This window comes from Chionomys nivalis, chromosome 19, assembly GCF_950005125.1.
Source record: "Chionomys nivalis chromosome 19, mChiNiv1.1, whole genome shotgun sequence".
Classification (NCBI taxonomy): Eukaryota; Metazoa; Chordata; class Mammalia; order Rodentia; family Cricetidae; genus Chionomys; species Chionomys nivalis.
In genome coordinates this window covers 34300430-34444608 of record NC_080104.1, presented here as the reverse complement: position 1 = coordinate 34444608, position 144179 = coordinate 34300430, and the positions used below count along the sequence as shown (strand labels likewise).

The 144179-nt window shown below is 46.5% G+C and overlaps 2 protein-coding genes across 2 annotated transcripts; both read left to right on the top strand.

The window, feature by feature from the left end:
• Window positions 1–40691: 40691 nt before the first annotated feature.
• Window positions 40692–94310, top strand: Rfx8 (regulatory factor X8). Its single transcript, XM_057751840.1, has 15 exons — window positions 40692–40806; window positions 43323–43446; window positions 47959–48020; window positions 49484–49570; window positions 62982–63045; window positions 68559–68669; window positions 70115–70192; window positions 73949–74062; window positions 75854–76004; window positions 77209–77267; window positions 79110–79266; window positions 81152–81246; window positions 86910–87024; window positions 89341–89657; window positions 94113–94310. The coding sequence occupies exons 1-15, from the start codon at window positions 40742–40744 to the stop codon at window positions 94305–94307; spliced, it is 1794 nt and encodes a 597-aa protein (XP_057607823.1). The 5' UTR covers window positions 40692–40741; the 3' UTR covers window positions 94308–94310.
• Window positions 94311–100910: 6600 nt separating this feature from the next.
• Creg2 (cellular repressor of E1A stimulated genes 2) lies at window positions 100911–141584 on the top strand. Its single transcript, XM_057751877.1, has 4 exons — window positions 100911–102152; window positions 104832–105001; window positions 133581–133694; window positions 135021–141584. The coding sequence occupies exons 1-4, from the start codon at window positions 101718–101720 to the stop codon at window positions 135166–135168; spliced, it is 867 nt and encodes a 288-aa protein (XP_057607860.1). The 5' UTR covers window positions 100911–101717; the 3' UTR covers window positions 135169–141584.
• The last annotated feature ends 2595 nt before the right edge of the window (window positions 141585–144179 follow it).

The following is a 144179-nucleotide window of genomic DNA, read 5'->3' as shown; positions in this document are numbered from 1 at the left end:
CTCAAAGGGCCCAAAAGGAGAGATCTGAAGGTGTTGATGTCAAGTTCCCCAACATATGACCCAGGCAGATCATCTTCCCAAGAGGCTAGGCTGATGGCCACCATGGCCCAGAAATCCTTATCTCTGCTCAACTCGGTTCTGAGATTTACACGTGGGTCCTAGAGTTTAAACTCAGACCTTCAGCCTGAAGCAGCTAGTGCTGCCACTCCCTGGGCCATCTATCTCTCCAGCCCTAGCTAGGCGAGCCTTGGATCTCTATGTAGCCCAGGCAGGCCTTGAAATTGCAATCCTCCTGCTGAAGCCTCTGGAATAGCTGGGATTTTATGTGTCATCACGTGTCCTTTTACAAGTTACTATGGTAGTTTGTCACAGCGTCAATGCTAACCCAGCTCTGTGACACTGGGTTTTCTTAGTCTTTCTCAGGTTTCATCGACCTGTTCTCAGCTTCCTTTGCTGTACCAGCCTCTTCTACTCTGCCTAAGGGCTGTGCGCTCAGGCCTAGGCTTCCTGCTTTTTATCTACCCCACCTCCTGTCCTTGGCTGCTCTTACTCCCTTGACTCTTAGCGTGGTCTCTGCCTCGCAACTCTCTCCACATCATTATCATTTTAGGAGGCTGTAGGGCTACCACCTTCCCTTGAGAGCACGCAAACCTAAACTCACCATTTCCTCTCCAATGTTGTTCTTCCTAAGCCTTCCTGATCAATAGCCAACATCTGTAGCCCACAAATTGAACTATCTTCCTCTATTTCCACGTCCAAGCCTTTGCTAAATCCTGTTACGTCTAGTTTCCAAATAGCTCACAAGCTCGCCTCTCCCCCGTCCCCATCATCCCTTGCTTCCCAACCGTTTAACCTCTGCTTTAGACCCTCTGATGATTTTCCATTTTCTAGGATAGTATAAAATCCTTAGTTTGGCCTAGAAAGTGTGAACAATCCAGTCCCTCCAGCGTCCACACTGGCCATCCCAGCACTTGGATGATCCTTCATTCCCTGCCCCTGGACCTTTGTGCCCATCTCCCCTCACCCCCACCCTTCCATCTCTCCCTCTTCTCCTCCGTACTCGGGTAACCTCCCATTACCCTTCAGACCTCCTACGGATTGTACTTCTTCTGATTTCTCACTCACACAAGGCATTCTTATTTGGCTGGGCACCCTTGACGCCAAATTTATTCTCACCTTTGTAACGCCTGCCGCGGTAGCCTTCAGTGGGTCGGTACTGATGGACACCTGTCTTGCCTAAGGAGGTTTCTTCAATACCTGCTTCTGTCACTTAAATGTGGTTTCAGTGTGTCCCTGAAGGTTTAACATGCTGGAAGTTTTCTTCCCCAGTATAGCAATACTAACAGGTAGAGACACAATGAAGAGGAGGAGCCTAGAGAAACGGGACAGATCACACAGGTGCTGTCCTAGGAAGGGATAAAGGTGGCTTTCAAAGGACTCCTGTCAGTTCCTGTGAGGGCCAGCTGGCACAGAGCGAGCCTCACAGTCTCAAATCTCACTGGTTTTGCAGGTGACTGTTCTTGTTTTCTTTCCCCCACTGCAATGCTGCCCCATGTTGTGATGTGGCCAGAAGGGACTCAACAGAGATCAACCTGATGGGACCCTGTGATGGACAGAACTGAGCTGACGAGACCTTTCCTTCTGTGTTCCTTCACCAGTCTCAGTCATTTTTATACCAGTAGTAAAATTGATCAATGCACTTCCACAGGGTTCAGAACATAATATGTGATTGATAAATACTTCCGGTGTACGTGTCTGTGTGCATGCATGCATGTGTGTGCGTGAGTGCATGCGTGTGTGCACGTGCGTGCGTGCGTGCGTGCATGTGTGGTCAGTCTCAGATACTCTTCCCCAGGTGCTGACCTGTGTTTTGAGACCCTCTTGTCTGGTACTCATTGAATAGGCTCAGCTTCCCCAAGGTTGAAATTGCAAGTGCACATTAATATACCTCTTTGTTTTTTGTGGGTTCTGGAGACTGAATTCATGTCCTTATGCTGCTAGGCAAACACAGCCAACTGAACTACCTTCTCAGCCCTCATAAATTTGTATAAATTTTCTACGTCACTTTTTGCATTTTTACTTTTGTTCCACTATCTTAGAAGAGAGAGAGAAATAATCTAGACCATGTCACCCCTTTAACGCGCAGTGCTTGCAAGCCTTCAAAGATGCATCTGTACATCATGATATCCAAGTCTGCACTGTCTTCTGCCTTTTGCTGCACAGTGGAGATGCTGGGAAAGTCTCCTTGATAGGAAGCGTCCATCCAAACAGATGGTGTCTTGCCACGTGACCTTTCCTCTTTGGTTAGATCATCCCTTAAATGAGTTCAACTTAGGAGTGTCCAGGAGACCCCCCAAGACAGTACACGCTATTTTCATCACTCTTGGTGGCCCACCAGGACCTGAATTGCTGAAGACACCACTCATTTTCATCAGAGAATATGGAGAAGTCAAGATGGTACCGACCAGCAGGTTTTCTCCCCACTGGCTTTCAAAGTACAGGAAGTGGCCATGAAGGCTGCGGAAGACGGGGTGGGGACCAAGAGTCTTACCCGCCTGAGACCTATAATAATGGCTGGCATGGCGTGTCTGTGTGTAATAGTGGCGAGACTGCTTTAGGAGTAACCAAACGCTTTCTGGTTATATTTAAGGCCTGTTCCCAGGAAGAAACACATGCTTAGCCTTTTAAATCTGCCAAGAACCCATGATTAGGGAGCTCATAGACCCCAAGGGTGAGTCTGTTATTCTGCTAAGTTGACATAAAATCAAATAACCCTCTAAACTCATATCTCTGTACCCTCTGCAACTCTCAGACTTCATCAGAAGTATCTTTTTTTCCCCCAACGGGGTGGTGTTTAACAGAGAAAGTCAGAACTTGTACCGCCTGCCTGTCCTACATGACAGTACAGTACTACTCCTTCCTGTATTGCAGTGCCTGCACTACAAGACCATTCCTGAGCCGGGCAAGGGCCTGGAGATTTAAACACACAAAGACTCACAGACAGAGACACGGGTCATTCATGAAACAGGAATGCCCTAAAAATGCCCCCTTTATTGTGTCCAGGGGCAGCTTATATAGGGATAGCCATACCCCAGCCAAACCCACCAGAAACCACTCTCCTGCCATTAGGAACTCCTGAGGGTCTCGTGCTCAGAGCAGCTGCAGGCTGTCTCAGAACAGAGAGGAAAACAAGTTGTTTACAAGGAATTCAGTATCTGGGGGTTCACAGCTCCCAACAAGAACTTCTCAAAGTAAATAAAGTAAGTGTTGGAGGAGTGCCCAGTCACAAATGGGACATCTATATCACAACTCTTCTCACCTGCGAAAAGAAAACAAAAAGATGTGGCAGAAAGGGTACAAAAGTCAGAAGTCAGGGAGCAATGCTGTGTCTTCTGGGAATAGTGGAACCACTGTCTTCATGACCGCAGAGCAGCTATTGCTGCCTGCCTGAGACCTGCATGCTTTCAAGGCAATGGACAGTCCGACAAGGACATGGGAGGGGATGAATCCCCTAGCTGAGGCAGTTGCTAGCTCCCGAGAGAGGGAGAGCCAGTGTTTTCTTTAAGGGTATGGCCCTTGAGGTCAACCGTGCTGCGCAGTCTATGGCCACACACCCACAGGTAAACAGACAGCACACATTGGATTTGATGAGCTACTAAGCATAAGAGGGGCCAAGCGTGGCGGCGGCAATGGTGGGCACCTTTAACCCCAGCACTCGGGAGGTAGAGGCGGACAGAACTCTTAAGTTTGAGGCCAGTGTACAGAACTAATCCAGGACAGCTAGAGGTTCTTAGAGAGATCCTATCTTGAAAACCCAAAAATAAATAAATAAGAACATGAAATTGGGAGGGATGGGGATCTGGAAAGAGTTATAAATAGAAAAAGATGAACATGATCAAAATACATTGTATGAAATTCCCAAAGAACTGCTAAAACTTGTATAACAGAAAGCAAATTAAAGTCACACAAAGACTGGTTTAAATGAATGGTAGACTGTGAGATAGACAAGATGGGGCTGCACAGAATCTTGTAACAGCCTGATTTTAGGTTCAAATGCTAGGTCTAAATTGAGCGCACATGGCTGTCAGTTAGTGCTACAATGAGCAAATGGTAATTTCTCTTAGCATGTGTGGTCTAGCCCATGAGTGCCCAGCCTTCCCCATCGGAGCCCTAACCACACCCAACAAGGCCCGCAGGGAAAGCAGCTTCGGGGGTTTTTCTCTGACCCAGGTATTTTTGTGCACCACCTAACGTGTTGATGGAAATGTCTCCTGATAAGGATTGAGTGTTTGCACCCCTCTCCCCAGAGCTGCCTGTCAAACCCTAATCTCTCGTGGCACAGCATTGAAGTTTGTTTGGTGTGGCTATTGCAGAGGACACGAGCCTGGAGTCTGTATAAAAGCTGGAATGTCCTTCTCACCCACTCAGGAGACTAGGAGCCCAAGACCAAGGGGCTTATATCCACCGAGGGTCTTCTGGCCACATCTTTGCGTAGCAGACAGGGGAGACAGTGAGGACTACTGACCATGTCCTTTTCAGAACTACTCCTAAGGTACCGGTCTGACTCTAGAACTCCAAGAAGTAAGCTTTTGCGTGATTCTGCCTGCATTTTGTTACAGTAGACCAAACTGACTCAAATACCCCCATGATGCTTCCAGAGATCTACCCCAGAATCACTTCACTTCCTCCGTGGTTGTCAGGGAAGATAGCTATTGAGTTTGCTTTGCCTTTTGTGTGTTTGTTTGTTCGTTCACTGAACAGCTCGTGCTGGCCTAGAACTCACAATCCCCTGCCTCAGCCTCCTAAGATGGAATGCAGGATTCAGCACCATTGCTCAGCTTTGGGTTAACGTTTCTTCGACCCCTGTGTGGCAACCCTCACTGTCTGTGTAAGAGCTTACTAGGGCGCAAGCCTGCTCTCACACGCATCCCTAAACTAGCAAACTCACGGTTAACAGGAAAAAAAAAATCCTCTTAGCATGACTTCCTGTATCCAGACGCTGGGCAGTTCACACTTTCTGTCCTGTCGGTGCCCATATGCTACGCTTGGCTGCATCATCTCCCTCCTGTCAGCCCCTGGGGTTCTTTCCAAGTTCTCATTACTACAAGTAGCAGAGATAAACATTTTTATACTGACTGCTTGTCTTTAGCTTTTAGAACCCTGAGTGTTTCCTGGTCAAAGAGTTCAAACCATCTTTGGCTTTATAACTAAGGCGATATCTTTTTTTTTTCTTCCCCCAAAGCCCTAACTGCATGCAGAGAGATGCCATGTGCTTGGCCCCTAAAGAGCCATGGAGCTTGAGCTGTCCTGGCCCTGCCAATACGAGGTCCTGCCATTTCTCTTCATTCAGACTAGTTCTGTGTAGTAGGCCTGGGATTTATTTAACTAACCGCTTCTTTCGGTGCGTGTTCGTGTTGTGACTGACAGAATGTCAACACTCAGAAATCCCTCTTCACCTAAGGCCCAGTTTCAACACTGATGCCCTGATGCACGGATGTCTACTGTCAAATGCAAAAGTTGTTACGTTTGTCAATATGGTTACAGGGCAGATTTGCCTGAAAAACCTGTGAAAGAGAAACCAGCCACAAAACAGGCCAGGAGTCGCTCAGTCCCTCCTCGGGTTCCTAACAGCCCTGTGTTCATCGCAGGCCATCTAGTGGACCCTCCTGGGAAAAGTGCCCGGGGTGAGACAAGAAAACCATTTCCCCAGACACAGGGGGATGGGCCCAGCTCAGAGACCGGCGTTCTCACAGGAGGAGGAGCTGCAGAGCCCCCAACTCCCGGGTGTCCCATCGCTTCACTCTTCCGGGCGTGGGCGTGTGGGAACCGGCAAACATGGCGAGCGGTTATGCTGTCTTCTAACTAAGCCTCTGGGGGTTGGGGCCTTAACTTTGAACTAGCATGAATTCTGGCCCGGAGCATCGCCCTCCCCCCCCCCCCATCTCAGCCGAGGGCTCCACATTACAGGATGTTATTCATTTGCCAACTATTAGCGGAGGCCCCAGTGTTGCCACTGAGATTGTTCTATAGACAGAGCTAGGACGGAATCCAAACGGGGAAAGGGGCTCAGCTGTGAAGACCTGGGTGTGGCGCAGGTAGAAGGATGTGAGGTCACAAGGTCACTGAGAAATGCAGAGCCAGAGATGTTTTCGTGAAGGAGGTAGAATTTGATTCTCCTCTCCCCTGGGCTTTTCTTTGTATTTAAACAGTACATGTGTAGACAACGTTTTAAAAATACAATGAAAAAATGTATGTGTGTATGAAACTATCCTTATGTAATATATATGTAATGTGTGATATATAATATTCAATCTATGTAATATGTAATATAGTGCCACGTACAGTATATATGTAATATATATGTTCACATAGTGAAAATGAAAAAAATGAAATAAAAAAATGAATCAATAAAAAGTGAATGATTCCACTCCACATGCACACCCACTCCTGAGCAGTTACCAGTGTGCTGAGCTTGTGTGATAGAAATTCTGGAGGTAGATTCTGAAGGAGACTTAGAAGATGATAGCGTTTTGTCGGTGAGAGAAACAGTGGAACCTTTAGGAAAGGGCGGTGCTCACTCCAGATGGACCTGGTCCCATTGTCATTGCCAAATGCCTCTGTCATAACACAATCTTCTCTCTGCATCTGTAGAGAGGTGTTCCGAGCCAGAACCTGTGATACCTGTATGCAGCATAACATCGTGTTTGCATAGACCCAGCCTACATCTTCCAGATGCTTCGGTGGTCCCTAGATGCTTTAGACTCCTGGTACCTGGCAATACCATGCCTCAGAGAATGAGGACAAGAGGAGATTCTTCTATCTTCAGTCCAGATGTTCTTCCCAAAGATTTTTGTTCCATACTGTTGGAACTGTCGGTATGGAGAATCCAGATAGAGAGATTTGCTTGTAAGATCCAGTTGTTTGAGTTTTTAAGTGTTCCTCATAATTAGAAAGAGAGAGAGGAAAGAGGGGGAGGGAGAGAGGAAGGAGGAGGAGAAAGGCAAAGGGGGAGGAAGGAGAGTAAGAGGGAGGAAGGGAGAGGGAGGGAGAGTTAATTCATTCCAGATACCTGGCTTCCTTCTCATTTTTTTCTGTTTTGACCACAGAGTGAACCCAGGACTGTGAATCATAAGACTCACTTCATGAACGATCTGTTCCAAGGCCTTGAATTCTGAGAACTTTTCCTGTTGTGTTCAGATCGTCAGGCAACTCTGTATTTCCCTGCACTTGCCAGCCGCGCAGGGAAGGGTTGCATTTATCTGTAATTGTGGGGGACGTTTGAACACAGAAGCAAGCCCTTAACTCCTGGTTCAGTGCCTAGCATCTTCATTCTATGTAGACAGCCTAGACTAGCTATGTGCCTTCTCCTGGACGGTGTATTTCACAATCCATATTGCACACGGCTGCTAGTTATCTGCTATGCGCCTTCCACGCTGCCCAGGAAATGTGTTTGCTCACCGAGGCAGGCTCAGCACCTAGAACTGTAAATAGTTGTGGAAGGAAGGTACTAATAATAACACGGCCATCCTAAAAGAAACCCTGTCATATATGAGCGGCTTCAGAGCCAGCGCCTCAGCTTCTCAACGTGTGTGATTAGATGATAACTCACCCACAGCTGAGCCCCAACTCCCCACACGGGAAGTCTGAGTTGTACCTCCTTGGATGATAGCTAACTCATTCATCCAGAAGAGTGAGCTGTCTCTGAGGTCAAACCGCTCAGGCGCAATAACCATCTTCCTGGGAACTTCTCCTGCCACCCCCTTCCCTGCCACTCGTGACCAACAATCAGCATATGCCACAAAACCGTCTTTGGCTGCGAGTCACTCTCTAGCATGTGATGGCCCACTTTGTCCAGGAAGCTAGAAATAACCATGTCTGCTGTGGGCTTCATACCCCTCCCCACCTGGCATCTTATCTGCCTTGGGTCTTCTGTGTCCATCAGGAAATACAAGGTGCTGTGTTGATAAAACACTATCCCCCCCCCCCAACCTTGGAGACTTCACATAACAAGAGGCTTCATCTTCCTGGTGCCAAATGTTCAGTATGAGTAAGTGGGCAATTTCTACAATCAAGTAGGAACCCAAGTGGCTGGGGCTTTTTCTCTGCCCACAACACTATGATCACTGTGACATAAAAAGAAAGCATCACAGAGAATCACACAGACTCTCACGATTTCTTCTCATGTTTTAGTGGCCCCAGCCAACCTGACACCACTGCCTGACTTCAATGGGCACAGAAAAGTACATTCCTACCTTGTTCCAGAAGGGGACAAGAATATTCAAGAATGGCTTTTAGAACCACCAGTCTATCTTGTAATCAGTAATGCATTTGAACTTGGACTTGAGTGTCAATCATGCTGATCTTAACTGACCTTTCTGACTCTGAGCCTGGCTTGCTCCTTCCGTGTTAAAGTACTCACGGTCACAGGGGAAAGAATCTCAGAGTGTGGAAGCCGACAGCTACTTCCTGTCAGAGGAAGGAACTATTCATCCACTGGGAAGATTAGACTCACACTGTTAAACAAGACTTCCAGAGAATTCCCAAACAGCTCCTTAATCCAGTAAATTTCATTTGGCCACCCAGGTTAAGTTTCCACAAGCATCCTTTAGACCCAGATGACGGGCGAAGGACCCTGAGAGGTGCTGAGATCACCCATAGCCTCACACGGTCCCTGAGTGAAAGAACTCCAGTGCAAACATGCAGCAGACCTATTAAAAAACGTCCATCCAAAACAAGGGATCCGGGACAGCTCCACTCACATGTATTAGAAGAGTTAAAGTCTAGGAGAGAACCTGGCAACAAGGGAAAGATGTCAGTCTACCCTGCTCTCGTGAACTCACTCCCGGCTGCCATGGCTGCCTTCACAAGGCCTGCACAAGATCAAACCAATCAACATTCCAGCACGGATGCAGGTGAGGGCAAGCCCCACCCCTAGCAGAAGAGTTACTGACAGCTTTGGCTGCCAGGGGAGGGTATTCAGTTTTATTTGAGGATGTGAGGCCCCAGAAGGACAACCATGCTCCATTGTATACTTCCACACCCATGCATACATTGGTAGAAAAGAAATTGACCCAGTGGATTGCAGAAGAAGGAAGAAGAGAAGACGTCCAGATGTTGTGTGGATCCCAGCTCTTTAGATCTGAATATAGAGTTAAAAGCTGTGAAAAACCAGGAATCGATGGCTTCAGAAGGATTTACCATACGTGGCTACTTAGAAGAGGAAAGGGACAGTGTGGCAAGGAATGTGGATGTCTGAGGAGCTACCAATAGGCCTTGGCTGGCAGTCGCAAGGGACTGAGACTTCAATCCTGTGACAAGAACAGATACAGATTAGGAAATGGATCTCCCTAGAGCCTTGGGATAAGGGACCCTGTGTCCCATTGTGGAGACTTACAGAAGCACACTGTGCTGGACCTCTGACCTCCAGACCTGTAACCTAATCGTTGGGAGTCATTGAGTTTGAGACAACTTAATGTGCTTATATACACGAACAATCCAAAACAAAAAGAAACAAACAAACAAAACCCAATACAGTGGATAAGCCATACGAGCACGCAAATGTGGCCACAAGTATACCCTGTCTATTATGATCATAGCCATTGTTTGGGATTTAAACAAAAAAGGCCCTGGGGATGGGGGTAGGAAATTCCACCGCTGGTTTGCTCTGACCTGCCAGATTACTAAGCGGCTGGACCTTTACTTGATTTTGTTATTGCTTCAAGATTATGCTCTTGCATTTTTGTATGTACACACATGCATCATGTGTTCATGGTAACTGCAGGGAATATCAAGTGTGGAGTAGTGCCACGGTGAGCAGCCGGACCCCTACACCCCGCATTGTTAGAGTTCTACGGGGCTAACAGCAGGTCAACAGGGCTTGGTAAGGCACGGGGCTGACTCCATCACACAGGATGGATTAGTGTGCATACAAGACAGATGCAGAATGACCATCCATCCCTGTCCCCTTGAGGAGGGTATCTGGAAAGAAACGCTATTGCGCAGCAACAATGAAGCCTCATCTCTCTGTGCCCTCTGTCCCCAAACATACATTGGCACTGACACCCTGTCTGACCCTCAGGAAGGCCCTGGGAGCAGATGCATAGGGGATTTCCTGTGTTTCCTGTCGCCCCCTACAGGAAGACATGTGTCATCGCATAGACAGTCCTGACTACAGCTGCCTTTGCCTTGCTCTTGGTGGGCTGCTAGTCGGTAGCTCCTGAAGAACACAGATGAAGAACTTTCCTGGTCAGGCAGCTTCAGAGCGGCAGAGTGGAAACCTGACCCCGCGGCCCTCCACTCCAGTCTTCCTCCTTGTTAGGTGAAGGCTGCACGTGTGTTCAGAAAAGTTGATTGGCCCAAGTCTTCTGAAAGCTTTCTGGCAAAACCCTTGGGAAACCAGCTACAATCAGCTACCAGCAAAAGCCTGTCAAGCCTCAGCCAGAGCACCAATCAAGCTGACTGGACATCACACAGACCGTAACGGGAGGCTGTGCAGGCTGCAGCCGCATTAGTGTGAGCAGGCAGAGAGAACGCCACACCAAAGCACAGTGCCTTAAGCCAGATGTTTACTGTGTGAGTTTCTAGAGTCTGGAAGTCCACGCTTGAACAGCTGCATTGGTTTCCCTGACTTATAGACACCTCGCTGTGCCCCCCTTAGAGAAGGGACGGTAGACATTGGTAATAATAAAGACACTAACTCCTTCATACCCTCTCCATGACTAATACTACCCCCCAGGCAGGGATGAAATCCTCTCCACATGAATGGAATGGAGTGAACATCCAATACACAGCGCCATCATACATGAGCCTCTGTGCCATGGGCAGACTTCCGGTCTGCTGGAGGAGAAACCGTGTTGTTGGAAAGGACCTTAGAGATCTTATGCTAATGATTAGAAATATAACTCGATGGTAGAGTGGTTTGCCTAGCAGACATAAGAGGCCCTAAGTTTAGTCCCCGATAAACACATACACACGTGCGCACACACACACACATGTGAACACACACACATGCACACATACACACACACACAGAGCATTCTAGGTTTCTTTGTTTTTACGAGTTCAGAGGTCAACCCACAGGACTCTCAATTCTCCCCTTCCACTGTTTGGGTCTCAGAAACCAAACCTAGGTCATCAGGCTTGACAGCGAATGCCTCAACTCAGTTTCTCATTCTTCCTTGAGGTGTTTCCATTTACTAAAATCTTTACTCACTCTGATCATGTGACGGTCACTTGCCCCATACATGCTTCAGGGACCACAGAGTGGCGGACAGCCTAGGCAGGCTGGCCACTATGCACACTCCTTGCACAAGACCACGTAACATTGAAAGAGGCGGTGCAGTTGGTCTTCAAGGCACTGCGGCAGCCTGTAGTCTTATGCAACTGAACACATTGCTCATATGCAGACAGCTTTATTTCTCAACCCTGGGACCTGGGAACTCATGAAAACACATCCCTGGACTGGTAGTAAGGACCTACTTGCTAAAGTTGAACGATACATCTCCCAGTGACAATTGCACCCACCTATTCTAGTGTGTTCATTATTTTCTGTCACTGAGGCAAATCGCTGATGAGAAGTCACTTGAGGGGGCGGGATTTAGGTTTGGAAGAGTGCAGTTCTTCACGGAAGGGAAGTAATACTGGCAGAGGCCAGCTGGATCTCTGCTGACAGGACTGTCTCCTATCTGTGTTGGTGGGAACACGAGGCAGGTTTCTCATATCCGAGGGCCGGAAGTAGAGACTTCAGATAATCCATAGTCTGTAACCCATAAACCCCATCCCTGAATCGGCCTCTGTGTCCGGCAATGTCTGTGTCTGTTCCCAAAGTTTCCCAGCTTCACAAAACATTACCACCAGCTAGGGACCAAGTGTTCAGTCACAGGGGCCTGTGAGGAACGTTCCACGTTCAACCCATGATGTAGAGTAACAAGAAAGCATCGGAAACAGGACAGCATCTGAAAGCTTTGGGCAATACTTGGTTTTCTGGATGCTTCTGGATAAGCATTAACAACAGGAACAATGCGGTCAGTCCGCTCTGTTCACAGCTTCCATGTGCCCAGACTCAGCCCAGCAGATTTTAGAAGAATCACATCAACACTGAACACTCATGGAACATGTGCTCGTTCTTCCTCTGTACTGGCTGGTTTTGTGTGTCTGCTTGACCCCAGCTAGAGTCATCAGAGGGGAAGGAGCCTCACTTGAGGAAATGCCTCGGTAAGATCCAGTTGTAAGGTATTTTCTTAAGTAGTGATCAAGGTGAGAGGGCCCAGCCCATTGTGGGTGATACCATCCCTGGGCTGGTGGTCTTGGGTTCTGTAAGAAAGCAGGCTGAACAAACCAGGGGAAGCAAACCAGTAAGCAGCCCTCCCCTCTCCCCCTTAGCCTCTGCATCAGCTCCTGCCTCCAGGATCCTGTCCTGTTTGAGTTTCTGTCCTGACTTCCTTCAGTGATGAACAGCAACATGGAAGTGTAAGCCAAATAAACCCCATCTCCTCTCCCACTTGCTTTTTGGCCATGGTGTTTGGTCAAAGCAACAGGGACCCTAATAAGACACTCTGAAGAGTTCAGTGTAAGAGCTCCTTACCTGGCATGTATACCATGCACTGATGAATTTGGTAAGATGGTGTGGAGTCTCTAGGTGAATGTGCATGGGTTAGATGCAAACACTACACTATTTTATATTAAGATTCAAGCATTTAGGAATGCTCAGGAGTCCTAGAATAGGCGGTATAGTTTGGATCTAGAATGTTCTCCCGAGGTCTATGTGTTAGACTTATTCCCAGTTTGGTCCTATGGGGAGGTAGTAGAAACTTCAGGAGATGAGCAGTCTTCTCTCACTGTGGGCATCCCCTAGAAGTGATGGTGGGACCCCGGTCTCTCCCTTTCTCCCTTTTGCTTCCTGAAGAGGAAGGAAATGGCATTGACTCCCGAGAGTCGCTTCCATCCTGTGTCGTCACAGGACCAGAACAATCAGGTATAGAAGCCCCTAAAGCTGTGGGCCAAAGGCCACTTCTTGTCTTTCCAAGCTGATGACCTCAGACGCTTAATACAGTGACAGACAGCTGACCGATGCTTCAGAGAGAGCCGTGTGTATATAATGTGTCTCTTTTGGTCCTCTCTGAATTTCTGTGGATGATCAAGAATAGCCCACATGGCCTTGCTTATGTAGATCTCTCCAAAATTAGGAAAAGAAGTGCAGGTTTATAGCCTGCATGAGTTATCAAGCTTTTAGTCTAAGCCCTTAAATCAGTGTGGGGCTCAGATCCTATGGGTCCAGTGGCTACTGTTGTATTGAGGTGATAAGACACCACGACCAAGGCAACTCAGGGAACAAAGAGTTTGGGTTTACAGTTCCAGAGGGCTAAGAGTTCACCATGTCACTGGGTGGTGACACACCTTTAATCCCAGCACTTGGAAGGCAGAGGCAGGCGATCTCTGTGAGTTAAAAGCCAGCCTGGTCTACAGAGAAAGTGCCAGGACAGGCACCAAAGCTACAGAGAAACCCTGTCTTGAAAAACAAAACAAAACAAAACAACAACAACAACAACAAAAAGAGTTCACCAAGGCAGGGAGGCATGCCAGTACTTAAGCTGAGAGCTCAATCTTGAACAGGAAGCTCAGAGCAGAGAAAGGGGGAGGGAGGAAGGGAAGAGGAAGGGAGAGAAAGAATAGAGAGATCACAAATAGAACGAGCCGTTTTTGCATTCTCAGAGTCTGTCTCCAGTGACACACTCCCTCCAACAAGGCCACATCTCCTAACCCTTGCCAAGCAGCGTGACTCACTGAGAGCCAAATGCTCCAACCCCGCTGGGTGCGGTGTCATGTGCTTCTGATCCTGGCACTTGGGAGGCAGAGACAGGAGGATACCTGTGAATGTAAGGTCAGTTTGGTCTGCATAGAGAGTTTTAGGCCAACAAAGGTGGCATAGTCAGACTCTGTCTCAAAAGACAAAAGAAAAACAGCACTACACACACACACGTGAGCCGATTTGAGGGGTTTCTCATTCAAATGATTAGTGTATATGTTCTATTTGCTGATATTGACTTACTAGAACTGGGGATTTTTGAAAAAGTATCTTTATTCATTTACTCTTAAAATAATAACAAGGGCTAGAGACAGAGAGCATGTACTCTTACAGAGACCCAGAGTTGGGCTCCCAGCACCCACTTTGGGGAACTTGCAACTGCCTGTATCTCCAACTGCAGGAGTTCCAACATTGTTTTCTACACTCTGTGAGCCCCTTTGAGCACATTTACACATATTTACACACACACACACACACAATTAAATAAAACAAATCTTTAAAACAACAAATCCATGACTTAAGTAATGCATGACTATGGAAAACAAGATGTATTGGAAAACCCTTTAACAGGGACTGATGTTTTAGCTCAGTTGGTAGAGTATGTGAAACCTTGGTGGTATATTCCTGAATTCTAGCATTCAGGGAGGAACAGAAGCCCAAGGTTACTCCCAGCTCCATAGCTAGTTCAAGAAGACTTTCGGACACATCTTATCTAAACACAGAAAGGAAGGAAGGAAGGAAGGAAGGAAGGAAGGAAGGAAGGAAGGAAGGAAGGAAGGAAGGAAGGAAGGAAGGAAGGAAGGAAGAAAAGGAAGGAAGGAAGGAGGAAGGGAGGGAAGGAAGACAAAGAAAACATTGTCAAATTGTTTTACATTTTCGGCACATCTGTTAAAGTCTTTCTTACAGACGGCAGCTGGATCCTCATATCTGTTTCTGTACTCAGCCTGGGGTGGGAAGCATCGTGTATCAAATGGCTCCTGGTGTGCTTCGCAGGATGAAGTGAAGGGTAGTGAAGGGGTCATGTGACTATGGAAAAACCTTGGCCACAGACCCTGGAGGGTCTCAGGGCCACCAGTACTCCCAGTACCCTTCATGAGACCCATTGGCTGGCGCACTGTCTACTCAGAGGGCTTTAACTCTCCAATTCCCTCTCACAGATCCTGGGACTCCCCTGGGAGTCTCACCTGAGGCCAGGCTTCTGCCAAAATCCATAGCAGCCATAGTGTCCATGTTCCCTGGGTCTCCCCGTCCTCCATGACCTGTTCATATGCAGATCTCCCATGCTTGCATCTTGGGGCCTTCATTTTATCATATGAAATTGGGGAGGAGCCCAGAGCCAGTCCCAGATTTCTCCATTCCCTATGGTCTCTCTGCCCCCTCATTCTTAACTGGTCCTCAGCTCTGTGCTGCAGAATGTAGGCTCTGGAGAGAAAAGGCATTCTGACTTTGCAGAAACAGAGAAAGCACACTCTCAGTATCAGAGGAAAACAAAATACCAAATTCCCTTTCAGGAGAAAAAAAAAGGAGAAGAACAATGGAATCTATTTGCTCGTTGTCTCGAAGCTGTGCTCTAAGTAGGGTTGATCCTAGCAGAACAGCGGCTTCTGCAAACCCTTCTCCTGAGGGTCTGCATGGCATCCCACATCGTCACATCGTCACAGTCTGTCCACAGAAGCCTTGCCGTGTTTGCCTGGCTGCTGCCGTGAGCCCAGTAGGGCTGTCTGTCATACGGCTCTGAGATCTCTGCATTTCATCAGAACTGAAAGAAATGAATGAATGAGTGAATTAATTTGAAAGTCAAAGAGGGATTATCCATTGTTGTTGTTATATTGTTTTGTTTTGTTTTTTTCTTATTTGGATCCCACTTTTAGCCCACTGAACCTGAGACCCAAGTATTACAACTATCCCCACATAGGTAATTAATAAATTAATAAATATGTTGCATATGATGATGTAACTGGAAGTTTCTCTCCCTCCTGCCAGTTCCTCAGAAGCTTAGTAATACAAACTATTTGACCTATTAGCTCAGGCTTTTTACTGGCTAGCCTACATATAAATTAACCCATTTCTAATAACCCGTGCATTGCCACGTAGTCCGTGGCTTACTGGTAATGCTCTGTTATCTTACTCCTCCAGTGGCCGCTGGCATCTTCCAGACTCCATCTTTGTTGTCTCTATATCTTTCCTTGAATTTCCTGCCTGGCTCTATTCTATCTGGCTACTGGTCAAGTCAGCTTCTTTATTAACCAATGGTAATAAAACATATTTACAGCATGCAGAGGGGCATGCCACACCATGATGAGGAAGAGGTGCTTATTGTCTTAGCCTTGGCATCAACACAGTCCAATAGACCATCAATGACAGCTTTATTTTCTCCCCTCAGTTGCTGTTATGGCTTGAATGTCCCCCTGTGTTTCTATGTTGGAAAATTTAAACCCAAAATTCATGTTGCTGGTACTTGTGGTGGGACCTTTGGGAGTTAATTAGAATAGACATGAAACCCCCATGATGACTCTGATGTCTCTGAGTAGAAGGAGGACAGACCTTAGGCGGCTCTGTCACCACCTGGCACCCATGCCATCATTCAGCAGAGACCCTCGACATGAGACTGACCCATGCTCTTAGACCCCTGTCTCCAGAACCATAAGCCAAACAAATTTCTATTCTGTATTAATTACCCATCTCCATTATTTTTGTTGTAGCAACAGGAAATAGACAAAGCCCACTGAGAAGTTGAAAAGTTCTTCATCTCTGTGCTCAGCAGATGGGCTGTTGGCCTACTAATTGACAACAGATTTCTTGCAGCAGAACCCATTCTTTCAATCTCTGGAGCTGGTTGCCTTACAGACAACCCATCCAGTGAGTGGGATTCTAGTTGAGACCCAAGGGAAAAATGAAAAAGAAAGATCCTGCAGTATAACAAGCATTTGAGAAACACAGAGGACTGTTTGCTGACTGGTAGCCCAAAACAAGAAGACATTCTGGCTCCCTTCTGGGTTTCTATCCCTCCCTCTCCCTGTTTACATCAAAAACCAAAGGCTGAATCAAGCATCATCCTGGGCCCAGTCACAGCAGACAGGAAATGGTGTCTCTGAGTCTGCACTGGGGCACTGTGCTATGGACAGTCTGATGGCTTTGCTGCAGCTGTCCCTCTCTGTCAGGCCAACAGAGCCAGCAGTCTCCGAGCTCTGGGTGGCCTCTCAGCAATCTGAGCAGAAGGAAGGCTCCCGAGCCCCCAGCCCTCACTCTTCCCCTTCACAACTCCCATTTATTCTCCCAATGAAACAGTGGCCCTCAATTCAAAACAAAGAGACATCTTTTGGGATCCCTACAACTTGAAGGACATTAACTTTGGTCCACTCCAAAAAGCCATTACCTCCCCAGAGCCCAAGTTAGCCAGATACTATTGCTTCCTTCTCTCTGAAGAACAAATACCCAGGTTCTGGGAGGAGAACTGCTCTCCTCAGCTTCTCACAGCAGGTAGCAAATGCCCCGTAATGGACAATCAGAGGCTGCTGGCATTAAATAACCATGTTCCAGCCAGACAGGATTCCTGCACCAGGGGCGAGGGGGGGGGAGGGCAGGGGGGGAACACTGGCTTCTACTCCTAACCAAAAAGCTACCTGAATTTGATAGTTTTCTCCAATGGAGCCACACTGGGTACAAATTAACCACACTCCGGGTTAAGTCCCATGCCCAGGAGTAGCTGGCAACACACAACAAACTCGGTGATGTTCTTGTAGACTTCTTGTTTCTTATTGCTTTGTTTGAGCATTTTTTTTGTCTTTTGTTTATATATTTTATATAAAATATATAAACGTCTTCTCTTTGTGTGGTGTTTTATGTGTGTGTTCCTTTTTTGTTGTTGTTTTTGTTTATCTGATTCAGGCTTTGCTTTTGTGTGTTTTTTTTTTTTAAAAAGAGAGGGAAAGGGATTGGAGTTGGGGGAGTGGGGAGTGGAGAGGATCTGGGAGGAGTTGCAGAAGGAGAAAAGCATGATCAGAATATAGTGTATGAGAAAAATGTATTATTTTTATTAATAAATAAAAGTAAAATAAAATATATTTTAAAAAGAGAGGGCACACAGATCACTAAATACCAAGCAGTCATCATAAACCCAATTATAGAAAAACATTTCTTTGAAAATTATAATTGGGATCAGAGAGATGACTCACTGTGTGCGGGCACTGGCTGTCAAGTCAGACGAACTGAGTTGGATCCTCAAGAGCTGCCTGGTGGAAGGAGAGAACCAACTCCCTCAAACTGACCTCTGACCTTCGCATGTGCTGTGGTATGTGTCTGTGGGAACACACAAGCACATGCTAAAAGAAGAAAAATGTAACAGAATGAGGTTGTGTTTCTCTTTGTTTTTAGAAGGAAGACAACAGAGGCTAAAGAGGTAGATTTGCTGTTTCTGCTATCACAGGAGACATACAGAGAGAGAGAGAGAGCCTTAAAAATAAAATCTCTCTCTCTCTCTCTCTTTTTTTTTTTTTTTTTTTGAGACAGGGTTTCTCTGTGTAACAATCCTTGCTGTGCTAGAACTCACTATGTAGATCAGACTGGCCTCAAGCTCACAGAGACCCACCTGCCTCTGCCTCCTAAGTGTTGGGATAAAAGGCATGTGCTACCACTGCCTGGTTAAAATAAAATCTTTTAAGGAAAAAAAAGAGAGAGAGAGAGAGAAAGCACGGAAGAAGAGCATCATAGTCAAAGGACAAACTGGTTTTCACTGGAAGTTGAGGAGCACCGAAGAGGAAACATCATGTGGGCTATTTGCATAAAAAGCAGGAAACAAAGGGCTAACTCCAGCCTTTTTTCTTTATTCTGGGTGAATAAATCTGGAATAGGCCCAGATTTCAGGCAGGAGGCTGCATTTGAACACCTGTTGTTTGAGGAGAAGCCTGCAGAATTTCCCACTGAGAAAATACAGAGGCAATGGCGACAGCATAGTTTATCTTTTTGGTTCTCCTGAATTTTTTTAAAGCTACAGATCCACACTCCATTTCATTCTTTTAAATGCTAGCTTGAAACTTTCTGTGGTAGCTGGTTTGTCACTTGAGCTATTCTTGTCTCCGAATCAGACTTGTTTGAACCCTGAGACGTCCTTCATCTTCTCCCATGCTGTGAGAACACAGATAACTCCTGGGGGCAACTGCCCTGCTGTGGTTGTGAGCAAGCTCCTGGACAATAGCTGGGAAGTGGATGGAATCCTCTGAGCATTTTCACTTACGTCTTGTTCTGTGGCTAAATCTCAGTTCCTGGCATCCCCCCAAACAGGCTGTTATTATCAAAGGGTTTCATGCATTTTTAAACAAAATTAGCACCCTTTCCCAAAGCCTTTATTTTTCCAGAGACTTCAACTTTTTCAAGATCGATTATATTGGCCGAAAGGTCCAGAGTGAAGTAATTGCCACTTTCATTATCTACCATTTCCACATAGGGTGTTACTTCTTTACATTACATCCTTGGACATTTTTCTGTCTGTCTTTTTTTCTTAGCTTGACACCACTTGTTGCTATGTAATTAAGTTTTGATTTTGTACCTAAGTGTGTTGTTCCACATCCAGCATCCAGAATACAGATTAAGGTGAAACCTACATCCCTATAAGGAATACTTTAAAAACATAATTATTTTATTACGAACACACACACACACACAAACTTTTACATGGCAAGAACTCGCCAAATCGAAATCAACCAACCAACTAACTAATCAATCACTCAATAAAAAAGGAAAAAACCTAGGGGGAAAGAGTTTCTAACTAAAATGGTCACTACACAGTAACAACCTTACTGTAGGAAGATCGCTACACAGTAACAATTCTTACAATAGGAAGGTCGCTACACAGTAACAACCTTACTGTAGGAAGGTCGCTACACAGTAACAATCCTTACTGTAGGAAGGTCGCTACACAGTAACAACCTTATTGTAGGAAGGTCGCTACACAGTAACAATTCTTACAATAGGAAGGTCGCTACACAGTAACAACCTTACTGTAGGAAGGTCGCTACACAGTAACAACCTTACTGTAGGAAGGTCGCTACACAGTAACAACCTTACTGTAGGAAGGTCTACACAGTAACAACCTTACTGTAGGAAGGTTGCTACACAGTAACAATCCTTACTCTAGGAAGGTATCAGTGTAAGATCAACCACTGTGATAGGGAAAGAGGAAACAAATATAATCAATTCACAAAAGAAGTTGTAAAAGCCAAGTAACAGAAGCAGGGGGAATGGTGCACACCTGTGATCCCAGCACTGGTGAGGACACCAAGCTTGAAGCCGGAGTGGGGCTATGAGGCAAGATGCTATCTAAACAAACAAAAATGAAAGCTTAGCCATGTGTAAAAGGAAAAGGAGGATAGGGGTCATTGATTGGTGACATCTGCTGTTCTCTAAAGACTAGCCCAAACCACCTGCTGTCCAGTAGAATGCTGAGTAGGATATTCAGGGGGGCAACCATCTGAATGGGGCATGGCAGGAAAAGTAATCCTAGCCTTTCTATGGAGCAATCTGACGGTGCTGACGGTGTTGTTACATCTTAACACAGGGCTGGAAAGATGGCTCCAAGGCTAGGGCACTCCATATTCTTACAGAGTTCTGGGTTCTGTCTCCAGCACCCATGGTAAATGGCTCACAACCTCCTGTAACTCCAGCTCCAGGGGATCTGACTCCCTCTTCTGACCTCCATCAGCACCGGTACTCATAACCAAACACATGCACACAGACACCACAGACAGAGACACATTAGAAAAAAGAGTAAATAAATAATTTAAGCATGCATGCTCTTTAGCCCGACAGTTCCATTTCCATGAAATTATACCTCTAATGTACACAGCGTGTAGCTGGCTGTAGACGGTGATCTACTGCTCACTGTTTACAGGGGTGGGGTGGGAGGTGTGATGCAATGCTTGCTGCTTGTCTAACAGTGGACGACATTAGAGAAGCATCCAGAAACCCAGTTCTACGGAATCTCAAAACTAAAATATGTGATTGAAATGTTCCAAAGTTGCATGACAAAATATTTCCACTTAATAAAGCACAGAGAAAAACAGTGGTGATTTATTCACTTGAACTTACTTGGGAAATGCGGAGGTGACTGGACTCTGAAGAGCTCACCAAAGCCAGTGTCAGCCGGTAGTGTTAGCAGAAAAGGCAGATTCAGTAGATCTGCGGTCCTGAGAGACAGAATCCTTATTCATCGACTCATCAGTGTGAGAAGAACGCTTGCTAAAGTAAACTCAAGTATTTGTGGAAAAATTAAGTTTGTTTCTTAAATCTATCTCTCACATATGTCCAGTCTGAGCCTCCAAGTTAATCAATGAATAACGAGAGTTTTGTAGTGATTTTTAAAGACTTATTTTTACATTTTTAAGTATGTGTACATGCATGCCCTCGAGTGTGTGTGTGTGCATGCACTCGATTGTGTGTGCATGCCTGTACATATCCACGGAGGGCATAGGACACCCTGAAGCTGAAATTGGAGTTACATACAGCTGTGAGGAGCCAGGCTTTTAACTGGAAGCAGCCTCTCAGCCCATGGCTTTTAAATCCACAAATAAGCGAGACAACAATGAAACAGTTGAGCGTTAGCAAAGGGATCCCGCAGATCTGATCCTGGAGGGACGCACTGAGTGGAAGTCAGGCTGATGGCTGTGCTGTACACAGTGTGTTGCTTGGTTTCCCAGCCTCTCGCATCATCCTTCCCGTGTTTTTGCCATCTTGTTGTTTTTGTTATACATGCGAAAAGGGGAAGCGAAAGTAGGAAATACGTCCAAAAGGTGACTGCATTTCCTTTCAAGGTCATTTGGGAATTCTGTTGAACTAGTTCAGGCTGGTTCCAGGGATGTACCTTCCTTGGAGTTACTAACGACACTTGATGATGGCCCAGGGCTTATTTTTACTTTCATACAGTAGATTTGAAAATGATTTTGGTCTACTTTTAAAATTTATTATGTCAGGGATAGAGAGATGGCTCACTTGCTGCTCTTCCAGAGGGTTCAAACTTGGTTCCCAGTACCCATGCTGAAGGGTCATAACTACCTGTAATTCTAGCTCTGGGGCAGTGGTTCTCAACCTGCAAGTTGCATATCAGATAACCTGCATATCAGATAGCTGCATTATGATTTATAACAGTAGCAAAATTACAGTTACGAAATAGCAATGAAAATAATTTTATGGTTGGGGGCTCCCCACAGCATGAGGACACCTGTCATATTGGTTACGACCCACCCCAGTGGCTTTATTTTGACTTGGTCAGCTCTGAAAGGCCTCAGCTCCAAATGCATTCTGAGGAACTGGGATCAAGGTTTTAGTTTATGAACTCTGGACACAACCCATAACTCACCCTCCTTGAGAAGAGGGTATCAGGACCCAGACAAACACAGACACAGAGGGAGGACCATGTGGACAGGAGAGGGGTGGGGAAACCACGGTGTATAAACCAAACAAAGAGTCAACCCTGCCAACACGAGAATCTTAGACCTCTGGCCATGTGTTGTATGTGACATTTTGTTATGGCTTCCCCAGAAAAGTAATTCTCTCAGCTGTATTATCTCAGCTTGCTCTGCCTGACTGAAGAAACTTCATTTCTTTTTATTTCTTGCAGTACTGAGATGAACCACACTTACAAGTCCTCTGCCCCAAACTATTAATGTATCTCCAGCCCTTGAATAAATTCTCTGTTTCCATGTTTGTTTTTACCTACTGAACGTTGTCATGTGACATGCTTTAAACATGTACACTTATATGTGTGCTTTCAGGGCCGACCATTTGGTTTTGGATAACCAATCAGTGGGCTCTTTCCTGGAGAAGACTGTTTCTCCCACCCCCAGCATTTCCTACGTGCCTGTGCTTCTTTGTGTAGGGTTGAAGCCTTGTGGGGTTTTCTCCATCCACTTTGGCACGTCTTCGTCTATTGGCATTGTCCTTGTTTGGCTAATGTTTAGGCAGACATGCTGGTAACTTCCTAAGAGACACAATCACACAGCGAACTCCCTGACCCCCTGGCTCTTACAGTCTTTCCAGCCCCTCTCCCACAGTGTTCCTAGACCCTTACGTGCAGGAGTGTTTTGTAAATGTATCAGATGGGACTAAGCTCCATGGCTCTGCGTATTGATGAACTCTGGATTTCTGTAATACTCTCGTCTGTTGCAGAGGGAAGTTTCCTTGATGAGAGATGAGGACTCCGCTAATCTGCACGTGTAAGGACAATTACATAGAATGTGGTTAGGGATTATGGTGGTTCTGTAAAGTGACAGTTATAGGTTCTCCCCCAAGACCCGTGACTTCACTAACCCTCGCTAGTTGGCTAGGTTTCCAGTTATGGTTTCCCAAATAGTCAGCCCTGAACCATACATAAAAATAACACTATAGAGACTGAGCAGATTGTATTTATGTGTTTAGGAGTTCATATGTATACACACACACGTAAATCTGTACGTTTGCACATGCGCACACACACGTGTGTAAAACAATTAATGAAAAAGAGACCATGAATTGGAAGGAGAGCGAGGAGAGGTTCATGGGAGGGTTTGGAGGCAGGAAAGAGAAAGGGGAAATAACTTCCAAAAAAATGAAAGAGATAAACACACACACACACACACAAACACACACAGGTGATAGTAAACTTGCAAGACAAGACTGTACGTGCCTTTATTCCCACCACTTGGGAGGCTGAGGCAGGAGAATCAAGAGTTCAAGACCAACCTAGACTATAAAAGTGAGGCCCTAGTTCCTCCCCACAAAACACAAAACGAGAGGGAGGTGTAGAGAAAACAAAGCAAAAATACAACCAATAAAATACGCTCCCTGGCTGCCTCTTGTTTGACCTTCTGCCACCGGCACTCATTTCTGAAGTGCTATAGTTGTTTCCCTTGTTATCTGGGGCAGCCATCAGCATTCTCAGCGGCTTTTTCTACGGCTTTGAGCCTCCCTGGGGGGACCTGAGCTAGCCTGCTGTCTGGCCAGTCCTCCTCCAGTTCATGCAGGAGTTCTTAGTGTTATCCTAGGTCAGGCAGACCCGAGAGGTTTTCAGTATCCAAAGGGCCAATCGCAGGAGACTTTCAGATCCAATGAAGCCAGGCCCAGGGAGTGCCAGGGGAAGTGGAGGTGCTATTGGGCTGAAGAAGCCTTGCATTATGTCACCGAGGCTCCAAAGGAGTGTGACATGGTGTACTCTGTATCAGAATGGCTCAGTGACCTCAGAAGACATAAAATCTCACATGAGCCCTTGGCGGTTCATCTGGGTCAATCATCCCACCCACCACTCACAGCAAGGCCCCCCTTATGTACATGGGTAAAACGGCTTTCACTAACACTGATTACTCTTCTCATACTTCCCTAATAGAGAAATCGGGCCTCATCTCCACAGTAAGAAGGACGGTAGCATCTTTTGTTTAGAAATAATTGCGTTAGAAAAACATGGATTAGACTGGGCAGTGGTGGCGCACGCCTTTAATCCCAGCACTCAGGAGGCAGAGGCAGGCGGATCTCTGGGAGTTCGAGGCCAGCCTGGTCTACAAGAGCTAGTTCCAGGACAGGCTCCAAAACCACAGAGAAACCCTGTCTCGAAAAACCAAAAAAAAAAAAAAAGAAAGAAAGAAAGAAAGAAAGAAAGAAAGAAAGAAAGAAAAACAAAAAACATGGATTAGTCTACGACCATACTCCCCTGGCTGTGCCTGATCCCATCTGAAGCTAAACAGGGTCAGGCTGGTGTGTGCGTGGATGGGATTAAAAGGAGGATTTGCTTCTTCTAGGCAGTAAGAGCCAATACAGGAAACTCTTAGCCCAATGCAGAAAATAAATGGAATAAGGGCATCTGCAATAAATATGTAGTAATTAAATACTTTTGAATGAAGTTATTAATTAAGATAGTTAATTAATAACTGGCAGACACTGACTCAGGCTGAGTTCAAGCTGCTTGGGAAAGAGATACAGAAAAGCAGAGTCAATTGGACAATAGCAACCCCACTGAGTGGACCCTGGGACAGAAGCAGGAAAATCACCCAAGAGGGAATGAGCAGTACACGTTTTGAAATATTTGTGTTTGGAAGGGGTGAGCTCTGTGCTCTCCGGGGCAGAGGCAGCATGCCTCATCACGGTTGAGCAGGGGCGGATGTGAACTCATGGTTCAGAATTCCAGGCACAGTATCCTGGTGCCTACCCTGGACCTAACATGTTCTGTTAGGTCACACCAGAGGCCAGCATCTAAAGAGGGTCACCGGAAGGATCAGGGGTAGCCTGGAGTCCAGGGGAAGTTTTCCTTACCTGCTCTATTCATCTCATAAGTAATATACTAATAACAATCACATAGCATTTCTAAAAAGATTTGCTTTATTATTTATTAATTGAGACACGGTTTCTCTATGGAGTCCTGGCTGTCCTGGAACCCACTATGCAGACCAGGATGGCCTGATCTGCCTGGCTCTGCCTCCTGAGTGCTGGAATTAAAGGTATATGCCACCATACCACTGGCAGATTTATTTTAAATTATGTGTGTATGGAGATTGGCACGCACACAGGAGTACAACTGCAAGCCAGTTGTGAGCCTCGATGTGGATTCTGGGACATGAACACTGATGCTTGGTGAGAGCAGAAAGAACTCCTGGCCGTCTATCTCTAGACCCCAGAATACAAAACATTTTTAAAAGAAAAAACAATTAACAAAACTCCAATCATAGCAGCCAGCAGGATAGCTAGCTCAATGGGTAAAGGGGTTGAAAACACGAGCCTGGAGACCTGAGTTCAATCCCCAGAATCCACATGAAGGCGGAAGGAGAGAAGTGACTCCATGAAGATGTGGAACTCTGACTTTCATTTGCGTGCCATGGTGCGTGCACACACACTGATAATAATAATTATAATAATTGCCTAAAAACTCCTGCTAGTTGCTCTTTGAAGGATAAGCAATGCTAACCGAGCTTCTTATCTTACAGCCTGTGCCTGCTTCCTGTCTGTTTGTGGTGGTTTGCTCCTTTTGCCCTATGTGAGTATTTTGGGCAGCTATTGTCCTTTCTGGCCCTGCCCGTGGCCCTAAATCTACTCTTGCTGCATTGTACACACTTGACTTTGACGTTATACAAGCATTCTGATTTCTTTCCTGCCACATCAGAAGGAATTAACCCACTCTAGGAATACATTGATTAAACTAATTTTCATTGAGATCCAAAAAAAAAAAAAAATGCTAGACACTACTCCTAGGTTCTGGAGATATAAAAATAAATACAATACGGTCCTTGATCTTTCTAATCTTTGGTTATGATGAGTAAATACAAGGAAGCAATCGCAAGGTGGCTGGTGGCAAGTTAGTGATCAACCCAACCTAACTGTAACAGTGTAAAAAGATGGAAACAAAAATAATCCAGAAGATTCAAGAACTAATACAACAGGAAATAGCACTAAAGTAACAGGCAGAGGCCTGGGTATTAAATTCATTTTGTGTTGCTTTGATGAACTGCCTGAGACTGGTTAAATTATAAAAAGAATAGAAGTTTATTCCCTCATAACTTTGGAAATCCAAAATGAAGATACTGACATGTTGAACTATTTGGTGAGGGCTGCTTTCTAGTTCCAAGATAGAGCTGCATCCTTGGCCTGGAGAAGTCCTGTGTCTCTTCACGTGGCAGGCAGTGGAAGGGCAGATATTAACAGTTTAAGCTATACAAAGCTTCTTTTTAAAATTACTTGTGGCGGTTTGAATGAGAATGTCTCCAAAGCCCATATATTTGAATACTTGGTCCCCCAAATTTGGGGACCTGTTGCAAGGAGTTACTTGTTCGTCCTGGCCACCCAGAACCGAAATAATCACACAAAAACTATATTAATCAAAACACTACTTGGCCCATTAGCTCTAACTTCTTATTGGCTAACTCTTACATCTTACTTTAACCCATTTCTAGTAATCTGTGCATCACCACCAGGTGGTGGCCTACCAGCAAAGTTTCAGAATATCTATCTCCTGCGGCGGCTCCATGGCGTCTCTTAACTCTGCCTTCCTCCTCCCATGCTATAGGCCAAGCCAGTTTCCTTTATTCATTAACCAATAAAATCAACACATAGACAAAAGGACCTCCCACACCATGGACCTGTTTTGGGAAGAATTAGGAGGTGTAGCCTTGTTGGAGGAGGTGTGTCATTGGGGGCTGACTTTGAGGTTCTAAAAGCCCTCACGTTCCCAGTCCCAGTTCTCTCTCTGTCTCTCTCTGTCTCTTTCTGTCTCTCTCTGTCTATCTGTCTGTCTCCCTCTCCCTCTCTCTCTCTCCCTCTCCCCTACCTCTGCCTTGTGAACAAGGATGCGAGCTCTCAAATCTGCTCCAGCTATGCGTATCTGCCTGCTGCGATGCTTCCTGCCCTGACAGTCATGGATCTAACCTCTGAAACTGTGAGTCCTAAACAAACTCTTTCTTCTGTAAGTTGCCTTGGTCATGGTGTCTAATTACAGCAAAAGAAAGTAATTAAGACAGTCCCCAAACTCAAAAGCCCAATGAAAGCACGGGTGACACTCTGGGTTTCATTCTCAGGATAAAAACAAAGAAACAAAAAAACTTCCCTAACTGACAAAATCAGGTCAGAGGCAGGATTCCACGCACTGGCGGGGCATGCCTGGCTCATGCAATAGAACTCGTAAATGCCCACAGACCACCCTATGTATGTCACACTACCACCGTAAGGATGAGGGATGGGGAGTAGGGATATTTTTAAATGAAAGCTGGATGCCTACTATTTGTGTGTTACTCAGGGGAAAGTTGAAAGCACTTATCAGACAGAACAAAATGGGCATGTTGAAAACCTGTCAAGTTTACACTCTTTACACGCACATGACACACTAAGCCATGCTATGGTGGAAACATCAAATTGCAAAGGATTGATAATGAGTCACACTATATTTCCTGACAAATCATAAAATCACAACTCCTCTTTTGTGCTGGCACACACCCATAATCCTAATATAGCATCAAGACTAGGGTGGATAGCCAGGAGGTAGTGGCGCACACCTTTAATCCCAGCACTCGGCAGGTGGATCTCTGTGAGTTCAAGGCCAGCCTGGTCTACAAGAGCTAGTTCCAGGACAGGCTCCAAAGCTACAGAGAAACCCTGTCTTGAGAAAAAACAACACAAAACAAAACAAAACAAAACAAAAAAAAAAACAAAAAAAGACTAGTGTGGGCTACATAGCAAGATTCTGTCTCTACACACATCCTTACTCTCCTAAAAAAAAAAAAATTCTCCATCATGTTTGAACTAAAAGCCAATTTCTCATAAATCAAAATAGAAATTAGCACAAAATGATAAGAAAATACTGCAAAATTGAGGCTGGGGTGAGGTGTTTGTGCGGGCCTGTCCACCTGTGTTGGCATGCCAGGATGCATGCGAAACTGGAAGGAGAAAACCAACTCCACAAAGTTGTCCTCTGACCTCCACGCATCCACAGTGGTGCATACTTGCACACCCAGACAACACACACACACACACACACACTCCATGCACACATATACACCATGCATGTAGACACAATGATAATAATTTTTCAGATGCTACAAAACAGTAAGATTTGGAAAATAAAAAAGGGTGGGGGAGAAAGGTCTGGAAAAAAATAAAAATTAGTTTCCCAAAATGCAGAGAACATTTAAAAAAATAGAAAATAAAAGATGAGAGAAAACAAATAACAAAGAAGATAAACGAAGTAAAAAGATAATTTGTTGGGAGCTTAATGAAACTAATGTGTGTGTTTGAAGAACTTTTGAGAAAAAAAGAAAAGACATAGATTCAGAATGCCAAGAAAGTTGGTGAGGAATGTCTTTGTAGATTCTAAAATGACAGAAGAATGTTGTGAGCAATTCTTATTTTAAAACCTCCCAGGGAAGCTCAATTTATTAAATTGGTAGCAAGGAAAAAAAAATGAAAAGAAAACTTCACTGATCCTGTAGGTGTTTGGATGTTGGAATCATAATCACGATGGCACTGGAACCCTCCAGGGACATCCAAACCCAGGTGATTTCTCCCAAGTTAGCCACTATTGTATAGCTGTTTCAGAGAAGACAGAAGGAAGTGTTAATAAAAACTAACATGGGAGATGTTTATAAAAATGTATTAAAGATCACAGAACTGACGAAAGAGTAAGAAACTAGCAAACCAAAATTTAAGCGGGTGAATGGAATTTTAACACTTGTATTTTTGGAGGCACTAAAACTCAGGCCTCACAGGAGAGTGGATAAAAATCAACACTGGACATGATCAGAGTGGCCTGGGTCTCTTGGGAAGCTCCCTCCATAAAGCTAAAATCAACAAATGGCCATTCCTTAAATAAACATCCATCGAAAAGACTTTAAGGAACGTTCAATCAATACCAACAAGGCATGGTACGCTCTCCTACAGAATCATGACCACAAACCAGGCTCTGTGTGGACCGACAGACCACCACAACCATGTTCTCTGGGTGGTCCAGAAAGTTCAGGTTCTGAAGTTAAACATCTCCTGTACTCACAAGGTCCTAAGACTGCTGGAGAAAACAAGCAGAGACTCCTTCCAGGGGAAAGTACCTTCCTTTGCCTAAGATTAAAACCCCAAAGACAAATCGTCGAGGGCAGGGGCCAAAACAGCCAGATCAAACACATATGGGAGGCATCCAGATGCTCTGTGCAGAGATGGTAATTAGAGAAGTCCAACTACAAAGACCTCAGAGTTCAGTTCTCTGGCAGAATCTAAAACAACATGTGGTGTGGTTCTGGGGGGGGGGAGCATAAAACCAACATTTTCAGGAAATAAAGAGCAGGTCTGTTATGTAGCCCAGGCTACCCTCCTACTCAAAATCTCCTATCTTAGATTCCTGCATGCTAGGAGTACGGGTGAGTGCCATCAGTGGCTTGTGGTACAGCGCGCTTGAATAATGATCAAGCGGAACTCTTACCATTGAGAAACAGAAAGAAAATGAAAATCTATGTGTTAGACAGAATACGAGAAGATCCAAGCAAGGAGATTTACATATGTGGAAGGCAGAAACGACCATCTACTGCCACTCAGCAATGACTCAAAAAGGACAGGAGAGGACTGGGAGGTATTTAGAGACAGTGGCTGAGAATCTCTTACAACTGCAGTGAAGAGATACAAGCAGTACCAAACTAGACAACATGTAAGAAATGCACCCCAAATCCCGTTATTGTTAAACTGGAGAACAAGGCAGCTCACACTATTAAAAGGACAAGGAGAGTTGAGCATGGTGGCTCGTGTCTTTAATCTCAGCACTCAGGAGGCAGAGGCAGGTGGATGTCTGTGAGTTCGAGGCCAGCCTCATCTACAAAGAGAATTCTAGGATAGTGAGGCCTGTTACATAGAGAAACTCTGTCTCAGGGGGGAATAAAAAAGGAAAGAAAGAAGGGAGGGAGGGAAGAAGAGAGAGAGAGAGAGAGAGAGAGAGAGAGAGAGAGAGAGAGAGAGAGAGGACAGGGAGAAAATAACAATGACAGCACACATTACCTTTAAACAGATGCTAGACTTCGATGTCAACTGTTACACCCAAATCGTGGGATTCCCCCACACACACACACTCAAACCACCACGGAGTCCTCACTCTGTAAAATCAAAGAGCCTTTATTCAAGCTCAAGTTTGGATTCTCTCTGTCTATCCAACACAGCAGTTGAGAGCAAAGAGTACCCAGCCCATTTAGGTTAGTTTTTTTTTTGTTTTTTTTTTTTGTTTTGTTTTGTTTTGTTTTTTATCATTTTAGAGGTTGGGGTGAGGGAGTTTCCAGGGTTCAGAAACCTGATTGGCTGACATTTGTCTAGGGGTCTTGGCAAAAGGGGAATAGGTGAGTCCTGGGCTCAGGAACATCTGGTGATCTTATCTAATGGTTGGAATGTCAGGTACTTCCCTTTAGTGCTGGCCCTCCATGGGTGGTGTCAGCTTGTGGCTTTTCCTGAGACCTGGTGCTGCCTGCCATGGCAACTGTGCAGCCTGGGCCCCACATGGCCCTTGGCCCCACATTAACCACGAGAGAGAGAAGATGGTGGAGTCCGTAATTGATGTGTTAAAGGTAGCAAATGCCACCAAGGAATTTTTAAAGCAGAGTAAATGAGAAAGTGGGTAAAATAAGACACATTTAGAAACAAAACTACGTTTACCAGAATGGGTTATCAATTAGGACAATCCTAAAGGATGAGTTTTAGCTCGCAGTGGGAGAGTCAAGCTAGAAGACGGGCTGTGATAAAAGAGAACCTGGAATGGTAAAAATAAAATTCTGCGGATCCCCAAGTGGCTGCAGCAGCAGAAAGGCTTCAGGTCCCCGAGTGGTGGCAAGCCTGGGCAGGGACGGTCCACAAGACTATGCCGAAGGTCTCCAAAGGCAGCTGAAGCCATGTGTCAGCTGCGGGTGAGAGACAGAGACACGGATAGGCACTCCATGCAGAGTGAGGTGGGATATTTATTAAGTGGGTTATGGAGGGGAAGGGAGAAGGGGAAAAGAGGAGAGAGAGAGAGAGAGAGAGAGAGAGAGAGAGAGAGAGAGAGGAGAGAGAGGCCGAGAGAGAGGAGAGGAGAGAGAGAGGGAGAAGAGAGAGAGAGGGAGAGAGAGGGAGAGAGAGAGGAGAGAGAGGAGAGAGGCAGAGAGAGAGGAGAGAGAGAGAAGAGAGAGAGAGGGAGGGAGAGGAGAGACAGAAGCTGCCTTTTTGAGAGGGAGATGGAAAAGGAAGAGACTCAGGCTGCAAGCAGGAAGGAAGATCTGCCTTCCTCAGTGGATGGGGGAGGGAGTGAGTGTGGCTTGTCTCTTAAAGAGACAGAACAGATCATTACAGAACCAACAGCAGAAGAAAATAAACCAGATAGATAGCTTGGACCAGAGCTTTATTGTTGACATTGGAGATGGAGAAAGATGAAAACGAAGGTTGTCATCATTCATGGCTCGGTGACCCAGTCCTGTCCCAGTAGGAGCGGAAAGCTACCTGAGTCCACAGCAGGTGGGAGACAGACAGACACAGAGTCTCCACCTCAGCAGAAGGACGAGCAAATGGAATGCTTATGTACATCCACTGTCAGTGCGAGGCTGCTGTACTGATTTAGACATAATAGTGTATGCTGTAATTTTTGTAATAGTCATTAACAGCAGAGAAGCAGGTTATTACTGCCATTCAACTCAAGCATTTTTTTCCCAAATGAAGTGATAAAAATATTAGGTTAATCCAAAAGGGAGGAAGAAAATGGAGGAAGGTTTTTAAAGTTTTGTTACGAAATCAACATCGTTAACCAAGACTGACAGACATCAGACGGTCCAGTGGGTGGGGCCATAACAGACTCTGCGTACTGACTTTAGCAGAGGGAGGGATGAGGGGAGATGGGGAAGAGTGAGGCAAGCCAGGGCAAATGTTTATCTCGCTGACTTTGGAGTCCCTGGGGCCTTCTGGCTTCCTCCTAAACATTTGCTGACCTCACAGTGTTTTCAAACATGTGCATTATCCAAAGAAGTCGTAATTCATAGCTGCCATCATCCAATGACCCCAGTAAAATGGTTCTGCTCTCCAGGGAACCCTCAGCCTTCCTTCCTTGACTGGCCTGCAGGTTCACAGAGCCCCTGAGCCATCCACTGCCCCGGGAATGTCTGCTGGCAAAGCTGCTTTCTCTCCAGGAAGACAAACGGTCTTTGTTGGATTTGAGGAACTCTCTTCCTGGCTTGAGACAGCTTTCCAAAAAGCGAGGGAGCTTGGGAGCTATTGTGCAAGTTTTCCTGTGCCGAGTCCCATGATAAATTGAGACTTTTGTTTTGTTTTGTTTTTCTTCCTTACAGAGGAAATCAAACGCAGAGGCCTCTGTATGTCTGGCAGAGCCAACAAAGTCAGGAAGTTCAAGTGACAAGTGTCAGCTCCTGGTGGCTCCAAACAAAAAGCAATACTCCCACCCCGAGAAACAGAAGCCATGACATTACAGCAAAAAGCACACACACACACACACACACACACACGGGTGCATGCGCACACAACAACAAAACATAGCCTTGAAGAAACACAGCTTCCAGTTCTACCTCTTCTGTGTGGGAGACGTTTCTCTTTTCTTCAGCCATACAATGAACACTTATTTGGCACGCACAGGTATCTGCTAACACCAGGCTAGTCCTAGCTAGTCCTCACTAGTGAGTAGGACAGTGACACACAAAGCGTGTGTCTGAGTCCAACCTGTGCAATGCTATGACACACATGAGCCACAGGCAGGGGGGCAGCGAGAATGGGAGCCTGTGGGGGAGGCTTTCCATACCAAGGGAGATTAGCTGAAGGAGCATAGGCACCAGTAAACTAGGAGGAAGAGAACCCTCCCTCGCTGGGCAGAAAGTGCAGTTTATGCAGAGGCCAGAGCATACAAATGTGTTGCTCCTCAAGGACCGGCAGGTTCTAAGCTTCAGGCACTGCATAGGTCAGTAGACGTGAAAGCATTTGATGAGCTTCTGTTTGTTTCGGTGTGAAGGATGGAAGCCGGTCACCACGCCAAGCATGCTCTGTACAGTGGAACTGCATCCTAGCCTTAGCGTTAGATGTGAGCATCTGGAGAGACTGTGACAGGGCAGCAATGATCCTATCACAGAGTGCTCATTCGGCACCCATGTTATTTTCTTCATTCTGATCTTCATCATCCCTCCCCTAGGAATGACAGGAGATGGAGAGGATAGAGAAGGGGAGGTAAAAAGAGAGGGCACAGAGAACTCCAGCCTCCCAGAGCCTCTGGGGAACCCCCAAGGAAAGCCTGCCTGAGAGTGAGGAGGGCCCATGAGGCTGGACTGACCAAGCAGAGGGTGGTCAGTTATGCCGGGAGAAGGAGTAATAAAGTCTTTAACTTTGCACTCTGTGATCCCACATATTCACTCACTGCAAAGTTATCTTACCCTTGATTAAAAAAATAAAATAAAGTAAAACCCCAGAGCCAAGCAAGTTTTTTGTGCTAAGTGTGTTCGGGCTTCCGAACGCTGAAACATGAGTTCCCATGCTAGCCGAGGAGAAAACCGGAGGATGTGTGTTTGTCCGATGGTGACTCAGGAATCGCGGCAGGCAGGAAGAGAGAACCCTCTCAGCCATCTGTTTCCTACACAACTCAGGACAAATGAATATCAACGTGTGGGCACCCTCTGCCACAAGTGAGAGGGAAAATGCCACTGACACCCAAGACACAGCCGGTGGTCAGTGAAAAGTTTCGGCACCCCGATAATAACCCCACCCCCGCCGAAGCCACAATCCAAATCTGACCAAATCAACCGAATTAGAAAAAGCCCGGGTTTTACGGATATAAATGCTTCCGATGGCTCTCCAACCCCTCCCCAGAGAGGAGACGGGAAAGGAAGATTGGAAAACCACACGTGTTTGTTCTGGGGGGGGGGGGGAGATTAAACACCCTGTGGAAGTGGTCTTGAGCATCTCTGGGGCGGGGTCATTGTTTGTCGGGCTTTCTTGTGGGTGGAGTCGGGAGGGGAGGGGACTTGGGGTAGAACCTCCATCCAAACATCCCAGACTCTTTAGATATGGATGCCACGGACTGGGGTGTGGCTTCCATCCAAGCAGTCAGTAGCACCCTCTACAAATGTAAACACAAGCCTCCCACCGAGGCTGTCTCTTTTGAGATAAGACGCTTCCCATGTGAGAGAGAATCTCGTTTTGCAACATAAAGAAGCAACATGCAAAGAAATCGGATATAAGACACATGGTATGATAAATACTTTGGTACAGTATGATATCGTATGGCATAGTGTGATAAGATACAGTGTAATGTGATGTGGGATGCATGATGTGACATGATGTAATATAATACTATGCAGTACAGTATGATAGGATGTACAGAATACCAGAGGATACAATACAACATGGGGCAAGACAAGGCAATGGAAGAAACAATGTCCCCTTGATGAGACATGCACCTATGGACCCCATAGCCTTCCTGACTTCATGCAGCTACTCAGAAAGCTCCATTGCTGAGCTGGACTCTTGTGGCTTCTAACTCAGAGAGTCCCACCTCCCCTTCCCCACCCTTTCCCCTCCACCTCCCTCCTCGAAGCTGTGAGGATTCCGAACTTGTCTGTTGTTTTCTCGCTCTCTGCTGCCTGCTCCTCCAGTTGCCTTCTGTGTCTGTTTTAGGTTCTCTAACCCACGGGACCAAGAACCTACAAAAGCGACGCTAGGTCCCACAAGGACAATGTTAAACAGGGCTAAACAATGCAACTTGAACCTTGCTTGTCTCTCAGACCTAGGGTCCCAAGGGCTAGAAATGTTTCTACAGCCAAAGCCAGGGGTGCTACTCGTGTGGGGACACCAGGACTTCCTCTTCTTTGGATGCAAGTGGGGGAGAAGAAAAGGGAAGTAGGGAAGGGAGAAGCAAGAGGCAGACCATATCTTTTTTTTTTTTTGTCTTCTTATAAATTTATTGAAGGCAGAGTTCCAAGTCTCACGATTCTTTTTCACATGTTTGAGGAGTTTTGAAACCAAAAAGAAGGGTGAACATCAGTGACCCAAATACAGAAACCACGTAGCCCTTCCCTTCAGGAGGGACAGCAAATGTTCCAAATCTAACAAATAAATCTGTGTCAGAAACTCTTCCGGTCCCACCATTCAGTTAAAAGATTCAAACTATATTTCCATCTTGGGCTGGCTTTGCTGGGTCTTACCGGCAGCATTTATGAAGGCGGGCTTCTAAAGCCTGCTTTGTTGTAACCATCTGCAGACAGCCACTGGGAAAGTTCCAGCAGATGCCCTTGTAAATAATGCTTCCTTCCGACTTCCTTCTACTGGGGAATCCCAATGGGTAATTAGTAGGAGCATCCCACAGCCTACAGGAAGCTATCTCAAGCACATGCATGGTTTGAAGATGCTTCAGTAGAATTCATTTCACGGTGGGGTCAGTGCAGGAAAATGATTCCATTCAAATTGATGGGAGCAAGCAGCTGCTTGGCTGTGTTTGTACCGAAGAGTGAACCGGAATGTAAGAGAAGAGGAAGATGAGTCACACTCCGTGGCTGTCACTCAAAAACCCATTTGCAAAGTAATCTCCATGCCCTTAAAACCCAATAAAATAACATTTGCACACATCTAAAGTCATGATTTAGTGTGTTTTTCACCCATTCTTTTAACTGTTACTTAACAAAGTAGACAAAGACGTAAGCCTTTGTGGGCAGTTATGAATGAAACGGTACCTAATTGCCTCCCTCACTTGACAGCTTTCACGCAATGACATATGAAGCCCCCGCCAGTCCTGCGAAGAACAGGAAATTGCTTCCCACCTTCATTTTGTTGATTCTCTATCAGCCTTCTGGAGTAGTCCTCTGCCAGGGTGCCAGCGTTCAAACACATCACCCTCTGAGTTGTAATGTGCTCCACATTCTGAGACAAATGAGGGCAGTGCCTTCTCATTCCGCGCATTCTCTGAGTTCCTCTGCAGATAACATTGTTTGTTATACCACACACAGCCAGCTTTTCCATGTGGCCTATGGAAACAGGAGAAGGGAAAGATACCTCTATGGCAAGTGGGTGTCTCTACGGTGCCCCACTTTAAGAGTGGCAGGGAGCCAGTCATCCTGTTATGTCTATCTGAATAGTCCTAGCTACTTAGGGGACTGAGGCAAAGAGATCACTTGAGCCCAGGAGTTCTAGGCTAGCCTGGGCTACATGCTGAGACCCCCCACCACCACGGGAAAGAGGGGACATTGTTAGATTTTCAGTGTTTTATTGCTTCCAACTGAACAACACCCGGCTAGTAAGTGCAGGGCAGCTTTTACACTCCTGTGACATGCGGGCATGATTTTCATTCTCTCCAATGGGCGTGTTTTACTCCAATATGATTTGAAAGCCTGCAGCCTGCTGCTGTAAACAGTGCCTTGCACACCCCGACGGACAGTGAGAGCTGGGCCATTCTCCGCAACGGCCCCTTTGTGCAGTTGCCTGCTTCACTGTGAAATTTCTGGCCTAATGCGTTCGTTCCCTGTACTCATTAGCTTTATTTAAAACCTATCATTGCCTGGAGACACCTGGGTCCATCCCCAGAACGCGAATAATTGCAAGAACTGAACAAAATTAAACACCCAGGATCATCAGCGGTGGCTTTGTGCAAGGAGGAAGCCCAGCTGGTGCTTCTTGGAAGGTGAATTGAGACTAATTGGGTAATCTAGAAACCAATTAGCCTGGAGGGGGAAAAAGAGGTGGGTTTAGCGGTAAGAGAAGCAACCTCAGCGGGAGCAGGAGGGGCATTGTCCGCATTTAGGTACAGCTTATGGAACTGAATTACCGTGTGATAGAAGCGTGCAGACTGAGTTTCATCGCCATGGTACAGGGCAGCAGAGTGAAGATGCTGAGCTGGAGTCAGAGATGGGGCTTTGCTAGTATGAGCTAAAGGTGTGGGTCAGGCTGTTCCCTCCGCTGCAAGACCGAGTTTTCTTTATGTCAGTTGCTGTGAATCAACCTTTGGAATGAAAATGGTTTGTAGAGCTACTTTTACTTAGCACTTAGGTGGCTGTGTGTTCCACTTGAGTAAGAGGCATAGATAGTCTGCTGATAAAATGTCATGGGCAAAGAGAAGTGTCCTTTGCATGTGTAGACCATTAAGACAACAGTAAGTGACATTAAGAATGTCACTGTATTAGCATGTAACTAGTCAAAGTCTGAATCTCTAACATGCTTGATCATAAAAGGACACAGGTGGCATCTGAAATCCATAGGCCCTTGGGGAGTAGAATGTATGAACGCAACCCCATGGTCTCATTTCTAGAGTCCCCTAATTAATGGGCCTCAATAGCTTGGGGCTAAAATGAGGCAATGTTTGCATTTCGTACCCTCTGTCACTGGAAGTAACAACTAGCAGAAACCCGCAGTCATCCCAAAGGTCACAGTGTGCTGTCCCTTGTATTTTCAAAGTCCAACCCCAATGCCAGGAACTTACGGTCCTTGCTGCACATGCAACTATTACATAGTCAAGGTGAGTAACAAGAACCAGAATGACAAACAGACACTTGCCTTGGTTCTGCCTATTTTCTAGGGGACAGGAGCTGGTGTCTTAAGACATTGCCTGAGTGATGGAGCAGCGTGCGAGATAGTGTAGCGGCTTGAACAGGAATGGCCTCCAGAGACTCGTGTTTGAGTACTTGGTCCAAAAGGAGTGGCACTATTAGGAGGTTCAGCCTTGTTGGAGTAGGTGTGGCCTTTTTGGAGGACGGGCGTCGCTGGTAGGTCTCAGAAGCTCAAGTCAGTTCACTTCCTGCTGCCTGCTGATCTGGATGTAGAATTCTCACCTCCTCCTCCAGCACCATGTCTGCCTGCACGCTGCCATGCTTCCTGCCAGGACGATAATATACTAAACCTCAGAAAACAGTAAGCCAGTACCAATTAAATGTTTTTCTTTATACAAGTTGCTGTGGCCACGGTGTCTTTTTACAGCAATAAAACGTAACTAAGTCAGGCCGGGAGGAGCCAAGCCCTCTGTTTCCCTGAACCCGGGAGCAGGAGCCCCCTGTGTGACTGCAGAAAGCCCAGCATCTGAGAACCGCAGAGGCTCCTGTGGAAGCAACAAAGGACCTATCAGCACGTGGAGATTTAAGGGAAAGAGGGCTGCCTCTGAGACAGCTACCTTGCAGAGTCTTTCCCAACACTTCATCTCTTTGTTTCCTGATGCAAATTCTTCAACGAAGCTGGCATTTTGTGCTCCTTCCTCCATTCAGCAGTTTCTCCTAGATGAGATTGAGAGCAGTGTTCCAACATGCTTCTTACCTGCACACACAGCTGCCATTCCCTGCTGTGAGGGATGCTCCCCAGAGACGTGAAGAGTCTCAGCACCTGACTCCGAGAGCATGATGCAAGGCCACTTGACCCTAGAGATGGCTTTTGAAATCAGCCTTTCCTAAACAAAGACACTGAATGAAAAAGACAATTGGCAGTGGTGTCTCTTTTGGTGTTACTTGTTGACCGGGTTATTCTAACTCCCCCAGCTCCTACTCACTCCGGCCCTATAGATTCTCCCTGCTTCAAGACAAGGCTGAATTCACCCCAGTGTAGTGCAGCACCCCCGAGAAGGTCTGGATGCCATCCCGTCCCAGCTCCAGTGACCTAGTCACACCTCAAGGTGAAGGTTCCTCCTTGGGTGTCCTGTCATTGCTGCTTTGGAACAGCCTTGAACCTGACCCATGATGATGGTGTTCTCATGGAAGGGAGGCTGCCACAACCCGTGATGTGCCCCAGCGTGGGAGGCAGTTGGCACTTCCATATACTTAATGGATTTCTGCCCTGCTTTCAGAAGTGGTTTTCAAATAGGTGTGTTATGGGGCAGATTGCTTCAGAAAGTGGTAAGTATATATCATATCAAACATTCTACTCATTTTTAACTGCACAACTCAGAAACATGAAGTACATTCACACGTTGTATAACGATCATCCATCTCTACAGCGTTTCCATCATGCTAGACTGAACTCTACACTGATAGATGTGTGTTCCCTAGTTAACATGTTCCACAACTAAGAGAGAACAACCAGCTATTTTTCTGTCTCTCTGAGTCGGATTACCAGACGTACTTCATATAAATAGGAGCAGCCTTTCGGCTCTTCCTCAATTAGATTAACAGTTTTAAAGTCCATCCACATTGGAGCTTGTGTCAGAATTTAATTACTTTTTAAGAATGAATACCAGCACATGGTTTGGCTATCCCACATTGTCTTTACCCATTTGTCTGTCCGTGGACACTCAGATGGTTTCCCCGCGGACGCTGTAAACTCAGTCACACGTCCTTCAATGCTTGCTCTTTTTTTTTTTTTTTTTTTTTGAGTGTGTGTCTAGAGCTGGGTACTACTTGATCATTTGATAATTCCACGGTTAGAGGAACGGCCATACCACTTCCCATAGCAACTGCTCCACTTTACATCCCTACCAGAAGATACAAGGGTCCAGTTTCTCCATATCTTCACCAACATTTGCTGTTTCCTAAGGACTTTTAAAAGTCATTCCAATGGGTACGGCCCAGACTGACCTCTCCTTAATGTCTAAAGTTGAGCATCACTTGGGGAGTTTAGCAAACACTTGTGCATCTTCTCTGGAGAAAGGCACGCCCATGTATTCCACTCGTTTTTTAAGCTGAGCTTTGATACCGTGTGAAGATGATTGTCAAATGTTATTCATCGAGACTGAGACATCCTTAGGAGACTCAGAAGCAGCGGGCAGCTGGTGTCACCTCCTGGCTGCTGGGCTTCTGCTGTGCAGCATGACAGGCCTGTGGAGCATCACTGGGTACAACAGCCTATTTCCCCAAGAAAGAAGTGAGACACACACACACTTGACTCTGCAGGACAGGAAAGTACTTGGCCTGGCTGGCTCTGGGGATCTGTCTACAGCAGCAGCCACCTGAAGCTGCACACTGGCCTTACCTGGGATCTGCCTATCTATCTAGAATTCCAGGCCCCCAGGCCAGGCTGTTTTCAGCTTTTCAGTCACCTGGATCACAGATTCATCTAGAGAGTGGCTTTTCTCAGGTCACCTCCACTCCCCATGCCCCCCCCACCCCGGGCCAGTTATACTGAACCCCTTTGAGGGAAGAAGTTACTTGGACATCGGTATTTTTCAAAAGTGCCAAAATAACCAATTAATTTCCAAGTGCAGACCAATCGAGGACCCTTGGTGATCAAACACAACTCGCGACCTGGTTGGAAGCAAGTGTCTCGGTTATTCTTTATTGCTTCCTGGCTTGATCCATTGGCCCAAAGCTGGCCGCCATGGGGTGGGGTGGGATGGGGGTGGGATGTCTATCAGGCCTTAGATCGGGGGCGGGGTGTGGGGTTGTTCTAACCCGCACCTCTGGGTGCAGGGCATGGACCCAGCATCCTTTTCCCTGGTGGCAGGGCTCCCCGTGCGCGCGCCTCATCCGCGCGCCCCAGCTCTAAAGTAAACACGACCGAGGGGACCGGTGCCGCCCGCTCGCTGCCCGGCTGCAGCGGGCCAGACCCATGGCGGAGGCGGTGCCGGCCTCCCCTTTGGGCGGCCGCGGCCTGCACCGGGGCATCATCCAGTGGTGAGCGGCGGGGACAGGGCCGAGGGCCGAGGGACAGGGCAGGTCCCAGGCCGGCGGGGCGGGGAGCCCAGGCCGAGGGAGAGAAGGAGCCCCGGTAGGTCGAGGGCGGGGCGAGGGCCATGGCTGAGGATGCCCGTTCCCACACATGCGGTCTCGCATCCTCACTGGGCTCCGGTTTTACATTCGACAGTCCCCGTGGGTCACACTTCCCTTGGGAAGCAATCCAGCTTGTCCCGGACCTAGGCCTGTTGGTAGGAGATCTGGAACTCAGGCAGGCGTTGGCCAGGGGAGGAAACCTTTATTGGTTTTGTTGTTTAGTTTTTGGTTTTTCTCCCGGCGTGAGCTCTAGAGTGAATGTGTCTAACATAAGACAACTTTTAGCTTCAACCATGCATTCCATATTAGTTGTGAAATTCATTTCTTGGCTATTTAAATACAGGGGAAAAAAACTAGAAAGAAAAATACCCTCATCCCATGGAACTAAACTCAAAAGGGTTTGTGACTCTTTATAAATGGGAAAATAATTGAAGCCAGTCCTCAGACTGTGGCTTTCTAAGGTGACTTATTATATATCAGCCTACATTTTTCTTTTTGTAAATTTTAAGAAATCTTTCTCAGGGGAAACTCTTTTTAAAGAGTCACCTGAGTAAGAAATAGAAAAAAATCAGAGCTTTATGGTTATAAACAGTTACTATTTTCCTCCAAAAAGAAGTATGGTCCTTCTCATCCTGAGTGAGAATAAACAACCTTACCATGTGACCAGGTCCCCTTGTACACCTTCTCAGCAGGAAGAGCCAACTTGGTACCCCAATTAATTGCTTCAGCTCACCAATGCGTGTCTGGGGTTTTGAATTTTGCTATACAGATTTGAAAGAATGATTATAAAATTTAAAGTACTTGGGCATCCTCCTTAAGGGGCTTGGGGCAAGGCAAGTGCCCCAAATCCCTTTCAGAGATAACTGATGTCTTCAAGAGGTTTAACAGAAAGTCCAAATCAAGTCCCATGCCCAGAATTTTTAAGTAGGCGGTCCTCTGCTGACATGACCTTCAGGGCTGGGAGATAGGCCTGGAAGACTTCAATTCACCTAGCATTAGCATTCAGAACACTACCTGTCTAAGGTAGATAGCCATGGGATGGAAAAGACCAGGCTTCCCAAAGAGAGGGGTAGATAGATCTACAGAGAGAGCGATGACCAAGAGCCAGGGCCCTGGGGAGCAGCTCAGGAGAGAGTAGGGAGGGGCCCTAACTGTCGTCCAGTAGAAGAGAAGCCATGTTTCTCCATGACTTCACCCTTTGTCTTCCAGTCAGTGATCTGTTAGATGGGACAGCAATGATCTATTAGTCAAGCGGGGTCTTTCTGGGACATCAGTGCCATTGTCATCTGCACATGGTGAATTATTCCCGCGGGAAAAGTCGGGATGTCGGCTAGTCTAGGGGAATGGAAGGACGGGGTTTCCATTTCAGAGATAGGAAGAGACCATCAGACTGGGAAACACAAAAATGGGCACAATACTGTGGGTACAGACCCTCAGAACATGGCCGGGATGGGCTTCAGCATCCAACCTCGGGTAAATACAAGGGCATTTTGGTGGCACACTGGCAGCCCCTTAACCAGTGTCCCCTGTGGTAGTTTTGCCTCACATCCTCTCCCCATAGCCACATACAATAGAGGTCAGGCTTACTACAGCACTTTCTCCTTGGGGTTGCGCTCCCGGGGGCAGTCTGCTAACACCTCCAACACAGATGGCTTTCTCGCTTCTGCTTGGCATTATGATGGGATAGCTAAACATGGCAAACCTCGAGAAAATCAAGTTATTAAAGAAATGGCTTCTTCTGAGTCATGGCTCCTGCAGAGGTTTCAGTCCAGGGTCAACCGGCCCCATGGTTATGGTGTCTGCAGCAAGACCTGGCATCATGGAGAGTGTCTAAAGAGCCATGATGCTAATGAAAGCCATAAAGCAGAGGGGGAGGTCCCAATATCCCCTTCAAAGGCACCTCCTCAGTGACTTAACATCCTTATACCAGTCCCACCATCCCCCTGTCGTAGCGCCATAGCGGGCCGTGGCCAGGCTGTTAGCCTCTGGGCCTCTGGGACCAATTAACACCATACCCTCCCACCTGCCTTGATTCCTTGAGTGTACACTGTGGTATTAGTTTGCTGCTTTACCAGGTAAATAATTCTCTGTCCTATAGTTTCATAGACCTTGGCTACAGCCTCTGAAAAGATTCATCCAACAGTACCCACTTCTTTTTAGCATGTAACTTCCCCTCCAATAAAACCCCCAGCCTTACAGTGTTGCCAGCTGGAAACCCACAGTCTATATTCCTACCACTGGCCCGAGGACAAGAGAGATCATTTCCTCTGCTGCCTGTGAGCGTCTGCTCCATCCCGTAAGCTAGAGGAGGTCATTCGGCTGGGCCCACATATGCGCCCGGTCATGGGTTTTGACAGAGTGTCCCACTCCAGAAAACCAGCTGCCAGTTTCCTGTTTCTGGTTCCCCTCTGTCTCTGCAGGCTAGTCGACAATTTCTGTGTCTGCGAAGGGTTCAGCGTGCCTCGATGTCTCATGTATGAGATTTATGTGGAGACCTGTGGGCAGAGTGCTCAGAACCAGGTTAACCCAGCAACATTCGGGAAGGTAAGTATGGAGATTTCGCAGAGCTGTGTTCCCTGAGACGTTTTGTTTTGTAAGTCACAGCCCCACCCTGTGGGGGGCACTTAAGTGTGAAGATATATATTCAGAGAAATGTTGTCAGGTTATGTGATTGTTCAAACACAGACGTAGGTAGGTACAGGGTTGCTGATGGTAAAGCCGTATGGGACCCCATATATGTAGACCGCTGCTGACTGCCTCTAAGGAAAGTCTAACGTGCATTTGGATTCAATGGGGTCTCTACAGGTCTAACTTTGTTCTCAGGAGCCGCCAGTCAATATCCTTCATTTGTATTGAAAATCTGCTTTCCATCTCCATGATTTCCAGTGGTTTGGGGGAAAGTTGAAGTACTCTTTTTGTGGTAACCCCAACATTCGCCCAAGAGCTTGGTCTGCTAGGCACTTACTCCCGCCTAGAGATGCCAAACCTCCCAGAACACAATTCGGAACCACTCTGCCCAACAATTGATGCTTCCTGCACTTCAGTTGGGCTCAGAGAACTCATTGGCTTTGGAAGTTAGTACACAGATCCAAGAACTACTTCTGAGAACACTTAATACGCAACAAAATTACAGTATGAGACCCTCTTCATTCGACAGCTCTTATGAACAACTCCTTAAAGGTAGACCCTGCTTTAGATGCTGGGGCTGCAGCGGTGAGGTTGACAGAGAACAAGTCACGGCATTCTAGGCGTTCAGGCCACCAAGCCTCGGCAGGGATCCCGGGTTTGTTTCGTTGCTCGCAAAATAAACCCGGAGAGATGAAAGCCGAGGGTCCCACAGCTGGCCACGATGCAGGATCTAGCCTCCTGAGGCAGGCGCAGAGTTCTCTCCACTTGTTGATGTCATTAAAAAGACCCTAGAGAATGGAGACATGGGCGATCACCTGGTCTCAGTGATGCCCAGAACGAGAGGAGCCTTCTAAGCACCTTACCTTGGCTCTGGACTTCATCTGAGACCAGCGTGCCCTCTCTAGGCTGAGACCTGAAGCTCAGTGAAGAAGAGTGCATTTCTGCAAAGGGGAGGGCGCCATTCCTCTGGACAACACAGAGCAGGCCACGATTTGTCGTTTGACCCTCAGAACACAGATGGATGAAAATCACTGGGCACAGTCGACCAGTCGACAACCTGCACCGCATAGCCAGGTTGCTCTTAAAGGACTGGGGTGAGAAGGAGCTTGTTCATGGGGGTCACAGGGCTGCCAGTTATGTTTGTCCCCTTTCTTTGTAAGGGTCCTTGTGTACACCAAATTGGATTGGTTTAGAGTGTTCTTGGATCACTGGTGAATGGATAGCCTAATGGTTAAAAAATTAATCATTGTCATCATCATCTTGTCTGGATAAGAAAACGAAAGAGCCTATAAAGACAAAAGGACTAGATCAACTGGGGAGATGGCTCAGGAGGAAAGGTGCTTACTGAGCAAGCTTGGGGACCTGGGTTCTGATCCCCATGCAAAAACCTGGATGTGGTGGTGCATGTCTATAACCCTAGTGCTGAGAAGACAGAGACAGGCGGGTCCTGGGGGTTTATTGGCCTTCCAACTCAGTTGTCACAGCTGGTTCCCAGTCTTTGAGGGTCACTCTGTGCTTGTGATGTGTGAATCTTCCAATGTGGCCTTTCTCAGGACTACTCTTGGCTCCTAAAAGGCCACCTTCCTGCCCATCCATTTCGTCATGACTTCAGTTTGTGGATATTCCCCCCTAAAAGTGACTTCAAGGATGCCACCCAGTGCCTCCCAGTGCCTCCCGGTACCACATCGTGCCTCTAAAGTGTATTCAGACACAGGACTGTTTTCTTCTTGGTTTGGTTTATTTGTTTTCCATTTGTTTTTTTACATTTTCTTTGGGGCTTAATCCTTCTTGTCATCCCCTTAGTTCCACTGCAAAATTGTCACCAACAAAAATAAATATTTTTCTCACATAAGTGAGCATGAAGTTTGCTCTCCCGAGACTGCTTTATAAGCTGTAAATACTCCATGAAAATAAGCAGATCAAAACCAAAGCGGAAAACTACACTCAAGGTCCCTTTATCACCATATCTTATGGGGTGACTCAGAAAGGTTTTCCAGCCCACTGAGAATCCCCACATGCTTTCATGCAGGCCAAATGTCCACGATTTCATCACTCCGAATTTTAGGGAACAGCATCAAAGATGCTGCGGAGTACTGAGTAGCCTGGCAGAGCTGTCTTCTCTTATCTGCCCACTTGCCAGTCTTCTCAAAGGGAAGTGGGTGACGTCAGCAGGGCATGATCTTTCCCTGGCTAAGACTGCAGCAACGGCTTCCTTCTCATCTCTCTGATGGTGTCGTTAGAGGTTGTTCAGTTCTAGAAGAAAATTCTCTTCCACCCCCTTTTAAGATCTGGGGTCCGGGAATATAGCCCAGTGGGAGAGTTCTTGCTTAGCATGTGGAGCCCCTGGGTGTCCAGTCTCTGCACCAAACAGAAAGATCTTGTCGTGGGTTGTTAGACGGCAGTACATTCCAACGGAAAGAAATGAGACTCCGGTGTCTGACCTCCACATTTATTTTGAATTCTTTGTCTTATTATTTCCCTTAGAATCCACTCCCCAAGATGCCAAGTCTCTAACATTAAGTTTGGCTGGCAAGTTGCCTGGAGAATAGGCCAGTGGAGAGGGACTGATTGTTGGGAATGTATCCTGTGTGCCAAAGCTGTGGCTAAATGGAGAAGGGAAGGGAAAGGGAAGAGGATATGACCACAAAGCATGTTTACAAGAGAAACAACAGAATATCCAATTCTTGCTTCCTCCCTCCTCCCCTGGGAACTGAGCTGATTCCCAAGGAGTTCCTGCACAGATGATTCGAACGGGCGTCCAGTGCGCGATGCGCATTCTGGCCGCAAATGATATCTTCCATGGATCGGGGAGTTTCCGGAGACCGACTTCCTCTGCTAAAATAACACTGGATGAATGTTTTTCTGATTAGGAAAGAATTGCATCTCCGTCGTGAGCAATGTGGAAATGGAAAAGTGCTAAGAAGGGGGAAATAAATGCTGGCTGTAGCCTCCCTCTCGAAGGTATAGTCACGGGCATGGTCCATTTGCACACATGCACACACACTTGCGTGAGCAGTAGGAGCTGAGAGTAGCCACAGACCTTATTCTTGTGTCCCTTGTCACTGTGTTCCTGGTGCTCTCCTATCTCCCTCTTGTGAACAGGCAGCAGGCCTCCTTAGAAACCCTGGCTGACGAGACAACTTTGCTTGAAATGCCCAGTCTCATACAGTGTTCAAGCTCTAATGCAGCTTCCAAGTGGCCTCCCCATTTCCCAGCTCTGGGGCACACCGCAAAGAATCAGGTGTGGGGGCCTGTTTCCTGCATCCCTGCCTCACTCAGCTGCCAGGTGTTGGTTGAACCTCTCTGGGAGGATGGACTAAGAAGTCCTTTTAAGAGCCAGCTGGACCCCTTTTTTTATTATTAAAAATGATTTATTTATTTTTATTTTATGTGCATTGATATTTTGCCAGCATGTGTGAGAGTATAGGTTCCTCTGGAACTGGAGTGCACAGCTAGGTGTAAACTGCCATGTGGGTGCTGGGAACTGAACTCAGGTCCTCTGCAAGAGCAGACAGTGCTCTTAACCACTGAGCCATCTCGCCAACCCCAGCTGGACCCTCTGGTGATGGCTTCTTCAGTGCCTGCCTTGAGTGCTTTTCATCACGTGTCCCTTGGCTTGGTAGATAAGTTTTCTGGTGGAGCCCGCTGGTATCTGCTTTCTTCGTGTTCTGCAACGATACAGGAAAAGTCTCTGCCCTCCCCAACTCCAGCTTTCTCACACATGGCTATCTTCTGGCCTCAGGAAGTTCTTGGCCATTCTTGGCCTGAGTAGATGGTGGGTAGTGCCCATGGAACCAGAGCTGTAGCATTTCTCTCTCTTTAGCCACCAAGGCCCTTCTTGTCCTACCCACGTGAGTTCTGGGTTGTCACGAGATGGCAACTGCAGTGGCCCTGCAGGAAACACTGTGAGTGACTGGACCATCCTTCCTACACACCTCTCGCAGCAGAGAGTGTGGGCCATTAGTGAAAAACCCTTCATATTCCCTCATCTCTACTTCCTAGTGCTGTGACCCTCCAATACAATTCCTCATGTGTGGTGATCCCCGACCATAAATTGTTTTGTTGCTACTTCATAACTGTTATTTTGCTACTGTAATGGACTGTAATGTAGAAATCTGGGTTTTCTGATGGTCTTAGGCGAACCCAATGGGGTCGCAACCCACAGGTTGAGAACCACTGTTTTAGAGGTTTGGTGCTGGGGATCTAAGCCAGGACATTACACACCACAGCCTGGACAGCAAGGTTTACTTAAAATGGCACCTTTCCCTCTGTGACATACTTTACGTATCTGATATACTCCCCTATTCATTTGCATGTATACTTTTCATAATCGGTTATAATACTTTTATAACTCTTTGGTAAGTGTAGATAAAAATGAGTTTGTCTTCAGTTTTCAAATTGCATCTTCAAATCCGCTTGTTCCTGCAGCTCGTGCGCTTGGTTTTTCCTGACCTGGGAACCCGGAGGCTGGGCACACGAGGAAGTGCCAGGTAGAGTAATGATGTTTGTCTTGTGTTAAATGGTGAAGATGAAAATGCAGGCACATCGCAGTAAATGACAAGACGAGTGACACAGAATAAGCCATGCGTGACAGCGTTTACCAGACGGTGCCGTGGCTCAGACTGAATGGGTGTCTGAAGCCATTCAGGATGGTGATCACCAAACGGTGCCGTGGCTCAGACTGAATCCGTGTCCGAAGTCATTCAGGCAGCGCTGCGTTCATTTGCTTCAAAGTCTTATTAAAATATGAAGACCACTAAATATATTTCAAACGTTTAGACATGCATAGTGATATTTTGTTTTGACAAATAAAGCTTGCCTAAAGATGAGAGTGCAGAGCTAAGCCACTAGAGGCCAGACAGTGGTGACTCACACCTTTAATCCTAGTTACTTGGGAGTCCCATGACTTTAACCCCAGCACTAGGGAGGTGAAGCCAGGAGTGATATGTCTGGGCAGAGAGAGGAATATAAGGCGGGACAAGTCTGAGGAGCAGGGACAAGTCTATGGAGGCCCCAAAAATCCCCATGCCCCTATCCTGGTAAGTGGTACTTTTGTCGAAGCTGGTCTCTGACAGCAGTCTGAGGTTTGGTGGAGACAGATGCAGTCTGAAGATGCAGTCTGAGAAGGCAGTCTGAGGACAGGATCACCTTTCTGGTCTGAGGATTCGGTAGAAGTAAAAGGTCTCTAGTGGCTGGCCACACTGTTTCTCTGATCTCCCAGCTTTCACTCCATAGTTCCTGACTCTGGGTCTTTATTATTAATACCAATTAGAATTTCGTGCCACAGAAATGTGTCCACTTATTAAAAAGTTTAAATAATTACACACATAGAATAATGCCAATTGGCATTTTACTTTATAAATTTTACTTTAATTATACTTTGAACTAAAACGTCTAAGTATTTGGTCAATTAGCTATGGAGGAGGCTGGGGCCTAAGGTGACAGTTTTAACAGGAAAGAAAATTCCAGTGCCATCAAATGTGTCCTTATCAAAATTGCCAGGCAATTATCATTGTCATTTGTTGTTTGTTTTAAATCAAGACAGGAAATCAGTGAGCAGGGACAGAAGTCAATTAGAGGAAGGACTGGCTGCCCATGAAGAAACTGGAGACAGTTGCGAGTGCCAAGTCTAACCTTGGCAGTAATCAAGTTGAAGCAATCTGGGTCTGTTGTTAGCCTGGGCACACTGCTGTAGTTTCGCAGACTCTGCAGAGGAGATGGGGCCATGAAGGAGTCTGTGTGAAGGGTGGTAGGACAGGAGGCCCTGCCCCAGGACATCGCATTGAGAAGCCCCTTAGTAGGGCTGTTGAAATGCGTCTGGTGTTGGGCTGCAGCCTCCAGTGGGTCAGAGATGTGGTGGGTACACCTAACCTGCTGCGGTCCTCACTAAGAGGAACTGTGCACACAAATCATGCACTTGGATAAATGCTAATGGATGCCCTCTGTTTTCCAGGTATCACTATGATGGAATCTATATCAAGAAAAGTTCTTTCTTCTACTCCCATTACTGCTACCTCCTGGGTAAAAAAAGCTGTCACAGGTTAGTGTCTGTCTTTGAGTACCTTGGTCATGGGACACAAGCCTGGTTCCTTCCTTCCTTCCTTCCTTCCTTCCTTCCTTTTTATTTTCATTGATTCTCTGTGTCTTTCACATCATGCATTCTGTTCCCACTTATCTCCCTGTCCTCTTGTATCTGCCCTTGCATTGCCCCCAACCCAAAAAAAAAAAAAAAAAAAAAAAACCAAAGAAAGTAAGTAAAAATAAAAACCAAAGCAATAACGAAGAAGAAACTTTCCACGGAAGCTGTAGTGTGGCCGGTTGAGGCACACAGTTTGCCCTTCAGTTTGTAGTTTGTTCATCTTTACTCTCAAGTGTTCGTTACCATGAGTCATCGGTCTGGCTCGAGGCCTCTGGTTTCCGCTACACCACCAGTACTGGGCTCTCACTGAGGCTCCTCTGGGCTCTTGTTGTTGTCTGTGTCGTGGAGATTCTGTTGTTTTGGATCTGTAGGTTTGTACCCCTCACAGGCTCCAACAGTTCATAGACGTGGTCGATGCTGGTGTAGGCAAACTCATAGCCCTGGTTCTGGGCCTGGGTGGGCAGGTTGGTCAGCTCGTTAGCTTTCCCTCATTGTAACTACCCAGGCTGGCTCTCCAGCACTGCCTTGGCTACCTCACCCCATGCAGCCTGCAGCAAGGGGCAGGATCAGTTCTGTTTTCAGATCCTCAGCTCCTGGTGCCCCTCATTCATATCACCAGGGCTAGCTCTACTCTTTTTCCTCGGCAAGATACAAGGCCCTCTCTCCTGATTCCTGTAGGGGGCATATGGGGGGGGGGCTAGGCACTGCTGGCAGCCTTCCAATCCTGCTTCCTTTTCTGAGCATACTTCATATTTCTCTATAATATAAGCCTTACTGTCAGCCATACTCACCTTCCTGTGACCATGGTGTGCGTGGCTCTATCTTGTTCTAATCATCCGGGCCTTCCACAATCCCACTCCTCATTCTCTGCTGGGGTCCTCTTGAACCCACCATTCCTGATGACATCAGGGGGACCATCCTCAGTGGTGCCAGCTCCAGGGAAGCCTCTTGCCCCCACATTTCCACACGGCTTATAGACTCTCTACCCAGCCAGCATTTCTGCTTTGCTCATTAGCTGTCTATCGGACCTTAGCACAAATAGGTGGTTGTGTACCCGAGAAACCAAGGGCAATTTCTTTTTCACCTGTAGCACGGCATCTTCAACATCATCAGCATCCCACTCACTCCCAAAGTCCTCTAGCTTTGACAGTAACAAGGTTGTATGAGGGGCCCTCCCTGGAAAGTGACTGCTGAGCCTGAAGCACGGATGAGACATGGCCCCTTCCCACTGCTTGCTTATGTGATTCACATATGATGTGTCAGAAATGTACAAGGTCCCAGTGAGAAGGGGAATGGACATTCTGACAGGAGGTGAGAGGAGAGTGATGGGGGACTTGGGCTTCACGCTGAGCCATGAAGGTCAGACAGGTTGGGATTCTGACAGGTGAAGAGGGAGAGGGCAGCAAGCAGGGCTTCTGTGGAGGAGACGGAGGGATGGGAAAGCTTGGGCACCCTGCTGTGCAGTTGTGGAGCATGGCAGAAGATGACACTGGGAGGCAAGGGAGAGGCCACGGCCTGTGAGGCTGGGGCTGCCGTGGTCCAGCGGTCTCCTGAGAGACTGTGTGGGCTCATGATTAGAGTCTTCACAGCAGCAGAACCACTTCGATGGTCCAGAGATCTCCTGAGAGACTGTGTGGGCTCATGATTAGAGTCTTCACAGCAGCAGAACCCCGGAGCTTCCCGTTTCTGCTGTGCTGTGGTTTGAATATTTGTGTCCCACCAAAACTCAAGATAAACTAAAATTCCCCAGTGTAGTAGCGTTTGGAGTTGGAGCCTTAAGTGCACACCTATGCACGCACATCTACACACAGATCTGCACACACAAACAGACATGGTGTGTGTGGGGGGTGATCTTTATGAGTGATTAAAACCATCAATAACCTCATGAATGACATTCTGCCCTCATGCCACAGCGTGGCCCTTTCATCTCTTGTGCTTTGTAAGAATAGAGCATCTGTCCCTCTTGTTCCTCTGGCATTCACTGTGGAGGTATGTAGAACACGGTACCATCTTAGAGCTTTAGAACCAGAGAGGGAGCCTCTGCCAGACCCTGGATCTGCTTGTGCCACCACCGGACTTCTCGGCCCCTTGATCTGTAAGAGAGAAACTTCTTTGGTTCATACATTACTTTGTCATAGCTGCTTTGTCATAGCTGCAGGGACAGAGATGTGTCCCCAGTCAGAGCAAGTACTGGGACAGTTGCTGAAGAACTGAAGACTAGAAAGTGAGGGTTCAGAAGATGAGATCGGGTGAGAGAGGGATGGGTACCTGGGCCCTGCAGTCATCAGATGTGTGCCAGGAACCTTTCAGAAGATCTGAGACCAGCTTCTCAAGACTGACAGCCAGTGGACTCCATGTTGAAAGAAAGGAAGAGAAATGGCATAACCAAGCATGCCACATGTGGCATAACCACAAATCTCAAGGTCAACTTCAAATACAGTCATCATGTTCTGCCTTGAGCGGGTCTTCTCCTACACCTCCCTGCCACCCCTTAGTCACAACACCTAAACGGTCACATGATCAAAACCATCAAGAGAGGGAACGGGAATGGCAAGGGATGGATTTCAGTCATCCTGAGAGCGTTCTGCCTGACTCTGCACTTCTGTGTTTTTTGTTCAAGCCACCCTGCTGTCAATCATCCTACACATCCAGGCACTTGGAATGCCCTAAAGAAACATCTCACCAGCAGGCATCCATGGTGGCATAGGCTGTGGATATGCAGGGAGTCTGCGCTTGTTCACTGGTACAGAGACAGGGACGGGGCTGGATTGGGGGAGAATGACAATGGCTTTATCAGCCCTGAGAGAGAGAAGGACCCACGGACAGAAATAAGGACAGGGCGATATGTCCTGCCTCCTGTACTCTGTGGTCAACACACATGTAATCATCAATGAACTTTGAAGTCTGACCTACTAAGAGATTATTTCTAAAGCTCTAGGCAGGGGTAGTCCCTGTGGGTGACCAGTTTTTAGAATGTAAACATCTGGGTGGTGTGTGTGGGTGTGTGGGTGTGCGCGCGCGTGCACGCACACGCGCGCACACTATAATGGATATTTCTGTGTACACTGTCAACACCTTGGAGTCCTTGACATGCCAGTGCCAGTGTCAAGAGCACACGTTTACTCGGGGACTTCCTCCACTCCCTATACTGGCATGCCACTCTGTGTTCCGTCTTTCCATCCTTATCCCATGGATTTTCCGATAACATCATCTCAGTTGTGGTGAGAGATATAGGAACCTACGAAGGTAATAGAATTGTTTAGAAACACACGCATACGTGCACACACTTGCACACATACACACACACACGCACAGTTTGAGTAAAACAGAAAATGCGAGTAAGGTAGGCGAGTTGTACCAGTGGCAATATCTGAGCTGGGGCATGGGCAGCAGACTCTGTCTCTGCAGATTTCATCAACCGTGGGTGGGAATTATGTGGAAGAAAAATTCTGTCTGCATGGAATATAGGAACTGCTTTTTTTTTAAAGCATCATCCCCTACATGATATAGTGTTGCAGCTTTTTTCATAGAATTTCCTTTGTCCTAGGTACATGCGTCAACTGGAGCTGATTTACAGGGTTCGGGGGTGTATGCAAGGTCTCTACACATTCTATGTGTTTCATATGGGGGCTTGGCAGCCATGGAATTAGGCTTCCTTAGAGGGTTGGTAACTTCTGGAATCAATGCCCAATAGAGCCAAAGGGAGATTGTACAATAGTTTTCAAACAGTTATAACTGGGTGGAACTGAGCAGAACATAAAAGGGACCTCTCCCTTGATTATTTCTTACAGCTACACATAAATCTATAATTACACCAGTAAAAAATTCAATTAAAAATAATAAAGCAAGCATAACTCCATAATCTAGGAGAAAAGGCGTGGTAAGCCCCGTGACGTCTCCCAGCCCAGTCCTCGGGGTGGCCAGGGATCTCAAACCTGCACAGGCTACAACCACTCCAGTCCTTGCTTCCCTTCAAAGCTCTCGCCCTTCTCCCCACATGAGAGGCCAGGTGACAGTGCCTGGGAGGTACGGGAACCGTCTGCCTCTAACAGATCTGAGTGGTGGAAAGGGAAGCCAGCAAGGAGGGCCCAGCTCTGCACATCTGGAAGTCATCAACCTGAGGGAGCGAGGGAGCGCAGCTGGCTCTGCTTACACTCGCTTCCCCGCGTTTAAGACCCAAGGGAGAGCCCTGGGCAAGGCTTCAGATGAGAGGTTTTTGAGGTTCCCCCTAAGTTGTCTGCCTCGCCGAGGCCGGCATTTCTTTATGAGTTCAGAGATGATGGCTAATGTACAACAGCCCTGCTATATGCTGAGGGGCAGGATAGAGATTCCTCTGGGGAGGCAGCCTTGGGCTGAGAGGTAGCTCAGTGGTGGAGCACTTGTCTAGCGTGTGTTCTTGTGAAGTCCCAAGTTTCAGCACCACAGCTGAAAGATAAGCATTTCTTATCAGAACCGTTTTAGAGTGGCACATACAAGCAATCTAAAACAACTGTCTGGGACACTAACCTGTGCCTAGGCTGTTCAAGGGTCTGGTTTAAACACATATCCCTGCCCGACCCCAACACAGACACACTTTCTGGAATTTGTGTTAGGGAAGGTAATGAAAACACACACATAGACACACACACACACATACACACAGTCACACATGCATTAGTACAGAGATTTGGCTAAGAACAGGGAAAGTGGCTTTCAGCATTATGCCACTGTCCCCAAACACTTCAAAGAGGCATATAGCCTAGATAAAATACATTCAATGTCTAGAATGTTTCTTACCGCCTTGCTATAGCCCATCCCATCAGCCCAGTCTGCACTCAAGTCCCGGGACTACCACCACACCTCTTTCTCCATGCCCGTGCTGGGGAGGAGAAATGTCCCAGGATACAGTAAAGGGCCCATCTTGAGGACCAGGACACAGTGTCTGCTTATCACCTGCAGAGGTGACAGAAGATAGATGCAGTGTCCATGGATGGGATGGGTGTGGTAAACCTCACCCGAGACCCAAGAAGGGCCAAGATCTGACCAGCATCTTGACATTTTGTTTGCTTTTTACCATATGAAAAAGGCCCCCTCATGAAGTGCAGAATTCTCTCTCTCTCTCTCTCTCTCTCTCTCTCTCTCTCTCTCTCTCTCTCTCTATCTCTCTCTCTGTCTCTCTCTCTCTTCCCCAGGGTAGTGTGATTTGGCAAGGACAAGCCTCCCAGGGACTAGCCAGGCAGCCAGACTACCACCTGGACATGGTGTAATTGCTGACCTAGAAATTCGTCAGACTGAGGCCAAGGTGCATAACGCTTCCCTCCTCTGTCAGTGTGGAGTGTGTGTGTGCATGTGTGTGTATGTACATGTGTGTTCAATCATACCTGGGGAAGTGGCCCTGCTTAACTTAAATCCCAAGTTAAAACATTTTAAAGAAAACTAGTCTGTCCTTTTCCATTCTACTTCATATAGATTCCGAAAAGAATTACATGTGATTTTATGTTTCTCTTCAAGATGTAATGGAACTAATCTTTGCCCTCCTCTCTGCCACAGCACGGGCACACATGTGCGTGAACACACACACACATATGGGTTCCATCGTTCCCAGCACACAGACTGACTTGTACACAAACACGGGAACGGGTTCCATCTTTCCCATCACACAGACACAGACATGCACACACACAAAAATACAAACATACACACATAAACATACACACACAACACACACACATTTCATCTCTCCCAGTACACAGACATAGACATGTTAGACATGTACATACACACATACAGACACACAAACACAAACATACACACACAAGTTCCATACCTCTCACCACACAGACACATACACATACAACACACACATACACACATGCATTACATCCATCCCAGCACATAGACACAGACATGTGTACACACACACACACACACACACACACACACACACACACACGGGACTTTTCCAGCTAAAGGCCTTTGAAAGTGTCTAAGCCGTCCTTCAAATGCTGAGCCTTTGTACTTCCATTCCTTTGTTCTCCTGCCAGTTGGTGAGCTCAGGGGACTGACTGCCTTGGGGTAGCAGCCTGAGCTTGTGGAATGTGGCTGTGGATCCGTCCACAGCTGGATCCATGTACCAGCAACGCAGGACAGGCAGAGCACTCCTTTTCCCGCCTCCCCCCACCCCTTGGGGAAAGCAAGCTCAGCGGAAGGTAGCTGCAGCCTAGCAATTGTGGCCACCACCTGACAGTGCCAGGTCACAGCAGCTCTGCCAAAGGGTCCCCTGGCCCAGTAACGCCCTCTTTTCCTTCCGTTTAGGCAACCAGTGTACAAGAAGGGGCTAAGATGTAAACAGAGCCTTTAGGGCCAGGACCCCCCAGCGAGACCGCTGATGAGTCTCCCCACTAATGAGGTGTCCAAGTTGCAACCAGCTTTTTGGCCCTGTCCACCCTATGCTTTCAGGGCTGGTTAGGACTTGTTAAGGTTAAACATATACATTACCCGGTTGTGTTCTAGCAGCTCAAAGAAAAAAAGAAAGAAAAGAATCTTGTGTATGAAGAATCATGCCCCTGGATGACACTCTGGCTCGCAAAGACTTTGGAAACAGGGTTCAACCTCAAGCTCCCCTGACATCCTCAGGAACTTATCATTTGATCCAAGGACCCCTCCCTGCCATCTCTGCCGAGAGCCACCCACTGCAATGCCTGCTGTTATTTGCCGTCTCCCTGTGAAACTTGACTGCCCCCTCCCAGCTCACGCACCCAGGGGCTGAAGTTTGCATCAGGAAGGCAAATGTGGATAACTTATACTTTCAACACTTACAGAGGCTTCCCCACAGGTCGTCATTTTGCAATTAAGTTGTTCATTAAATCTAATGGGTCAGGAGACAGTTAAATAGTTGAGTAGCAACCTCCCTCCATGAAGAAAATGACTAAGCTGTGGTGCTCAGCTTGCCAGCGGAGTTTTTCCAGTAGCATAATTCCTGTGCATTTTTAGTTTCGAAACACTTTTTCTATGGGTTTTGTGTGTCTCTCTGTGCATATGTGAGTGTGTGTGTCTGTGTCTGCTGGAAGGAATGAAACCATTTTGTGTGTGTGTCTGTCTGTCTGTCTGTTTGTGTGTATGTGTGCTGGGAGAGATGGAACCATTGCGTGTGTGTGTTTGTCTGTCTGTCCTGTGTGTGCTGGGAGAGATGGAACCAGTGTGTATGTGTGTGTTTGCATTTCTATGCGCACACGTGTGTGTGTGTGTGTGTGTGTACATGTGTCTGTCTGTCTGTCTATCTCTGTGTTTTGGGAAGGATGGAACCAGTGTGTGTATGTGTGTGTGTGCGCCTGTCTGTCTGTCTGTTGTATCTGTGTTTTGGGAAGGATGGAACCAGTGTGTGTGGATGTGTGTGTGTGTCTGTGTGACTGTGTCTGTGTGCGTGTGTGCGCGCATGCGTGCCTGTCTGTCTGTGTTTCTGTCTGTGTGTCTGTCTGTGTGTCCGTGTGCTGGGAGAGATGGAACCCTGTGTCCTGTGCATGTTAAGTAAGGTCTCTACAACTCAGCTATATCCATAGCCCCTATTGTTATTACGTGTCTGGCACATGTGTGCCCTAAAAGATGAAGATGATAGGTAATCGCTCTGAACTCAGATCAGAGCCTCCTCCTCCGAATTCTCTTTCTCCTTCCCCATCTATAAACTGGGACAACAGTTCTTAGCTTCTACCTCTGCAGGGTGGCCTGAGGGTTAGGGTGAATGAAGCACAGCACCAGATAAGTGGTTGGTGTGTTTCTGCGATGCCTATGATTATAATGTAATCAAACTGTACAAATTTTGCAATTGTGACATCATGGCGTGTCCCTATCTGAATCTATGTTTACGGTTTTAACTTTATTTCCAAAGCTATCCGTGAAGAGTGTCTTTCAAAACCCAAATAATTACGTCACCTGTGGTGAGAGAGCACCGCACGCGGACCCACGGTGGCTGCGAGGCAGTGCTTCTGCCCGGGCGCTCATGCTAGGCCAGCATGGGCTGAGCATTGGATTTTTCTGCGTTTTTAGCCTCTTACCGTTGTAATTGCTTCAAGTTGTTTTCCCCACCATTCGAGCGATGTGCGAGAGAGATTGGGGTGTCAGAGTGATGTAATGGAAGTCTGGGTTAATGACAGTGATGTCAAAGCCCAAGAATGTAGAGACAAACCAGAGGTGGAGCTAACGCCACACTTGAAAGACTTGTAGGGATATTTATTTATCTATTTATTTAAGATTAACCGTGTGTCCTGGAAGTGTGTCTTGGTCTCTTCAGTGCCAAATGATTGGGAAAACTGATTCAAGTAATGTGATTTTCATACTACGCAAAGCACGCTGGGTGTTTGCTGGCTCCCAAAGAAACAAGGGTTCCCTGGATTTTCTCCAAGGGGGGCTCAGAAGAATCTGACTATAGGTGAACCTGGAAAGGAAGTCTGAGTTCACATGTTACCAAATATTTAGAGGCTCTGGGCCTTCAATAGAACTTAGAGTCATCTGGCCCCACGCCATTCCTGTCCAGGACCTCGGAGCCCAAGAGTCTTGCTGAAGGAAGCGTAGCCATCAACGGCTACAGCAGGATGCCACCTCCTTCCTCCCTGATCTCCTGTCTTCCCCTGCTCTATCTGCCCTTGCCCAGTGTTTATTAAATCCTAATAGCCTAGGTAGGACACAGCAGCTGAAGGGGTAGCCCACAAGGGCCACATGTCCTCATGGGACCGGCTAACACAGGGCCACTCCTGTGCCATTGGCTTGCTCTTGGTTCTGCTTTGGTGATTGGAAACTGCAAAGGCTTTAGACACCCAGAGGGGGACCTGAAGCCCGTCCTTCTCAGCAAGGCCAGCTCTGAGTATTGTGTGTGGCTTCACTAGGACCATAGTTCGGCAATGACTCTGCTTTGACTCAGAGCCTAATAAATGTCCCCATGGTCTGATTCAGAACCGCAATGGGGAAATGACGCAGGAGCCAGTGCGCCCAAAGACACAGTGCGCCCTTGTTGCTGGCACCCTGGACAGACCCGCTTTGACCCTGTTCTCACTGTGGCTGCTTCTGGGTGGCAGGGGACCCCAGGGTAGGACATGTGGAACTCAGGTCTACCACAGTCTTACTTCCTAGCTCAGTTTTCCAGGTTCAAGCACAGCAAGTGTCTGCAGCTTTATCTAGGTCCAATCCACTAGGTCCTCACTGCACCAACACTTTTGACTGAGACCTCCAGGCTCCCACGCCAGGCCTTAAGCTAGACCCAACAGAGGTTCTCTGTTCATCAGCCTTGTGTATTGTTGCCTCCAGTTTGCGTCCTAACTCATGCTGATTTCTTTTTTTTAATTTAAATTAGCATATACTTGTTATTAAAAAATAATGTTTTTTAGAACATTTCCACACATGGTTATGATGTATTTTGATCATATTTACCCCCTCATTACTCTCTCTTGATTCCCTTCCTCCTTGCCTGGCTCCCTTCCTTTCTCTCCCGAAACATCTCTTCCTCTACTTCGATGTATATTTTATTTAATCTACAGTACACTTATAGAGATCATCTCAGGCCCCTGTGTATGTCTGACACATGCTTTAGCCTGATCTGCACCCCTGATCCCATGGATTCTGTGCATCTTTGCTTGCATGAGGCTCTAAAACAGTGGTTCTCCACCTCTGGGTCACGATCCCTTTGATGGGGTCAAATGACCCTTTCACGGGGGTCACTGAAGACCATCAGAAAACACAGGCATTTACGTGACAATTCAGAACAGTAGCAAAATAACTGTTATGAAGTAACAACAAAAATAATTTTATGGTTGTGGGGGGGTCACCACCACATGAGGAACTGTATTAAAGGGTCGCAACATTAGGGAGGTCGAGAACCACTCTATAATAGGAGGTGATTTTGAAGAAAAACTGATTTGAGCTCGCCAAACCTATTTGTTGCTCCAGGTGTTGAGCATCATCATCCCAAACAGAGTAGAGACAGCCCCGCTGGTTCTCGCTAGCTGACAAGTGGATTTTGTTTGGATGGTCCCCTCACTCTGTGAGGCTGAAACTTTTTCTCTTTCTCACTCTTGTTATTTCAATGCACAGAATATCCTCATTAACACTAAAGGATAACTTGGCTCCCGTAGTGAGACTAGCCACACACAGGTCCCGTATTCTCTCAAGCGGCCCCCTTGGTCTTCCAGTTAGCCTTGAGTTAAACCCATATTTAACACCAATCACCTAGCAGGAATTTCAGAGTTTTGTGTAAAAGCTGGAAATACTTGAGGGCCTGACTCAGCCCTAATGAGTGGTGCTAGTTACTCCAAGGCTGTGAGTCAGCAGGGGGAGAGGGGTGAGACAGAGGGGTAATGTGTCCGTCAAATGTGTCCGTCATTGTTCCCTTCGGTCTGACCCAGACTGCTAGCTGCCACTTTCCTATGTCTGAATATCGTAAGGAATGCCTGGTGAAGCTCATTCTCACCATCAAAAGGGCTTAATAAGTATTATCCAAGTGTCTTGTATAAGTTTCAGTCACATGAGGATAATTGCAAAGGAAGCTCATGTAAGCTCATCTAGCTACCAGTGGGCATGTTTATGAACCACTGAATTCGCAGGAGCATAGGACTATTCTGACATACATCATAACGCCTCACATGTCTGCAGCCATGATTCTCTCAACATCTTTCCATTCTGTTTTCTTCCTCAATAGATTGGCCTCTGACATAACAGATGTGTGTCTCAAACACAACTATGCCTGACAGCCAGCAAAATGCCTGTCTTGTGGTAGACACTTAACATGTGCCTGTCATGTGGTAGACACTTAACACATCCTTGATGACTGAATGAAATACAGATCGATGGATAGTTAAGTGATGGATGTTGAATAGGTGGATGGATGGACGGACAGTTGAACAGACAGATGGATAGACAAACAGATGGGTTAGATGGTCACTAGTGAGAAGGATGGTTGGATGGATAAATGGATCTAATGTTCATATCGTGGTCTTGTATTTATTTTTACATAGGAAAGATACTAGGAATCCTGTATTGACACAATGTAGAATTGTAGAGAAACTGCATTTGCTCCTACTTTGTTGGGCAAAAAGCCTAGGGATTCAGTGTGATGTCCCAGCGCTTGAGAGGTAGAGGTAGATGGATCTCTATGAGTGTGAAGCAAGTTTGGTCTACAAAGAGAGTGCCAAGCCAGCCAGAGCTGCAGAATGAGACTCTGTCTCCAAAAGGAAAAAGCTTTAATGATGATTCTTAATATGTCTCCAAATGCTGACAACAATGATTTTCTGGTTAAGTTTTTTTCTGATGTTGGGTGAATCTTCACTTCAAATGTTTCTTCTGTCTTGTTTTACTCTAGGGATTAATTCACAGTTCATGAATTGTTAGTTTCTTGGTTTTAATGGAGATAATGTTCCAGAATCTATGTGGATTGGTTGTATTTTTGTTGTTGTTGTTGCCGTGGCTAAGTACCCGGCAAAATGGCAAAGCAAGCGAGGTTTGTTTTGGCTTGCACTTCAGACTGACACATTTCCTCACTGAGAGCAAGGCACAGCGTACTTGTCTTTAGTGCTGACCAGGAAGCAAAGAGTGGGGACTGCCAAATTCTCAGCTAGCTTTCTGCCTTCCCCCTCTTTATTCAGTCCAAGACCCCATCCCAGGAGACAGTGCCGCCACATTCGTGGTGGGTCTCCCCTTCTCCATCAGTGACTCTGGAAACACATTCATAGCTTCATTCAAACACGTGCCTCCTTAACGGCCCAGGTGTTCCCCAAAACCAATCAGGTTGACAATCCAAGTTCTCCCTCCCAAACCCACCCTCTTCCACTTGATACCCAAGCATAGAACCCTTGGCCCCATAGGCTCATGGCTGTCTCATAATGCAAGCTGTATTCATTCCAACTTCAACAGCCTCCAGAATCTCCAGTCTCAGCTGTTCAAAGTTTATATTTTTTGAAGACCTCAAGGCAATCTCTTAATTGTGAGCCCTTATAAAGTAAAAGGCAATTTACAACATAACCACACACACACACACACACACACACACACACACAAATTCTATCTCCATATATAGCTACATTAGAGGCTAACACTCCAATATATGAAGTGGGGTAGGGTACACACAGCTCATGTAGTGTCCATACTACATGCCAAAAACGGAATTCCTAAAACACATTTTCTAGCATTTGCGAGCCACCTTAGAGGCAGAGTTCCTCCATCGATATTTCTGGGTTGAATGGAACCTATATCCCATGAGCCATTTGGAATGCCCAAAGTCAAATGAATGTTTTGATAACAATTCTGGTAAAGGATGAAGCATGTGGCTCCCTGAAGGACGTGTATCCAGCCTCTCAATCTGCCCACCACTTGAGGGATAGAGTACTGTGTAGAAACATTATCAGATACATATCAAATGCTCTGCCCAGGTTCTCATGACTCAGACAGAAGGGCAAAATGGCACCATAACACAACCTTTAGAAGAAAGCACCTGGGGTTTTGGGGAGGCCTAGCAGGGATGGAGTCTTCTGATGCAATGAGCGCCATTGCTGGCCCACTCCCTCGGTGTCTACTTGACGATTGCTCCCACTTTGAGGGAGGGGAGAGAGCCTAGCACTCTGAGGCAAAGAGAATAGTGATGACTGAGGTGGTGGACAAAGCTACCCAACCATGCCTGCTGCTCAGCTCAGCCTTAGCCCCGGGGACAGACAGGGAGGAAGATGTTCTCTCTCCTCTTTTACAGCCAGAGAAGAAGAGAAGACACATTTCCTGGTGCAAGCAGGAGGCCCTGCACCTGTCAGTCTTACGCCTATAATTAAATTGAAAACATACCACAGCACTCAACAGGACTAAATCTATTCTCTATTGTGTATGTTTCTTAAACACAGCAGTTCATCAAGCATAGCACAATGAAGCTAAGTCTACCATCAACCCCCAGTTCCCTTGTTCTGTGACTGCTCTGTCGCCTCCGCCTCCTTCACCTAGTGGCATTACCATATCTGGGTTGCTAATGTAAAACACCAGAATCAGAAAGTAGTAAAGATCCCCTTTTCTCCGTGGTTTTTCTTCCCCCACAGGGGTGAAGTTGTATCCTTGATGGTATCATAACCTTGCTTCTGGAAGGAATACATTTTTTAAAAATTAAAACCAAGGTTGTCCCAGATACAGAAATAGATTTAAAAAAAAAAAAAAACAAAAAACAACTCAAGCACATGGCAATCACCTTGGAGGACAAGTTTTTGATAAAGAGTTATGTCTTAAGCAAACAAGTTTGCTGCAGGAGAAATTCCTTCCTCCCGTTCAGAGAGCAGCTTCTTAGTCATGCGATTCTCTGTTGTCTGTTCTTCCACAGTGGTGATGCTGTCGCCTTTGGAAAATCTACTGATTTTAACAACGTTATTAAGCAGGAAGAAATAGTGAGTATGGTGTAAAATAGATGTGGTTAATAGACCCCCTTAAATTTGAGAGTTACAACTGTTTTTGTGTGTGGCGTCCTGGACAATCCTTGATCCACCACCCACTGGTCCCGCTGTTGAGCATCCAGCATACATTACACTCACCTAGGACAGACCTGGCCCCTGTCCCGAAGGACCACACTGCTCAGCTGCTGTCACTGTTGAGCTGCATTTCTTGAGGTGCAACTCTAAAGGCTGCAAAGGTGGCTGCAGTGCGCCGCCGTGGTATTCCTTCTACTCTTAGAATCAGGACATCAGAACTATTCATAGCTAATCTGTGACCCTGAGTTGAGCTTTGCTTTCGTTGGCCAAGACCTCATGACAGTACTCTGATCATGTCTTAGCTCTGTTTGCTAAAGCGAACTACTCTACACTGATTTCTCGTGGTTCTGGGTGGAGCTGGTGAGGGCTCTATACTGAGCTGCAGGCAGCAGGCTGCTTTCCACCGACCTTGGTTGGCACAGCCTTCTCTGACCTTGTTGAGTGTTCCAATTGGTCAAGGTCCCACCCTCCTAACTTAATCACCTCCCAAGGTCCCACTTCTAAATTCTAGCACAGTTTAAGATTAGCAGTACAGGGATTTGGAGGGACAGAAATATTGTCTCTACCAGATTCAATCTCACCAAGAATCATTTTTAAACATCTAGTTTGTAACCAGTACTATTGGGGGTTCCATGGGATATAACCCAAAAGTTATAAAGACCCAAATCCCATGGCCTTGTACTTGAGAAGCACTGTCTGTGGGCAGGGAGCTGCAGTTGACCTGGAGTTACTGGGACAGTGTTGAAGGGCGGTGAGTCCACAAAGGCAGGAGGGTCTGTGGGGGTCAGAGTGGTTATTTAGGAATGAGGGCTGACCCTCCTCTTGAGTCCCATGATTGCACGGGTGGTCTTAGTTCCTGTACTGCTGAGGGATTCACTCCAAGACACAGGTAGGTGGAGCAGGCCATCAAGGGGAGACTCCGTAGCTGGGTCAGCAACAACTGAGCCCACCCCCCCAGAGTAAGAGCACACTAAGCCCAGGTGCACCATTCCCTGGCGTGATAGCGCTGAGAGCCAGGTGCATCTGAACTTCCTAGTCTTGGTATGTTTTTTCCTCCCCTGAGGTGGTCTGGGGTGGTCTCCTTCATGGAACAGGCAGAAACTTAAGAGGCAAGTTGTCTGTACCCACAATTCAGATTGTCTGTTATAGTTAGATGTAAGAATATATTTTTAAAAATATAACTGTCCCAGAGCTGGAGAGACGGCTCAGTGGTTAAGAGCGCTCCTGCTCCTCTAGAGGACACAGGTTCAATTCCCAGCACCCGCATGGCAGCTCACAGCTGTAATTCTAGTTCCATGGCACCAAGCATGCATGCAGTGCACATATCTGTGCCTGCAGGCAAAATACCCATACATATAAAATAAAATAAATCCTTTTTTTTAAAAAAGTGTAACTATCCATAAAACTGAGAAGTTAGCTAGAGGAAATGGTAAGTTACCTTGTGGAGCTCCTGGTGTGCGTGTGGAAGGGGGTGGGGGTAGTTAGGACAGACTCAACTTGTTTCAGTTGGTTCCTGTCCTTTCTTCTATCCGGCTAGCTTGGCCATCTCACACCCAGGGGCAAGCACTCTTGTTTGTCTTCCCTTTGCATCCCCCTCTTGCCTGCTGCTTTAGCCCTGACGTTCATTTCAGCCGTGAGGAATGACTAGGGAGAGACCACAGAAGACACGGGTGCTCTAACAAATTAACATGGTATCCGTGGCCTTGAGCAACACAAAATGAGTGTCTGCCGTTCTGGAGGGCAGGAGTTCCCCAGCAGTTCCCACCAGGCTAAGGTCACAGTGTCTGTAGAGCTCTGCCCTAACCGCAGTCCCTGGGGGAATCTATTTCTCGCCTTAGACTAACTTGGGGCACCGGAGCTCTGCCTGGTATGCTAGGACATAGCTGGTCCCGAAGGGGATTCCCCAATCCTCGTTGGAAGAGTATTCATCTTGGGGTGTAGCTTGCATTTGACCTGGGAGGTAGGGCTAACAGCATGGCGACAATGAGGAATGGCCTTATGCTTTGGGTGAGGAAGGTGGGCAGGTGCCAAATGGGATGAGTTTGCTAATCCCAGACAGAGGGATTTGGATGTCATTCATGGGGGGTGTAGGGCACCATCAAAGCCTCTTCAAAAGGAGAACAGGATATGGTGGGGGGTGAACAAAGATATAGAAAGAAAAAAGGCGATCGAGAGAACCGATGAAGTAACTCGGGGAAGGCCTGGGGGACACATCTGGCAACAGTAAGATGGCATCCCATTGTATCATCAGGGATTGACGGATAAACTCGTATTAGTCAGCTTTCCGTTGCTGTAACAAAACACCTGCTCCAATCAACTTAAAAACTGAAGAGGTTTACTTTGGCTCACACTCTGGGAAGTTTCATGAACTTCTTCTGGGGTTGTGGTGAAGCAGAAATCATGGTGGGTGTGTGTGCTGAAGCCTAGCTGTTCACCTGTGGCTGCGACATGAGGGAGAGAGACCCAAGTGCCCTACATGCCAGGCACTCGTGAATTTTCCTTCTGATGTCCCATAACAAAGAACTTTTATAGTCTTAGAATCGTTTATATCTATATGTAGTCTATTATTTGACAAGTTCATATTTGCATACATATTTTCATCATGTCTACCCCGCTCCCTTTCAGCAACCCCCTCCAGATAGCCTCCCAACACGCCCCCTCCACACTTCAGGTCCTCTTGAGTCCAGTTTGCTCTGCCCATATGCCCAAAGGCGGAGGTTTATTCCCTGTAGCATGGGCAACCTGCCAGTGGCCACATCCGCAAAGAAAAGTGACTCTTTCTCCTCTAGAAGAACAACTGCCAATGGCTCCTTAGCTAGGGGTAGGGCCTTGTGAGCTCCTCTGCAACCATGCTGGACTTGGGTAGCTTCACCTTGTGTGGATTTATGCAGCTAACTGCAGCTACCATGAGTTGGTGAGTGCACAGCACCCCTCCCCCGCCTAGGGCTCTTATGTTCTTTCCCCACCCTGAGCCTCACAGCGGATGGAGGTGATACAGAAGTCCAGTCTAGGGCTGAGAATCCTTCGGTGTCCTGTACATCCTAGCATGACTTCTGGGTGGTGGCAGGACAGTGACTGGTCATGTTGACATAGAGAACTTCAGTGGCTTCAGAATAGAAAGAAAAAGGAAGGAAAGGAGGGGGAAAGGGAAGGAGGGAGAAAGAAAGGAAAAGAAAAGAGAAAGTCTGCCTAGAGACTCTGGGGTGGCTCAGTGAGTGAGAGCGCTCGATGAGGATCTGATATCGGATCCCAAGCACCCAGAGAAACAGCTGCACATGCCTATAAACCCAGCACTGAGGAGCAGAGACAGGTGGATCCGGTTGGCTTAGCGGCCAGCAAGCCTAGACAAAACATCAGGCATCCAGTCCAATGGCAATAGAGGAAGGTGCTGGGCATCCTGCTCTGTACACCCACACACCTGCCTGATCTCAACCCGAGTGTGCCAGAAAGGCGGTGGAAATGCTAGATTTCTGGCCTCCTCTGAGTCACCCCTGGGGACTAGGAGTATGTACCTCTATCACAAAGGTGTAGTTTCAGGACCACACTTTGGGAAACATGACTTTGGGAACAGCAGCAGCAGCCAGAGAGCCACTATATCCAGGTCCGTCTGGACTCTGAGGTAGATGGCCGGTGGAAGTGGGGTTTTCATTGTGAGAAGCTGCCCAGAGCTGGAACTGTGAGTTCTCTGGGTCATCTCTAAGAGAAGCACTGATGGTCAGATTGGTGAGCTTGTGAAACAGGCCGTTCCTTGATGGTCAGTCTCTTCACTATCCCCCAGAGATCAGAGAGCAAGGTACAGCAGGACTGGGGCATGGGCAGCATTCATAGAAACAAGCCTTGAGTGACACCACTATACATTCCTGCCATGTGCGTGTGTGTGCGTGTGTGTGCATGTGTGTGTGTGTGTCTAGACACTGATGTCCCCACTGCTTTCCAAGAGTCTGCAGAAAGAGTGTGGGTGCAGCGTGCTGGAAACCCTGAACTCACAATATGCATTTCCTGAAGTTCAGGGTCGCCTGCTTTTACCAGATGCTACCAGTTCAGGAGCACTGGCTGTTGGGTGGTCCCTCCAACTCCCCAGTCCTCAGTGTGATACTCGGTAGTAACAAAGGGTGTCACAGACAAGGAGCATGCCCCCTGGGCTGTTGCTGTTGTGTGTGGCACCTGTGGGCTGAAGACTGAGTACAACCCTCGCCTGAGGAAGAGTGCCCAGGAGTTCGAAGGAACTGCTGACCCCCAGGAGCCTGATAGACAACATCATACCCAGACCCCAGAGACCAGAAAGTGACTGAGTTCGGCATGCCCATGTAGGAACTGAGGGAACCAGGAATAGGATGCTAAACCTTGACCCGGAAGCTGCCCGAATTCCAAGGCCAGAACTGAGCATATCCTTAAGGTGGAGAGGAGATGAAAAGCCTCCAATCTGTGTAGTTGGCTTTGCATCAAAGTTCAATTAGTGGAATTCATTTCAGCCGATTCTATTATAGGGAACACTTTCAAAAATCCCAAAGATGTCACACTAAATAAAATTGGTGTCATTTGGCCAGGAGCAGTTCCAGCCCTGCTCAGATGGTCAGCAGTGTGAGGAGGGCCTGTGTGGTTTCCATCACATCCCTAGCCTCTTCCCTCTAGCCTGAAGTTTGTTATTCAAAAGTGAAGCCTGAGTCAGTCATCTTCTGGTCAGCCCAGGATTTCTGAAACAACTCTCTTCACAGCTTGGACTCCAGTTTATTTCAAGGAGCAACATTCTACAGACGATGGTTCTAGAAATACCTAGTGACATTAGGCTGCTCATAGCTGATATTATTATTGATCATGACTATTCAGCTCCTGACTGTAACACAGGACCCCCCACCCCAAGAATGATCCATTTGGGTAATGTATTTGCGGTGGTTTGAAAGACAGTGGCCCCCAAAGGGAGTGGCACTATTAGGAGGTGTGTCCTTGTAGGAGGAAGTATGTCACTGTGAAGGTGGGCTTTGAGGTCTCATATATGCTCAAGCTATGCCCAGCAGTACCTTTCACTTCCTGCTGCCTTTGGATCAAGTGGTAAAATTCTCCAGCACCATGTCCGCCTGTACACTGCCATACTCCCAGCTGCCATGCTCCTGACACGATGATAATGGGCTAAACCTTTGAACTGTAAACTCAATTAAATGTTTTCCTTTATAAGAGTTACCGTGGTCATGGTGTCTCTTCACAGCAACAGAAACCCTAAGACAGTGCTAAAGCCTAAACCCCTCTTTTCGTGGCCATGTAGCTGACAGTACTGTAGGAATCACTATCATTGTACTATGAGGGCAAGTTGCAGAAACAGTACCACGTCTAAGACTGTGAGACAGAGTGACTTATATCTGTGACTGTGACTTAGTCTATGTGCCAGAGAACTCATTTTGTTTTAAAGAACTAATCATCGTATAAATGACTTGTAGTGCGAAAATCACTCACCCATAAAGACGGAACGGATGGGATCACCCGTGTCTCCCTTCAGAAGATGTCCATTTTGGGAGCAAGAGTTGGCAAATAAGTACTCCTGTAAGCTGGTAGGTTTGTGTCCTGAGGGACGTTAGCCTTTTAGTCTGTGTGGGTTTTACTTCAGGGCCTTCTTACTTTGCCTGTGAGGTGGTCATCACCTGGGATACGGCCTCCTTCCTCTCAGACCTGTGAGGACCAACCTTCCTCTCGGGCCTGAAAACTGAGGTCTGACCCTCAGCAGGTGCAAGGCTCCCTGGGACTGATGCCGTTCATTTTCTCAAGTGAGGTCTCCTGCATGGAAGGAGGGGGCCAGAACAAGGAGGCAGAGAACTGGATTCTCTAGAATCTGGAGCTTGGAAATAATGCAGGTTTCTAGTGTTTAGGAAGAAAAGTGTCAAACATTGGTGGCCTTTGGAAAAATGGTTCAATCAATAACGTAAGTGCCCGCTGTGCAAGCGTGAGGACCCAGGTCCAGATCCCGGCAGCCTTGACACTGGCAGAGGCCCAGGTCTGCAATCCCAGTGCTGGGGTGGCTGAAGACAGGAGGATCATGGGAACTCTTTAGCCAGCTAGTCTAGTCAATCAGTGGCCCAGGGTCAGTGGTACCCTGTCTCAAGGAACAAGGCAAAAGTGATGGAGAGGGATTCCCAATGACCTCCATGGGCCTATGTAAACATGTACAGGTACACACACACACACCCCATCAATGCCAACACCAGCAAAAGCAAAAAGAGGGAGTCAGGTCAGTGAGATGGCTCAGCAGAGAGAAGCAAGCCTGACAAACTGGATTCAATTCCTAGGACTCACACAGTGAAAGGAGAGAACCAGTTCCTCTGACTTCCACATGTGCTTGGCATGCATGTTTCCATATATACCTGTACCATGAATATGACCTCACACATGTGCCGTGACATGCATGTTCCCATTTACACCCACACACATGAATATGACCTCACACATTTGCTGTGGCATGCATGCTTCCATATATACCTACATTATGAATATGAACTCACACATGTGCCATGGCATGCATGTTCCCATTTATACCCACACACATGAATATGGCCTCACACATGTGTTGTGGCATACATGTTCCCACATGCATAAATAAATAAATAAATAAATAAATAAATAAATAAATATAAAAAATCTTTTAAAAAATTAAAGGTGGAATTAAAGGTAGATAAAGACATTGGAAGTCAGCCTCTGGCCTTTACACACACAATGTGCACCTACACATACAACACACACTACACACACCCCCAAAAGTTACAGTGATATAACCAACCCTGCAAGGTGAGTTCCCACAAGGAAACTAGAGCCCATGAGGTGTCAGTCCGTAAGTTGTACTGACTCCCTGCAAACAAAGAGCAGAGGCAGGGTGAAAAGTCCGGCCACAGTCATGTCAGAACAGTGACAGGGGTGGCCTCAGAGAGCAGATTCCACGGGCTCTCTCAGGATGACTGCTCGCGAAGTGACCTGACAGATGAGCTGACATCCAGTGCTTTCCTAGGTGGTCTTCCTTGCTGACGAGTACTGCAACTACTGTCAAGACATTTTACAGAATGTGAGGAACCAAGAGCTGGAAAAGGTAGGCTTTTGTCTATAAAATGCAAGCACTTGTGATTGTTGGTCAACCACTTAACTTGATCAGATCCCTCCAGGGATATCCGGAGCTATCCCATTGCATCAAACACCTCATCATGCAACCATCTGGTCATTGGTGAGGTCTGGGAAGTGGTCTATTCTGAGCACAAACATTTGGAAATTCTTCAAGGTTCTAATACGAGTATCATCACTCTCGAAGAACAGATTCAGCTGAGCCTGAATAAAGTATGAGGTGGTAATAGCTACCTTTTTCCCCCAGTAATGCCCAAGCCATTTTATCAACACATGTCAAAAGAAACCAGACTTTAGGGATTGTGGATTTAGCTAGCTCAATGGTAGAGAGCTTGGCTAGCAAGCACAGACCCTGGGTTCAGTCTTCAGCCTGAAAAAGAAAAAAAGAGGAAGAAAGAAGAAAAGGACTTTGAGGCAGGTGCTCTGGCATAGGCATTGTAGATTTTATTCTAGAACTGACTGTGTGGCACTTGGTGATACATCACCTACCTATAGTATAAAGCTACCTATGGTATAAAGTATAAATGGGGACTCCCAATTACAGAAGGAGGTGCGTAGAATGGGCTGTGGAAAACACAAAATTCTTTTGGTTTTTCAAGACAGGTTTTCTCTGTGTAACCCTGACCATCCTAGAGCTCGCTCTGTAGATCAGACTGGCCTCAAACCCACGGAAATCTGCCTGCCTTTGCCTCCCAAGTGCTGGGCTTAAAAAAATTAATTTTTGAATTGCAGTTTATTTATTCAATGTGTGGACATGACACATGTTTGAAGTCAGGAGACAATTTTCAGGCGTTATCTCCGTCCTTCCACCATGTGGGGCGGGGGCGGAACTCAAGAAACTGTGCTTGGCAGCATGTACTTGACCATTTGCCTGCCTGGATCTTACTTTTCTAAGCATGAGATAAAAATCCAGGGAAACAAGGGCACACTCCAACGAAAGTTTCCCCAATGCTTTTCGGACCTAAGCATTTCAGCTTTGAGTGGCAGGCCGCTCAGCGTGCACACACGGGCTACCGAGCCAGTGTAAGCGTGATAGTGAAAGAGAACCAGCAGGCCCCACTTCTGTCTCTCACAGCTTCCTCCACTCTCTCAGCAGAGAATTGCTTAAATCATGTCCTGTGACTGGCTCCATCTCTGTGACTCGGAAGGCATTTTCCCCAAAGCTTGAGAAATGCCTGATTTGATAGTGAAAGCAACAGTATTACCCAATAAGTCTGATGGGTCCTAGAGCTATTCATTGGTCACCTTTTGCTGCCGGTGTTAACCGGCTACTGTGAACTGCAGCAAAATACCTGAGACAAACTTACAAGGAAGGGGCATTTCTTTTCACTTGTAGTTTGGGAAATTTCGGTCCATGTTTGATTGCCCTCCACTTTGCATCTCTGAGGAGGTAGAACATGTGAAGGCAGGGAGTGAGCATCAGAACAGAGTATTCCCCCTGCTGAGACCCTATGAGAAAGAGGAAGAGAGCAAGGTGTCACAGTCCTCTTAAAGACCACAACCCAAGTGGCTGGGGCACTGCCTATTGGGCCTAACCTCCTAAGAGCGTTACCAGCCAAGGACCAAGTCTTTAATCTATAGGCCATTGGGAGATAGTTCACGTTCAAACTATCACAGTTAATGTAACAAAATACCTGCGAAGGGCTCCTTTATAAAGGATAAAAAAAAGTCATAGCTTTAAAGGTTCAAGGTCTTAAGGACTTGGTCTGATGATAGCATTCTTGTTGGCAGCTCAGCACAATACAGCAGATTATCTGTGTGTGTGTCTGTGTGTGTGTCTGTGTGTGTGTCTGTGTGTGCGCGCGCGCATGCGGGCACTTGGATTTCTCCTCTTCTTATAGAACCATGAGCATCCAGTCATCAGGCCTCTTCCCTAATGACCTTCTATGATCCAAGTCAGTTCTCTACAGGCCCTGTCTCTAACCACTGGTATCTCCATCCTCCATAATGGCATTAAACCTCTGCATAAGTTCAGGGGAGGACAAACCGTAGCAGGCTGCATGTTAGAATGTTCTGGGTGACCAGATAGGAAGAGCAGAAGCTGAAAGGACTCCCAAAGCAGGCCACCATGCTGCTTCCAATACCAGCAGGAAAAGCAGAGGCTGAGCAGTCAAAGCCTAGGGACAGAAGGGCATCCAGATGGAGCCTACGTTGTGAGCAGAGGCAGCAAGATGTTCCCCAATGGGACGTGACGATGAAAGACTCCAAACCTAAAGGAGATGGTGGTGGAGGTTGGACTAGCAAAGTTTCTGCCTGCCCCTCCCCCAAAAGTTCCAACCCAGTGGGAAAATAGGGAAGGCCACCATTTTGGATGTATCTGGGCAGGAGTTTCATCATGGTCAATCTGAGAAAGGACACAATTCAGCCTTGGTCAGTAACAGATATCAGGGAGAGGAGGACACACTGGAGAAACACCGTGAATGTTGCTCACCAGTGAGCAGGAGCAGGGATCTTGGAGCAAGAGTCACCAACCAGGCTAAGTGGATGGAGACACACACCCCGCCCTCCAGCATAGCATTTTCCTGACCCTTTGGAGGAGTCTCCTGTCAATAGGATTCCAAGTCAAGGTCCTCACTGTGGCTCTCACTTCCTTGACAGCCTATACTGGGACTCGCTTCCTGCCCGGGGTCCTTGGAGGGCTTTGTCCTGCCTCAGGATGTCTCTGCCTGGATAAATCCCACAGGGCAAGAATCTCAGGGCTGGAGAGATGGCTCAGTGGTGAAGAGCACTCATTGCTTTTGTAGGGACCGAGTCCAGTTGCCAGCACGAGCATGGTGGCTCACAGCCACCTGTAACTCCTGCTCCAGGGGATCCAATGCCTCTGACGCTGCAGGCTTACACACACATCTGTGGATACTAACACAGAGACGCATGGTCACATACACACACTTAATAACAAACCTTTGAAGGCAGCAGTCTTCATTGGCTGGCAGCTGCCAATCTAGTTTTTTAAAAAAATGGAAATGGGCAGATGAAACAGGAAAAGAAGGAAACTGACAATTTGCCCCTCAACGTGCTGTCCTCTTGATTTCCGAGACGCTCCCATGACTTCACAGTTGGTGCTGAAGGGGAGGCCCGAGGTGCAAGGCTGTTACTTTTCTTTTTGAGCTGGAAAATGAACAAAGGGATTAGTCAAGTCAGTCAGTGAACTTTTATTCTCAACCCTTGATTGGGCCCTAGTGGCCCAACCTTCGTCTTATGATCAACTGGAGCCCCCTGGTGGTCAGAAACAGCATTCCATCTAGGAAGCATCCTTAAGGAAATAGGTTTCCTGATGTGAGACCAAGGCAGGGCAGGCTGGCTTTGATTGCTGAAGAGTAGTTTCTGGTGGAGAGATGATGGCTCAGTGGTTAAGAGCACTGGCTACTCTTCCAGAGAACCCAGGTTTAATTCCCAACAACCACATGGTCGCTCTCAACTGTCTGTAACTCCAGCTGCAGGGGATCTGATGCCTTCACACAGAAACGCACGCAGGCTAAACACCAGTGCACACGAAATAGAAAGAATGGTCTCCAAACACGGCTACGGCTGGTGAGGCTGATAACACAGCTTCGTGTGCCCTGGTATGAAGCCCGTGCCAGGCATTCAGGGCCTCTGACAGCCTGTGGGGTCACTGACTGCATGGGGGTGGGGCCCACAAGGCACAGCCTGTGGGGTCACTGTCTGTATGGGGGTGGGGCCCACAAGGCACAGCCTGAGTTTCTGATGATGCCTTCCATCACATTAGGTGGAGGAATTAATTACATCCTTCTGGAAATCTCTGCAGCAAGACAGCGTCATGCTCATGTCGCTGCCTGACGTGCGCCAGCTCTTTGGATGCTATGACATGCAGCTGTTTAAGGTGGGCAGACCCTTGGTTCTCCTGTGCATCCCTTCCAGAAACAGATGCTAGTGGTTGAGTTAGAACAGCACCCCCAATACCCCCTGTACACACACCGGCCCAGAACAGCACCCCCAATACCCCCTTACACACACCGGCCCAGAACAGCACACCCCCAGTACACACACCAGCCCAGGACAGCACACTCATGGTACACACACCGGCCCAGGACAGCACACCCCAGTACACACACTGGCCCAGGACAGCACACCCCAGTACACACACCGGCCCAGGACAGCACACCCCAGTACACACACTGGCCCAGGACAGCACACCCACGGTACACACACCAGCCCAGGACAGCACACTCCAGTACACACACCGGATCAGGACAGCACACTCCAGTACACACACTGGCCCAGGACAGCACACCCACGGTACACACACCAGCCCAGGACAGCACACCCCAGTACACACACCAGCCCAGGACAGCACACTCCAGTACACACACCGGCCCAGGACAGCACACCCACGGTACACACACCAGCCCAGGACAGCACACCCCAGTACACACACTGGCCCAGGACAGCACACCCCAGTACACACACCGGCCCAGGACAGCACACCCACGGTACACATACCAGCCCAGGACAGCACACCCTTACACACAGACCAGTGCGTGATAAACCAGGGCCATTTTCTTTTTTAACTTTCCTCATACAAAGAAAACAAGGACCCATAATTCAGAATTTAGCCAGTTTCCATCTCTGGACATATCAACTAAAGATGTTCTATTTATTATTATCTTGTTTGCTTGTTTGTTTGTTTCTTGGATACAGAATCCTCCTATGCAGTCAAAGCTCACTTTGAACTCACAATCCTCCTGCCTCAGTCTCTGGTCCTGGGATTATAGATGTTCCCAGGCCAGTCTTTTAAAAGGACATTTTCCAGGGCAGTCACAGGGGAGATGACTCAGAGGTTAAGAGCACTGACTGCTCTTCCAAGGGACCCAGGATTGGTTCCCTGCACCCACATGGCAGCTCACAACCTTCTGTAACCCCAGTTCCAGGGGATCCAAAGCCTCTTCTAGCCTTATTTGACCCTGAACACATGTAGTGCACAGATGTGACTTCAGGAAAACACTTGTGCACATAAAATAGAAATAAATAAAATTTCAGAGAAGAAAAGATGCTTTTGAATGCAGAGCCATGATTGGTTACTCATGGTTGTGGGGTTTACCTTGCTCTGTAGCTCCCGTCTCTGGAGCAGTCCCTGGGTTTTGAAGGTCAGACAGGCATTGTTTCTGTGGTGATCTCGTCTTGCTCATCACAAATCTCACCTTGCTCATCACAAATCTCACCTTTCAGGTTTTCCAAATCTGGAGCTTCTAACTTTTCACCACAGTAGGAGAATGAAAGAAGCTGACTCTGCCCTTAAACGTAGATTTTGACCCTCCTGGTAGTAACCAGAGTGCTGGCTGCTTTGTTGTTTGATTTGGTTTGGCTCTGGGTTTTTGTTTGCTTTAGTTGAATCAGGGGCTAGAGTGGATCTCAGTGGCTAGTATTTGCCTAGTATGCACAATCCATCCGCAGGATCAGAAAGAAAGAAAAAAGATTCCAGTATTAAAATTTGGAAATTCAGATTCCAGTTCTGGCACACGAGGGTGCCAGGATGCCCTGTACAAAAAACAGTGGCTGCATTAGGTCATTAGTGACCTCCCTGACCTACCACGACCAGCTGGGTCCCTGTGTTAGTTACTGGTAGTACCTGCGGCCGCAGGCCGGAACATGCTTTTTGATTCTTTCCTTGCAGGGCCTGGAGGACACTCTCCTGCCCGACTTCCTGGAAGACGTTAGTATCCAGTACCTGAAATCTGTCCGGCTGTTCAGTAAGAGATTCAAACTGTGGCTGCTCGGTGCTCTGGAAGGGTTTCCAGCCATCTTACAGATCTCCAAACTCAAAGGTAGGGTTCCACACAAAACCCAGATTCTGCAAGACGAAGAACTGAATGTTGCCACAAGGGCAGCTCCATCCACTGGTGGGTCATACACAGTAACCCTTTGCCCCTGACCCGTGAAAGAGATGCAGAGCCCCGTCTGCCTGGGTGATTTTGTCAACAGTGGTTCTGATGATTTCCTGGGCTGAGCCACCCACCGCAAACACTGCCTGGGTATGTTCTCCTCAATAGCTGTCAAATGGATAGCCAAGTTCATTCAGGAAGAGAGGGGAAAGAGTAAGCAACTGCCCCCTGCCACACGCAGCCTCTCCACCCACAACCTCTTCCCCCCCCCGACAGCCTCTCCCCCACACACACAGCTTCTCCCCAACCCCCACAGCCTCCCCCCCACAGCTCTCCCACACACACACAGCCTATCCCCCCCACATACACAGCCTCTCCCCACCACCACACACACAGCCTCTCCCCACCACTACATACAGCTTCTCTCCCCCCACACCTCTTCTCTCCCATCCTTTCCTTTAATAGTTTTTCCAAAGATATGAGAAAGATGGGGCATTTGGAGATCTTGGTGAAAATTCTAAACTCCTCAGAATGCCTGTCTTAGTTAGCTCCGATTGCTGTAATACGTCATGCCCCGGGCAGCCCAGCAGCAGCTGAGAGTCAATTCCCCAGCTGTTTGTGAGGAAGGGGATGCTGTACGGGCTGGAGGTCCAGCGTTAGGGCAGTGGCAGATCTCTGATCTAGTCAGGACCTGTTTTCTGTTTCATAGACAGTCCGTCTGCTTTGCCCCCACCGTGGGGAAGAGGTAAGGAATTTACCTGAGTTCTCCTTTCTTAAAAGCACCAATCCCCTTTGGGAAAGTTCCACGTTCATGACTAATTTGCTCACAGAGGTGCCTCTTCTCAGTACCATCGCGGTGGAGCAATGCTTCACCGTGTGGATAAGGGGGACACCAACCAGCCCGTAGCAACCCAATCCAGAAGCTAGGATTATACAAGTCTCTGCCACCAGGCTTCTATTGGCCATGCAGTCACTACCAGACTCCCTCAGCCTTTCGGGGAAAGGCCCAGCGGATGGGTGAGGAGGAGGAGAAGGCCCAGACTCAGGCAGCCCAGCTTTCCTGCTTAGCCATGGGTGCCTCCCCCGCCTGCCCAGAGGAGCTAGAACGTGCAGAAGGAGTAATGGCCCTGTGTATTATTCTTCACAGAAGTCACCGGATTCGTCAAAAGACTCAGGAGAAAGACATACCTTTCCAACATGGCAAAGGTACACCCAGCTCAACCTCCCATACGTGTTCCTAAGGCACACAGTGAAGCTCCACATCTTCCCTGAGAGTGGGCAGTTCCTGCCTGCAGGAGGGAGGCCATTTCATCCCAACCATAGGCTGGGGAGGCCCTCAGGTCCTGTGGTGCAATGCGAGAAGCCCACCCTGCCCCTGGCACTGGAAGGCTCCAATCACCTCTAATCTCTGCACAAGAGAGAAAGCAGAACAGCATTTAACAGATACGGGAGGTATGCCCTGGGGGTGCTGACCTGGGCCAGCTGGTGTCAGAGGTGAAAGGCAGCACAGTAGACCCTATGATGGACAGATGGGTAGGCAGACAAATCCCTCCCCCTCTACATGCGACCCTCTGGACTCTGTGTGTCTGGGGCTCCAGTCTCCTCCACTCTGAGCCTTTGGCGTCTGTGGCGGTTATGTAGTTGGCGTACATGCTAGAGGCTGGTGATACAGCTCGAGCCTCCTGGATCTGTAGGTTTCTCCCCATAGGCTCAACTCATCTCAGCTTGAAAATGATTCAAAGGCCTTTGACAGTCGTGTCTGTACTGAGTGTGGGCAGACATTCCCTGTCATCGTGCCTACAGCAATACCACGCCACACAGCATTTACGGTATCGGGTGCTCCGAGTGCCCTAGAGATGGTCTCAGCTGTACGGAAGACTGTATGGACCGTGCACAAACACTGCGTCTATAAGGAACTCGAGCACCTAGAAAGCCTGGCATCCATTCCAGCCCACCCACAAGCAGCAGGTAGACAGGAAAGCCCACTGGCCACTGGCTAGCGAGGCCCCCAGGTCTCATGGTGCTCGTCAAGAAGCTCACCCTGGCCCTTGCACTGGGAGAGTCCAGTCACCTCAGCTCTCTCTGTACACTGGCATACAGAGCATCTAGAAACCAACCCCATACTGATGCCAAGGGACCCTGAATATGAGCCTGAAATCCTTTAGACAGCAGATCACGAGGCATCTTGGGCACCAGCACTATGCCCCAAGTCCTTCTGAGCTGGAGAGGAACTCTCCGGGTCCTCTGTTAAGCAGTCCGTACATCTAGCATGTGTCCTTCCCTGGGTTCTGAGCTGGTCCTCAGGCCATCCCCAGTCTGGAGTGCAGATGCATTCATGGGTCTTCCTGGCAGTGGCTATGTAGTGGGCCCTTGATTTCATCCCAGTCAGGGGGCACGTTTGCGTTCTGAAGTGGGTCCTGCTCGGAGCCTGATCTCTGCTCTTGTGCCCCCGTGAGGATATTTACTGAATATCCTGAGCATCCTAATGCTGCTTCTCCTCTGGGCAATGGAGGTGGTGTAGTTGAAGGCTGACCGGGCACCTATACTATGAAGTCATGAAATGTAAAGGTTTCTGTAGTCCCTGCCTGAGAATTCAGTAAATCAGCTCTTAAAGGTTGCATTCCTGTTGGAAGCTTCCCAGAAGGAGACACAGAAACAGGGCTGGGAATGCATCTCAGAGACAAAGTGACTCCTTTGATGCCCAGAGCAAGGGAGAGGGAGAGAAGGCAGGCTTCCGAAACCCCACAGCCGCCTGCTCAGTATCGAGGACAACATTGTGAGATACGGATCAGTTACCCTCCAGTTTCTTTTCTAGGGACTTGGGCCTGAGTTGGGGTGCTGAGGAAGAGGAAGTTTGGCAGGTTTGGCTTCCGGAGCTAGAAGGCATACAGTCTGAACATTTCATGCCATTTGAGATTTGATGTTAATGGATGTACCCGCAGCCACTTTTCCTTCCCTCAACAGCAATAGGAAGCTCTGGGATGTCCAGGGGGATGGTCCACGGTACCACGACAGGAGGTAATCCTTGTTCTCCCTCTGCATCCTTAGACAATGAAGATGGTCCTGAAGAATAACAGGCGAGTCGGCCTCCTGAAGTCAGATCTGCGCGCCATCATCAGCGAAGGCATTTTGGATATTTCAAAGAAGGTTCTGGCAGGTGACTCGGGCCATGAAGAGGATCTGGAGAGCCACACAGAGATGAAATGTAACCCTCCTTCACGGGCACTCTCCCTTTGGGGCAGGCATTGGAAGATCCATGGACAGCTGAGCAGTAGTTACTAGCTGACTATGCTCAACACATGTCTTCCTGTAGGGGGCAACAGGAAACACAGGAAATCCCCTATGCATCTGCTCCCAGGGCCTTCCTGAGGGTCAGACAGGGTGTCAGTGCCAATGCATGTTTGGGGAGAGAGGGCACAGAGAGATGAGGCTTCATTGTTGCTGCACGACAGTGTTTCTTTTCAGATACCCTCCTCAAGGGGACAGGGAGGGTCATTCTGCATCTGTCTTGTATGCACACTAATCCATCCTGTGTGATGGAGTCAGCCCCGTGCCTTACCAAGCCCTGTTGACCTGCTGTTAGCCCCGTAGAACTCTAACAATGCGGGGTATAGGGGTCCGGCTGCTCACCGTGGCACTATTCCACAAACAAGCCATACAGCGCGCCAGATTCCTCCCACTTGACATTCGAGAACTGTAATCCTTTTCCAAGAAAGGGAAATTCATTTTCTACAAAGAGGCCCAGTTAATTGCTGGCGACACACTGAGTTTGGGGGCGGGGGGGCAGGAACAGATAGAGTGATTGATTGGAACCTTCCCAGAGGACCTTTCAGGAGGGTGGCAATGGGTGCCGAGCTCCACTTCCAGTCAGAATACTCCAGGAAGATTTAGCGGCTTCTCCCTCTGAAGGCTTAACCCCCTCCCCAGCCCTCTCCACTGTGACTGAAGCTACCTGCAAAGATGCAAACGCCTTCCCGTGTCAACTGTGCTGATGCTGGGCCACCCAGAGGGCCCCCACCACATAGCAGCACTTCGGTTTCTGTGACCCGATGGATGCGTGGGTTCTGTAACACATAAGCCACCTGCAAAATAGTCTTTTCTTTGACCTTGAAGTAGAGGTGACCTTGCCAAGGCTGCATGAGCTAGTTATTCAGCTACTGGAATGATCCATGCTTTTGGTAATAGTATCTGTCAACCCTCTTTCACTTGTCACTTATGTCCCGTGTCCCTAAGACCCTGGTTGTCTCCAATCTAGATATCCCTGGCATGCCACAGTTCCCTTAGCCCAGCAAGCTTCAGAGCCCTGGGCATCAATTCCCAATAGTGAGAGGCTTCCCCAGAAAACCCAAGTGGGCATCCATACACTATTTCTATCCCTAGCTCCAACCCATCTATAGAGTCCAGTGAAGGCACAGGGACCCCAGATGCCTACAAACTTCCTCTTGGCCTGCCTAGGGCACATGTGTGTCTGCTAGCATCCATCTGTGTCCCTCCGAGAGGCTGCAGCGTTCAGTTAGCGCATTGCTAGCTACTATTGGTGCCTGAAGGCCCCGTGTTTCTGAAATCCAGGGGCACGGCACCCTGCTGCTTTCCTAAACCCTTGCTGGGCAGCTGCCCCCAGGAAGGAGGGGGAGTTCTTCCTCCTCCCATGCTACCTGGGACACCCAGACCTGACGTCACACACAGGCGGGGGTTCCACCTGTGTGAGTACATAACCCCAGGCAAGGCTCTTACTGCCTTTGATGCCCCCATCATTAGTGACACTAATAAACTATCTCATTTGTGAAACTGTCAAGGATAGGTGAGGTCATGTCTGCACTGCGCAGTGAGCTCATCTGAAGCCCAGACTCTGTGTAATTGCAAGGTAGAGCTATTGTCTCCAAACATGTCTTTCCATTGCAACAAATGGCAGAGATAAGACTACGATTACCAAGAAGGTGGCCCCAGAAATGACTGGGGTGATCCTTTGTGATCAAGATGAGTCCCGGGAATTCCCTCTGGACTGTTCTTCGGGTCTGGCCCCTGGGTTACTGGGGCATGAGTACCTAGTTCATGCAATCTTTCGTTTAGCCCACTCTGTGCCCTTGCAGGCTTGGGCTGTCTGATTTCTTTGCTGGAAACCTCAACGGATCTTGCTGAACTCCTGAACTGTGTATCTTCAAGCCTCCAAGCGCTCGTCTTCCAGGTAGAAAACTCTGAATTCTTACAGGACAGGAGTGGGTGTTGATCCTTCCAGCTAAATTATAGCTTCTAGTACCCAGCACTTACCTGTATGACTCTGGCCTTGATGGCCTTGGAGGTGGGAAGCTGAGCTCTGAATTCAGCCTTTGTTTCCAAAGAGCACAGGCCTTGGGAGAGTCCCTTTGAAGTACTGTCTGTCCTGAGGACATGAGAAAGAAGTTCTCTGAAGGTCACGAGTATGTTGGTGTAGTGTGAGTGTTATGCCAGGGACTTGGCCTCTCAACTCTCTAACAAGGCACAAAATTGGGAGATGGCATGCCATGTTGTGCATGCGCACACGCACGTGTGTGTGTGTGTGTACTGTATTTAAGTGAACATGGGGTATCATACATGTATGTGAGTAGAAGTGCGAGATGGGAGGAGTAAGGTACATAGTTGTGCATGTACATGTGTTTGGGTACACAGGTGTCTGTTAGAATAAGGGATGTGTCTACAGATGAGTAGAGGCAGGTGTGCACATAAACCTTAGAAAGAGAAAATGAAGGGGTGAGGGCATGAACATCAAGTGGGCTGTTGAGGAGGAAGGGTCTTCCCTGGGAATAGCAGTGTCCACCCAGGTGTTTTACAGACATGTCCCACTAAAGTGGTTTGAAGAACCTCAAAGGCTGGGCATGGTTTAATCCCAGAATTCTAGAGAAAGAGGCAGGAGGATCTCTATGAGTCCATAGCAAGCTCCAGAACAGCTAAGACTGCATAGAGAGACCCTATCTCCAACAACAACAACAACACAAAACAACAAAAAGAAGAAGAAAGGAAGAGCTGAAAGGGGAACTGCAACTGTGTTTAGGTCAGGGTGTGTGTGTAGGCACAGCACTGCTTAGCATGTGTGAAGTTGAGGTTTTCACTCCCAGGACCACACACACATATGTACACGCATCCACACATACACACACGCGCACACACACAGATGGGTGGTCAATGGGTGTGAGTGGATAGCTTCTTCTGGCACGTGGACCTCTGGTTCTGGGCTTAACTTTCATCGCCATCCAAGTGGACAGCAAGCCATGAAAAGCCACGAATACCGAGAGAGGAGCTATAACATCATGCCTGTGGTCCCTGTTGAGCGGGGCAGCTCAGGGCTTAGGACCTGAACTTAGATGGAATCCAGGACTCACCTTTAAGGGGCCTTGGAGAAAGCGTGGGACTTGAAGTGACATGTGAAAGGCACACAGCCTAAATATCAGCTGAGCAAGAGGGGCGAAGTTTCGGGGAAGAGAACCCTAGCATAGACTTGTAGGCCAGATCCAGGACCCTGGGGCCTGAGAACTGGAAAAGGGCTCCAGGCATTCTCCTACCAACACTTTCCAGTCCCTCCCCTCCTAGCCTTCTTGGTAGCCCTGGCTGTCATCTGCATCTCCAAGAGATGAGTCAGAAAAATGCCTAAGAGTCCGGAAGCTCTTTCCAATGGTTCCTCTCATTCTTTGCTTCTTAAAAGATAATCACCCCAAGCTATGTGAGGAGGGTGCATACCTAAGACTAAGAAACTGAGGCTGGAACATTATGAATTCAGGACTAGCCTGGACTACATAGCCAGACCCTGTGTAAAAGAAAAAAGTAATCATAATTCCAGATTCTATGCTAGACAGTGATGGACTGGACAGCTGAAAGGTTGTGCCTTGTCAAAGATGCATGCTTCTGAGGGTCTGCCCTGTGTCTGTAGAGTCACTCAGACTCCGCCTTTAAGCAAGAAATCTTTAATGCCAGTCCTGCCTCTAAGCAGCCAGGCTGACCTGCTCACGGTGTAAGTCACATGACCCCACGTGACCCCACGTGTTGCCCATCTCCAGCACCCTCTCTGCAGTCTTCACCAGTGTGGCGTGTTAAGAAAGTGGTGCTTTTGTAGAGCAAGCCCTGGAAGGGCTTGTTATTATAAAACAGTCTGGCTGATTTAAAAGTAACAGTACAGATGATTGTCAATCAAACAGTCAGTGCAGAGCCTTGGGCCTGTCAAAGATGACTGATGGCCTTGGTTGTTAGCATCTGGCAGGGTGCTAGCAATGAAAATGTCCAACTTTGTTCCCGTCTTACTCAGTTTGGACCCAAGAATACTTTTAAATGTAGAAATCAAGAAGTGCCTTGGAGTGACGGTGGTGGGACAAATGTTCCCTGGTGCTTCTGGCCACCCATTGCTCCCTCCCAGGTGCCTTTAGGTGACACCCCATCCCTGTGGACTGAGGATGTGGCTCAGCTGGTAAGGTTCTTGCCTAGCATAGATGATGTCTAATCCCCAGCATCTCATAAAAACTGTACACAGTGATGCACCCCTGTAATCCCAGCCTTCGGTGATGCACCCCTATAATCCTGGCCTTCGGAGGTATATACACAGTGATGCACCTCTGTAATCCTGGCCCTCAGAGGTGTGTACACAGAGATGAACCCCTGTGATCCTGGCCCCCAGTGGTGCATCTGGCCTTCAGAGGTGGAGGTGGGAAGACAGAAATGCATCACCGAACTTGAGGCTGGGTTTCAGGGTTACCTCAAAAATAGATAAATAAAAAAACCAAACAAATGTACTCCCGTGTTTTCGCAGTCCCAATGTCCTTCAATATCACCCTCACTCCACTGTCTTGATCATTAGTGGGAGCCCCTCAGAGGTGAGAAATGTGGTAAGAAAGATGGCAAGGCTCAGAGCAGCCCTTGGGCCTGTGCAGGTCTTCTGAGGCGGGCGGTAAGAAGAAAAGACATTTCCCTGTCTGCAACCACGCTTTCCCTCTCTTCTTCAAAGGTATACAGTTGCCAGTCATGCACGGGCCACATGGCCTGTGACCAACACTTAGGCAGGGCTTGGGGACACTCATAGAGGATACACACTTAAAACTCACAGCATTCCATGGTTGTAGTGCCCATGTGACCAAATGTTGCTCTTAGTCTCCACAGAGAACATCATAGTCACGTGTGGCAGCATCCGATTGACACCCAGGTTAGTGCCAGCCACCTCAGTCATCACATGGCCAGAGTTCTGTGAGTGCAAAGGCAGGCACTCACACCCCTAGCGACCAGAGCTGTTTCCCGCACAGGCATCCCCACGCTCTAGTGCTATAGGTTCTGTGCCCCCTGTCAGTTAGACATGGCGTGCAGAAGAGCTGGTTTACGGGAACCACCAGTGGTACTTCTCCACAGCATTTCTTTGTGGTGCCTGCTAAAGAGAATGAATTGAACACAGCTAATTTAAACAAAGAATGGCTCCTGCGCTGGGCAACCCCCAAAGCCAGAAAGGGCCCCTCTGTCACATCAGCAGTGTTTACAGACAGGAAAAGCTAAAGAAGGAAGAAAGAGGGACGAAAAGTTAATGGGCCGTTAAGGTTCAACAAAGTCATATCATGCCAGTTATTATGGGGCTGAGACCTTGGCTAGACCCTACTCCTTCCTTTCCTTCCTTCCTAATCGTCCTCTTTCCTCTACCCATCCCTCTGTCCTGATTTCTTGGGTCAGATAAAAGCTTTATATTCCTTTTGGTGACAGAGCATTAGTCTGAGTGAATCCATATGGACCTGTTGGGACTCAGTGCAAGAGCTCAGTTCAAATCAATGCCCCCCGTAAAGTTTACTCAATGTTCTTCACAACTGACCTCGCTTTAACAATTGTGTGGGGACTGAAAATGAAATAGGTTGACTTCCTACCTCCCTACTTCTCTCCACCTACTTCAAAGGGCTCTCCCTCAGACCCATATCCAAAGAAAATGAAGCAAGCTTATTGCTAGAGTCCTAGCCTGGTGGCCTGACTCCAGTGACCCTAACAAATTAGGTCTGGTCAGTCATCCCACAAAACAAATGGGGAAAGTAGGGTCTGAAGGGATGCTCAATGGTTAAGAGCACTTGCTGCTCTTCCTGAGGACTCAAAGTTCAGGTCCTAGAACCCACATGGGGCAACTCATACCTGTAACTCCAGCTCCAATGAGTCCAGTGCCACCTACAGACTTCCACAGGCAGTGCACACGCGTGCACGTGTACACACACACACACACACACACACAGATGGGACCAGCCTCCTCAGATTAATTTTTTGGATTATCAACATGCATTTCTAGATTGTATAGGGAAAAGGCAGAACTGGGTGGGGTAAGAATGTGGAGTGAGGATGTGGGGTCAGGATTTAGTGTAAGGATGTAGGGGTAAGGATGTGGGATGAGGATGTGGGATCAGGATGTGGGAGTAAGGATGTGGGGTGAGGATGTGGGATCAGGATGAGGGGTTAGGATGTTAGGTGAGGATGTAGGGTGAGGATGTAGGATGAGGATGTGGGGTAAAGATTCAGGGTAAGGATGTGGGGTGAGGATTCAGGGTAAGGATGTGGAGTGAGGATGTGGGTTAAGGATGTAGGGTAAGATGTGGGGTCAGGATGTGGGGTAAGGATATGAGGTCAGGATGTTGAGTCAGGATGTGGGGTCAGGATGTGAGGAGATGGCTAAGAAGTGGGCATGATTATTCAGCCTTGATTCAATTGTGGTTTGATCAGGCTTAGTCAGGCTGGGCTTTGTCAGTCAAAAGAAGATTGCTGCTGTCTGTGGGCAGAGACATAGTCTTGTCACACGAGGCTTACCCACCTCACATGTTGCTTCTGGAATCAAGGGGGGCTTCCTCAAAAATGACTCAGTGGAAGGGAGACAGATGGAAGCAGAAATGTCAGGCTTCAAACTTGTCTGTGGATGCGGCAGTGTTTACATGTGTGTATGGGCCAAAGGACAACACTGGTCCTGTGGCCAGACACTGTCCACTCTTTTTTTCTTGAGAAAGAATCACCTCTCCCAACTTCCCTGAAAGCACTGGAAAGATTTTACTGCAGGGTGGTTTGGGGGTTGGGTGGCAGGTGAATATGTCGCCTGTATGAAAAGGTCAGAGGTCAACTTTCTAGGCATTGGTTCTCCTTCTATCGTGTGTTTGAGGCAGGCTCTCTTTCGTTCTGCTGCTGCTGTCCAGTCCTGGCTTTCCCTGGCAATTCTTTGAGACAAGGTCCTTCACTGGCTAAGGGCTCATCAGTAGGCGAGGCTAACTGGACTCTTCTTTGTCCTGTGTATTCTGAGGATGGAACTCAGGTCTTCCTGCTTATGAGACAAGCACTCCTTCAACAGCTGTCTCCTGAGTCAAACTCTAAGCCTAATATTAGGATCCATCAGATATCTGTAGGCCCAAGTGCAGCAAAAGTGGACACTATGTCTTTCTTACAAGACTAGAAATAGGCCCCCTGCTTCCCTCTGCTTTGGTTCTTTTGTTTTTGTTTTTTTTTAATTGAAAATAAATACTTCTCTCATATAGTACATCCCAACCCCTCCCTCCATCCCCCCTTTCCTTCTATCCCTCCTCCCATTTACTCCATCTCCATCTCCCTTCAAAAAAGAGCAAGCCTCCAAGAGGCAACACCAAACATTACAAAACAAACCCAGTGAGACAAGGCAAAGCCCTCACACCGAGTCTGTCTCTGTTCTTACTTGGCCATCTCTGTCTCACTCTTTGTCCTTCTCCTTTTAAAATGTCTGCTGTTTACAAATCTTGTGTGTTTGGAAACATGGGGTTTGATGGTGGTAGTGTGTTTTGGATTTTTTTTTTTTTTTTTTTAGTTTTGCTGCAAACACCAATATATTCTTTTTTCTCTCACACGCAAAAATAATAGCCAAGCAAAAACAAAGAGGAATTTGTCAAGCTGGCCTCCAGCTTCCAGCTAAGATGGAATTTCCTTCTCACCGCCGTGAGCAAAGCCATGACCCTGAGCCACAGAGACAGTTTTGGTAAGTCCACAACTGGGAGACATGTTTAAGGGGTCGAGAGAGCACTGAGGTGGGGGCGAACTCCATGAGACAGCGCTTGCTCGACCTGTGCAAGGCCCTGAGTTCAAGCCCTGGCACTGAAAAGCAAGCAAAGAAACGATAACTGTATATAATAAATAATGTCTTATCAGATAAATATTAATAAATAGATAAATGATAAGGTAAATAATATATAAAGAGAATGTTGCAGAAGTATAAATATTAATGCTGCTGTGTAGAATCTATTCCTCTTTGCCTTAACATTTTGTATAATGTGCACCACAGACACAGAAAACCATGGTCTGTCCATCGAATAACCAGACTGTGTGTCAATCTCATCCGTCACAGCTGGACACAGAGGAAGACTGTTCCTGCTTTTGAGTCATAAATTGTGACATTTTTGAGAAAAGTGCTCAGAGATGGAGGGGAAACATGTTCTTTGAAGCCCTTTTTAACTGTTAGGAACAGTCATTGCTAAAACCACCACCGTGTGCAAACGGCGGAAGGAAGTGGCGCAGCAGACTTCCTGCTCGAGAGCTGGTTTTCCTCTGTCGAGGCCAGCCATGCTAGTGGGGGGTGATGCATACAGGAGTTGTGGGGAGGGAACTGGTTTTTTGTTTGTTTGTTTGTTTTTGCGGTTTCCTGGGATGAATCATTCGTTGAACAAATATTCAAGGCATTTTCACGGGCACTGAGCAGGTAGCATGTCACTTTTGTGGATTTAGAATCTCCTAGGAGACCGGTAAGGTGCACCTCCAGGTGTGTCTGTGAAGACATTTCCAGAGTAAAGTACCTGAGGAAGGATGATCCAACTAGAAAGGGTCCAGTGTCTCCTACCACTGAGGGCCTGACAGAGCAGAGGGGACAAGGCAGTCTGTGTTCTATGGTGTGGACTGGTTTGCTCCACCATGCCTTCCATACCCTGATGGGCTGAGCCCTCTGAAACTGTAGGCCACGCCCTCCCTCCCTTAGGCTGCCTCTGTTGGGTGTTTAGTCCCACTGCTGACAGTTAATGCAGCAGACTGAGCCTCCCCTCCTACAGCCTATGTGCCAGGTGGTCAGAGTCAGCCTTGCCCCACCAGCTGCCAGGTGCCCTCGCCCCACACCGACCGAGCAGGGAGAAGGCAAGCCATTTTCTAGATCAGTTTGCAAACACCCTGTGGCTCTTAGGAGGATGGCTGCTAGAAGTTACCATGTAGGTGACACCCATTTTTAATGAGGCATTCCCTTCTAATGAGGTCCAGACTTGATGCTAACACTCATCCCGGCAAAGAAGTAGAGTAAGACCAATGTGTGAGCCCAGAAGAATGCCCGGGTCTGAGGGCGTCATTCCATCTCCAGGCCTGTCACTCAAAGCCAAAGCATCCACACCAGCAGCCTCCCTTCCTCATGTAGACTAGCTTTGACAAGGCTTAGAAGGCTGGGCATGGTTCACAAAGTTGACTGTAGGCAAGTCAGCAACTAACTCACAGGGAGTGGATGGACACTGGATAGGAGACATCGTGGAGGCTTTGAAATGGGCAAAACGTTACTTGATGTGGACAGAAGCTGTAAAAAGATGGAGTCCACCAAAGATACATAGAGAACCCTGTCTCCAAAAAAAAAAAAAAAGATGGAGTCCACACTTCTGGCATATACATTCATCATTTTACACCTCTGTAAACCACAGCCAACTTAACCCCTAGCGATGCCCACTCACACAGGCGCACATTGCTGGTGTCCTCGTGTGAAACTGACCACCGCCCAGAGAACAGGTCACGTCTCCATTTATTTGTGACCTACCTGTCACCAGGCCACGCTGCTGCCCTATGCTTGCAATTCCAGTTCTTCCATTCACCTGCAGCAGCTCCCTCATCCTCTCTCTCCTTAAATAAATCACATCAGAGCCACAGTTCTGCCTTTGTTTAAAAAATATCTTTAAAGATCGCACGGGCCAGATCTCCCGTTCTGTTTCTTGGGCAAACATCAAGGGCAGACTTCTCTCTGGAAGAGCAGAGAGACAGCACCCAGCTCTGTGGTGGACTTTTCTCCTACCTCACAGGAGGCGAGTTTTCAGTTCTTTCATAGGGACTCAACTCGAGTCTTTGGTCTTCTATTTCTGTGGGCTGACCTGCAGGGTTTCTTGCTTGTGGACGGCGGCTGCAAGAGTCACAGGTCCCTTACCACCAACCACACCAGCCATTCAGTTGATTCTCTGGTAGCAAGAAGTTCAAAACCATCAGTTCGGGAGAGATTGACTTATGCCTGTCTGTCCACCATCTATCGTATGTATTCATTTCTGGTCTTATGGAAATGTAGGCGCCTGGCATCTGTTCCATTTGCTGCTTTTGGAATATGTGATTCACATTCTGGAGTCGTTCGTAGAGGAAGAAGAGGAAGAGGAGGACCTGGGCAGTCTCCAGGACTTGCTGTCAGATGAGCAATTCCTCACCCAGCCAGACCAGGCCCTGTTCCACCCTCTGGATACTTTGCCAACTTCGGAATGTGCAAGCCGGAGTGTGGAGTCACCTCAGGTGACACTGAAACACATGAGCCAGAGCTGCGGTCCCATGGGTGTGAGCAGCATGGTTCTCCAGGTGCTGGGCTTCCTGGTGGATACCGCCACAGGCAATAAGGTAAACAGAGAGAGAGACACAGACAGACAGACAAAGAGACAGAAACAGAGTTAATAAAAATGCACAAGAGGTAGGAAACTCATAAAGATCACACAGACTGAACAATGATAAGGGCTTCCAGAACTCTCTTTGGGTTTGTAGTCACTTTGTGAAGGGCAGTTAGGATAGCTTGTCTGTTCACTGCCGGGTGGCACAGGTGTATGGTATGTGGTACAGTGATATGCCTGGCATGAGGAGAAAGGTGACATGTGTAAATGGTGAGTTTGTCTTCACACTGCTCACACAGTGTGACTAACCTGTTGGTGAGTTTGTCTTCACACTGCTCACACAGTGTGACTAACCTGTTGGTGAGTTTGTCTTCACACTGTTCACACAGTGTGACTAACCTGTTGGTGAGTTTGCCTTCATCGCGCTCACACAGTGTGACTAAGTGTTGGTGAGTTTGTCTTCACACTGCTCACACAGTGTGACTAAGCTGTTGGTGAGTTTGCCTCCACACTGCTCACACGCTGTGACTAAGCTATCAGTGCCATTGTCTCCCGGAGCCCCCATTGTCTGTTCCCCCTCTCATTGATAAAGGAATTTACAAACAGAGATGGGGAATGGAGACTTTATTGGAGTTAGAAGGAATGAGAGTATTCTTAGCTTAATGGTAAGGATAGGGGGTGGGAGTCTAGAGATTTAAGATGGATATTCTATTAAAATAAGAGTAGAAAAGGTGCCACAGGGAGCCATACAGCTCCCTGAGGCAGAGAAAGAACTAGGGCCCAGAGACTTTGTTTCTCAAGGGAGTATGGGATTCCCTTCCTCCCAGGTGGTGTGTGGCTTGGGCAGGAAAACAGATTCCATCATTTGGATCAACCAAGAGAAAGGAAGTATCTAGCCACGGTGGTTTTTGGTTGAACCTGTGTGGCCGAGAACCCAGAGAGTATGAAAGACAGGAATGGATAATAACTAACTTTACCTTTTAGATTTGGTTGCTCTGGGCTAGGATGAACTCACTGGTTGTATTTACCCTTGGGCTCTGTATCAGGTATGAAGCACCTGCCATTGGCTCGTCTTTAATGTTGCCATTCGGTACGGGCAGTCTGTGGACATAGGGTACAGACAGGCTGGTGCAGGGTTTATTCTAGCTTCTACTCTAGCTATGGAAAGCCAGTGCTCATTCTGGCACTTGAATTCTACCCCTTAATAATAATAATATAATAGTAATACTTTTTATTATTTATTATCTTGTTGTATGCATATGCATGAATGTGTATATACTTGCATGTTCTTGTGGAGGGGCACATGGGCACAGGTGTGTGTTGTGTGTGTGTGTGTGTCTGCGCGCGTGTAGGACAGAGGTAAACTTCAGACTTCATTTCTTGGGGCTATCTACCTTTATTTTGAGACAGGGTCTCTCATTGAGACCTGGGTCTTGCTGATTCAGCGAGGCTGGCTGGAGTCCTCCTGGTCCCCCCCACCCCCCCATCACTGGAATGACAAGAATGTGCCACTGATCCTTCCACAGGAGTCACTTCAGTCCATCAGAAATATCAGGTATTTCATTACAATTCATAACAGTGGTCAAAGGAGTCAGCTTGTCAAACCATGGGTTCTCCTGTGTGAGTGAATGCAATCAATGACTCAGGCCCCTACCTACAGTGGGAGCTGGACCTGCTCAGATCTAGAACCAGTATCACAGGAGCAGTGACGGAAAGGAGCCCCAGACCTCTACGACAAAGGCTATAACAGGAGGATGGCTCTCCTTGGACAACGACCTTCTGGGAAAATCTGTGCAGACCCATCTGAACCTATTCTAGAGCATTCTGTAGAACCCTGTAGGACCACCAGCTTTAGTGTTGGGCTGTAGTATTCCGCTTCCAGGAAGAGTATGGGGCTGCAGCATGAGAATTTGTTAAAGAAAAGACACCATTCCATCCATGGTATCGATTAAAACATGATAAGGAGCACTCTACTCAAGACCGCTATGGTGGTGCGAGGACCACTGAGCAGGGTCTTGCTCGACTCTGAAAACATGAAGAAGATATAGAGAGATGTAGAGATAAATGTGAAGGAGCGGTCAGCGAGTGGGAATCACTAAGAGGGCATCTGAAGTCAGGAAGGGTCTGGGTAAATTAGCTCGCTCGACCCATCCCTAAAGATAGACCATGGTGACCATATTTATTCTGGGGATTGGGCTGCGGAACCACATATGGAGGCTGATAGAGTATCAAAGGGTAGTAGGATCTCCCCAGATTGACTAGAGATTCCTTAAGTGCATAGATGGTTCTAGAAAAAGATTCAGAGTTAAGTTTGCTCAGGCAGAAGAAAGAAAATCATGTTCCAGTTTGGCTGCTCGCTCTTAGCCAGCAAGGTAAACAGTGAACTCTGACTTCCTGAGCCACAGTTGGACAGGACATAGAGGAGGCATGAGCATCACCCGGCTGTGTGGGAAGATGACATCACTGGCTGTGTATTACACGTGACAAAGCTGAGGCTTGTGGATGGTGGAGAGGTTTTCCCAAGGTCACCTCACTGAGGACCGGCAGCATGCAGGGTCCACATCCTTTCCAAAACTGACCTTCCCAGCATCTATCTTCAGCGAACCTTTCACTGATGGGATTAACTCTAAAGTCAGTGACTGGTGAGTGTGTGGTTTGTGCAGATGAATTCCAGAATTTCACTTCTTCATCTGTTACCTGGGAAGCCAGAGCAAGCAGCTTAATCCCTTGGGGCTATAAGAGTTCAGTAAGCCAATCTCTGAGAAAGGCTCAGAAAATTCCTCAGAACACAGACCAACCAACCACTGGTCCTCATTGTCGTTTCTCCCATTGAGCCTCCTGCTCTGAGCACCTGTCCTTAACCCTCCACCCAATCCCATAGCGCCCCGGAAGTTCATCACAATGAGGTTTGACTTACGCTTAATTGGCGGAAACAATAGAGAAGATATTAAAAACTTAATTGAACTTGGTAATAAAGCAGTACAAGCAGATGAATGACAGATAATCCAAGGTAATATGCATTAGGGATTAATTAAAACTCCCTATTTCTTCACGCCTGCTGAATCAGCTGTAATGACTTAAACAAGCTAACACCGGAAAGCTACACGCCTCTAATTTCCATGGCTCCCATTATTCGGCGTGTGCTCTCATCATCGGCAACTGAAAAAGCCCCCCGCCCACCCCCCCATCCCATCTGTATTCATCTGCTGAGAGTTAACGCCCCGTGCACTGCACATCTGTGAGAGCCTCGTTCTCAGAACAATTCAGCTCTGCCCTGCACCTAGAGTACCAGCTGTGTCAGCATTCCAGACTGACACATCCATCTGTCAGTCCCGGGCGCTGTGGCGACAGTCCAACCAACCTAAGATGCCAAGGTGTGTTTAAGAGAGAAACCAAAAAGGTGCTGATGACGTCAAATAAGGAAACCCTTTTCTAAAGACAAACTATGTTTTCTGCCTTCATGTTCTCAGATTTAAAGCAGAGAGAGAGAGAGAGAGAGGTGCATGTGTGTGATGGAGAGATTATTGTATCAATGCTGGGGTCAAAGACAAAGATAGTTATTTTGTCTGTTCGTGTGTGTGTGTGTGTGTGTGTGTGTGTGTGTGTGTAGGGGTGTATGTGCTCATGTGAAGGTCAGAGGGACAACTTGTGGGAGGTGATTCTCTCCTTCCATCATGTAAGTCTCTGAGATCAAACTCAGCAGGTGTGGTTGCAACTGCCTTTGCCAGATGAGCCATCTTGCTAGCCCAAAGACAGACAGATTTGGGGGGTGTGGGGGGTGTGGGGGGGGAGGGGTGGTACTGTTGCAGCTGGAGAGAGATGCTTTTGTGAGTCTCGGCATCTAAAATGATCCTGTGGACATCTTTGTAAAAATATATTCACTTTATGGGGGCTTTGTTGATGAAGTCAGATCAAGCGGAGACACTCATTTCTACTCTAAAGTCATGCTCAAAGCTTTGCAGATTTTCCAACTCCCCCAGAGGTGAGGGACTCACAGCCGTTCCCTGTTCCCGGGGTGTAGGCAGGTCATTGAGAGAGGGAACATGAGCCTGTGAACCTCTGCAATCTCTTACTTCTCAACCTCGTGTCAACTCAGCCAGTGGAGGGCAACAGTTTTCATAGCCCATCCCCCGATCTAACTGTACATTTGAGGAACGGTGGAGGGGGGTTCTCTATGGGAAATTGTCAGCTCTAGGATGTTTCTCAAAACCACAGACCCTCACCCCATTCCTAAAGGCAATCCACTTGATGTGAGCCATCTCTCTCTCCTGACTTTTTCCCTGATCATGTGTCCTCCCATGAAATCTCCACCAGATCCTAAAGGTTCCCCTGAGAAATTAGGATCCTCTGGCAGGAGCGGAGGAAGTGCACACACGTTCTGTAGGCCCCCAAGTGGGTGGCTTCTGCAACCAGGACTAGTATAACGCTGTCCCTTTGTCTTTTCCTTTCAAACCCTTCCCCCTTGCAGCTCATCCAGGTATTGCTAGAAGACAAGGCCACCGAAAGCACCGTTAAACTCAGTCTCCCTGTGGGACAAGAAGCCCTCATAACCCTAAGCAATGGACAGAGATTCGTGATTCACATATCGGACGTACCCCAAAGCTCGGAAAATACTTACTGCAGGAAAACCAATGCAAATATGCAAGGCAGTTTGTTGGAATAGGGCGTGAGGAGACAGGCTTGAATCTTAAAATATGTATTAAATCCTACAGCTTTTGTATTGACCTGAGAGATTTTATGTATATAATAGAGGAAGCACTTTATGTTTGTACATGTTTTGAGATATTGGTTTTGATCAAACTATAAACTAATTTGCATAATGATTTTTTTTTTTTTGCCTCTTGCTTTTCCTTTGGATCTTGTTGGACAGTTCTCTGTGGGGACAGAAGACCTATGTAAGAAATTTCATCAGGAGTGAGAAACAGTTGTTTCCAGAGAAAGACACAGTGTGAGGACCACAGACTGGTGTTTCTCTTCCTCTTTTGTAGAACTTGTAGAAAACTCCATCAGGCAAGAGGAAGCTCACTGAGTCCTCCTGATACTCCCAGGCTCAACGCCTGGTTCATTACCCTAGTTTTCAAAACATGAGGTAGAATTGTAAATTCAAAGTGTCCACAGCAGGCGTCCATGCTCCTTTTGTGAAGTAGAATCTCAGAGCTGTTGAAATTTTGTGTGTCGTTGCCATATGGATATATTTTCTGCTACTGATTATGATGTTTAAAATGAATTTTAGAATTTATGGTTAACATGATTTCTGGTATAAATGAAATTACTTGAGAAATTTTATTGGTCTCTTATTACATGTGAGATGAATTAAATTGCACTTAGTTCCACATATGAAGTAAATTAGATTTACCTACAAAATGAATTTAATTTTCCTATATGCATAGAAACGTTAAGAAACAGGAACTGGGTCACACTAGAAAATTTCATCCTTGGGGCTGGAGAGGTGGCTCAGTGGGTGGGAGTGCTTGCAGCTCTTTCAGAGGACCCATGCTCTAGTCCCAGCACCTATGTCCTACAGCTTGCAACCACCTGTAGCTCACGTTCTGAGGATCCAACAGCCCAACGACCTCTTCTGGCTTCGATGTTCACTACACTCGTGTGCATATGTATATACACAAAAATTAAAATTTCAAATGAAAATCGTTTAAAAGTATTCACCATAGTAGCTTTAGAGGCACTCCTGTTTTCGACCCCCTTCTAGCTGCATCATCTCCATCCTGGAGGTTCTTGGGGGCTAATTCAGACACCAAGGCTTGCCTTGCCTTCCAGAGACTCTGCCTGTCTCTTCTTTGCTGTGTATAAGCAGACAGTTGATAGCTGAGTCATTGGCAGAGAGCGACAGTAGTGGCTGGTGAGATGGCTCGGCAGATAAAGGCACTGGCTGTCAAACCTGATGACTGAGTCCAGTCCCTGGAGCCCATACGGCGGAAGAAGAGAACCGACTCCCACAGGTCCTCTTCTGATGGCCCCCACATGCACAATTAATTAATTAATCAAATGTAAAAAAAATAATAAAACAAAATTTTCAAATAATAATAAATGGAGAACTTGAGACACTGGGGATGTGGCTAGTGGTACGGCACTTGTGTAGCATGGGCAAGAACTTGGGCTCCGTCTCCAGGGGAGGAAATCAGTCGATCAATTACTAGGATGGATTGCCCACAGGATGAGGACTGGACCAGGGGCTCCTGGAGAGGGGGACTAAAAGGCACCCAAAGGATTCCAAGAGACAATCAGCTGGGCTTGAAAAGCCACTAGAGCCACATGCACTGGAGTGTGGACAGAAGAACCCCACCCCAGAGGAGTGCCATACTTTAACTCCCAGTGCCTCTTCCTGTTGAGCCAGGCAGGAGGTTGGGGGTGACAAGCAATCGCATTAATCTCCCTCTGCCGGCCTCAGGCTTGTAGTCATTCTCAGCGTGGTACGGGTATAAATGTGGAATATGGGAGTCTCCTTTTTTTTTTTTTATCATAAATGGGAACAAGAAGCCTCTCTACCCCATCCCTCAAATTTGGAGTTTTATCCAAAAGTCAGAAATAATTCGCAGAGGAGACTCAAAACTTGTTATCTGCTGTTTCTGTGAATTGCTTTGCTGCAGCACCATGAACATCCGAGTTCCTACACAGCACCGTTCACTTAGAATTCCTCATAGTCCATGGCTTACTTGGGTGCTTTGGATCTAAAGCGCACTTGGATCTCAGCTGTGGTCCCTCACAGGCTTGCTGGGGGGCTGACTGGGCTAGGATAGCCTTGGCTGGGATGACTTAATTATCCCCTAGGGAGCTTCTAGCAAGCTAGCCTGTGCATATTCTAACAGAGGGAGCTCTGAGGCGAGCAGAGAAGAAAACACACAAGCTTGGTACCTTAGTTTTATACCTGTGCCATTGGCCGAAGTGAGTCATATTGCTGAGCCCAGAGCAGGAGAGAAAGTGGCAATAACAGGTGTGGGCACGGGAATTGTCCAACCTCTGGAACTGCCACACCGTGTGGACTTTCAACTCATCTTTCAACTATTGTCTAGACATTTCTCCCAATTGTCTTGTTAGGACAGCCTGAACTGTGACTCCGGATATAGATAAGAGAGAAGACCCGGAGTTTCTGCAGACTCCGTGTCACCGCTATGGGGTCCTGAACTGACGATGAAGCAAAACTACAAACCCCCCAGGAATGCATGCTAGCGGCAGTACTTTCTGGAACAATCATTGGAAGTAGGGATAATGATGAGACCCTGCACAGAGAGGAATCTCCCCAAGGCATACCACTGTTTGCCAATGCGGAGCTTACAGAAAGAGAAGCATAGCACATCTCTCACTGGGGTAATAATAGCTACACCCACAGACGTCTTGGAACATAAATTTTTCCCTCATGATGATAAGTTAGAAGCCCACTAACATTCTGGCAGCAGACAGATTTCCCAGGATGGGATATTTGATTTAAAATGTATGGCAATATGTTCCAAAATTAAGTATTTGTCATAGATTTATTCTTTTCCCAGGTACCATGAATCAATAAGACCCTGGTACAACGAAGCTTATGTGCCAGGTAGGGAAAAGTAGACACTGAATCAATCAACAAAGCAGGATAACTTACCCGATCCAAGAGTTAAAATACCACAGAGGGTGCCAGTGCCCGACTGGAGGCTGCCTGGAGGAACCGGAGCAGAGCCGTCTCCTGGGATGTAGTTTTGAAACAGATGTGAAGAAGGTAAAGAAAGGAAAAGCCGGGTTCTAGAAGGGGAGGGAGAGTGAAATGGCGGGTGGCCCTGCCTTATAGTCTGGGGCCACCCTTGGAGTCAGTAGTCATGAATTTAAAGTAATTCCTGGATTTCAACTCAGTATTGTTTTCTAAGGGAGAACTAACCCAATGGTTGAGCTGTTGTTCTGTACACGAAAGAGCCTGCATTCAATCCCCAGTAAATAAAAACTCTAGGCCTAAGACATCTAGCTTACTTGCCACACTGTGATATCTAGTATTACACTATTATATGTGCGTGTACATGTATCAATACTCACGCGCACACACCACATGCTAACATGGAAGGAGACATATCATGGGGGTCCCATCCATAGGCAGAGCCCCCTAACTGGTTATGCAATACCAACAGGTCAGACATGAAACCAGAGATACACAAGCAACATAAAGCGAACTGAGTCAGTTGCATTCCTATATTTAGGATTATAGATATATAAATCAGAGAAAATGAGACCATGAATTTTAGAGAGGTTGAGGAGAAGGCGGCAGGGGCTGGAAGGAAAGCACTGAGTGGAGGAAAGGGAAAGAGGGGAAGGAGGGAAATGATGTGAATACATTTTAATTGACTCTTTAATGGAAAAAATGGAAAAAAGAAATTAAAACAGTCAGGGCTATGCAGAGAGACCTTGCCTCAAAAAAAAAAAAAACTTTAAATAAAACCACCATAAGACTCATTAATCCCACTTATCAGTATTTATCTGAGAGAACAGACAATGCTCCCAACATATATCCATATCCCTGAGTTCATTGCAGAATAGCTCATAATAGCCACCCAAATGAAAACAACCTAAAAGCTCACTGATAGACAAGTAAAGAAATCATTACGCCAGAAAAGCAGAATATTAGTCTTGAAAAGAGAGAAACTTGTGGGATGCTTCAACATGGATGAACCTTGAGAACATCATGCTAAAGGAAATGAGCCAGTCATAGGACAAATTCTACAGGATCCAGTTTGTCTGGGGTATGAAAATGGTCAAACTTGTCAAAACAGAAGGCAGAGCAGTGCCTGCCAAAGGCCGAGCAAAGGAAGCAGGACATTTCTGTTCCAGGCAAGATGCAAACGTTCTACAGATCCCTGTGCAGCAAGGCACTAGCATCAACAATACAGGGCTGAACTCTTACACATAGATGAAAAACTTGATGCTGTGGCTTTTACCAGGGGGCTGGGTTGGGGAGCCGACATCCTGAAGTGGCATTTCACAAAGGACATTAGCCTGGTCCCTAAACAGAAACAAGACCTGTTTCAATGGGGTGATCTTAACTGTCAACCTGACTGGATTTAGAATATTCTAGAAGATGGTGAGGCCTGGCTCTGGGTGTGTCTGTGAAGGAACAAACAGGAAAAGGCAAACACGGGAGCACACTGGAATTCCCCTTCCTCTGCTTCCTGAAGCACCACGACATGACCTTCTCTGTTCCTTTCGCCCTTCCCACTATGATAGACTGAAATCTGTGAAATCAGGAGCCAAGAGAAACCTCTCCTCCTTCGATTTGGGTATGTTGGGTAACTTGGTCATAGTGAAGGAAAAACAGCTAATGTAACTGGTCATCAAGCTAAAGCAAACAGATTAACAAGTAACCACTGTTAGGTTTCCATCACACAGCGCTTTGACAAAATGTCTAGCCACCCCAAATGCTAGCTAGCACTTTCGAGTTTTACGGCGGCGCATGCGCCATCAAGCGCTCAGGCAATTTACATAGTCACCCGGGGCCCTTTTAAGCCCTACATGACATACATGCAGCATGGTCGTGTGATCTATGCACGATGCATTTACAGCTACATAAGCCCCTGTGTGCATGCTCTAGGCAGCCTTTAAAAGCTGTACATGTCGCTCCATTCTCTTTTTGTCCCTCTTCTGAAGAGGTAACTACTGCCTCCCTCTCTCCCCCACCTTTCTCTCTCTCTCTCTCTCTCTCTCTCTCTCTCTCTCTCTCTCTCTCTCTCTCTCTCTCTCTCTCTCTCCCAGCACCAACTCCCTCAGGCCTGTGTACATGCTTTTCTCTCTCTTAAAAATCTCTTAAAGTGAGTTTCATTCTTTGTTTTGTGGGCCATTCTTGCTACCACCCGATAATTTCAACCACCATTGCTCATCTACTAGATTTGGGTGGAACAAATAATTTTTTAAATCTGACAATAATCTGAATTGTTAAGGATGGAGAAAATAGGTACTCCCCTTCTCTGATAGGATAATTGCTGTCTGTGCCAGTTTGATGTCATATAACAAAGTTATTTACACAGAACTAATAAATTTAAGCACACCCATACCCATATCTTTGCCAATCAGAATAGGACTCTAATTGGTCTACAGGAAAAGTGTGTGAATCTAGATGAATATACTGTCTCTAGCTTTTCACGACTAATCAAAGAGGTCCGGACCCCACAGGAATGCAAGAAATCTGAGGGAAATTATCTCCTCAAATTTAAGTGACAAGCCTGGTAGATCCCTGAAGGCCAAAGACAAAACTGCTGTCATATACGCAACACTTGCCATGTCCCGGCTGCTGATTGCCTTAACATCTGCTTTGAGTTTGGGTCTACTTTGGGCAATAAAATACAGGAATCCAAAAGCACGATGGGGATTATGGGAAAGATAATGGAGATAAAGACAATGGGACAAGCAGGACTCCTACAAGGTTCTACCCTTGAACTTGCTCTTAGGTTAGGCAGTCACATGTTAGGCAAAGAAGATGCATGCCTCCCCCGCAGCTTAGTCTTGCAGAAAGAGAAGGTAGGCTGATCCTGCAGTGAAAAGCTGACTAGGAGCTGAGACCACCATGTGCAGTCGTCTTACGGGACTGATACATTAGGTCTGTATCCTTTTCTGAGATTGGAACAGACTTCCTTTTCCATCTGAGCCAACAGAGCAAGACTCGGCACTCCCCGTAAACCCTCCCTGAACACTTAGAGACAGTCTGCTTGACATCCAAAACCTGGCGAGGGAGATGTAACTGCCCCCGTTTTGCAGATAAGACACAAAGACAGAAAGTGTCAGGTGACATGCCACTCTCCCACCATCAGGACCTGAGGAGCAAAGTCTGGATTGTTCTTACTCGGGAAGGTGCATCTGAGTAGGAGGGGCTGTTAGTTTCTCTTATCTGTTTGATCTTGAGAGGGTCTCAAGCAGTCAAGGCTGGTCTCAAATTTGCCTTCTAGTTAAGTATGACCTTGAACTCCTGATTCTCCCACCTACACCTCCCAAGGGCTGGGATAACAGGCGCCTACCATCACAGCTGACTGCAGAGGCTGGTATTTCAAAGACTTACCATCCTGCCTCTCAAAACTATGGGACACATCTTCCCAGGAACCGGGCATGAGAGGGAGTGCAAGTGGGAGGTTGGGGAGAGAGCAGCAGCAGGCAATGGGAGGAGCCGTGAGAAGGAACCAGATGTCTCAGGGAGATGCCAGAGACAACATCAGTGCTCAGAAGCAGAGAGAAGGGTGCGGAAAGAGAAAAAGAGCAGCAGCCAGGGAGAGAAATCAAGACCTGTTCCATGTAGAAGGGAGAGGCCAGCTGTGCCCACACTGGCAGGGTGCCCCAGTATCCAGGCATCCAGGAGGAGCAGCGGGATGGGGCAGAGGAGGTAATGGCAGCTAGGTGCAACTGAGGACATGATGTAGTAAAAACGGTAAATGCTATTTCAAGTTATTTTCTTTTGGGACTAGTTAGAGAAGGACTCTTGCATTTTAGGGATACAAGCTATAGAGCATGTCCCCTAGTGGGATCGAGTCTAGATGTCATAAGAAGAGGTAAGAAATGGTTAATTTTAAGTTGTTCTTTCTTACTGGAATAAGATGTTTTAAAATGTGCTATTAGTCTGTGTTACTAATGGCATGGCACCACGGACTGGGAGAGTTAAGGACGATGTAGGTGTATTGTGCCTTATGGTTCTGGGAGCTCAAGGTGCAGCGACTGAACCTGGTGATGTCCTTCTTGCTTGCACGGTCCTGGGGTGACACAGAGAAGTTAAACAGCTTGGAGGAAGCCTCACAGCTGTTGAGCGGAGGAGTATATTGAGCTGGAGTTGTGAACACCCACCCTTTGGCTGCAGAACCCGTGGCAGTCTGCGGAAAACCAAGCCATCCGGCCCTGGCACGCCTGGACTCTGAGTCCGGTAGCAGCGATGTGCACAGCTGACGGGAGTCTGGTCTTGCAGCAGACCTCTCTTCTCCCCAGGGTGTAGAGCAATAAAGGCAGACCTGACAATCCTACAGCAAGAAGGGGCTCCGGCGCACGCTCCGCCGCAGGGGGGCGCCCCTGGCCGGCCGCTGCTAGGCGATCGGTCCCCGCCACAGGGCCCGTCGCCTGCGAGAAGATGTCGCTGTCCAGCGGGGAGCGCCCTGCGGGTCTAGGGACCCGCCTGTCCTGGCTGCTATGCTGCAGCGCCCTGCTGTCCCCGGCCGCCGGCTACGTGATCGTGAGCTCCGTGTCCTGGGCTGTCACCAACGAGGTAGACGAGGAGCTGGACAGCGCGTCCACCGAGGAGGCATTGCCCGCGCTGCTGGAGGACTCGGGCAGCATCTGGCAGCAGAGCTTCCCGGCCTCGGCACACAAGGAGGACACGCACCTGCGGCCTCGGGGCTCCGCCCGCGCCAGGCCCTCACCGACCCCGCGTGGAATGTTTTCCTACCGGCGGGAGAGCGGCTCATCCGCAGCATCCCCTGGCCCGAGGGTGAGTGCCGGCACCGCCCGCTCCCTGGTCCACGCCAGTTCCTGGGGCTGTCTGGCCACCACGTCCACCCAAGAAAAGGTAAGCCAGAGGTCGTGACGCGGGGGTGGTGCATGTCTCGTCGTGGTCGGGCAATTCTGGGGCGAGCACCTGGGCACAGGCGATTCGGGTTTCACAGGTGCATAGCCTTGTGAATAACGGAACCCGACTAGTGCAGGAGTCGGTTCATCTGGCCAAGTGCACGTGAGTGGTGAGGGAAGCGACCTGGGAAACGGTCTGGTGGTTAGTGACTTATTCCCTGTCTTAAAATGGCCAAAGAGGTGGTCAAATAATCAGCGTCACACGGAGACCTGGAAAGCAGACAGGATTGATCGCCTTTGGAATCATAGATGAGGTGCGTTCAGCCCCTGCGGGCTCTGAGCACTGTCCCGCAGGCAGACTCCCGCACCACCTCCCACACCAGGCAGGCGTGAAGGAAAGGCACCATCCACGCACTGATAGAAATTTACACTTTAAAAAAAATGGAACTCGAATTTTTGAGAAAAACGACCTAGGCAGAGCGTAACTGCTGGAGGGGAGCTGTTTGAACCACAATTTCTCTCTTTCAGTTCACAAAGGTTTATTCACCCGTTAGCCTGCTTCCTCCCAGAACAGCTTGGAGATGTCCTGAAGCCGCATATTCCGTAAGAATAGTCTTCAGAAAGCTTCCAGTCCTAAGAGACAGAGATGTGATCCGTGCTCCTGATTAATCTGTGCACGGAAGGATACATGTCACACCGTGTGGAGGGCGAGTTCTTGCCTCAACTCTGGGTCTCACTAGCCCCGGCTTGGCCAAGGCACCCTGTTTTCCCATCTCCAAAATTAAGTAATTCCAGAGAAACCTTGTCTCGAAAAAACAAATTAAGCAATTCAGTAGGCAGAGCTTGAAAGTTCTTTTTATTTTCTTAAAAAATAACTAATGCCAACTTTATTGTAATAATGACAATGATCTTGTCCTCTTTCTATGTCAGAATCCCAGCCAGTTCTGCATTCCCAGTGTGCGAACAGTTTTTACACTTCTAACACATACCTTAATAAAATATGGGGCTTAAATATAAAGGTAATCATGGTTTAAAACAGAAACAAAAACAAAAAACCTAGTGCCTAAAGTTTGGGAAGTGTCTCAGCAGCAGAACGCTTGAGGATCTTAGTTGTTCAACCTTCACAACCCTCTTTTTTTTCTGTTATTGTTGTTTCTTTGGGGCTTTTTTGTTTTACTTTGCTTTGTTTTGCTTTTTGTTTTCGTTTTGGGCCAAGCATGGTGTCATGATTCGGAATCGCAGTGCTCAGCAGGTTGAGACAGGTGGATCTTTTAGGACTTGCTGGCAAGCTAGTCTATCCTATTTGGAGAGTTCCAGACCACCGAGAGACCCTATCTAAAAAAAAAAAATCATAACAGTAAGGAATCCTAAGGAATGACACCAGAAAGTCAGGAAGTTGTCCCCTGACCTCCTATACACACTATGCACAAGCATCACATGCATGGGCACACTAGAATGAATGAATACACACACACACACACACAAGAAATCTGGTGCCCGTCTGGCCTGGTGGCCCACTCCTGTAATCCCAGCATCAGCAAGCCTAAGGCAAGAGAATTGTGAGTTCAAAGCCAGCTCTGGCTACATATCCAGATCCTGCCTCACAAAAACACAAACAGCCAAAGAAGAAAAAGCATCTAGTGTCCTTGTGGTGAAGATATTTTGATCTCCGACAGCTCTTTTGTTAGCGCCCATAGGCCATCCCCTTGCAATATTGATTTTCAATCCAAAACTCGGTAAATACACAAAACATTTGCATGAACTGCTAAGCAGTTCGTGATAGGCTGAGAATAGAATGTATGGGTGATGTAATAGTGCCATTTGGAGAACTTGTTAATTTTTCATGTTTCTAAATGATTTAAGCCCTTCCTTCCACAATCGTGCACATTCTGTCTAGTGCTTGGAAAACAATGGCAGCCTCACTGGGGGGGGGGGGGCTCTTTGTAAGGGACAAAGCAGGTGCAGGAGAGTTTGGGGAACACTAAGACTTAAATGCTGTTGTTTCTGTTTAAAATCACATGGACATGACATAAGACCCTCCCCCATCTACTAGATGAACACAGGCAGTGATCAGTATGTCATACTTCTGTGACTTCCATTTAGGCTGAAAGAGTATTCAACGTATCAACTTCCCATAACTTGTTCAGTCATATACCAAAAGGTTATTGGCCTCAACATAACATACAACTAATAAACAAAGAAACGTTGCTCTAACTGAAACAGTATAGATTATGCTTGGCATCCAAATACCAAGCAGTTTATAAAACAAATTAAATTCTATCCCCAACGTTTAAAAAGAACGGAGGAGATGATGCAGGCAGAAGGTGTTGAAGAGGAGCCTGTGGGAGAAGGCCTAGCACTGTCTTCTCCGTAGGCCTCATTGTCCTTACCCTTCAATAAAATGAATACATTTGCTGTGAGAAGGCAGCTTCCAGAATCCATCAGCTCTCAGACAGAATGTTCTTACCTGCCTCTCCCCACAGAGAAATTCTGAAACCATCACTGGCTGAATTGCATCGACTGGACCCACCTAGTCTTAATCTATCTGTCAAATCCACTGGTCCAAACAAGATCCCAGGGCTGTATTTCCTGCCAGGCAACACCAAGTTTTTCCCCAGTTTGTGTTCCCCATAGCTCTACCGCTAAAAAGCCTTTTTGTTGTTATTGTTGCATTTGTTAGATCCAAGGACTGCCCTTTGGGAGCTGCCTGGCCATTAGCGATGGCCCTGTCCACAACAGCACGGGGACCCCCTTCTTCTACATGACAGCCAAGGACCCAGTGGTGGCGGACCTGGTGAAGAACCCCATCGCCTCATTGATGCTGCCGGAATCTGAAGGAGACTTTTGCAGGTAGAAGGGGAAGGGGAAAAGGAGAGGCAGGGTTTGTTCTTACAGGTTTGGGCAGAGGTGGAAGGTGGGTTGTGCTTTGTCACAGAAGGAAACTGACCCCTTTACTTGCAGAATTGTACTGCAGACCAAGCTTTCTGACATTTATTCATCTATGAAATGGGAGTGTCCCTGGACTTGGACTTTCCCTGGGGTCACATGTCCTGTGCTATTATAAATTGAACATGTTGTCAGTTGAACTGTATGTGCTACACATAACCTACAGAACACCCCTGCTCAACCTACCCTGCCTTAACTTTCCTCGGAACACTGACAACTGACCAGCAGGCAGACAAAATCATCTAACACAAAGCCTATTTTATGACAAAATCTTGACAATATACTTTGTTGACTACCATACTCAAAGGAAAAGCAGAGGCTTTTTTCTGTATCCACAGCCTAGGAAAAGAGCAAAATTCGTAATGTAGAGTTTGCTGAATATATAGCACTTCAAAACCAACATAAGAATGAAAATTCATAAGCTGAACCATTGGAAGTTGGTATTCATATCATTTCTATCCTAGAGAGTGTTTATGAGCCTTGGAAATAGATGCAGGGTATTTTCTGTGAGACAATTTTTTTTTTTTTTTTTTTTTTTTTTTTTTTTTTTTTTTTTTGGAGGCATGGTCCTGTGTACCTCATCCTGGCCTTCAACCTACTCTGTAGCCAAGGCTGCATACGTCACACTTAGTCAATGCTGTCCTGGGGTTTGAACACACTCTACCAACTAAGCTACATCCCCAGCCCAAGGTGCCTCATCTGACATCCAGGTGGGCCATCAAAGCTCTAGTGCTATAAAGGGAAGAATGGGTCGAAAGTTGAAAGGAGAGCTAGTAGTTTGTCTCTCTGGCATGTACGGGCTGGAACACATTGCTTTTTCAATTCATTTATAGCCCCTCTGTCCCCAAGGGATACGTGTACTACAAAGCCAGCATCCTTTAATACACTTTCTCAAAAAATCTCTAAAAGAAAAGCCTTCTAAAGACATTTAAGCAAAAATAGAGCATCCATTCAGATATCATCGTCTAAATTCAAAATGCAAAGCCCTAAATCATTTGCTGCCAGGGAGACACTGTACTGAGTTCCTATGGAGGTCTCCTCCCCACCCCCCAAAATTAACAATTGTCACAGAGTGGCCTGGAGGGGAGGGTGGAACAACCCGAGCTTTTACCATTTCATCTGCAAATACAGAGGTGATTTAGAGCCCATTCTGAAGCTCTATTCTCTATGCATAGAAAACAAGCAAACATCCTGTTTGTTCTTGTGGAAACCAGTTAGAGCAACAATGGGGTATCAAATGCAGCTCGCGAAAGGCCTTGCCATCCCCACTCCCATCACCTATCCTCATCAATGAGAGACTCTAACTACAGGACTTTCACTGTTCCCACCAGGTTATGGCAGCCAGAGAAATTGTGCTCTTTTGTCATGGAATACTCTCCTTATTCTCAGTCATCAAGTTCGCTGCCACTAGAGGTATGCTCTCAGGAGAATTTCCTGAACACAGTGGTTCCCTAATTCCAGGGTCCCTAAAAGCAGCCATGCTGTAACGTGTTGATCCCAGAACCCAGAGCATACCTGCTGTTGAAAACAAGCCACAGAATTCAGTTCCAGGAGCAATGTGCAGTTACACTTGACAGCACAAGATCTGCCTACCAGCAGGCCTCAGGCAGGCGGGTGCAAGGACTGAAAACTGGAGCAATGAGGAGACTGGGGGAGGGGCGTGTCTCAGAGTACCTTTAATCCAGTCACTTGCTTTTGCCTGCACACTTTCAGGGTAAGTGTGCATGCCTGTGTGTCTGTGTGTGTGTGTGCATGGGTGTGGGCATGTGTGTGTGTGTGTGTGTAATTCCTTTGAGCAAGGCCAGACAGAGAAATTACAAACATCTATGTAAGAAATGAGATAGCAGCTAAGCAGAAGTGATGCTTCCAGGGTCAAGGACACACCTGTATCCTTAACCTATGGATAGGAAAAAAAAAACACACCCAGCTGGTACCCTGTGTCTGGAATCTTCTCAAGGAACTGTTTCCCAGAGCTGCCAGTCGCTAGCAGCTAACTTAAGCTTCTAAAGTATTGAAATATAAATGATATAAATCAAACTGGCCTTAGAAAAGATCAGATGTCCAAGCAAGTATTCTGGAGTGAGCCTGTACCTTCTGGTGAATGACTTGACCCAGATGTGAGGTTCACAGTTCAGCGCTGTATTTTACCTTACTCCTGAAACCTAAAATGTTAGTAACATTGAATACAAGGGCTGAATAAGTCAAAGCCTGTGTTAAAAGACATACAGGTTCCAGAACCCCCCAAATAAGCAAACCTGGAGCTTCTGGGGCCATCCGACCAGGGAGAGACATCTGGTAAAAGCAACTACCAGAATTGCAGAGCAGACAAGCACCTTGGTAGAGTTCAGAAAGACCAGCAAGCCGACTCCTGCCTGTCCCCAGGGCCTGGAGATCCTAACAGTGAGACCAGGGTTCATGGTCAAGTGCTTTACAGCAATTCCAGGACCTGGAGCAGGGGCTGAGAAACCTCCAGCTCTCATGATGGTGACAACAGTGAAGGCACTGGTCCAACCTTCTGCTAAAATCTTTCATGAAGAAAATTAACAGAACCCTCCCAGGCCCTGTGTGACCAGGCATTCGTTCCTACTCGGAAACAGATCGCTATGCCTGCTGCTTCTCTTTGCCAGCTCTCTTAATATTTTATTTATACCCAGTTTTATCAAATTAAAAGTCTGACCTGAAGGCTCGTTGTGATCAAAGCTCGTATAAGTACTTTGGCAGGTAGCTAAGAAACACTTTCCACTCAGTAACCCCCACAGCATGTCACTCAGAATGCTATCTCAGTCCATCAGCTGCCTCTGTATTAAAAGGTCTGATCCAGGGACTGAAGGGATGGCTCAGCAATTAATAGCGCCTACTGCTCTTGCAGAAGACCTGAGTTTGGATCCCAGCACCCATGCTGGGCAGTTCACAGCCGTCTGTTACTCCTGCTTCAGAAGATCCAACGCCCTCTTCTGGACTCCATGGGAACCTGTGTACATATGGCATATACTCACCCATACGAATAAAAAGAAATCTTTTTGTAGAGGTTGATTCCAAGAGGAAAGGGTAAAGGAAACGGAGGACCCAGAGCTCCAGAATCTCGCGGTTCCAGAGTCTCTGGAAATGTAACCATGAGGAAATGCTGCTCATGTAATTTCTTTGACCAAAGGAGAGAGAAGCTGGCATCTTGGTGAAATGAATGCATACTCCTAAGAGGCAGATTTTTAGAGGACCAGAAAGTCTTGTCCTTATTAGATTCATTGTTTTATTTACGTGTAGATGATGTGTGTGTGAGTGGGTGCATATGTGTGTGTGTGCAGGTGCACAGGCCAGAAGAGGGTGACAGATCCCTCAGCGCTAGAGTTGCAGGTCTTTGTGGGACATCTGCTTACAACCTGGGTGCTGGCGTCCCAACCCCAGCCTGCTTGACCATGCACTCATTCTTAACTTCAGAGCTATCTCTCCGTCCCGGAAAGGGGTTTTTACATGAATCTGTAAAATGAACCTGCATTGTGCCACTTCATCCAGTCAGAGGTTTTGCCAGAACTTTTGATTGTACTCTATTGCTTAATGTCATAGTAAAGTTTCTAAGATTAGTTGGGTGAAACTCTCCTCGCCAGGGCATATAGATTTGAGTGCCTTCACCCTGTCCTTCAAAGGTGACATTCGGAACTTGAGATATGATTCAGTGGTTAAGAGTATAGAATGCGGGGTTGGAGAGATGGCTCAGCAGTTAAGAGCACTGACTGCTCTTCCAGAGGTCCTGAGTTCAATTCCCAGCAACGATGTGGTGGCTCATAACCACCTAGAATGAGATCTGGTGCCCTTGTCTAACCTACAGGCAGGATACTGTATAAATAAATAAATCTTTTTTTTAAAAAAAATGTATAGGATGCTCTTGCAGAGGACCTGGGATCAATTCTTAGTACCCACATGGCAGCTTACAAGTGTGCATAACTCCAGATCTGGGCATTCATGTGACCTCTACTGGCCTCCCCAGGCATTGCGTGCATGTGGTACACATGCACACATGCAGGCAAACACTCACACATAAAAATAAATAAACATATTTAAAGCGACTCAAAACTAGAAAAGTACTAGATTTGTCATTTTGATGCATATGTGTAGCCAAGAAAAGTTGCTGCTGGCATAGAGTTAAATATGCTGCTTATTCAAACTTCTCTTGGCAATTGGATGATATGGGGGTTGAATCTGAGGGCTCTTTGGATCTGTTCGAATACACCGTGCAGCAGTGAATCCTGAGTAAGAAGTGCCACCTAGGAAGTTCTGTGTTAAACAGTGGGACTGCCCATCTGTGAGGTCTTCATCCATAGATGTAACCAACTACAGAAAAAAAAAAATGTGCCCATACTGAACATAACTGACATTTTCTAGCTGTGACTGCCCCCCTCCTCGAACAGTGCAATACAGCAATTCTTTGGATAGTATTTGCATCAGTTAGATATTCTAAGGAACCTAACATGATTTACATTATGTGGAGGATAGGATGATATGCAAATATTATTACCACTAAAATACTTGTAGAAGCCAGCCAGATGGCTTAGCAGATAGGGATATCTGCAGCTAAGGTTAATGCCTTCAGGTTGATCCCTGGGGGCCACATGGCATGGAGTGTGAACTGACTCCCCCAAGGTGTCCTCTTTCATCCATGCATGTGATGTGGCATGCACATACATGTGCACATATTCACATGTGTGTGCGCATGTGTGTAAACATGTATATGCACACATGCATGCTACAGAAATAAAGTATAACATAATACTTTTACTTTATAGAGGGCCTTAGGTGCTGTCTTAAAGTTTTTATTTCTGTAAAGAGACACCATGACCACAGCAACTCTTATAAAGGAAAACATTAAATTAGGGCTGGCTTACAGTTTCAGAGGTTTAGTCCATTATCTTCATGGCAGTACACAGGCAGACATGGTGCTGGAGAAGTAGCTGAGAATTCTGGGTGTAGCTTGAGCATGGGAGGCCTCAAAGTTCACCGCCACAGTGACACACTTCCTCCAACAAGACTACACCTACTCCAACAAAGCCATACCTAATAGTGCCTCTCCCTGTGGGGGCCGTTTTCTTTCCAACCATCACAGGCACCTGCAGATTTTGGCATCCAAAATTCTGAATGCAATTCTCCAGGAATCTCCAGGGATAACTGTGCATATTCTACACAAAATACAAGCTCCCAAAACTTGAGAGAAAGATTCCTTTCAATCACTTGGAAGGCAGAGACAAAAGAGACCTCTCCATGACAGCCTCATTCCTCCCTCAGCCCTAGCACCAGACCTCTCACAGGGTGAGGGCTTATAGTCTGAAGGTGCTCCTGGGGGAGGCTGAGGCCTCTGGAAGATAGACACATACATGATCTTAAATGCATTTCCAGTGCTTCCGAGAAAAGTCTATGAATAACTATAATTTGGCCCATATTATGACTTGTGTCCATTGTAAATCGAAATTAAAATGAAAGTCTGGCAAAAAGAATAGTGCTGGGCAGTGGTGGTGAACCTTAAATCTCAGCAACTGGGAGGCAGAGGCAGACGGATCTTTTTGTGTTTGAGGCCAGCCTGGTCTACAATATGAGCTCCAGGACAGCCAGAGCTGCTCAGTGCACAACCAGCAAAACCTGTCTCAAAAATACAGTAGGAGGAGGAGCAAAAGAAAGAGAAGGAGGAGAAGGAGGAGGTGGAGAAGAAGAAAAGTGTGAGCTCAGAAGTTGAACTCACAAAATCAAGGACTAGACTGTTTCTAGGAGCCAGGGAAGAAAGGAATGCATAGTGCTGGACGCTGTGAGGACGTCCAGTTATAAGACATTGGGGTTTGGAGCTCTAACGCTCAGCGTGGCTCAGCACGCATAGGCTCCCTAGGCTGATTGTGGCAATCATTACACAATGTATGCATACAGCAAGTCATTGCATTGCGTCCCTTCAATGTATTTTGTCTGTATTTGACAATCAAACATTTTAGACGAAAAGGATACAGTCTGAGAGGAAGCAAGAGAGAAGACCTTTCTGTTTGTCGGCATCACGGCCTACAAATTTGTCTTTATTAATAATCATTAGTTTACTTCAAGTGGTTTATTTAATTAGTCTGTTTGCTTTTGGGTGCTGTGGTTTCTTCATTTAATTAATTAAATGAATTAGGGCTGGGAATCCATTTCCCAGCCCAGGTTAAGATGGCAAATTGAAAAAGACTCCACCTTAAAAAAGATCTCAGCAACCAGCTAGCCCTCCTCCGTTTCCCTTTCCAGGCAACACAGATACTCACATACGCATGGGCCTGTGCCGAAGCCCTGAGTGAATTTACACTCAGACACTAGACTTGGCTGTGTGAAGATCTAATCGATTGTGATCAAGAGAAGCAGAAATTCTACTGTAGCGTCTCACCTTCTGTAGTAACCATACTTGAACCATGGGTTTAGTACTGCATCCTCTAGATGAGCAGGCTAGGAAACCCTCTGGACCAGGAAGGGCCGTTCCCTTGATTCATATTCCGCTCAATGGTAATGGGCCAGTTTTCGCCTGGGTAGACTGGGCTATTCATGGAACCCAAAGAGTTATCAAATGCTTTTCCCAAAGTCAAAACAAATTGAAGGGTGATTTTGGACAAATGCTAGGTGCATTGATTTGCTTATCATAAACAAGAATTCAGAAGCATGTCCCCTCTTCCCCAAAAGGCTTCTGATAAAAAGGGTGTCGTAGACGCTGCCAAGGCTCAGAGCCCCCAATCTTTACTGAGCAGAAATATCTGAGTTAGTATATCTGAGTTTAATAATTCCTTTGTGACATGTAAGAAAAGGTTGTAGAAATGAAAAAGACCAATGGCCCCATGTGCATGTGCGTGTGTGTGTGTGTATACATGTATGAACCCTCCCTGTGGTTACAGAGACTACAGGAGGATTCTGGGAGTCTTGAGAGTTTTCCTCTATCACTGTCCACATCTTTTGTTGCTGTTGTTTATAGAATCCACCTATCAGTGCCTGCCAACCCTGGGATTGCAGGTATGGACCAGCGTGGCCATGCTGTGTTTCATGTAGATGCCTGTTAACTGTTTTTATAAGAATACAATGTGGAGCCGGGTGGGTAATACACCCCTGTAATTCCAGCTCTTGGGCGGCTGAGACAGAAGGATTCCCACAAGTTGAAGGCCTGCTTGAGCTAAATCATGAGCACCAGAGGAGTCAGGGCTATGTAGCAAGACCCTGTCTCAGAAAACAAAAGCAAACAGAAGACTAAATGTACATATTTGCTACAAGCATCAACTCAGCCTGATACCAAACATAATTCTGGGGCTGACTCCTGGGGACAGCTTTGAAAGGTGCCCTGTTCATTCAGCAGCTCCCAGGATGCTCTTCATCAAAAGGACACATTATAAGTACCTGCTGGCAGCAACTTGTTTGGCAATGGCTGTGATGAGTCTCCATGACATGCATGTCATGTGGCATATGTGCCCAGCCCTAATCAGACTCGGGAGCTGAATCCAATTTCTCTGTTCTAGTTCTCGTTCATGCCTCTTGAAAGCAATCGATAAATCCTCTAAGTGGCCCTCTGTGCAGTGTCACCCCCTCTCCTCCTTTACCTAAACATTCCTGTGTTCCTGGAGCTAAACCAACCTCAGTGGCTTTTAAAAGAGCACGCAGGGACTCTGCAAAGCGCAAGCCTGAGGAGCAGGAGTCCAGGATTCTCTCCCACCCTCTGCTCATTTCTGCAGGCGCATCTCTCAGCAAACGATAGCCACTTCGCTCTCGCTATGAAGTTCAGTCCCTGGGGTTCCCAGCTAGTCATTAATTCACCAATGTTCCAGTTCCTCTGCCGTGGCGCTGCCCTTTCTTTCTGTCTTCTGAGAATTCCTCCCCATCTGGTTCACAAATGTTGTTGGAAGAGTCTCCATCTTAAACAAGAATGACTCAAACATGAGACAAGGTGGTAACACCTGTAAATGTAGACTCTTCAAAAAGGCTTCAGCACTATTGCTGTGAAGGTGGCTGAAAGTATGCTCTCAAAGGGCCCCAGACCCCACACAATTGTTCATCTATCATCTATTCCTGTCCCTATGGACTTAGATATCCTGGACAATTTATTTATTTATTCTGAATATCATATAAATGGAAGTACATAATATGTGATATTACTGTTTTTTTTAATCTACCTTTGTGTTTTCAAAGGCCATGGTTTTACAGCATTTATCAATAATCCGTTCCTTTTAGTGGTCAAATAGTGTTCCATTGTTTGACTGTATCATGTTCCTCAGTTTCTATCCATCTCTGGGTGCTTTGATGGGCATTTGTCCCCATGCTGCAGCGATTGTGAATAATGAATGTTGCTGTGCGCATCCTTCTCCAGTTTCTGGGCAGACATACACTTCAGGTCTCTGGTAGGTTCCTTTGAGTAGGATTGCTAGATCATGTGCTAATTCCATGGTTAACTCTTTGAGAACCTGCCAAGCTTTTTTCCTGAGTGGCCATGCTACTCTATATTCCCACAAGCAACATTTGAGGGCTTTGTTTGCTCCATATCCTGACCGATGTTTTTATTCAGTCTGTACAGTTGTGGGAATGATACCACACAGCAGTTTTAATTTGTAGTTCCCTGAGGGTTGGTCGTGTTAAGTATTCTTTTGTGGGTTGACTAGCCATTTGTACTCTTCTTGGGAGAACTCATTTAAAAAATTACATTATTGATCATTTGATTATTGAATTCTAGGATTTCTTTTTAGAGTCTAGATATGATTCTAGACAAATGATTTGCAAGTATATCTTTCTCCTCTGCATTTAATTTTCTTCTGTCATTGGGAAAAACATAAAATGGCTAAATATTCAATATTAACATACTAATTCTATATATTCTTGGTCAATGTCGATGTCCTTTCTTTGGTGCTAAAGTTTGAACACAACTTTGCACACACTAAGTAAGTGCTCTGCTACTGTGTGTGTGTCTGTGTGTGTGTGTGTGTGTGTGTAGGTCCTGCTGGAATGGAGTTCAGTTACCTCCACATCAGCCTCTTAAATGACTGACCCTACAGATATACATCACCACACAAGCACCTCCCTTTTGCTACTATAGATGGGGCCTTTCCCTTCAAATTAGTGAAGAGCTAAACTAATATTCCCAGGATAATACTAGGATGTAGAAATTGGTAATAAAATGTCTGAGTGAGAAAACGGACTTTGACTGCTGATGTGCAGGGCCCTAGGCATAATCCCCAGTGCACACACACACCTACAAAAATCAGATTTAATTCATCAGATTAAAAAGGTTTTGTGAGGGAAAATTCTTACTCCAATAATATAAAAACAGTGGGATAATAAAAGTGAATTAAACCTTAATTGGATTTATCATATATCCAATTAAGCCTATTTAGTATACTGTGCATGAAGCAACATATTAAATATTATGATTGAAACAGTGTCTTTTTCCTTCAAATGATGATTATTGGGCACTTACTGTATGCTTGTCATGCATGGATAGGATTTAACGAGACTGACTGCTCCCTGACTGCTTGTTACCGACGAGCTGACTCGGTGTAGCAGGATCTGACGCACACTCATGTGTAAGGAACCTCCTGGGAGTTAAACCCATGCTTCTCTGCAGCAGGGCAAATGAGCAGCGATAAAACTCTGACACGATACCCCAAAGCATAAGACTTTGGAATGCCAAGTGCTTTGAAATAAGCAGGCTCAGATCCACAGACTCAGGACTAGGTGTCACTCAATGGTAGAGCACTTGCTTGGAATGCACGAAGGCCTTGCGGTCTCAGGAGACAGAGGCACCTTCACTGGTTTTAAAAGACAGAGACTAAAACTGCCTTCGTTCCTTTAACATAGCAGACAGTTTCCTTTCCATGCCTGCGCTGCTCGTCTCTCAGCAAGGTGGACAGTAGAATTTGTAGCTAAGTGAGCCATTCAGATAATCGTTAGAAGATGCCTATGCCAAACATGTTAGAACAGGAACAATCCTGGTGTACTGCAATGCAGAATAAAGTTGAGAGGAAAGTCACCCCGAAAGCTCTGTGGGTCTAAGTGTGCCTTCTTGGGGTACTGCTCTGATTCTAAGAGAGACTTAGGAGCCATAGGTGACAAGAAGTGGCCAGGACTCAGCAGCCAGACCTTCCCTGCCTAGGACAGTGTTGGTCGAATGGGTGAGCACTAGAAGGTGTCTCTGGAGTGCTGCCATGATGGTGTCCAGTCAGGGTTTGTGCTGGCTCCAGGAAGTCAGACAGGTAGGGAATCACTGGTCAGTGGTTTTGAGGGTGAAGCATCAGCGTGGCCCTAAAATTGAGCTTGGAGTTCCCCAGTTTCGATCCAAATGCCCAGTTAGGACCAGCTGTAGGAACAGGATGGAGACCAGTCCTGACCCCATCAGTGTTGCTTCTGGGACCACCTTGTTGGACCACAGCAGAAACTGAGCTGAGACCAGAGGTTACTTTGCCCACTCATAGATGTCTGTTACAGACTCCAACAGTCTCTGATGAAGGAGTCTTCAGAGGGCAGCCAGGGAGCCCCGATGATGCACCCTTATATTTGAGAATTGACTGTGGAAGATGAAAGAGCTTCTGATTTGCAGATGATGGATCTGTGTGTTGTCTTCCAATTGATGTCGGCCTTGCTTTAAGTACCTCAATATGTCTGCTTCTCAATTTCCTGTACCCTAAAATAGGACTCACGGTGGCTGTCAGGCTGCTGTGGGGATGAACTGTCTCAGTGTGTGGTCCCTTGCTCAGCACTAACAAATGGTAGTGATTGTCATTGGCAGATGTTGCCTCCCTGCAGGACTGAGGACGGCAGAAGCAGGAGAAATGAGTCAGCATAGCCCTGTTTACTCTGTGTAACTTTAAGGGTAACTTTAAGGATCACTTGACACAAGTGATATACAAAGTGCTCAGGGAGCTCATGACAGAGGTGCTATGGTTTGTCTCAACAAATAAGGAAACTGAAGCATTACAGGTGTGAACAGCTTGCACGAGGATCCACACACCCAGATTCTAATGGGCCTGGGGTTCAATTCCAGATGACCCGACTCTCCCATCTACCTGCCGCCCCTGCACACCGCCTCTTCACGTAGCTCATCTTGGTTTCCTTTTCAGCTGGGATAAAAATGCCCTCACAAAAACGGCTTGAGAGAGGAAGGGTTTGCTGGTCTCACAACTCCAGGTTTCTGTCCGTCATTGTGGGGAGGTCAAGGCAGCAGGAACTTGAAGCCGTCATAGCGCATCTATACTCAAGCGTGGAGAACGATGAATTCAAGCATGCATGCCAGTGCTCAGTCTCTTTTTCATTCATTCCAGGGCCTGGCCCCTGGAGTGGTGCCATCGGCATGCAGGATGGACAGTCTCATCTCAGTTAACCCAATTAAGAGAATTCTTCACAGGGCTGCAGAGATGGCTCAGAGGTTGAGAGCACTGACTGCTCTTTCAGAGGACTCAGGTTCAGTTCCCAGCACCCACATGGCAGCGCACATCTGTCTGTAACTCCAAGATCTGAAACCCTCACAAAGACATACAAACAGGCAAAACACCAATGTACATAAAATTAAAAAAAAAAATCCCTCACAGCCACATTCATCTTCCAGAGAGTTCTAGATTTCCTCAAGTGAACAGCTAACACTCACAATCTTAAGCAGAATCCTTGAAACAGCAGGAGGGGACCACCTGAGTTTCAAAAAGAAAAGACTAGGTTGCTACACTGTTTTGTAGGCAGATTTATGCTGTTTGTATATTATCTCCAGCCCATGACTCATAGTGAAGTCAAGGTAATTCACGAGGCTCGTTGTAAATACACACAGAGAGATCAGGCCAGCAGACTCTGCCCACATCAGCCTGGAGATGGCTGGTACTCTCTCATCCTCCTTCTCTCCCCATTCTGTCCTACCACCGCAAACAACTTTCTACTTGTGCCAGTGGCTTCTAAATTTTTATTCTCGGTCAAGACCTCCCATCTGATCTCTAGACCCCAAATCCATCTGCTTCCTGGACACTTCAAGGATCCTCTTAGATCCCCAGAGCGCTCTTCTGCTGTGGTCCCCAACCTCTCCGGTATTCTGAGAAGAGGCCCATGTGGTGCTCTTAGCTGCTTCTCCCTTTTATAGCTGTAGCAGGATAGCCCCCACTCACCTGAGACTTCTCCTTGTTCCTCTGCACCAAGACCCCATTGTCACTCTAGTCCTTTCACACGGTCTCCCTGGATCCCAAACTGACCCCTTTTCTAAACCCTTTCTCCATCCTGAAGTCAGAGGTCAGCTCATAATGGCTGTCTCATCATTCTCCCAGCCTGCTTAAGATTGCTCATTACTCTCTCATTCAGGATAAAAGTTAAAACTCTTGGGCAGGAGAGATGACTCAGCGGTCAAGAGTACATACTGGAATTGCTCTTCTAGAGGACCTGAGTTCAGTTCCCAGCACCCACGTCAGGCGACTGAGGGATCGGATGCCTCTGGCCTCCAGGAGCACCTGCCCTCACGTGTACACAACCACACACGAATATACACGTGTAAACATAATTTAAAATAAGAAAAATGAACCTTTTAAAATAGGAAACTCATTTTTTTTTTTTTTTTTTTTTTTGGTTTTTCAAGACAGGGCTTCTCTGTGTTGCTTTGGAGCCTGTCCTGGAGCCCAGGGTGGCCTCAAATATAAAATGTTTTACCATGCCCTTTAAGACCTAAGTGATCCACATGTGTAGTCTAACATCACTCTCCCTTTTGCCTTTTCTTGGTCTCAGTGACAACAGGACCCCTTCAGTTGCTGTAACAGGACTAGACCCAGAGCAGCATACCCCACACAGCAGATATCCACCATAGACCACGGCTCATCAACAGGCATTTACCATGAACTGAATTCATCTGTAAGCAACAGGCATTTACCATGAACTGAATTAGTCTGTAAACAACAGGTATTTATTTCTCACCGCTCTGGAGTCAAGAAGCCCAAGGACAAGGCACATTCAGTAACTTCCTCCTTCACAGATGGCAACTTCTCTTGGTGTCTGCAGGTGGTAGAACAGGTGGCCGTCTCTGTCATTGCAGGGGACACTTCCTTTTTACCACCCTTCCTATCCCCACCTCATCTAATTTGAAATAATTTCCCAGTATTCAACTGTCCTTAGCCCCCAGAACACAAGCAGGACCTAGAAAGTAAACCACCATTAATTGTGTAGCAAGCTCCTCGCCACACTTTCCTGCTGGGCTGCAAGCTTCAGGAGGCCTGGGACTGTGTCCTGCCTCTGGAGCTGTGTCCTTCTGCCTCTCCAGGGTCACCACAACTTGCTCAGAGCCTTTAGCAGAAAGTGGGATCTGGTGATTATTGGTTGAGTATATGGGATTTGGGGGAATGGCCATCGAGGAATGGTGGATTCATTTTCTTTTCTTTTCTTTTTTTTTTTTTGGTTTTTCGAGACAGGGTTTCTCTGTAGCTTTGGAGCCTATCCTGGAATTCCCTTTGTAGGCCAGGCTGGCCTCGAACTCACCGATATCCGCCTGCCTCTGCCTCCCGAGTGCTGGGATTAAAGGCGTGCGTCACCACCACCCAGCTTAAATATTTATTTATTTATTTATTTATTTATTATACAATATTCTGTCTGTGTGTATGCCTGCTGGCCAGAAGAGGGCACCAGACCCCATTACAGATGGTTGTGAGCCACCATGTGGTTGCTGGGAATTGAACTCATGACCTTTGGTAGAGCAGGCAATGCTCTTAACCTCTGAGCCATCTCTCCAGCCCTTGGATTCATTTTCTGTTGTGAGTTAAATGTTGCTAGTTTGGTTGGGGCTTTAAATAGCAGATCTATTCTACTCGAGATCACCCAAGTCTACAGTGAGTCTTACAAGGCTAAAATCAAGGAGGCCTTGGGATTCCCTCTGGTGGTTCCAAGGGAGAATTCACTTCCCTGCTTTGCTCAGAGCAGAGAACACACACAGTCCTCTGCTCGGAGCCCCACGCTTTCACCACTGCATTCCTTGCTTCTGTCATTCCTGATCCTCCCACATTAAACTCTGACCCCTACTGTAAAGATCCATCTGATTACACTTTACCTGTGGGCTCATACAGGGTCATCATTCCCTCTCCAGATGTGGAACCCACTCACATCTGTGGAATCAGATGCAGCATGCAATTCTGGGGGCTGGGATATGGACCTCTCTGGAGGAGCTGTTAATTGAACCCAAGGAAGATGGCTGTGCTAGTTTAAATGTGCTCGCCAATGAGGACAGACACGTGATAATTCATGCTAATGTATGCAGTGCCTCCATCTGGTATTTTGGGGGTGTCACGATTGTGCTTACTTATAGTCTAGATGTTTTAAAATATAGGAGTGGGAATATTGGACTAAGGAAATGGCCCAGCCATGAGAGTACGTGCCATGTAAATTGGATTCCCAGAACTCATAGCCGTTAGTCATAGCAGCTTACCTGTATTTCCAGCTTCAGAAGAAGGAAACAGGCAATCTCTCCGCTGGCTAGTGAGACTAGCCATATCGGTGAGCTCTGAGTTTGGTTGATTGGAGATGGATCAATGAGACTGCTGACACCAACCCCTGGGCCTCCACATACACATACACGTGCACACACATGCACAAGCCTAAAGGCACACACAAGCACACTTATCTCTTCCACACACATTGTGAGAGAGAAACTGACAGAGGGAAATGAAAGAATAAAAATTCAGGTCGACCCCAATGGCAAGGGCCGACATTTGCTGTCTGAGAGGGGAGCCTCAGGGCCCCCGGCGCAGGGGAACATGATGCCCAGAGCCTGAGAGCAGTTTTCATAAATGCGGGCAGAGAGTGGGGAGGGCATGGCTTCAAAACTGTGGGATGGGCACTAAATTAAGCTGTGAGGTTTTTGCAGTTTCTAGACTTCTGGGTATGTGGTGGGGGTTAGCTGTTCATCGGAATTCCACGAGCCTGACTTCCTAGAACCATGCTTTCGGGCCCTGTTTTTAGGGAAAATTTTCTTTCACACATGGTATAGATATAGATACATAATATATGTGTATGCACACATGTGTGTATGTATGTATGCTGATGTATGTATGGTTCTAATACATATAATATATAGTTGGTGAAGGTAAATCTTGCCATATTCCCATCATACTGGAATGAGAGCAGTTGCGAAGGGAAGCATGGAGAATGGAGATCTTCATTCAGATAGTGACTTGCCGCTCACAATGGAATGGTTGCACCGTTCTGCCCAGGAGTGGCTCTCCTTCCAAGTTTTCCTGTCTGGCCCTGTTGTGTGTGGCTGACCAACGTCTATTGCATCTCAAGATCTGAGAAGGAGAAATGTTTCTAGTCCCAGACAAATAAGGAAATCTAAGGAAGCACCATTTCCTTTGACTCCGTGTGCCAAGTTTTCAAACCACTCCAATTTCTCTCTAAGAGACACAGGGAATTCACAGATGGGAACTGCGAACCGAGCTCTGGAAAGCACAGCAAGAGCCTGAAGATATGGACAAATGTTCAGAGGTGGAAAAGCCAGAGACTGGGAGGGGTCTGCGGGCTATACAAGTGACTTAGGAGTGACTCCTTCTCAGGTTATTGAGAGATGACCACCTACAGGGAAGGACCCATCTCAAAAAGCCAGCCTTCCTTCCCATTCCCCAGGACAATTAGGGGAACTTTAACAGGCTTCCATTTTAGTCTGTTGGGAGCAGTGAGACCCCAGATCCTAAATTTCTTGTAATCCCCTGATCTGAGTGCCTACAGCTGCTCTGAGCACGAGACCTTCAGGGGTTCCTGATGGCAGGAGAGTGGTTTCTGGTGGGTTTGGTTGGGGCGTGGCTATCTCTATATAATCTGCCCCTGAACACAATAAAGGGGCATTCTTGGGGAATTCAAGAATGACCCGTGTTGCTGTCCCTCTGTTTGTGTGTGTTTGTGTATTTTAACCTTCAGCCCCTCACCCGAAGCTTGGTAACTGGGTAATAACCACAGAGCGCAAACACGGGGGCGCGGCATTAGTCAGTTTCCTGGAGCTCAAGTATTTTGTAAATCAACCTTCTTAAAGAGAAAAATCTCATTTTAAGAAGTTTTTATTAATATATTAATTATACATGAGAATGGATTTTATTATTACATGTATGCATGTCCATAATGTATTTTTATCATATTCACCTCCTCTGCATCACCCTCTCGTGTCCCCTACCATTTGTGTTAACCACCGTCCCCTTCCCAGCTAGATCCCCTTCCACTTCCAAGAGCACCAGGGAATGGTTATTTATAGGAGCTATGGGCAACATACTGGTGGCTACATCACTGAATAAAGTGTCTCTGCCTCTGTTGTGACACTGTGTCTAAAGACCAGCATGTACTTTGGTAAGCTAGTAAGCCATCTGTCCCTTCTGGAAGTGAAGAGAGAAATGGTTCCTTTGGTAGAGGGCAACCAGCTTCACAAGTTCCTGATGAATGCTGACTTTTGTCTAGCCACTAGACTTTGGGGAGATAGAGTTTCTTCTGGACCTGACGCTAACCAGGACAGGATGAAGCATTGTGTGGGCATGCCACAAAGTTAAACTACACTAAAATAAAACAAGCACATTCTTTAACTGTTCCCCTAAAAGAATGGAGCAGAGGGAGTGGGTGTGATCCCCAGCCTGCAGTTGGTATGTCCTTTGCTAGGGTCTCAAGGACAGCATAGTTCAACAAGGGTATTACACGTTAACTAAAAGCAGCCAGCCTGGGTAAAGGCAGTCTTAGGAATGACATAAGCACCTTCTGCAGATGTCTGCAAGGCCAGGCCAGCAAAGACAAAGTATGTCTTTTTCTAGGTTATCCCCAAGACAAAAGCGAAACCACAGAGAACTCATAGCTCCCTCTAACTCTCACATTTAGTATCATGTCTATCCATTATATATCCCCTCCTACACACATGTTCTCAGGCTTACACCCAGGACTACATCACAGACATGTTAGCAAATACAACACACCCAGACCCTCCCTCTGAGCAACTTTCCTCGTTTCTACTAACGTAGAACCATGCTTGGAAGAGTAACCCCCGCACCCCTGCAAGGTGCTCCCATGCACGGAGTCTGCCAATTCCTTACCCACAGCATGGGCTGTTTCTCTCAGTGTCTGTGCTACTAGGGTTATATTTAGGAAGTGGTCTCCTGTGCCAATGCATTCAAGTGTACTTCCCACTTTCTCTTCTATGAGGTTCAGTGTGGCTGACTTTATGTTGAGGTCTTTGATCCATTTGGACTTGAGTTTTGTGCATGGTAATAGATATAGATCTATTTTCATCCTTCTACATGTTGATATCCAGTTATGCCAGCACCATTTGTTAAATATGCTTTCTTTTTCCCATTTGGTATTTTTTTGCTTCTTTCTCAAAAATCAGGAGCTTGAAGGTTTGTGGATTAATATCTGGGTCTTCGGTTTGGTTCCATTGGTTCTCTTGTGTGTTCTTATGCTAGTACCAGGCTGTTTTCAGTACTGTAGCTCTGAGTAGAGTTTGAAGTCAGGGATTGTGATGCCTCCAGAAGTTCTTTTATTGTATAGGATGGTTTAGGCTATCCTGAGTTTTTTGCTTTTCCATATGAAGTTGAGTACCGTTCTTTCGAGGTCTGTGAAGAATTTTGCTGGGATTTTGATGGACGTTGCATTGAGCACCCAAGATTTCTTATATCATGGTTTTGTCAGAAACCAGCAGCGGGTCTCTTTGGACTAAGGTCTGGGCCTTTTTCAGGGCTCTGTTCCTCTCTGAAGGCTCTAGGGGAACAGCCACTCTCTTAGCTTTTCTGGCTTCTATGACTTGTGTCCTCTGCCATACTAGAGGCAGGAATGCCAACTGAGCCTTTCTCACATCCTAGCCCTGCAACACTTCCTTTTGCCTGCTTCTCCTCCTTTGAAATTGTAACCAGGTGTGGTAGCCTCTTGTTTTAACCCAAGTACTCAGAAAGCTGTGGTAGGAGGATTGAAAGTTCAAGACCTGCCTAGGTTAGGCCGTGAGCCTCTATGTCTGTAATTCAATACTAAAAAGAAAGAATAACAGAGCCCTTATGATTATCTTGGACCTAGCCACAGCCCAGGAAAACCTCCCTATTCAAAGACAGGTGATTACCGACCTCAATTCTGTGTTGTCATCTAAGGTAGCATATCCACACACTGCAGAGGCGAGAATGTGAGTTCCTCTGAGGGCTCACTAGCCAGTCTATCTTGGGGGAGGGGATTGATACCAAGATAAGCTGGGCTTCCTATTGTATAAATGGAAATTTCTGTACTTACATAGAATACATAATTTCTTTTCTACTCTGTATAACCAACGTGAATAGAGAAGAAAAGAAGTTTCCCCATTTAAATACAATGATTTATTATTAATTCCATTGCTTCATCCAAGAGAGATTTTGTTGAAGGAATTGGCTTTAATCGTGAACAAATAAAGCTGATGACAATTCTCACAGGGACAAATTCTAATTACGTGTAACTCACCAAAAGTCATCTCTTCTTTCCTGTTTGTATTTTGTAATGCATACAACATTGTTACTTCTTTGCTGATTGTATTTATTTTCTCCTGTGTGACTCAGGGTTTGTTTGTTTTGGAGCCGAGTAGATTCTACTTTTCTTGTGATTGCATTCAGTGATTCCTTTGTCTCAGCCCACAAGAAAAATCCACGACTCAGCAACTAGACTTTTGCAATGTTGAAAACACCACAGACCTTTTTGGACAGAACACAGTGTTCTTCCGTGCAGCAATTTGTCTGAATACGTGGGCATGGCCAACTATTACCCTCTCTTGTCAAGACTCAGCAGGGTGTGTGATAAAGAAAAGCTTCCAGGCAGGTAAAGACAAGTTCCTTAAGTCTATGCTAAACATGTACACAACTTGGCAGAGGCATCTTTCTTAAGACTTTCCCATAACCTAATGAACGGGAAGTGGTGGTGCTGAGTCATGCCTCCAGACAGCTGCTTTATGACATCTGTCTTCAGTGTTACGATGAGTTGTCTGCTTGGTCAGGTGTGTCAGGATCCCCAAGGCTCCCCCAGACTCAATGACTTATTACAAGGACTCACAGAACTCAAAAGCTCACAGGTGACTTCACTGAAAAGACACAGGATGAGATAAACAAAGGTACAAGGTGTGTGCCATGAAGGCCACAAGAAATCAGACATAAGCTAGCTGCCAAGCATGGGGCATTTGCATGGGGCAAATTCAATTTCCCAAGCAATGATGCATGGGAATGTGTGCAAAGTGTTGCCAGCCAAGCCTCTGGACCCGGGTAATCCGGGTTTGGGGCATAACCCGGTCCTGTGCACGCCATAGTAGCTGTATCTGATCTCAGCTCCTTAGACCTCAACTTCCCAAGAGACCAAATGTTGTGTGTGGCCAAGGTCCTCAGTCAGAACACCCAAAGGACTCAGAAGTTGTCATGCAGGACCTGTTCAAGGGTCAGAACCCCTGAAGATGGACCTTTCTCAGATTATGCTGGGTTTGAACAGCCCAAGCCAGCTAAGTTACTCCTCTCCTGACAGCACTGTCGCTGTTCTTGGTGTATTGCTAACAACAAATGGCTATTGTGAGGATTAATCAACCTCTGATGTATAAAATATATCCATGCTAAGTAATTCTACCTGGCTTTAAAACTAAACAACTGACTAGGTTTAAAATGGAGCCCAGCTTTTGCTGTGGCATCAGCAGACTTCGGCATCTCTACTCTCATTCTCCTAATGATAAAACCCAAGACGCCATGTTTGGTCATATTAAAGATAGTAAAGATATAAGGCATATTTTCCCATATGCTTCTGGATTTCCAGGAAGAAGATCTGTAACAAACACAGCCAGTCTCCATTTAAACCTGAATTTTCTGAAACGCTTTCAACTTTTTGTGTTCATCGATTCGTGGCCACATTGTGTATCATGCACTACCCTGTTCATTTAATCTCCTTCAATACAACAGCAGTCTGCATCTGCCATAGACACAGCTGTGCCCTTGGGGATGCAAGGGATCTAAAAAATAGATTTCAAGGCCTTAAAGATGGCTCAGCAGTTGGGAGCACTGACTGGCTGCTTTTCTAAAGAACATGGGTTCCAATTTCAGTACCTACATGGTGGCTCACAACTATCTGTAACTCCAGTTCTAGGAGAGCCAATGCCCTCTTCTGCTTTCTGTAGTATCAGGCATATAGCTGATTCATAGACATACATACAGGTAAAACACCTGCGGTGATTTGAAAGAAAATGGCCCCCCCAAAGGGAGTGGCATCATTGATGTGGCCTTGTCGGAGTAGGTGTCATCTTGGAGGAAGTATGTTACTAGGAGGTGGGCTTTGAAATCTCATATATGCTTAAGCCATACCCAGTCTACTTCCTGTTGCTGCATTTCAGCATGTAACAGCTCCTTCCCCAGCACCACGTCTGCCTGCACACCGCCATGTTCCCTGCCATGATGATAACAGACTAAACCTCTGAACTGTAAGTAGCCACCTCGATGAAATGGTTTTCTTTTTAAGAGGTGCCATGTCATGGTGTCTGTTCACAGCAATATAAACCCTAACTAAGACAACACCCATTCACATAAAATAAAATAAGTAAATCTTATAAATAAATAAATTAGATTGTGGAGATAGTTGCACAGGTCTCAACTGTTTGCTTTAAGGATGTGATGGTTTGAACAGGAATTGTTTCCCATAGGCTCATTGATGAAGGCTTTGGTTTCCAGGCAATTGTGCTATTTTAGGAAATGGAATTTTTTTGTTTTGTTTTTGTTTTATGTTTTTCAAGACAGTGTTTCTCTGTAGCTTTGGTATCTGTCTTGGAACTAGCTCTTGTAGACCAGGCTGGCTTCGAACTCACAGAGATCAGCCTGCCTCTGCCTCCCGAGTGCTGGGATTAAAGGTGTGCGCCACCATCACCCGGCTAGAAGATGGAAAATTTAAGAGGTATGCCTAGTTGGAGGAAGTGGGCCACTGGGAACATGTCTTTGCTCCTGGTCCCTCTCTCTTCTCCCGCTGACCTCTGCTCCCTGTTCCCCCATGAAGTAAATGGCTTGCTGTAGCACAATCCTCCACTGTAACATGGGGTCACTCAAGCCCACAGCAGTGGCAGCAGACTGTCATGGGCTAAGATCTCTGACCATGGGCCAAAATAAAACCTTCACTAACATAGAAATTGGTTATTAGAGAATTGCTCAAAGAAGTGCTGACATTTTTTATTATCTATTCGGGAAAAAAAAAATGAAAAGAAGGAATTGAGAAGAGAGCTCAATCAATGAAGCAATTTAAAAAAAAAAATCTCTGCAACCACAAGCATAATGTCAAATTTTCTGTCATTGGTTATTTAGATGATGAGTACATAAAATCACTAAGCCCCGGGGGCTGGAGAGATGGCTCAGAGGTTAAGAGCATTGCCTGCTCTTCCAAAGGTCCTGAGTTCAGTTCCCAGCAACCACATGGTGGCTCACAACCATCTGTAATGGGGTCTTCTGCCCTCTTCTGGCCTGAAGGCATACACACAGACAGAATATTGTATACATAATAAATAAATAAATGTTTAAAAAATCACTAAGCCCCATAACAATCTTCTAAGTATATCTTCAGCTGACTCTATTATTACATGGCATCCTTTGGCAAGATACCTTAAAAATCTTTTTCTTTTTCATCCCAATCTTCAGATTTATTCACACGAAGATGTTTATCAGGGTCTCCTTCTGAATTGATGTTCATACTTCGCGTTCCTCTTTTCATCTCTTATTCTATTTTTGCTTTCTTTTTCTTTTCCTTAACAGTTTGCCAGTTTTCAAAGAATTCATTGTGGGCTGTGTTACATGTCTGTTCTTTCTTGGTGTCAATGCTGCTGGCATCTGCATTTCTCCCTTCCTCCCCCCTCCCTCCCTCCCTCCCTCCCTCCTTTCCTTTCCTTTCCTTTCCTTTCCTTTCCTTTCCTTTCCTTTCCTTTCCTTTCCTTTCCTTTCCTTTCCTTTGCTTTGCTTTGCTTTGCTTTGCTTTGCTTTGCTTTGCTTCTGACTCCTTGAATGGGATACTCACTGTGTTTAGTCAATTAAGTCTAATCATTCAGGGCTATAGATTGCCCTCTAGTGACCACCTGAGCTGCATCCAGGCTAGTACTGGCATCATTGGTTGAGTTTTCTGTTTCCTGATTTCTGCCATAGTTTCTTATTCTCTCCTTAAGAGTGGCAGCAGAACTTGAAACTGGCACCGGCACCTTTCACCCCATCTCTGGACACCTGTGCTTGAGTATGAACAGGAGGTCAACCTCCTGTCAAAGATAATAAGGGTGCTAGGATGTGATCCAGTGCTTGTTAAATATTATCTAGGACTCAGTCTTGGCTTTGTTGGAGGTAGTGAGACTTTCTGATGGCCGAAAAGTCAACCATGTGGTGTGAAAGTCCTGCCGATGTGTCGGCAGGCCACTTAGCACATTTAAGTAGCTAAACCCAGTCAGAATGCACTTGTTCATGGGATGTGGGTGCACACATATATGTGTGCATGAGCATGGGGCCAGAGGATGGCCAATCTGAGATGTGGTTCCTTGGGTGCCATCTGCCCCATCATCCTACAGAGTGAATATAAACAATACCAGCTAGACTGCGCAGAGAATAGAAACTATGTACTGAAATAGTTCACACAGAAACAGATGTCCAAAATACATTGTTAGCAAGCTGCACTCACAATTCCTAGATACCCATCTAGATTTGCAAAGCTATGAGCAAAAAAAAATCTATTCATATAGATAACCACATCACTGGAAACTGTAAAGATTACAGAATTTATATTGCTATGGTGTCATAAACCTGTGTGTGTCTTTATTTGCTTAATTTAGTAGTCCCACCCTCAAAGGATGGATTTTTATTTTATTTTGTTTTGTTTTGTTTTTTTGTGACAGAGTTTCCCTGTATAGCTCGGTATAGTCTGGACCTTCCTAGTACAGGCTAGCCTTAAACCTGCAGAGATCACCTTGCCTCTACACTCCAGGTGCTTGCGTTAAAGGCATGTGCCACCACTGCAGCCCAAAGGATAGACTTTTAAAAAAGATTTAGTTATGAGCCAGGTGTAATGGCAGATGTCTTTAATCCCAGCATTTAGGAGGTTGAGGCAGGTGGATCTTGGTCATGGGAAAAGTTTGTGTGTGTGTGTGTGTGTGTGTGTGTGTGTGTGTGTGTGTTATGCACATGTGTATGTGTGGTTGTTGTGTGCAACCCTGCATGTTCATTCAGAGGCCCGAGAAGAACAAGGATTGTCTTCCTCTACTCAATAACTCAATAGAGTCTATTGCTCTCTACCTTCTCTTGTGAGGTAGGGTCTCTTGCTGACCCTGAAGCACACCATTTTAGTTAGGCTGACTGGCCATGCATCTCCTCGGATGTACCTGTGTCTGCCATCTAGTCCTACAGGAATGCAGGACCATGCCCAGCTTTTACATGGATGCTGGGATCTGATTCAGGTCCTCTAGCTTGTGCAACAAGTCCTCCTACCCATTAAGCCACCCCCTCAACCCCAAAGTTGATATTTTAAAAAAATCTACTCAGTCTATATGATCTATTCATCCTGTCTTATTTAAGAAATCCTTTCCAATTTAAAGCTACAAGCATAATATAGTTCCCATATTTCATCTCAAATGCAGTAAAGATCTGCTTCCCAATTCTGTTTAGAACTGAATTGTGTGCAGAGGGACATGAGGATTTGCTGAGAGGAGGATCTCACCACTTAACACTAGCTGTGCTCAGCTCACTCTGTAGACCAGACTGACCTAAAACCCGCAGAGTTTCACCTGCCTCCGACTCCTGAGTGCTGGGATTAAAGGCATGGGCCACTATGACTGGCTCATTACGATTTATTTTTAAAGATTTTTGTTTTTTGTTTTTTTTTTTTACTTATTTATTTATTTTTATTCTTTTTTAATTAAAATTTCCACCTGCTCCCCATTTCCCATTTCCCTCCCCTCCTCCCAAATATTGCCCTCCCCCCACTTCCCTCCCCCTATCCCCACTCCTCTTCTCCTCCCCCCACTCCATTCCCCCTCCCTCTCGATACTGAAGAGCAGTCCAAATTCCCTGCCCTGCGGGAAGACCAAGGTCCTTCTATCTACGTCCAGAAAGGTGAGCGTCCAAACAGGCTAAGCTCCCACAAAGCCAGTTCATGTATTAGGATCGAAACCTAGTGCCATTGTCCTTGGCTTCTCATCAGTCTTCATTGACCGCCATGCTCAGAGAGTCCGGAATCAACCCATGCTTATTCAGTCCCAGACCAGCTGGCCTTGGTGGGCTCCCAATAAATCAGTTCCACTGTCACAGTGGGTGGGTGCATCCCTCGTGGTCCTGATTTTTTGCTCATGTTCTCCCTCCTTCTGCTCCTCATTTGGACCTTAAGAGCTCAGACCGTTGCTCCAAATTGAGACTCTGTCTCTACCTCGATCCATCGCCAGATGAAGGTTCCGTCCCGATGAAACTTCTCGGCACCTCGATTTTTGTTTTTCTATCTAGTCAACTTTTGGGCACTAATTATTAAAAAATAAAACATTACCTGCTAGTTTCTGTTTCAGTCTTTGTCAAATATCTGGTTTTCTAAATTAAAGGTCTGTTTCTAGGCCTTCTTGTCTATCCTTTGTTCTCATACCAAAGCCCACGAGCTACTTTAATAGATGACTTCTGCAGAGCTCACTATCTGGCAGAGAAAGGCCTCTAGCCTTGGTACCCTTTTTTTATAGTGATACCAACTGTTGGAATTTTGCCATCCCATGTGACGCTGACATTCATCACCCAGTCTGACTCACACATGCTACATACGTGATTTACAGTTAGACTGGGGTACAAGTCTGTGGATACATCAATCTTCAGCGTTCTATGTGTTTAAAGGGCAAGCCTATGCTTTGCATATATATTATAGTCTGGATGGGAAGTATCCTCCACATGGGTAAAGGCTGGGTCCCCAGAAAGTTTCACTGCTTCGGAATGAGATGGAAAGTTCAGGAGGTGTGCCTGGCTGGAGCAAGTTGGTCACTGGGGTCAAGGCCTGGAAAGATGGACCTTGTCCCTGCCTTCTCCTCCTGGTCCTCTCTTCCTCTTGTTCATCTTATGGTGAACTTGTTTGCTCCATCAGAAGCTCCCTGCCATGATCTCCAGCTTCCCTTTGGATCCACAGCGATAGAAGTAGGAACAGTGGGTTATAACCTCTGAAGCCAGGAGACAAAGCAAATCCACCCACCCTCCTTTAAATTGGTTTTGCTCCGTGAAAACTTATGGTAAAGCCTGACCAGTGGTTTAGGAGCTCTCAGAGCTGGTCTGCTAGAGGAATCTAGAAGTCTGGAAGCGCGGTACAGAGAAGCCAGAGAACACCGTGGGCAGAATCGAGTGCGTGATTTTGTGGCTGACTAGGCTGCATCAGCAAAACTGTGTGCTTTTGACTTCAGGCGGGAGCAAGTACTCTACTGAGAATTGACTGGAGACTGTGTTACCTGGTGACAAAGTTCTGGCCTCCCTTGTGTCTATTCCCTGACACTTTGGGGGAGGTCTTTCAGCATTCGGCTGTGTAGTGGGTTTCTCTGGATTTTTTTTTATAATGATTTATAATGAGATTTGAGAGCAAAAAGAAAGATCAGAAATATTTGAAAATTTTCTGTTTAGACAAGTAAAGAAGTGTTTTGCAAGTTTGGGTGTAAGGGAGGCAGCATTACAGAACAGATTAACGCCAAGAAAAAAAGAAACTTCTTACTTTACGCCAGAACAACAGCAAAAGATGTTCTGAGAGCATCTGGAGAACTGGGCGAACTCCACCCAATTTGGGTCTAAAGATGTGAAAGAATAAACTTGCTCAGAAGACTTGGCTTGGTGAAGAGGGCTCTGGGGCTTTCTGCTCACAGAGGGTCTCACACGAAGCTGTTTTCCCAGAATTCCTTTCACTCTGCAGCTACATAGGCACTCAGAGACCACCAAGATGGGGTCCAAGAACTGTCTACTGCTAATCTAATAGTAGAACTTGGCATTGTCTGTGGGCATCCTGATTTTTGCATTAATGCAAAATGCAAAAATGATGGAGTCATGGAAGCTTACACCCAGGTTTCTAAGGAAAGTGTAAAAGACCAGAAGATATGCGATGGGGCTGGAATCTCATCCGGCAACCCCAGAAAGACCTGAATAAAGCCCTGAGGATGACCCTAAGTGCAATAGACACTGTGGATGTTGGAACTCCGAGGGTGAAGGAGTTGCTGTGGAAAATGACAGGCAGCAAAGGGAGCCAGCATAGGACAGCAGCCTAGAGGGCTGCGAAGGGTAAACCAGCCGAGTGGAGCTGACGTCACACCACCACACGCCTAGGAGCTGAAGGTGGATCCGCAGGATTTGGTGTTTACCTTGCTGGGTTTTGGTCTTACCTTCCTTACACCCCTTCCTTTCTGCTCCCTGACTCTTCCTGTTTGAAGCAGGAATGTTTACTTTGCGCCATTGTACATTGTAAGTATGTAACTGGCCATTTGAATGTATAGAGGCTTGCAGCTCTGTTTGTCTGGAGTCTTAGAAGAAACTTTGGGTTTGAACTTTTAAGCCCTGCTAGAACCATTCAGACTTGGGGAAATCCTGGAGATGGACTAAATGTTTATTGCTATCAGAAGATGACTGTGAGTCTTTGGGGCCCAGGCAGAAGGCATGGTTTAGATATAAAATACTCCCCCATGGACTCATGTCTGAAAACTTGGTCCCCAGCTGACAACATAGTTTTGGTACCTGATGAAAACTCCAGAAGTGAAGCATATAGATGTACCTAGAAGTATTCTCCGTCCGCTAGTCCCCCGGACTGTTTTCTTTTCTACCTACTTGTTTCCAAAGCCACTTATGAAATAACCACTCTGAGGCTTAAGATTAATTATATACTCTTTGGCCTATTAGCTCAAGCTTCTTATTAACTAACTCTTACATCTTAAATTAAGCCATTTCTATTATTTTATATTTTACCACAAGCTGAGAATATCTTTATGGCCATCTCTGACACAGAAAACCAATAGAAAGCTGAGATGCTTCCTTAGGGTCTTATGGCTCATTTGGGAGACAAGGTGTCACGATGGGAACAATGCACCATGAAGATGCTCTACCAGAACATGAATGGACATACCTGTATCTTTTCACAATGTCACAATAAACAACAAGTTACCTTCCCTTCCTGGACTGCAATTTCCCAAGCGATCCCAATTTCCCTTGATAACTGGCGATTGGCAAGCACGGGTCCATTTATTCCAGGCTCGTTTAGAAAGCCTCGGGTCCTGCTTTCTATGTCAAGCGGTGAGTACATTTATCTATATGCATGAGAAAATATATGTGGGTTACGGAATGGCCAGCTAAGGGTTAAAGTAGCCTCCCAGGAAGATATAGGATCACTACAGTCAGTCAGTAAGATATTGAGAAACCTGTTAAAGAGAGCCAGAGAGATGGCTCAATGGTTAAGAGCACTGACTGTTCCTCCAGAGGACCCAGGTTTGGTTCCCAGCACCTACACAGTGGTTTGTAAACATCTGCAACTCCAGTTCTAAGCAATCCAATGCCCTCCTCTGGTTTCCTTGGTTACCTGGTGCATAGATATCATGCAGGCAAAACACTTGCACACATAAACAAAAGTATAAAAAATAGCCATCAAGGGGGCTGATGGTTCAGAGGTTAGAAGCACTGATTGTTCTTCCAGAAGTCCTGAGTTCAATCACCAGCAACCACATGGTGGCTTAACCATCTGGAATAAGATCTGGCACCGTCTCCTGGCCTGCGGGGATAAATGCAGGGAGAACACTGTATACATAATTAATATTTTTTTTTAAAAAAAGGCACCCATCAAAGTGTTGCTGGAGACACCAAACTGCAGGTCTCCCAGGTGAGCTGGCCCACGGGGCCATGATGTTGATTGAGTCAGCTGCAGAGCAGGAAAATGGAGGAAAGTCCCCAAACACTGTCAGAATAGGTAAACAGATAGACAGATAACAGTTCAAGTAGGTTGTCTCAAGCGATGAGGATGGAGCTGTGCCCCAGCCTCAGATACGGTCAGGAAATTCCTGATTGTGGGTTTCCTGAGTCACACCTTGAGCCGTCGGATAACAAGTGAATGGGGACATCAGCTTGAAACGTCAGATCCCCTCCCCATCCCGATGTCACCATCACCACACAATGTCAGATCCCCTCCCCTCCCCATCCCGATGTCACCGTCACCACGCAATGTCAGATAACCTCCCATCCTCATCTCAATGTCACCATCTTTTCTCAGTATCACAAAGCTGGTGACCAAGTCCTTAGCACAAAGACCAAGCTACCACAGTAACAATGACAAACTGCCATTCCCATGGCATGTGGACCCAAGACTGGAGTACTTCAACTGTCCTGTAATTACCCTGGTTGCGTCTAACATATGCACAAAAAATGAAAAAAATGTTACAGGGGTTACAGACAATATAAAAAATCTGCAGTGGTACAATCAGCAATGTGACAATTTTAAATGTTTGATAAAATCCTTGGTATTTCAGGCTCTGGTGTCACCATTGTCTGAAAATATGAACAATGTTCTTCCTCTGCAGAAAAAACATTGTCGACCCAGAAGACCCTCGATGTGCCCGGTTAACACTCACTGGCCGGATGATCACAGTACTGCCAGGAGAGTTAGAGTTTGCCAAGCAAGCCATGTTTTCAAGGTATGGAGGTGCTTTAAAATTGGTCTCCCTGAAGCCAAGCACGGTGGTGCATGTCTGGCATTCGGAAGGCAGAAAGATTCAGAATTTTAAGCCAGTCCGGACTGCATAGTGAGTGAACCCAAGGCTAGCCTAAGCTACATAGTGAGACTTTATCATAAAAAAAAAAAAAATACAGCAAAAAAAAAACCAAACAAACAAAAAAGCAAACAAATAAAAAAAAAAAAAACCAAACCTGTTTGTCCCGATATAGACAAGAATAAGTGGATGTCAGAGATGGTGGAGGAATGGTGTTTACTGGCCCGCTCCTCCTGGCTTGCTCCGTTGGCTTTTATACTCCCCAGGACCAACCTGCATAGGGATGGCACCACCCACAGTGGGCTGGGTCTTTCTGCATCAATTATTAATTAAGAAATTGCCCATAGGCCAATCTGAGGGAGGCATTTTTCTCCGTGGAAGTTTCCTCTTCCCAGATGGCCCTGTCTCTTTTCAAACTGGCGATAAAACCACGTGTGCCTTGCCATGAAAGCAACTGAGCCTTCCTAGCCCCACCAGTGCCACAGACATGCTCCGACATCTCTATCAAGACCATGGTGGCGTTTGTTTTGTTACAGGTGTCCTTCTAGTTTGCTGTTGGTCCTTGACTTATGTTTACAACATCTTGAGATGTGAAGAAAAATTTTATTTTTATAAAATTGCAAAGAAAAAAAAAAGACCAACTATAGCCCCTGCCTCCAAAGATATTCTCATGCATTTGGGAGGCAGGTGTCAGTATAGCAACAGGAAGACAGAGCTCCCTGTCCACGCTGCCTGGCTCTCAGCTTCCTGCAGGATTGGAAATCTCTCCAGGAGGAGATGCATTCACGGGCTTGCCATTCTGTTACTTTTTATACAGAAACACACAGGGTCTTTCTTGATGCTTCCCACTGGCAATCATCAGCCATCACTGAGCACTGGCTAGGACTGAATGCTAGGGAGCTGTGCACTTCCTTCTCACTCCCCATACAGCCCTGTGATGAGCATCATCATCACCTTCACCCACACGACAGGTGAGGAGACAGCCATAGACGCAGCATCAGCATCTGAACTCATCCGCTATGGAACTGGGATTCACACCTCAGAGCCTGGCTCCAGAATAGAGCTCTTTAGCCCCTCTGTAGAGAGACCATAGCTTCCTGCCTTGATAAGGCTCCCCCAGCCTCTGCTCCCAACCCATCAGTGTCTGTATTTTGGGGGGTGTTGAACCCAAATCAGGCCTAGAGGTGGGAGATCCCGGGGACTGGCTGAGATGCACTGTTTCACTACGTTCTTCTCCCTCTGCTTCTGCAGGCATCCAGGGATGAGAAAGTGGCCCCGCCAGTATGAATGGTTCTTCATGAAGATGTGGGTAGAACACATCTGGCTTCAGAAGTGGTATGGGGGTGTAGCCAACATCCCAAGGGAGGAATACTTCAAAGCAGCCCCAAGAAAGGCCTGATGGTAACACAAAAGTCCTAGGCTTTGCATTAAAGTGAAGACCTTTGAAGTGAAGAAGCCAGACAGTCACCGACTGGTGTCCCTGTTGAAGGGTGCCTAGCAGCCCTGTCATCCTGCAGCAGAATGAGAGAGGATGAACAGGGAACCTTGGGCTAGACTTCAGATTCACTGGAGTGGTCCTTTGTGGATCCACCGTTCGTACAGGCACTTCACATAGAAAGATTTTGTTTCTGCTGTACTCAATCCAAACACACACATTTGGAAATCATGGTGGTCAAAAGGGAAGTGGTAGTTGCTGATCCTTTCTTTCAAAAAAAATTAATGATCGTATGTACCATGTTATTGCCTTGTATCATGAGAACATCATGTTACTTACTATCCGAAAGCGATGCTTTGAATGGAAGCTCATTGCATTCAAAGAGCTGAATGTGCACCACATTGTGTTGCTGTGGGTTCAGGGAAAGGTGGAAAGTTTTCTCTCTGAAGGTTACTCACTAGATGTCACAGAATTGCCGATGCATTTTCTAGAACATATTGGTCACTTGGGGAGCCTTTTTCCCCCATTGTAGTATAGCAGGTGGAGGAAGAAGGTGAAGCTTTGCACACACCCTGTTCTGGATGGGCAGACCATTAGCGAGAATGGGGTAACCATGGCATAGTGCTTTCTAGGTCCCCACTGTTAATATTTCTGGTAGAAAGTGCCCCTCTACCACTCATGAGATGCGACATCCAAAATAAGAAGCGCCTCCTTCCACATGATGTAGTGAAGGCAGGGGAGAGAGTCAATAGAGAAAGCAAAGGCCATGTGCAAGAGAAGGACCTCCCCTGGGGGTCTACTCACTGCCCAACCCTGGGCCAGACCCTCAACAGAAGTCGCCTCAGTTAAGTTCCACCGAGGAAGATGTGTGTCCTTAGTGTTCCCTTCAGACAGGGAGGCTGAGGCTCAGAGAGGTCCAGTGGGTATCCCCAGCTCAGATTCCTGGATTCACTGCACATAAAGGATGGGGTGCTACCTCCACATTTTCCAGTTTTAAAATGAAGGAGTTACACAGGTAGTCATCCAGCTGGGATTGTGATTATAAAGGAGAATGACCAACTTGCCTGGAGGTCGCTTGTCACTGCTGAGGGTGTCAGGAGTGCAGGCATAGGGAGCACACTTTGAAGTTTTTCAACAAATCATTTACAAGAGTTACTGGCATTTAGAAGACACTAGACTGAAACTGTGTGTTTACCTGAGGCCTGATTGGACCAAAGCATGCACCACCAAGGCCAGAAAGGATCTAACAGAATTCATGCTTTCTACCTTTCCATAAAGGCTAGAAACTCTCTTTAGTGGATCGGGTATGTTATATAACTTAAAATTACATCACTAATGTAGAAAATATACACATTATTAAAACAAAGCAATTTTGTTTAACAAAATAAGACACAAACAGAGTTTCTGTTGCCAAAATATTTTTAAGTACTCCTTACTAGAAACCTAGTAAGCTGCACAATTTTTTTATTTGACTCAATCCAGCTCATAAGAGTTCCCAACAATCATTATTTCTAATGTGTAGTCATAGGGTAGCTTTGCTAAAGATATTTTTTATTTCAAGTTTAAAATTATTGCTACTCCCAATTTAGAATAATATGGGGAAGGGTGCTAGAAGAGCAAACACCTGTTAAAGGAACTCCATAAATCAATCTCAAATAACAATCCCTGAAGTATCACTGCTTCTCAGGCTGAATTACTGATATTCGTTTGTTAGCCTGTATGGTCAGGTTCTTTTTATGGATGGTGTTTCAAAGCTTTGAAGAGCAGGTTCCACTTAGAAACACCATAAATCAAGACTACAAGAAATGACTTCTGAATAGACCAGACAGCAAGAACAATATTGAAAGCTCACGGGCTTGAAACAGAATTTACACTGAATTGAAATGTGCAGGACTGAATTAGAAGTTTTAGAAATAGCAATAAGGCAAGAAAAATTGAATGCATACAAAGTGGAAAGAAAAAAAAACACATTCTTATTTTCTTTTTTTTTGTTTTTTATTTTATTTTTTTAAATATTTATTTATTCATTTGTTATGTATACAATATTCTATCTGTGTGTATGCCTGCAGGCCAGAAGAGAGCATCAGACCTTATTACAGATGGTTGTGAGCCACCATGTGGTTGCTGGGAATTGAACTCAGGACCTTTAGAAGAGCAGGCAATGCTCTTAACTGCTGAGCCATCTCTCCAGCCCCAACACATTCTTATTTTCAATGACATGATTATCTACACAGAAAATTGCAAATAATCCACTTTTTAAAAGTCAACAAGCCAAGGTTGGAAGATGGCTCAGAGGTCCTGGCTGCTCTTTCAGAGGTCCTGAGTTCAATTCCCAGCGACCACATGGTGGTTCACAACCTTCTATAATGAAATCTGATGTCCTCCTCCAGTGTGCAGGCAGAACATTTTTTTTTAAATATTTATTTATTTATTATGTATACAATATTTTGTCTGTGTGTATGCCTGAAGGTCAGAAGAGGGCACCAGACCTCTTTACAAATGGTTGTGAGCCACCATGTGGTTGCTGGGAATTGAACTCAGGACCTTTGGAAGAGCAGGCAGTGCTCTTAACCACTGAGCCATCTCTCCAGCCCCAGGCAGAACATTTTATACAGAATAAATAAATAAAATTTTTGGAAAAAAAAATGTCAACAAGCCTAAAGGACACAGGAAGGTCTTAGGAGACAAGACCAGCACACAAAATTCAATCCAATTTCCATGTGTTAAAAAACAGACAAAATTAAAAGTGTCACTCCAAAGAAAATTAAATTATTTGGGGTATAAAGTTAACAAATTATGTGTGGAATCTATATGATGAAAAAATATTTTTAGTGCTAACAAAAGTAATCAAAGACTTAAACGAGTAAGATGTACCATGTTCGTGGATTAGAAGACACAAAGCAGAGTTGAGATCAATTCTTCTTAACTGGGCTCTGGGTTGGATTCGTTTCTATGAAAGCCCCAGCAAAATTTTGGTAAACATATCTAAGCTTACTATAAAAGTTGTGTTGTAAATAGGAGTATAGCTCAGTGGCATAGCATTTGCCTAGCATGCACAAAGCCCTGTTTAATCCCAAGCACCACACACACACACAGATAGTTACATATTCCAAGGTGTGTAGTCTTTGAAATAGTTTTTAAAATTCTTTTAAAAAGAGAAGTAGGAGAAATTCGTCGAACCAATGAGGAAGATCTATTGTATATCAATACTATTCAAGACAGTTTGTTTTTAATAGAATCATGGATCCATGGGACAAAACAGAGAATCTAGAAATGGATCAAGTGTGGTGCATTGAATTTTTGTTTGTTTGTTTTTTCTAGACACGGTTTCTCTGTAGCTTTAGAGACTGTCTTGGAACTAGCTCTTGTAGACCAGGCTGAACTCGAACTCACAGAGCTTCACCTGCCTCTGCCTCCTGAGTACTGGGATTAAAGGCGTGCTCCATGACTGTCTGGCCGAATTATTTTTTTTTTTTTACAAAGGTAGAGGTTTAACATGCGAGGACAGCCTTTAACATTTGTGATAGGGCATGTGGACACCATAGTGAGCCCTGGGCTAACCTCAGACCTTACATACAAACTAAATCAATGGAGCTCATGTGTGTAAGCACATGAATGTGAAACTACCATGCAATAGAAAGAATCAGAAAACTTCAGGAACAAGGGCTCAACAGAGTGTTTTTGTACTTGATAACAATAGTGCAATCCATCACAGGAAATTTTGATAAGTTAGACCTATTAAAATGTAAAAGTTGGGTTATACAAAGGACTCTGTTAAGAGGATGAAGAGACAGATGATGGTGGCAGAATGTCTGCAGACCACACATCTGGCAAAATCCTAGTGTTGAGAGTATATGCTAATGTCTGCAGACTACACATCTGGCCAAGGGCTAGCATTGAGAATATATACAAATGTCAAGAAGGGTGTAAAGGAGACAGATAGTGATATATGCTGTGCTGGGAACATCAGACGGAACAGGGACTGGAAAGTCTCTTGGCTGTTTCCTAAAACACTAAATTTGAGACTGTCTACCAACCAGAAACTGAAAATTGGTCCCACAGAAATGAAAACGTATATTCATTCACACAAAGACTTTCATAATAGAGAGCCAGGAGGATGGTTCAGCAAGACTCTTACCAGGCAACTCCGCTGACCAGAATTCAATTCCTGAAACCCACCTAAAACAGTAAAAAGAGAGAACTGGCTTCACAAGGTTGGCCTCTAACCTCCTCATGCACACTGCTGCATAATACACACACGCACACACACACGAAAAAAATAACAAAAACACTTCCACATGAATTATTCAACATTAGAAAACTGGAATTGGAATCAGCTGGGCATGGCGGTACACATCTTTAATACCAGCACTCGGGAGGTAGAGACAGGCAGATCTTGGTGAGATCAAGGCCAGTTTGGTCTACATAGCAAGTTTCAGGACAGCCAGGGCTACATAGAAAGACCTTGTCTCAAATTTCTCTCTCTCTCTCTCTCTCCTGAAATCAACTAGATGCCCATTAATCTGGTGGCGAATTATTTATACCATAGAATACTACTCAGTAACATAAAGGAGCTAATTATTAATACAAGCAGAAGCTTGAGGAATCTGCAGAAAATTATGCTAAGTGATTTAAAAAGCCATGTAGAGCATTCGCTTTATTTAATTCCATTCATGTAACATTTTGAATGCTGTGATTTTTCTGGAAGGAGCACAGAATGAGACAGGAGAACAGAATTTGAACGTGACTGTAAGTGGATAATGACAGATTCTTATGGTGAGGAAGCAGCCATAGCTTGACCTAAGTCAATATTAAATTGGAGAAACTGGGTAAAATGAACATGGGACCTCTTTGTATGATTTCTTAAAACTGCATCTGAATCTTAATTATCTACAACTATCTCAGCATCTGCAGTTGCCTCAAAGGGAGAATTTAATGGAAAACTTGCTGAAATCAGTTCTTTATGCCATCTCACCTGCGAGTTCCTAACAGAATGAAGAACACAGCAAAGAGCGACATAACAACACCTAGCAGAAAGGAGACATGTCTTTTGTTAATCACTGATATACATATTTGTGAGAGCCGTGTAACCCTTCTTTTAAAAGCTTTTTAAATGTATTTAATTTAGTGCTGAACAGAAATTACTAAGGACCTGACGGGGCTGGGGTGGAGCCCAATGGAGCACTTCTATAGCATGAAGGGCTGGGAGTGACTCCAAGCATCATGACAAAGAAAATTGGATGGATGTGCTGTCCAGATTTTCTGTGGGACATTTACGAGAGATGAATGTCTTCAAGTTTCTAATATATACTTGCTGAGTAAGTGTGATAAGTAACTGAGTTTGTAAATAAGGTTCTTTCACCATATTATCAGCAACCATTTTCTAATTACCAAGAGGGGCTGGTCTTTGCTTTCTCCTAATGAGACATCTAAAGTAAACCAAGACCCCTATATGTTTGTCATGGCCTCCAACAGCTATGGAGCTGGCGCTTTGTGAAATTCCGTTACCGTCAATGACCACACGGTACATATCGACTCTTGGTGACCATGTTGTTTTAGGATTGAAAAATGTTCCTGAAATTGTCCCCAAAGCCTTGTATTTCATCTTTAATAACATAGGTGTCACCAGTGAAGTATTTATTGATGGTAAAATTCTCTAGAATACCTTATTGATGTTTGTTTGATTGTAATAGCAAGTTGCTTATGGGAAACTTCGTTACGACAGTTATAGTTTGCCTGTCTTGTGTAAGGCATGTGGAGTGTGGTCTGTCTTCACACTAGGTATGCCTGCCCATTTTGTCAAAAACTGTTTCATTCCCAATACAGTTTCTGTGCTTGCCTGTGCTATTCTAACTGTGTCGGGATATTTGTGCATAGTCTTTTATATGAACTGTTATAAATTAACATTATTAGATTCCTAAGAAAACAGAGGCTACTACAACGCAGCCGCTGAAGACTGTCCAGCAGAAAGGAAAGAACGAGCAGGCGACTTTTGTTAGGACCTTTTTTTTTTTTTTTGCTGAGACTGAGCGGAGCTTGCTGTCTTGCCCAGGCTGGTCTTGAACCCTAGGCTCAAGCAGTCCCCCAGTGAGCTTGAACTCTCATGGCTTGCCGTGGATCCTGGCTGCTATGATTTCACAAGGCTCTGAGTTACACAAACTTTATTTGCTGACTTAGAGGTACTGCTGTAAATTCTGTAAATACTGTTGGAGAACCCATTCCTAACAGGAGCTGTGGGCAGTTGACCGCCATTCTTTTTGGGGGCATGGGCCACTGTTTGCACCCACAGACATGAACATACAGGCAACACTACATGGGTTTAGGGGGCTTTCCTTTTAACTAAACAAAGAAAAGAGGGCATGAAATTGAGAGGTGGCCTAGGAGGGTGGTAGATGAAGGGGAGAAAGCTGGGGGGGGGGAGGGAATATGTCTTTGTAAACACATACTAAATTGTCAAATAATAAAAAATATATATATATAACTAGAAAGAAATGCTGCTGTAGCCACATTTTATGTTTCCCATTCTTGAAGGAGTTACCAGTTGTGCTGTTCTAATCGTGTGTGTGCATGTGGGATACTCTATATATAGTCATGTAGACATGTTAGTGTGTGTACATTTGCATATAGGTGTGCAAGCTTGTATGTGCCTGTATGTGCAGACCAGAAGTCCAGTGTCAGATGTTTTCCGTAAATGCTCTCCACTTTAATTTTTTAGGGGTGTGTGTGTTTGTGTGTGTGTGTGCATGTGTGTGCTGAATGCACATGTGTATGCACAGGTGTGCACACCTGGACACATACACAGGATCAGAGGAGGACATCAAGAGTCTCTCTCTCTCTCACTCTTCACCTTAGTCCCTGAGACAGGCAGGGTCTCTCACTGGACCACAGCTGGACTGCGATAAGCTAAGTGATGCTCCTACCTTGACCCCCTACGGAAATGGGGTGACAAGTATAAGGTCTTGAACATGGCCCAGATTTTTACATGGGTGCTGGGACTTGAACTCAGGTCATCGTCTTTGCAACGACAAACACTTTTACTGGCTGAGCCACTAACTCGGTCCCTCGCCACTTTATTTATTTATTTTTTGAAGTTTCAAATATCTTTTTTATATAAGAAGTAGAACCTACCTATTTTTATCTCTTTTTTTTTTTTGAGAGAATTAGTATGAACTATATCTTATTAGACTCTTGGGTTACTTGGTTTTCATATTGTGGGGGAATAATCTAAAACCAACAGACTTTTCACAAACTCTGACTGACCGTGCAAGAATCATACAAATAATCTTTCAGGGAGCCTCCAGACTTCAATCCACACCTGTTCTGAGGATTTAGGTTTGTGAGACAGAGTCATTCTTGCCTTCTCCTCGTGTATCAGTAACTCTAGTCACAATGGACATGACTCATACTCAAACTTCTGACTCTAACGATGATCTTTGGTTTTCAGATGTGCGACCCAGATGTGCGACCCAGATGTGCGATCCAGATGTGCAATGTATATGCAGATTTTCTTTTTTCATTTATTCTTTTCTCCATTCTTTCTATTTCCAAAGCCTCCTATTCTTCCTTTTTCTCTCCTGATCCTTTTTTTTCTTTTTTTAATTGAATAATAATTATTATTATTGAATAATAAAAAAAATTTTCTGCCTCCTCCCAGCCTCCCATTTCCCTCCCCCTCCTTTCCCTCCCCCTCCTCCCACTCCTCTCCTCCTCCCCCCACTCCTCTCCCCCTCCCTCTCCAGTCCGAAGAGCAGTCAGGGTTTTCTGCCCTGTGGAAAGTTCAAGGTCCTCCCCCCTCCATCCTGGTCTAGGAAGGTGAACATCCAAACTGCCTAGGCTCCCACAAAGCCAGAACATGAAGTAGGATCAAAACCCAGTGCCATTGTCCTTGGCTTCTCATCAGCCCTCATTGTCCGCCATGTTCAGAGAGTCCGGTTTTATCCCATGCTTTTTCAGTCCCAGTCCAGCTCGCCTTGGTGAGCTCCCAATAGATCAGCCCCACTGTCTCAGTGGGTGGGTGCACCCCTCGTGGTCCTGCCTTCCTTGCTCATGTTCTCCCTCCTTCTGCTCCTCATTGGGACCTTGGGAGCTCAGTCCGGTGCTCCAGTGTGGGTCTCTGTCTCTATCTCCATTCATCGCCAGATGAAGGTTCCGTCCAGATGGAACTCCTCAGCCTCGCCACTTTATTTTTTTTTTTTTTTTTTTTTTTTTTTTTTTGGTTTTTCGAGACAGGGTTTCTCTGTGGCTTTGGAGCCTGTCCTGGAACTAGCTCTGTGGACCAGACTGGTCTCGAACTCACAGAGATCCGCCTGCCTCTGCCTCCCGAGTGCTGGGATTAAAGGCGTGCGCCACCACGCCCGGCTTCGCCACTTTATTTTTAAAGGCAAAGTGTCTCAATAAACCTGGAGCTTCCTGATTTGGCTAGGCTGGTTACCCATTGCACGCCGGGATTCTGCCAACCCTGGTTCTCCCAGTACTGGATTTACAGGCAGCGTGCCACCATAACCCCCTGGTACTCGGAAGCTGGAGATTTAAACTCAGGTGCTTGTGCTTGGGTGCTAGGCAGTCTAGCGACTGAGCCATCTCCTCAGCCCCCACACTTACTGTTTCTAGTACAACTGTTATTCCTATAGTCCAGGGCTCTTTACAAACTCAGGTGGGTTGTCTCCTCTTGCCTCTATCTCAGCTTCCAATCCCTTGGCCACATTTGGGGCAGGCTCTCTTCAGAACTGATCTCCCTCTGACCATGCATCCAGACGCTTCCTCCTCCTCTCCACCCAACCCTTGCTTTCCTGCTGCCCGAGCAGAGAGACTTCTCAGCATCCTCTCCCAACACACCTATTTGAAAAGGTTAGCAACTGCAGAACAGGTGTATGTATAGTGGAGAGCAAGCCAGTGACCCTACCCTCAAGACAGTGCAGTTTATAAACACTAAGTAGGCCTCAGCCTATGAACTTCAAACTCCATCAGCTCAGCCC

Coding starts and splice junctions, on each gene's coding strand:
- Rfx8 (XM_057751840.1), top strand. CDS start 40,742: ATGGCGGAGGCGGTGCCGGCCTCCCCTTTGGGCGGCCGCGGCCTGCAC. Junction 49,571..62,981: donor GGTAAAAAAAGCTGTCACAG/GTTAGTGTCTGT, acceptor GTTCTTCCACAG/TGGTGATGCTGTCGCCTTTG. Junction 76,005..77,208: donor ACAGATCTCCAAACTCAAAG/GTAGGGTTCCAC, acceptor TATTCTTCACAG/AAGTCACCGGATTCGTCAAA.
- Creg2 (XM_057751877.1), top strand. CDS start 101,718: ATGTCGCTGTCCAGCGGGGAGCGCCCTGCGGGTCTAGGGACCCGCCTG. Junction 102,153..104,831: donor CCACGTCCACCCAAGAAAAG/GTAAGCCAGAGG, acceptor TGCATTTGTTAG/ATCCAAGGACTGCCCTTTGG. Junction 105,002..133,580: donor TCTGAAGGAGACTTTTGCAG/GTAGAAGGGGAA, acceptor CTTCCTCTGCAG/AAAAAACATTGTCGACCCAG.